The sequence below is a fragment of the Tiliqua scincoides genome, chromosome 14, assembly GCF_035046505.1.
Source record: "Tiliqua scincoides isolate rTilSci1 chromosome 14, rTilSci1.hap2, whole genome shotgun sequence".
NCBI classification, from domain to species: domain Eukaryota; kingdom Metazoa; phylum Chordata; class Lepidosauria; order Squamata; family Scincidae; genus Tiliqua; species Tiliqua scincoides.
This window is the reverse complement of record NC_089834.1, coordinates 3,463,586-3,607,764: the sequence shown is the minus strand read 5'-3', so window position 1 is coordinate 3,607,764 and position 144,179 is coordinate 3,463,586. Positions and strand designations below refer to the sequence as shown.

The window sequence follows — 144,179 nt, the reverse complement described above, 5'->3', positions numbered from 1 at the left end:
AACATTTAGAGCCTGCAGGCCACTGAGGCACAAACTGGGATCATTCTGGAGCACATGTATGTAGGAGGTTCCCTACATACAAAAAAATATGACTAAGGGTGCAATCCTAACCCAATTTCCAGCACCGACATAAGGGTAATGCAACTTTGAGGTAAGGGAACAAACATTGCCGTACCTTAAGGAGGCCTCCTTGACTGCCTCCCAATTGCATTCATGCCCTCCCAGCATAGCTATGCCAGTGCTGGAAAGTTGGTTAGGATTGCGCCCAAATAGCGCAGTCTTTCCAGCCTCAACATAAGGGCAATGCAGCTCTGAGATAAGGGAATAACTCTTACTTTGAGGAGGCTTCCGTGAGTGACACCCAACTGCAGGATGCAGCACACGTCCCATGGGCACAGCTATACCAGTGCTGGAAGGTGGGTTAGGATTTGGGCCTAAATTAGGTAGTTTGTAGGGGAGTGCGCAGTGAGATGCTGGAAGTGCAGACTGTGGGTGGTGCATTCTCCACTCTCTCTGGTGGTCTGTGGGGGAGTGCTCGCTTCACAAGACACAGGAAGTGATTGACAGTGATCATCTTTTTTCTTCTGAGACCTCACAGACCACTTCGCAGGGTCATGGGGACCACCCATGGGGGCCCATGGACCACAAGTTGGGAACTACTGGGATAAAAGGGTCTACCTTTTACATCGTATTGGCACCTGGGATCATCCAATGAAACACAGTGGCAGAGGATTTAGGACCGACAAATGGAAGTAAAGCCTCATGTGGTAGGTCTTCACAAAAAAAACAACAACAATCAAAGGACATGGTTAACTTGTGGAACTCATTGCCACATGAAGTGGTGATGGCCACAAGCTTGGACTGCTTTAAAAGAGGATGAGAGAAATTCATGCGGGACAAGTCTACTGCTGGCTACCCGTCAGGATGGTTACATGCTCCAGCAAGGATCAGACTTATGGCTCCTCTGAACATCCAGAGAACCCCACGGGATCAAGCCAAAGGTCCATGTAGTCCAGCTTCCTGCATCTCACAGTGGACCACCATATGCGTCAGGGAGCACACAATACACCTGCATTCTGTTGCAACTCCCTTGCAGCTGGCTATGTACCCATCATGGCTTGTTACTTGTGATGGACTTTTCTTCCATAAATCTGACCAATTCCCCTTTAAAGTCATCTAAGCTGGTGCCTTCACCACACCCTGTAGCAAGGGGTTCCACAGATTGCCACAGAATACCAGTTACCAGGGTACAATGGCAGTATAGGGGTCTGCTTTTCTTTCCCACTTGTGGACATCCCAGAGGCAGCTGGTGGACCGCTGTGGGAAACAGGATTTTGGACCAGGTGGGCCTTTGGCCTGATCCAGCTTCTCCTCCACATCACCCATCATGGCCCACTCGAGACGTGAAGGATTTCTAGTTTCTGCACTGTTTGCAGCTAGCTGTTCTATCACAAATACAGCTAGATCCACCTTGAGATTAAAACAAGTGCTTTGACACAAAGGCATTCCTTTCTCTCTCTCTCTCTTTTACTTTCAAGAAGGAAACACTGTCAAAATCTGTTGACTGGAACTGCACAAGCCAGGGCAACACGGACTGAAAGACTCCGCGTACGGTCAGGAGAGAGGCACTTTTGGCCATATTGAAAGCGGGAGCTTTCAAGCGCTGCTCACCTCTCCACCATGTACTTTTCCACCCCCTCCCCGCTTTCTTTTCAAATCAAGTGAGGATGGAATATGGGGCAGTTGCAATGCCTGCCCGCCCACCACTAATATGTCCCCTGTTGCATCCTCCTGATACATGAGCTGATTGGTCCCCATTCATGTCGCCAGAGTCCAGGAACCTGGGGCTGTGACACTGTGATGTCACTCAATTTAATGATGTCATGTGTCCTTCTGACATCACTTCCAGGTTCTTCCAGAGGCAGCCTCCTCCTGTTCATGTTTGGTGAACAGGAAGAGGAGGAGCTTATGGAAAATTGTGGTTGTGCACACTGCTGTTCTTTCCTGTGTGTGCACACTTTGAGACACCCCGTTCCAGCCTGGCATCTAGGATAGGCTGCCCTCTGCCCCCTGTTTTCTATGCCACTGCTGGCCCCCAACATGAAACTGCAGCAGGCTATTTGGTTAGAGCCCTAGCTTATTTTGCTAACCTGGTTTACTACTAAATTAATAACCAAGCTGAAGTCTGAAGGTGTTCTTTGAAGAAGAAAAAACAGACAAGAAAAATGGAGGAGAGAGAGAAAGAGACTTACCAGAAAGATAGCATGTCAGGGAAAAGCCTAGACTGAAACCCTTCTCCTTGAAATCTAGCTTTCTAAGTGCAGAAGATTATTTGGTATGTACTTGCATTTAGCCCATCTCCCACCCATCAGGTGAACCTATAGAGTCCAGAGACAAGTTTACCCACACACCAATTCCATGCAGGGGATGAATAGAGTAGGTAGAGGGATGTTCTTTTCTCACACAACACCAGAACCAGAGGGCATCCACTAAAATTGAGTGTTGGGAGAGTTAGAACAGACAAAAGAACAAATTTCTTTACTCAGCATGTAATTAATCTGAGGAACTCTTTACCACAGGATGTGGCGATGGTGTCTGGACTAGATGCCTTAAAATGTGGTTTGGCCAGATTTCTGGAGGAAAAGTCCATCCCAGGTGACAAGCCATGTTGGTTACGTGCGTCTTCTGGTTTTACAAGCTGGCTACCTCAGAATGCCAGCGACAAAGGAATGGCAACAGGATGCCAGAGTCTGGTTGTCTTGTGTGCTTCCTCAGGCATCTGGTGAACCCCTGTGAGATACAGGAAGCTGGACTAGATGGGCCTTTGGCCTGAGCCATCGGGGCTCTTCTGATGTTCTTACGTCTTTTTGTGCAAATGAAGTCTTTGTGAAAAGCAAATTCTGACACCAGAATGGAAGGTAACCAGGCTGTTCCTTCACAATAATGTGATGACTTAAAACAACAGAGTGGGTTTTACCTTTGTGGCCTCTTCTTTCCAGTGACGACTCTGTGCCTGGAAACAAATGATTACCCGTGCTGGAGGACTGTAATTTCCATGCAGTAAATCATGTTAAATTCCATGACCTCTTGTTTGTTCATAATATGGATCATTGCTTTTTTTCCCCCAATGTGTTAAAAAGCCAGGCATAATGAGAGATCATCTTGTAGGATGCTCACCAAGCATCTGGCTATATATTGCCACAATCAGAGAGAGAAGCGCACTGCCAGGACAATAACGCAATATGTTCGACATGCCCACAATCTGTGTCCAGAAAGCGTACAATTGATCTGTATGCACATACATACATTCACTTGTGATGTCCACTGTTTATATCAGGGGTGTCAAACATAAGGCCAGGGGGCCAGATGTGGCCCATGGAAGCTTTTTATCTGGCCCTCACAGCTGCTGAGCATTGCTGAGGTGTTACTGTTGTAAGGGCAGCCCACATGAAAATTGGGCTCTCCCATATCTTGAAAGATAATCAAGATTTGTGTGTTTCCTTAATGGGGCATTTTTGGTTATGACCAGTTTAATGACATCACTTCTTGCCTAATGACATCACTTCCGGCCCTCAGAAGGCATCATGAATGCTATTTGGCCCTCTGTATGAAATGAGTTTGACACCCCTGGTTTATATGATAGGACAGACAATCTGATCTCTATCCTTTTCTGTACTGCCTCAAAGTTATAAGGGAGGAGGGCCCATTTGTAGCTCCTGGTCATGGCTCGACCCAATTCTCCCCTGGGCAAGAATCAGTGGCTACTACATGTGCCAACATAGGATGGGTAGAGGGCAAATCTTTTTCCCTCTCACACAGCACCAGAACCAGGGGACAGCCACTAAAATTGAGTGTTGGGAGAGTTAGGACAGATAAAATATTTCTTGACCCAGCATCTGTGGAACAGCTAGCCACAGGATGTGGGGATAGCACCTGAAAGCCTACATGCCTTGAAAGGGGAGTAGACAAATTTATGGAGGAAAAGTCCACCACAGGTGACAAGCTGTGATGGGTATGTCCAACCTCCTGATTTTACAAGTAGGCTGTCTCTGAATGGCATGTGGAAGGGAGTGGCAACAGGATGCAGGTCTCTTGTGGTCTTGGGCGCTCCCTGGTGGGCGACTGTGAGATCCAGGAAGCTGGACTAGATGGACCTTTGGCCCGATCCAGCTGGGCTCATGTTCTTAACAGAGACCCTGAGACAGAATATAATGGCCTGTGAATTCACATTTAGCTTGCCGCCTCCGTCCTCAGTTGCACTGAGGATCCATAGCTGTGAACAATTTTCATGTTTGGATGTTTACATAGACCGCAGCAACACTTATATGTGGGGCTCCATGCATAAAACACACTGGGGGAGTCGAGGAACAACAGCCCCGCTGCCTCATTTGGGAGCCCATCAAAACAGCAAATGGGAGAGAGAAAAGGATTGAATTCACATCCCTAATTTTTTTTTTCTTTTTCAAACAAGTTAAGTGGAAAGAAAATGAGTTAGAAGGTACCCCCTGCCTCTCCCTGCTTCAAAAAAGAAAAGAAAAAAACAACGTAATTTTAAAATGACTGTCAAGGAACGGCAGGAATTTGCAATCAGCCTTGAAAATACAATTCTGCCACCCTTTAAATTGCGTGGTGGAGCTTCTTGCTTGCTTTTTTGATTCTGGAAACGGCTGCATTATCCATCTTACTGCACTTAGGCAAAGTGAAAAACTGGCCCATTTTCCGCGGCAGAAAGCGTTTGCCAATCACTTTGCGTTTAAGCTGCCTGGCAATGCGCAAGGCTGCATTTGCAGTAACCCCCGGGGCTCGATGGTCTCCTGGCCTTTTTTTTCCAGCTGACAGGAGTCCTGTCCTTCGAGTCTTTTCAAGGCCAAAATGTCACTCAAGAATGGGATCCCCCCCCTCAAAAGCGTCGCCTTCGAGGCAGGTGGAAATTATCCAGTCCAGTTCACAGCTCCTCCGTGAAGCACTTACTCTGAGCTTGACCAGGAGAAGCCTCTCTTCCCAGAGGGCAAATATGCTCTTTCAGAAGGACAGTTGGAGAGAAAAATCTTGGCCTGTGATGAAGTTTATTGTGTACCAGCACAAGGCACATCTCCTCCAGCATTCACGAGGCCAGAGCACCTGGCTAAATGCTTCCTAATTGTGTAGTGCAGCATTTCTCAAACTGTATTTCAGTACCCACTTGGTGGGTCATAACCTGATTTCTGGTGGGTCCTGCAGAGCCTCAAATGCAAATGGAGGATGGAAAGTTCAGATAAACTCATTGCCTCGAGCCCTGAGGCTCTTCAAAAAGCAGAGTGCTGCTAACCGCCCTGCAAAAAGTCGAGTTCCTGCAGCTGCCCATTCGTTTCCATGCCCAATTCAAGGTGCTGGTATTGACCTTTAAAGCCCTATACTGCTCTGGACCAGGGTATCTTAGAGATCGCCTGCTCCCGTACAATCCGGCTCGCCCTCTCAGGTCATCAGAGAAGGCCTTTTTACAAGTGCCGCCACCTAGGGAGGTACGTGGGGCGGCTGCAAGAAATAGGGCCTTCTCAGTAGTGGCACCAACGCTATGGAACTCTCTTCCCCTTGACTTAAGAATGGCTCCCTCTCTTGAGACCTTTCAGCAAGGCCTGAAGACCCTTCTGTTTAAACAGGCCTTCTGAGTTCTCGGCCTTTTAACATCTTTTTAACATCTTTTAATATTTTTTACAGGCCTGATTCTTTTATGACTTGCTGCTGCTCTATGCTCTTTTTACCTATTTTTGTACTCTGACTGCTGTTTTTTATGATGTGTTAATATGTTTTTATCTGTTTTTAAATTGTTTTTAATATGTTGTAAGCCGCCTTGAGTCCCTTCGGGGAGAAAGGTGGGGTAAAAATAAAGTTGTTGTTGTTATTATTATTATTATTATTATTATTATTATTTGCAAGGGGCTGAGCTCCAGCAGTTGCGAGCTTGTGTAAATACAGTATAGGGCAGTGGTTCTTAGATGTTTAGCACTGGGACCCACTTCTTTAGAATGAGAATCTCTCAGGACCCAACGAAAGTGATGTCATGAAACAATCTTAGGCTGCAATCCTACCCACACATACCCAGGAGTAAGTCCCATTTACTATCATTGTTAAAGCATATACAGAGTAGCTTGTTAAAAGTACAGATCTGTAACATTTCCCCAAATGCAGTCACAGACCATGGGAGCATTAAGTCTAATATATTAACAATAAAATATTGAAATGAATGGGGACCCACCTGAAATGGGCTTGCGACCCATCTAATGGGTCCCGACCCACAGTTTGAGAGACACTGGTATAGGGAGATAAATATTTGTCTTTTTTTCTGGTGTAGTCCAGCAATGAATTCCTGCAGTTTGCAAGATAGCTATAAACTGCCATGTAAACAGCTGAGCTTTTCAATCAGCAAGGAGGGAAGGAGGAGGAGCTAACTAGGGGTATAAAACTATCGCCTGCCACTGCGTGAGCCTCTCTGCAGAAGCATTCGTGGTCTCTGGGAACCCAGTGCCTCGGGAACAATGTGCCAGGTAAGGCACCACAAGTTTAGCATCTGTGCGAGGAGAAGGAGAAGATAAGTGGACCTCTGAGGTTTGGAGAAGGAGAGGGAGGACACTCTGGGTTGTGAAGAGGAGAGGAGGAGGACGAGAAGGTAAGTGTACTCTTTCTAACTCTTTGTCTTCTAACTTTAAATCAACCTTAAATCAACATTGAAATTTAGCTTTACCTTTAGCTTAGCTTCACCTAAGTTAGCACCTAATCTAACCTGAGGGAGGGAATCTAAGGTCCAGCAAGTTGGGGCACAGGAGCTAGGTGAGGGCAATAAAAATAAATACGTGTGTACATAGGTCTACTCTGAGCAGGAGCAGAGTCCTACTTGTGAGTAAGAGCCCAGGGGTCAGGCACTTGGAAAAATAAATAAAACAGAGGAGGATAAAGTGGAAAGCCAGTTTTTCTACTTTGTTTAAATTAACCCTATACTTTACCCAAGTTAAACTTAATCTAAGTTAGAACATAATCTAAAGGCTCAGTAAATTGGGGCACAGGATCTAGGTGAGAGCAATAAATAAATAAATAAACTCAAATAAAAACTAGCTTGAGCTTAAAAAACAGTCCAGCCTAAGAGAACTGAAGTAGGAGGGTAAGAACCTAGGAAGGGCCAGTTCCCAACCAGACAGGGCAATTTAGCATAGTCATTGTCCTTTAGGAGTTGATAAAGAGCCCCATTAGGGTAATCCAAGCAACCCATTTCCCCCTCCCTCTTGTGTTTTCACAACAACCCTGTGAGGTAGCAGCCTGGGCAGGGACGTCCTTAGGAGCTGCAGGGCAAGACAGTGAGAAGAGACTGTGCAGGATTAGATCAAGAACTCAGTTTTGAGAAGACAGGACCAAGGTTGAATTGGATCCAGGCCCTGTCTTGCACTGGCTTTGAAAGGTTGTCATGACCTCATTTGGGATCACAACCCACAGGTTGGAGAACACTGCTCTATGGTCTCACCCCTCCTGACCTCTCAATTCGCATGTGCAATACTGCCCATGAACTTGGTATTCCACTAGCTCCACCACTCTGGCACTATCTCCAAGCTGGGCTGGGAGAGCTGCGGCTGGTGAGTGCTGGTAATTCTTGCCCAGCACTGGCAACACTGACTGGCAGTAGTTGCCCAGAATTTCAGGGAAGGATCCCATCCATGGCATCATTAGGGGGTGTGGGAAGGTTGACACCCTCGGGGGAGGGGGGTGACACTACTGCTGGCCAATATTTCAGAAACGCTTTGAAAAATTTATATTTATGAGTAATACCATCACATTATATATCATTGGAAAGATAATTCCATGCAGAACGTAATGAAACAAACGGCCTTGAAATACCTGTATTCTATCAAATGTTATGGCTAAATAGCTTTAAAAGGAAAACACAACTGCCTTTTGAAACAAAAAGTGGATTTCTTTAACTCAAAACGGGCCAATGAGATTGATTGTTCCAAGATCAAAGTGTTATGATGACACTGCAGGGAACCAATCAGGTGTTAGCATGACTCAATTCTTATTTCCACGTATCAGAGATAATATGAGAACTCTTATTTAGTTGTGTGTCATCAAGTTGGCCACTGGTTTTTGGTTGGTGACTGATTTGTTGGCTGACCTGGACTGCCCTATGTTAAAATAAATGAATAAAGGGAATGGAGGTGACACCAACCTAGTGACGCCACTGCATTGAGGCTGTGTGTATGATACTGTCACTTATTCTGTATGGTCTGGTATGGGAGGAAGTTCATCCTGGGGGTGACACAATGAGCTCTTGCACCAGGTAATGGAAATTCTAGTGAGTCCAGGATCTCAGACGGGTCACATCTTCACCTAGAGATACCCAGGCTTGAACCAGGGCCTCCGGCACACAATCCAATGTAAAGCAGCTTCTTATGCCTGCACAAGAGAACAAGCAAAGTCTGAGAAATTAAAATTGAGTGTTGAGAGAGTTAGGACAAACAAAAGAAAATATTTCTTTACTCAGTGTGTGGTCGGTCTGCGGAACTCATTGCCACAGGACGTGGTGATGGCATCTGGCCTGGATGCCTTTAAAAGGGGATTGGACAAATTTCTGGAGGAAACATCCATCATGGGTTACAAGCCATGATGTGTATGTGCAACCTCCTGATTTTAGAAATGGGCTATGTCAGAATGCCAGATGCAGGGCAGGGCGCTCTTGCTGCTTTGTGTGGTCCCTGGGGCATTTGGTGGGCCGCTGTGAGATACAGGAAGCTGGACTAGATGGGCCTATGGCCTGATCCAGTGGGGCTGTTCTTATGTTGGCCATCCAACAACAGCCACTTCCTCTTCAGATGCAACTGCTTCTTTTCTCAAAGTGTAGTTTGAGCAGCATCACCTGAGCAGAGACTTGTGAGCATCTCAGGAAGGGCAAAGCACTCAAGGTAGACCTTGAAACGTGCATTTCGGAGGAGCCTCAAGATTTGCCTCCAGGCAGCCTGAGAGTGGGCATCTCAGAAACAGAAGCCTCGCCTCCCTCTTAGCCCTAATGGAAAGCTGTGTGGGCAGTGTCAGTTCTGACAGGACCCCATTTCGAGACTTTTAAGGGTCAACTAAGTGAGTATTTAATATTACATGTGGAGAGCTGTTCGAGGCCATGCGGCTCCATATACCTCATCTTGGAGGTGCCCCAAAAGCCCGCAAGGTGTGGCTAAAGCAGACTTTTTAAAAGTCTAATGGGAAAGTCCCATTGGGGGAAGGAGAATGTTTGCATCATTGATCTGTTCAGGCCTTTCCCATAAAATGTAAACGCAATATTGTTTGTGACAGTTCTAAATGATGACCCAGAGAGGTCAAAGCCAGCAGATCCCAGTGTTGTAGGTTCGAGTCCTGTGAACTCACTCTCAAGTTGGGCTTCAGTTCCATTAATCAGTGACTCGGGACTGAGAGGCAGTGACTCGGGACTCGACTTGGGAAGTCATTTTCACGTCTGAGTTGCTGTGTGTGTGGGGGTGGGTGGGAATACTTTTGGTTTGCTCACTTCTTTCTTTCTAGGCTGCACTCACGTACAGTGACAGCCTCACAAGTGTTTTCAGGGGTTGATAAACCACGTCGGTGAGAGTCCTGCAAAATCACCTATCCCATCTAGCACCGAACTGGCCAATCAGGTTCCTGCAGGTAGCCGATGGGCAGGAGATGAAGGAAACGGCCACTGAGCACTCTTCACCCACACAGGTTGGAGGTAGCCCACTGGGCAGCACCTCCTCAAGGGTCTTCTCAGACTAGAAGATGGCCCTGTGGAGACAGCGGCCGGGGCCTCTGGGAGGAATTTGATCAAGAGGGTACAAAGCTTCTTTAGGGTTTCTCCCCAAAGGGGGAGAGGAAAGGGTGAAACAGAGAGGGGGGGTAGCAACGGTTGGAAAAGTCTTTGGAGCCCAGGTCTACTGGGCTTCTCGATATGGAGTCCAGGTCATCCTGCCTGCACAGCATCAGTAGCTAGATACAGTAATATGGAAAACCAAACACACTCCTAAGCCTTTTAAATATAGAAAATCCTTGCAGAAAGTTAACTTCATTGTATTTGTGCTCACTCTAGAATAGAAAGTGTAGCAGCTGTAGCCCCACAGTTGTATCCCTGATACACTCCTTCAGGGTAAGCGGATCCACAGGCCAAAGGGCTACTGTAGCAGGTCGGTTTCCTCCCAAATTTGGCACTGTGTTAAGGAGGGTCATGCATGCATTCCTTGGCCCAGCACATATGGCTTTTGGTAGCAGCAGCAGCCGTGCACCCAGTATCCCATGTCTGAGTGAGATTGGAAAAGGGAAGATCCCCAGAAATTTCTGAGGACCCTCCTTTGGCTTCTGGGCCCCCTTTTTGATCCAGGACCTGGGTAAAAATTACCCCCTGCATCCCCCCTTCCCACTCTCTGAATTTCCCTTTCTGGACTCTTACAAACCCTGCCAGTCTTGAAAAACTGAGGTCTGTAATTGTCATCCTCAGGACACCCAGAGAGGAGAAAATATGGAATGCAAGTAAAATAGTCCCATCTTCCGAGAAACCCTTTGCATGTGCCAAGTTAAGTTGCTTCTTCTCTAATACTAATAATATCGTGTCCTACAGGCATGCACTGGGCTGATTATCCACAATTTGTGGCAATTTAATTTTGCAAAGGACATGCACATCGCATTAGTCATGCTCTCAGCATTCACATTCCAAGCAAGTGTGCCTTTGTCTGTGAACAGAAACCATTTGCTCTCTTGTCCTGCCATTTTCTAACAGCAGATAAACACAGCCTGGGGGCTTCTGTTTTTAAACAGCATTAAGAGGAGAAACTTTGATTGGGCAATAGACCAAGATTTCCCCTGAGTTTCTGATCATAAATTACAAGCATTGGGTATCCCAAATACAGTTACAGTTGCATACAGTTCTGGTTGCCACATCTCAGAAAAGACCTAGTAGAACTCAAAAAGGTGCAGAAGAGAAAATTATCAAAATGATTCCTGGGCTGGGACACCTCTCTTATGAGGAACGCCTTCTACGTTTGGGGCTCTTCAGTCTAGAACAGGGGTGTCCAAACATTTTGGCAGGAGGGCCACATCATCTCTCTGACACAGTGTCGGGGGTGATGATGGGGCAGGAAAAAAAAAGAATTAATTTACCATTTAAAATTTGAGTATAAATTTACATAAATGAATATATTAGAGATGGAACTTATATGAATGAATGAAGGTCTTACAGTAGCTCAAGGCCTATAAAAAGACTTGCACAGAGCAAGGCCAACCTTTCCTTTGCTGCCACTGCTGCATCACAGACGTGAAACGGCAAGTAGTGGAGGGAGCCCTCATCCCACAGCTCATGTGAGAGGTCAAACAGTCATCCTCTTTCTGAGAACAGTTGCGTTGGGCCAGCATGGGCTCCAGCAAGTCTCTTGAGGACCCAAGGCTCATTGGAGACTAGGGGTTCCCCAAGGGCCTGATTGGGAGCCTCCGAGGGCCGCAAGTGGCCCCCGGGCCAGGGTTTGGGCACCCCTGTTCTAGAAGATGCCTAAGGGGGGACATGGAGATGTACAAAATTATGCTGGGGATGGACAGAGTTCTTTTCCCTCTCACACAACAGCAGAAGCAGGGGACGTCCACTGAAATCGAGTGTCAGAACAGACAAAAGAAAACATTTATTTACCTAGATTGGTATATGGAACTCCTTGCCACAGGATGTGGTGATGGCATCTGGACTAGATGTCTTGGAAAGGGAATTGCACAGATTTCTGGAAGGAAAGTCCATCACAGGTACCAAGCCATGATGGGTATGTGCAGCCTCCTGGTTTTAGAAGTAGGCTACTCAGAATACCAGGTGCAAGGGAGTGGCACCAGGATGCGGGTCTCTTGTTGTCCTGTGTGCTCCCTGAGGCATCTGGTGTGCCTCTGTGAGATACAGGAAGCTGCACCAGAAGAGCCTTTGGCCTGATCCAGTAGGGCTCCCCTGATTTTTTTTTTTTTAATGAATGAATGACAGGGCTGTCACTCCAAAATACTACCCAGCTGCCAAAGTGTTTGGGCGTTTTCTGATTTAAAACAGTGGTTAGAGAGACACAATGGAAAAGGAGAAGGGGTGGGTAGGTAAAAAAAAATAAAGAAGAGTTTGAGATTCCACCTCATAATCATATACGAGAATGATGAACTTTGAAAACAGTTGTACACACCGTTATATGCATATACAAATACACACACACACACACTGCTTTTCCACATATAGCAAAACCTGGAGCCCAAGGCAGTTAACATGAATATGTGTATGTAATAGAACTACATACAAACATATGTAATAAGGTAATATATTAAAACCTAAAATAACCTAAAATAATAATATATTAAAACCTAAAATAACCTTTAGCTAAATAAACTAAAAAGAGAAGCTAAAATGATGACAATATAGGACAACAGATTGTAAAAGATCCAGCAGACTCTTCTCACTAGCCACCTATCAGATCTTCCCCCCACACTATCTACCACCAATAGCCATGGAACATTTTTTTAAAGTCTTCAAGTCCCATTGGAAAGTGTCTAGGGAGGGGGTTGATCATAATTCACCAGAGAGGGAATTCCAAATTGAGGGAAGCCACCACCGAGATGGCCCTTTCTCTCACTGCTGTTCCCCTTGCTTCAGTCACTATATTCCTTATTTATTTATTATTTTAAAACAAAAAATTAACACAAACTCAGAAAATCATACAGTACCACCACTGGCATTTCTAAAACACAGAACAAACAGATACAGACAAAAATAATACAGACAAAAATACAGACAAAAATAAAAGCAAATAAGAATTAAAAAAATATATATTGAAAGCTATATAGCAAGTGCAGAGTTCTAAACCTCAATTATTTTGCTCTTCAACAAAATCATATAACACAGTGGTTCTCACACATTTAGCACCAGGACTCACTTTTTAGAATGAGAATCTGTCAGGACCCACCAGAAGTGATGTTATGACTGGAAGTGACATCATCAAGCAGGAAATTTTCTATCATTCCTAGGCTGCAATCCTACCCACACTTACGCAGGAGTAAGTCGCATTTACTATCATTGTTAAAACATAAACAGAGTAGCTTGTTAAAAGTACAGATCTGTAACATTTCTCCAAATGCAGTCACGTACCATGGTAGCTTCAAGTCTAATATATTAAAAATAATATATTGAAATGAAGGGGGACCCACCTGAAATTGGCTCACAACCCACCTAATGGTCCCGACTCACAGTTTGAGAAACACTGATTATGACATATTAAGTACCATATCTTAAACAGTCTATTGATTGTTTCTAAAATACTTGCTCAGATAATTATAAAAAATGGTGTGTGTGTGTGTGTGTGTGTGTGTGTGTGTGTGTCTGAGTCTGTGTGTACACAGTCCAAGGCATGACTATTTAAAAATAAGTCTTGTTTAATTCAATGGGGCTTACTCCCTGGTAGGTTTGCAAAGCATTGCATTCATAGAATTCATAGAATCATAGAATCATAGAATCATAGACCTAACAGGTCTTCTAATCCAGGGGTCTCCAAACTTTTCGGCTGAAGGACCACATCAAATATCTTGCACGGTGTCAAGGGCTGGAAAAAAAAATAAATATAAAATTGAAATAAATACGTTTGAGATGGAACTTAGATGAATGATTGAAATGAATGAACGGATGGGCTTAAATGTCCAGGATTTCTCCAAGCACCAACACAGCCGAAGAAATAAAGCACACACTTAAATGTGGTGCTCTGGTTGTGTGTGGTCAACTGAGCCAGAGGCTCTCAGGGGATCAGAGTCTGGCCATGAGCCGGATAGAGGCTCTCCGTGGGCTGCATCTGTCCCCCGGGCCTGGGTTTGGAGACCCCTCTAGTCCAACCCCCTGCCTTAGCAGGAAATCCTCTTAGAGCATTTTAGAGCATTCTAAATGAACGTTGCCAACTCTTCCCCTCCCCCCCTCCAAAAAAAAAAAAAAGAAAGAACCAGGAAGGAACATTTACCTTTTATTCCTTGTTGGATTCCAACAAATAATGTTTTTCTTTGAATGGCAGTGGGCAATCTTGGCCACATTTTCAAGTTTATCATGTTTCATTTTCCATTTTTTTTTTTTTTTGGATGAACAAATGGAAAAGGTTTTTATAATAGTGATAGTGTCATAACTTTGTTTTCTTTCTTTCTTCTTAGAAAATACTCATACATTTAAAATCATAACCTAAAATTCAATCAAGTTCAAGGTAGTCCAAAAAGACAAGAGGGTAATTGCAGGTAGGCAAACTTTTTTAAAAAAAAAATAAGGCCTTGTATTAAAGCCTAAGGATTGTGATGTAAAACCAGGTTCGGTCCAGTGCAGAAGCTCCTGCACTTATCTTATCTGCCACCTCCAAAAATGTGCTGTGTTAACCCAAAAATCAGTCTCGGCTCAAGTCTCTAATCCTCAAGATGCTAGACGGCAAAAGCAGGGAATGAACAAATAGATGCTCAGAGAATCAGTAAGCTGCAAGGGCATCCTTCAGCTTGACCGTGCCTGGCTCTTGCTTCCTCTCGAGAGCAAGGACACAATTACTGCTGGAGTCTGGATGAGGCTACCTGAAGACATGAGATGGTGATGCACACAAATGGCCGAACAACACAGCAGAAAAACATTCCCAGATGCAATTAAATTTTTAATCACCAAGAACCTGACCTTGTGCTAACAGGATCAAGCTATGATGGCAGTGATCATTCATTCATTTTGCCCTATTTACATATAAACTGTGTGTGTGGGGTGGGGGTGGGGGGGTGAGGGAGCCAATTCCTTTTTAATTGCATTTATTTATTTATTAAATTTCTACCCCTTTTTATCTCCCTGAAGGGCATTCGAAGCAGCTTACAAGGCAAAATCACAACAAAACCATAAACAGTAAAAATCAATAAGGCAGCATTAAAAAAAAATCACATTAAAAAACCAAAAGCAAAAATCAAACTAGCAGCAATCAGCAACAAAGGGGGCAGACCCATAAAATCTATCCAGCATAAAAACCCCACAATACCCAATATTTAAAAGATCTGGACTCAAGAAGGCTGATCTAAACAATGTTGTACACACTGTTAAATAATAATAATAATAATAATAACTTTATTTCTACCCCGCCTTTCTCCCCGAAGGGACTCAAGGCGGCTTACAACATATTAAAAACAATTTAAAAAACAAATAAAAAACATATTAACACATACTAAAAACAGCAGTCAGAGTAAAAAAAAATAGGTAAAAAGAGCATAGAGCAGCAGCAAGTCATAAAAGAATCAGGCCTGTAAAAAAATATTAAAAGATGTTAAAAAGATGTTAAAAGGCCAAGAACTCAGAAGGCCTGTTTAAACAGAAGGGTCTTCAGGCCTTGCCGAAAGGTCTCAAGAGAGGGAGCCATTCTTAAGTCAAGGGGAAGGGAGTTCCATAGCGTTGGTGCCACTACTGAGAAGGCCCTATTTCTTGCAGCCGCCCCACGTACCTCCCTAGGCGGCGGCACTTGTAAAAAGGCCTTCTCTGATGACCTGAGAGGGCGAGCCGGATTGTACGGGAGCAGGCGATCTCTAAGATACCCTGGTCCAGAGCAGTATAGGGCTTTAAAGGTCAATACCAGCACCTTGAATTGGGCCCGGAAACGAATGGGCAGCCAGTGCAGCCGCTGGAGAAGCAGACTGACAGGGTCGAACCGCCTACCTCCAGTAACCACACGGGCCGCCGCATTCTGCACTAGTTGCAGTTTCCGAACCGTCTTCAAGGGCAGCCCCACATAGAGTGCGTTACAGTAATCTAATCTCGATGTCACCGAGGCATGGATCACCGTGGCCAGGTCTGCACGATCCAAGTACGGCCGCAGCTGGCGCACCAGCCGAAGCTGAGCGAAGGCCCCCCTTGCCACAGCCGCCACCTGGGAATCCAGGAGCAGCTGCGAGTCCAGGTGGACCCCCAAGCTGCGGACCTGCTCCTTCAGAGGGAGTGCAACCCCATTCAGCACAAGCCGATAGTCCAGCACCTGCATCTGTTATAATGTTTCTTCCCTTCTTTGGACCTCACAACCACCCTGTGAGGTAGATGAAGTTGATAGTGACTGGCTGGAAGTTTTGTGACTGAGCGGGATTTGAACCTAGATCTTTCAGGTCTAAGCAGTGGTGTCGCTAGGGCGGTGCGGGGGTGCAGGCCACACCAGGTGATGTGCACATGGGGGGGGGTGACATCACCAGTGACCATAATTGCTAAAATCATGGTTTGAAGGAATAATACCATCAAGTTATGTACCATTTGATGCATAATTTACAGCAGAATGCAATGAAACAAACCGGGTTGAAATATCTGTGTTCTATCAAAAGTTGTAGCCAGGATACCAGCAGGGCAGGGCAATCATGCCCACCACCCAGGTTGTTGACCCACCTACTGCATGGGAGGAGGTCCATCATGGGGTGACACAAACCTAGTGACGCCTCTGGGTCTAAGTCCAGCTCCAGAACCACAACACCATCCTGGCTCTCAGATTCTAAGGCATGTGCCTTCAGGGAAATGTCTGAGTGCCAGGCTTATTCCCAACATTAATCACCTACACTGAAGAATGAAATCCCCCAGGTTGAAGGCAATCGGTGCTGGGGGAAGGATGGGTTAACAGGAGAGCAGAGTTTAATTTGTGGAAAGGCAGAGGGTCCTGGAATTTGTTTTCAGGGCAAGGGCACAACAATAGACAGTCAGACCTCAGTATCCGCAGAGGATCTATTCCTGGACCTCCCACCGAAACCCGTGGATGGTTGTGTCTGAGAGATGTTCTGAGGCCTTTTGAGGCATAGACCCTCACCTTGGACTACCTCCTGGATGCAACCGGAAGACTCTTCCGGTCACGTCTGGGAGTTACAGGTTAACATTCCTGACATGACTCGAGACCTCCATTGGGTCAAATCTGCAAATCCCAAATCCATGGGCAAGGAGGACCAACCTGTATGCAGTAATTAAGGAGTGTCCAACCTGCTGCTTTGAGTCAAAAGGCGTTGGCAGCAAAACCATGCAATATAGTTTGCCCAGCCTTCACCATTTCATATGGCAAGTGAGGAGGGGCCAATGGGAGTCTTCTGTGATGTCACAGCAGCTTGGCCAATGGCTTGAGGGAAGGCCTAGCAGACAGCGGGCACTTCCATTTGCTTCTAAGAGTTACAGAACATAAGTTTAATCATCCTTGGACATTCTTTGGGACTTTGAAGATACCAGCCTTCCCATCTCATTTCCGAACATCCGACTGCCGAGAGTTTGAATGCCTTTGTAGGCGGCGTCCTTTGAATCACACCCAATTCTGGCTTTTATGGCCGTCTTTTCTTTCAGGTGTAAATGCACAACTGTCTATAAGGAAGCAATTGCTTTCAACCCTTGTTTACCCTCAAAGTCTTCAATTGCTGCTTTCCAGCGCTGGGAAAAGTGAGTGATGGATGGCTTTGGTCCTGCCTTAGAAGTTCTGCCCACTTTCATCTGTCACCCATTATTTGCCATTATCTGCAGTCACCCCCAAAACAACAAGGTGCTATTTTACGGTGAAGAATAACTGTCTTTGGCAAGTGGGAGAGTTGAGCAATGGTGATGATACAAACAAGCCTATTTACTCTATACCCCCTTCCCCCGCTTCTGCTGGATTCTGTGTGAATTTTTGATGCGCCGGAATGACTCCGCCGCCAAGAATTTTGATGTGTTTGTTTTAAAAGTTGAGCGAGATCTGTACCTATGACTTATTGGCAGAGCAGCGGTTACATTTTTCTTCACTATTTTGTTAAGCCGGCAGTTGACAAAATAAAACATTTAATTTGATGGGTTTGGTGTAATCTGCTGCATCCAGCCTGTCCTTTTGAAAGATGATGTCTTAGATCCTATCGCAACGTGGCATCCTGGGTCTTTCAGGGGAATAAACATGAAATCACGAGCTCCGGCTGTTTTGCAAACGGAGTTTTGCTGACTCTATTTTCTCTTTGCATGGCAAGTCCCTTGGTTGCCTGTCAATCATTGTCAGTTCCTACACAATCCCATGGCTAACAGAAGTTCCATTTTTAAAAATGAAAATAAAAAGATGTCCTCTGGCTGGAGACCGGTTTTAATGCCTGCTCCGACTGATCCCATCAGTCATAAGAACATGAGAAGAGCCCTGATAGACCAGGCTAAAGGCCTATTTAGTCCAGCTTCCTCTATCTCACAGTGGCCCACCAGAGGCGTTAGGGAGCACACCAAACAACAAGAGCCCTGCATCCTGTTGCCATTCCTTTGCACCTGGCATTCTGAGGTACCCCTACTTCTAAAACCAGGAAGTTGCACATACCCATCATGGCTTGTCACCTGCGATAGAATTTTCCTCCATCAATCTGTCCAACCCTCTTTTCAAGGCATCTAGGTCAGATGCCATCACCACATCCTGTGACAAGGAGTTCCACAGATTAATGACACACTGGGTAAAGAGACATTTTCTTTCATCGGTTCTAACTCTCCCGACAATCAATTTTAGTGGATGTTCCCTGGTTCTGGTGTTGTTTGTTGTCCGGTGTTCCTCTACCCACTCTGTCCTGCATAATTTTGCATGTTTCAGTCATGCCCCCCTTAGGTCATGATGATTATTACGCCAGGGAAGACGTGAGTGAATTGCAAGCAGCAGGAGGACGTTACTGAAAGGCCAAGCGATCAGATTCATTCTCTTCATAGAATGCCAAGTTGTTAGTGTCTGTTTGGATCAGGGCTAGCCGGAGAGCTGACAGTGCTTAGGCCAGGGCCTCACACCCCACGCCCTGCCCAGCAGAGTGTGGCAAATTCCAGCAAGCACCTTCCTTCGCCTGTGGCACCCCAACATTCAAAGAGTCACCTTGGTTGTATGCAACTTTATATTCCAATGTTCTTAGAGCCATTTGGTCCATTAACTCACATGCACTTTTAAGGGGCATGTTTTGGATGGTTTTTCATTTTGCCATAGAGATAGAAAGTCTAGAATAACTTTTATTGCTATCTCTCAGATTCTCCAGACCTTGGCTGTGAACCTTGGGCCCCACAGCACCTAAGGCTGGCTCTGAAGGCAGGAGACAATCTTGAATATTGGTTTAACTAACAAGTTGGAGAGGTGTGCTGCCAGGAAAGAGTTTAGATAAGAAATATGTGGTGGATTATAGTTGCTTTCAGGTTTTTGATTTGCTTGGGTCTGCACTTCTGTAAATCATCCTCCGTGAGTGTGTTCAGCGTATCGAACTAAAGGTGTTTAAGCATCACATTCAACTGTGCCCACCTCCAGAAGCACTGCTCACTGTTTCCTAGAGCCCAAAGGAGAAAAGTAAGGCTTCTCTTCCCTTGGCCCAGATCACCATTTTCCCCTATGCAGTGGAGATGGGCAGCACAGGTGGTAGCCCTGCTAATCCACCACCTGAGGCAATTGCCTCAGTTTGCCTCAAGGGAAGACCGGACCAGTTCATTGGGGTCAGGAGAAGAAGTCATTCAAGCTGAAACAAGTCCTTTCAGTCTTAAAAAATGGCTCCTGGGGAGGGACATGATGGAAACGTACAAAATTATGCAGAGGGTGAATAGAGTGGATAGAGGGATGTTCTTTTCCCTCTTGTGCACTCCCAGAACCAGGAGATGTCCACTACAATTGAGTTAGAGCAGACAAAAGGAAATGTTTCTTTATCTAGTGCAGGGGTGCTCAAACTTTCAACTTTAGGGATGCTGGACCTTTAACAAGTGTATAGAAGAGAGAATTGCAGCAGGTGCAACTTGTCATCCCACAGATGACAAGCTACACCTGCTGAAATTCTCTCTTCTATACACTTGTTAAAGGTCCAGCATCCCTAAAGTTGAAAGTTTGAGCACCCCTGATCTAGTGTGTAATTACTCTGTGGTACTGTCACCTAGGCCCAGCCCAGGAGGCCAGGAATCACCCCGGAACAGGGGTCTCCTCAGGGGTAAGGGCCTCCTCGGGAGTAGAACCTGAGCACTGTCAGGACTGGGGTCCCAGGCAAGACACTTCCCTGGGAGTAGGCCCTAGTGCCTCCTGGGAGCAGTCAGCAGCCACGTGGGCAGAAGGGGTGGGGCTGGACCAGAACAAGGCTAGCTTCATAAGGAGGCTGGACAGCCTAGGGAGAGGTCACTCCTCTCCAGTCAGGAGGGGGATCGCAGAGGAGGCCAGAGGGGGCAGCCACCCTGGACTCATTCAGCCAACCCAGGCTCCAAAGGGAACTTTGCGCGCCTCAGCCCTGGAACCACCCGATCCTAGACACGCCTGGGACCCTGGGGTGAAAACCGTAGAGGCGAGACTGCAACACCTAGGACTCCATATCAACGACCCCCATTGGAGGCCAGCTGCTCAAGGGGCAAGACTGGAGGTACAGGGGGCCCTCCTGAGGACAGCTAAGCTGACCCCTGACAACGGTACTGCAGCCCTCGGGAACCCATACCCCTTACTGACTGGCACCAGCTGGGGAGCCCGGCCAGAAACCCCAAGTGGTCAGGCAGGTGTGGGGAATGGGCATATTGTTTGCCGACGCCACGAGTCTATGTAAAACAAAGGGGCCTGTAACGTGACAGGCCCCATGAACGTCAAGAGTTTAACCAGAGTAAACCGTCTGTACAAATCTGCTGTATCTGCCTCCTGTCCTTCTTTCCGCCGACAACCTGAGTGCATTGTCCGGGTAAGCCCCCCCCCGCGCTCGGGCACACCCAAAGGGGCGGGGTCTCTGCCCGCCATGGACATCACAGGTACTCATTGCCACAGGATGTGGTGATGGCATCTGGCCTAGATGCCTTAAAAAGGAGATTGGCTGGATTTCTTCAAGAAATCCTATCATAGGTTACAAGCCGTGGTGTGGTCTAGAAGTAGGGCTACCTCAGAATGCCACCTGTAATGGGATTGGTGATGGGATGCAGGTCTCTTGTGGTCTGGTGTGCTTCCAGGAGGCTGTACATATCCATCATTGTAACTTGTGATGGACTTTTCTTCTAGAAATCTGTCCAATCCCCTTAGAAAGGCACCTACACCAGGCTTCATCATCACATCCTGTGGCAAGGAGTGCCACAGACTAATGCTATGCTGGGTAAATGCTTGCTTTGGTCTGTTCTAACTCTCCGAACACTCAATTTTAATGGATGTGCCCTGTGATGCTTTTGGTGATGTGTGAGAAGGAAAAGAACATCCCTCTATCCTTCCCTTGCATAATTTTATACCTCTCAATCATGTCCCTGCTCAGGTACCTCTTTTATAGACTGAAGAACTCCAAGCACTGTAGCCTTTCTTCGTAAGGGAGGTGTCCCAGCCCCCTAACCATTTTGGTCACTAAAGTGCCTACCACAGCTATTTTCAACCTTTTTCATAACAAGGCACACTAACAAGGCACTAAAATTGTCAAGGCACACCATCAGGTTTTTGACAATTTACAGGGCACACCATGCTACTAGTGGGGGGCTCACATCCCTCGTTGACCCTGCTAATAAATGACCTTCCCCCAAATTCCTGTGGCACACCTGTGGACCATTTGCGGCACACCAATGTGCTATGGCACAGTGGTTGAAAATGGCTGGACTACCATCTCTGCTGCCCAGAAGTTCCTTATGATGAATCTCCAAGTTGCCATTTGGTATTTGGAATGGTTAGAGGCATAGAAAGTCTGAACAAGCCATGGAACGGCAACTGAGGCAGATTGAGATGGGTAGTGGATAGCAATGTAGGAAGCAGGAAACAGAAGCTATAGATACCTTTCCCCCTCCAGCTCTGACCCCCTTCTGCAAGCTGTAAGCAAGTAGAATGCAAAACTAATTATTTGTGTTGACTCCTTGCAGAGCCGAGTGCAAGAACCGCACTCAGTCCCCCATGGGTGCACAACACAGCAGGGGAGAAGAACTAAAAGAGCTGCATGATAATTGGCAGCAAGCAAAAACCTGCTCTGTTCCATGATGGAGTGAAGCATGACAATTGATAGGAAATTATGATTAATCCAGATGAAAACCTCTCGTGACCAGCTGCTGGAGATCCTCTTGATAGCCTGAGAAGCTCTTGTCAGGATAAATTAGTGATGCTGTTTTGATGGATGGTCACTGATGAGGGGATGCTGGAAATTGGAATCGGGGACAGAGGAGTCACTGGGGCAGGAAAAAAAGTTATTGTGTGTGGGGGGAGGAAGATCTCCAGCCAGACTCCATTTCTCCAACATTTACAGTGTCCAAGGATGCTGAACCTCAGAGGGTCTCCCAGACAGGACCTGAATCCACTTCCAGTTTTTGCCAGTTTTGTGACAACCTGGAGGTGTCCTGAGCACAGCCAGGTCATGACCAGATGTTGCCGCCGTGAACTGGAAGTGGATTCCAGTTGTGTCCAGGAGGCCTTTTGAAGAGACCAATGCAACCTGCTGAGGGTCAACCTCCAAGTGAGTAATTGTGGCTTTTCCCCCCGCCCCCCGATTCCAGTATCTGCAGATTTCAGTATCGGTGGGGGGAGGGTGTCCTGGAATGGATACCAAGGGCATACTACCTATAAACCAAACATTTGCATTGCTAGAAGCTAAATATGGAGAATTCAGGTCCAAAAATAAGTGATTTCTGGAGCCTTTATGGTTTATGCAAGGAAGGAAAATGCACATTCTTATTTTTATAACACTGTCAATGGGCAGGGTGATTTACAGACTGCAAAAAGGCAAGCCCCTGCCCCGAGGGGCTTACAATCTGGATATTGATGCAAAGGAGACAGTAAAAAAAAAAGTTCCTTGCCTTTCCATGCCGCTCCTTTCTTGAGCACAGTCAGTGAGTTAAGCAGCATATGCACACTCAAAGCGCTAGCAGCTGATTCGCTGCAATCATGGATGGCTTCCAGGTTTCCTGGGTCAGCAATCACCGGGGAGACAGCAGGCAGAGTTGCCTCCGCTCCCTTCAGAGAAAGCCAGGAAAACAGCAGGGAATCTGTGCAGAGACTAACTCTCTAGGGGAGGTAGTTACTGAGCTGCCTCAGGGGGGTGAGTCACTGAGCTCTTCCTAGCTCTGAGTGGGGGATGAAGAGGTGAGGCCTTTGAAAATTTATTGGGGGGGGGGAGGTAAAGAGTGAGTGTGTTTCAAAGAAGGTAAGATACACTGGGAGAGGCTGAGCTTAAGGGAAGGGGCCATCTAATGGAGGGGGGACATGATTGAGAGGTACAAAATTATGCAGGGGATAGAGAAAGGGATGTCTCACACAAGACCAGAAACGGGATATTCACTGAAACTGAATGTCAGGAGACAAAAGGAAAACTTTATTGACCTAGTGCGTAATTAAACCTGTGGAACTACTTGCCACAGGATGTGATGATGGCATCTGGCCTAGATGCCTTTCAAAGGGGATTGGACCAATGGATGGAGGAAAAGTCCAGCACAGGTTCCAAGCCATGATGGGTATGTGCAACCTCCTGGTTTGAGAAGCAGGTTATCTCCAAATGCCAGATACAAGGGAGTGGCAATTGAATGCAGGGATCTTATTGCCTTGTGTGCTCCCTGAGGTATCTGGTGGGTCACAGGAGACTGGACTAGGTGGGCCTTTGGCCAGATCCAATGGGGCTTTTTAAAAATTCCTAATTTGTGACTTGTGGAACCCAGATGCGAAACTGGGAGGAAAAGCTGAAGTTCCAGGCTGTCAGGTTGAAGAACTCTCTCTCCCTCTCTTTGGTGGTTGAAATGACAAACTAGAGCCTTTTTTAGAAGCTACTGTTCTCCAGGAACTTATGGACCGCATGGCTGAAAAGCAGGACTGAAAGCACATGGGGTTGGTTGGTGCTGGCTGATATCTCCAGAACATGCGAGGGCAGGTAAATAAGGCACTCTCTGGTTTGGTGGGTGGTGTTTTCCATGCCCTTCCAATCCCTTTGGTCCCCCCCTAGGATTAGTAAAAATGAATGCATGCAAAAAATATACAAAAATGTGCACAGTGTGTGTGGGATGCTGAATTTGACTTACCTAAGTGCATAATTTTCACCTTTGGCAGCATGGAGTGTCCAGCCTTGATATGAACCCACAAGGGGTGGATGATCTACTTTCTGCTCACATTGTGGCTTGAGTACATGTCGGGCTGGAGGAGAGGTAGCGGCGGACTGAGGGTTGAGGGCACCCCAAATCCCTACTCCCTTGCCACCCCATAATCTGCTGCTGATGTATCACCATGCATCACCCCCTGGGGCTGGAGTCTTTACCACCCAGCGGCCCCAACTAGGTAACCTGCAGCTCCTCCCTCCCAGCAAGAAGGGCTCAAGAAACTTGGACAATGTCATCATCCGCCAGGGACCAAAAATGGTGACCAGGTGCATTCCTCAGTAGACAGACCTACCATTTGCTGCAGAGGCAGCCTCTTCAATCGAGGGTGGACAACTGGGCAAAAGGAAGGCAGGCAGCTCCGTTTTAATACCACGGACAGGGACAGATTAAGCCAGTGCATGTTATAAAGTGGCCCTAAACTTTAAAAAAATATACACTCAAATAGTAAAACAAATTATTTATTTGCACAGTAAACTAATTCAATAGGATTGTGGCTGCAGTAAAGTTAAATTTAGACAAAATGATTAATTTGAATCATGTTATTAATGACATCCATAATGAGATGGCTTGCAAGCATTTAGTGTGGGGAACCTAGAAAATGCAGGGCTACTTTTGCTGCTAGGTTAATCTGGCAGTGACCACAGAGAAGATCCTGCAACCCTTGTTGACTGGACCTCAGAAGGTCTCACCAACTGGTCTCAACTGAGTTCTGAATGTTGAACCTAAATCAGCTTCCTTCCCACTTTCAAAATTGCTCTAAGCCTCAACAGAAGCCCAGAAAAAGAGCAAAAACCGGATGGTGGATTCTCACTCATTGGAGATCTACAAGCAGAGGCTCAACAGCCCCCTGTTGGAGATGCTCTAGTGAACCCAGGCCCAGGAGCTGGATCCGGCATTCACGTGGATCTGTCCGCCCGGTGAACAGACTTTTTGGTTCCGCTCAGGTGCCATGTGACATCTCCCTCTTTCCGAGGACAGCGATGCTCTGGGCAGTAGCATCTACCTGGATGTCCTGTTGCACGGCCTTCTTGGACACCAGGCAGTTGATGCGACTGCCCAGAATGTCCCTGTCCTCTGAAAGAGGAGGACATTGCATGGCACCTGAGAGGAACACTCAGATGAGGTCCGGATGGGGACCGCATTCCAGGCATGCAGCAGGCACAAGTTTGAGCACCACTGCTCTAGGTGGATTTCCTGCTAGAGGCAGGGGATTGTACTAGATGACCTTGTGGGTCCCTTCCAATTCTAGGATTCTATGAACTCAAAGTTCCACCACTCAGGAGAGACAAACTTGTGTTAAATCAATGTTGAGTTCAGTTAAATCAATTGCAAGTTCCACGTTGCCGAATGCCATCTCTCTGAGGAGGGGGCACACTTCCTTGATCGAACAGACTGTGTTCTCCAGCGCTGTTTTTCTCTGCAGAGTGGGAGGGTTGAAAAGGTGCGCTCGCATGAAAACTCAAATTGCTTGCAAATGCCAGAAGGAAAGCTGTGCGTTTTGTGCTTGATGCCATCAGCCAGTGTTTATGGAAGACAATTTGAGTGCATTATGGCGAAATGTCTTCCAAGAGTGGCAGAAGACATTGTGGGAGCTCTCGTTTTATTCTAAATGGAAGCATATTTGGAGGAATAACGCCATTAAATATATACCTTAGAGAATGCTCAAAAGCTATGTGTTTTGTACGTGGGGGGGGGGGAGGAGAGAAAAACAGTTTCCTCTTGGGAGAATGCCAAATGCACGGAACGTCATGTAAAAAATGGAGCTGAGATGTTCTGTTATCCTGAAGCTAATAGCCCGGCCTCGCTTGTTTTTCCTAAGGACGCTCTATGAGGGTGTACATGAGTCACATACACAGGAAAGAGAGATGGAGACATTGCCAAGCAGTTGGTTTACGACAACCGTGCATGAAACCTTCAGGACCCTGCGGTGATAAACTCGTATCAACTGGAATAATTTCATTGCTGATTATTTTTGCTAAGAGATCTGGCAGGCCCATCTCCCTGGCAACAACGGGCTTCCTGACTGTATCTCCGAAGCTGACATCTTCTGTCGTTCTGGCCATTTGAAACAGAACAAGACACTGTCCGTCACGAATCAAGACGGTCCCCCCCCAAACACTTTTGCTCAAAAGCCACTTTAAAAAAAATGAGCAGTGTTTACTTTCTAATTACAGGAGGTCAGGGCAGGAGGGAGCCCAGTGGGAAGAGTTTTAATGAGCACACTTTGGGCTGAAGGAAGTTCATGGAGACACTGGATCAAAATAGTTTTCCTGGCTGTGGACGTGTTTACAGAGTCCTAGTTGCAGCTTGATTGGATCTTTACGGGATTAAATTCAGCAAAAATTAGGCCTGCCTCGTGACATTGCCCAGCAACAGAATTATTCTAGTGCTTTGCATGTTAGACCTGTTCTTGGGAATACTGGAGGCACAGACTCCAAAAATCATAGAATTGGAAGGGGCCTAATAGGTCATCTAGTCCAACCCCCTGCCTTAGGCAGGGAATGGCATCCGTTTGGCCGTATCTGCTCTTGTTATACACTCATAAAACATATACAAGTGTATTTCTGCATTTTGGCATAGATGGGGGTTATCCCGTCTCTCAGTGGTCTTGGGTCACACATTCAATTATGTCAAAGAGGCACTGATAGGCGTGCATGTGTGAACCAGGTGCAAGGGCTGCATCACAGATCCAGTCCGCAGCACCTCCCGTTTGAAGTGCAGGGAAAGGAGCAACCTCAGCTTACAAATCTAGATCAGAGTGGTCCAATTTTTGGCACCCCTTGAAAGCCCCTCCACAGCCACCATCTCCTCTTGCTGCTTCAGTGGCTTTTTGATATCCCTGCTGCACCATTCTAGAACCTGGAATGGCATAGCAGGGGAGACCAAAAAGCCTTCTGCACCTCCTGCCGAGTGATTTCAGCAGTTCAGGACCAGGAATTGGCAATAACATCAGGTCCCCCCAATTACTTCCACATATAGTCTGGAAGGGTGAGGCCAGGGTTGTGTGGCTTCTGATTGTCAGAAGTTGGATCACTGATCTAGATGGATCATTTGCATGACTATAGGGTTGGAAGCAGCCTTGTACTGACTGACTCCTGGTCCGTGTAGGTCAGGACTGGGAATACAAATTGAGAGTGGTTCTCCAAGGCTTCAGGTAGGAATTTTTCTCAGCTCAACCTAAAGATGCTGCCATAGATTTCACCAAGACCTTCTGCAAGCAAACCACATGCCCCAACATTCTGATTCTGAAAGTACAATGGCATTTCCTACACCTGAGCACACTGCCACCTCTGTTGCACACCAAAAGTTAAGAACATAAGAAGAGCCCTGCTGGATCAGGCCAAAGGCCCATCTAGTTCTGCTCCCTGTATCTTACAGTGGCCCACCAAATGCCCCAGGGAGCACACAAGATAACAGACACAACCTGCGTCCTGGTGCCCTCCCCTGCATCTGGCAATCAGAGGCAACTTGCCTCTAAAACCAAGAGCTTGCACATACCTACTATGACTTGTAACCTGTAATGAACTTTTCCTCCAGAAATTTGTCCAATCCCCTCTTAAAGGCATCCGGGCAAGATGCCCTCACTACATCTTGTGGCAAGGAGTTCCACAAACTAATTACATGCTGGATAAAGAAATATTTTCTTCTGTCCGTCCTAACTCTCCCAACACTCAGCTTTCGTGGATGTCCCCTGGTTCTGGTGTTATGTGAAAGGGAAAAGAGTATCCACTCTGTCCAGCCCCTGCATGATTTTGTAAGTCTCAATCATGTCCCCCCTCAATCCCTGCCATTTTCAGGTAAGGTGGCAAAAAACATCTGTCTGAAACCAGGAGACAATGGCTTATATCCCCCCCCCTCCGAGTGTGGCTTTCATTAAATAGGAATACACTTACTGCTCTATCAGCAGAAGCAAAACCATATTGGCCTCAAGTTTAAAACACGGTAACAGGTCATTGATCAAATTGTTATCTTTTTTGGCTCGGGAGTTTTTGCGTTTTTGCCCCAGAGCCATCATCCAGAGCACCACAATTCAATTTTGAAAAATAAAAAAGAAAACAGCATTTGTAAGTTATTTTGCTGAGCTTGTATGATAAATGAATTTGTAATTACAGAAAGCTCAGAGAGTTAGCAAATAATCACTACTTGCCATTAGTCATTTCTAAAAAGCAAGACAGCATCTGGGGCAACTTTTAAGCTCAGCACTCTTCCCCTTCCTCTTCTTCTCTGCCCTTTTTACTTTTCAGTCCAGGGAAGGGAAGGAGAAGCAGTGGAGACAAGTAGATGGACAGAGATGGGTGCCCCCATCACTATCTGCTGCTTGAGGCGAATGCTTCTCTTGGCCTCATGTGTCTCATGGCCAGCCCCGCATGTGTCAATAGGTCAGTGACCAAAAGAAATGCACTGACCAGTGTTTGCCAACTGCACACGGAAGAGTTTTGTATAACAGGAACCATCCAAAGGCATCTTGTCACATGTGAAAAATGCACACACCACACATTTCAAAATAGTAACTAGTAACCAGACTTCTTCAATAGGTGGATCAGGACCCAGGAGTTGCAACTCTGACTTCGGGTGAGTGACTGTAATACAGGTCCACCTCTATCATCTGCGGGCTTGTGACCGCAGATTGACAATGCAGATTGCAAGCCTGCACTGGAGGGCCCCAGAGGCCCCCTGGACGCCTTCTGAGGTGAGGGGTGGTTGCGTGCAACCTCCTCACACCGCAGGAGATCTCGGAAGGCCCCCCAACCTCCAAAGGCACTTCTGGTTTTCTGCTGAAACTGGAAGTACTTTTCTGAGGCCTTCTAAGGGAAGTTGCAAGCAGCCTCCTTGTGCCTCAAAACACCTCCCAGATGTGACAGGAAAGTGCTTTTTGTCACATTCACGTCCTTTTAAGGGTCCTCTGTATCAACAAAATTGGTATCCAGGGAGTGTCTGGGGCAATAGGATTGGGGCAAAATTGGTATCTAGGGGGCAACAGATGCCCCACGGGTACTGACGGACTGTATAATCACACCACCATTTTGTGAACAAGTCTTACACTTGTGCAGTTTGAGCTGTAGCAAGGAGCAGCCGATGTAAAGCCTGCCAGACACTTTGGCTTTGAAGAGGCTGCTCTGGCCAAGCCCTCCACCTTTCAGCCTGCTGCCTCACAGCCTCCCACTTGCCCACCCACTCTCCCCCACTATGACACTCCCTCTTTCAACTGGCTGAGAAGGGAAGATGAAGCTGAGCAGAAGAGCACGAGGAACAGGGCCCAGGGCTGCTCACTTGCCCACTGGGTTCCTGAAGTTGGCTCTCGCTCGGTATGCTGAAGATCACTGCAGCAGCACATGCTAAAGACTTCAGGTAAACATGCTAATGGTTGAAAAGTAAAAGAACAACAACTTCCCCCAAACATTTACCTAATAAAAAGTGTTTTGCTGCAGTTTTATTTGTATGACGCTCACAGAAACATCATATTTACAAATATACAGACTTTGCTCGTTGTAAAATCTTACTGGAGAACTGGTCAAAATGTAAATGTACAAAGCTCCCAAAGGCTAATGTGTGTGTGTGTTTTCATCAAAGGAAAGTTCCGTGTGGAAAAATCGTCCAAGTTTCAAGGGGTCCCTCTTATGTACACTGCAAGAATTTGAGCTCCTCGATATCGGCTGATGCGAGAAAAAGGAAGCCGGGAACTGTCTGAACGTGAAGTTTCCAACCATCTTCCGGACGCTCAGCCCTTCAGGTCTCAGGAGGCACTAGTTGGGATGTTTTTGGAAGCTGCAAGCATTGCCCTCACTTTGGCCATAAGGTCCTGCGACAAAACACAGGGACACACAGTGAGAACTTTCCAGAGGAGTCTCATTGAACATTATCCAAAGGTATACAGCTTTATGGGCACTCAGCTGGAAGGAAGTACCACTGAACTCAACATACTTCTGAACAAACATGCTCAAGATTGTAGGGTTCTTTTAAAAAACTTTTCATCAACCGCAATGCTGCTCTGAATTACTGAGAAAGTAGATATTTTTTCTCTAAATATTCTGAACACAAATACTGCTGATGGCTATACAAGCTCACGCGTCAGAGAGGCACCTCTTTTACACTGGACGAGATGAGAGCAATGGCCCCATGTCATCCCAGCACAGGGCCCCTCCCCGGCACCTAATGGCTGTTGCTGGTGTACAGCAGGCCCTCCTCATCTGTGGGTTCAGCACCCATGGATACGACTCAGCATGGATGCTGACCCCACGTCTGAACCTCCTGGACACGACTGGAAACTGAACGTGGAAAGAAGTGCCTCTGGATGAATCCCTGAACACCTCCAGGATGCGACTGGAAGGTGCTCCCGGTCACGTCCGGAAAGTCTTTTGTGAGGTTTTCTGCTAATTTAATGATCAGCAGGAATTGGCATCCATGGGGGGTTGGAGTGCCCGCGGATCCCCTGTGGGTACCCACGGACCACTGTACTTGTTTTCAGAATGTGAGCCCTTTGGGGGAGGCAAGCAACTCACATCTCACCTCTTTCACTCTGTTAACCATTCAGATAACATTTTCTGCCGTTAATACACCACTTTTCAATCACCACCATGATAACGAAGAGGCACTCTTTCTGCTCCCTCAACACAAAAGAGCATGCCTCTTCTAGAAGGTGTCTGCTGGGATGCAGACGTGATTTGCTGAAAACCAAAGGAAGAGTGCTTCTCACTTCAGAACGGTGGTTTTTAAAACTGCATGATGCTCAGTGCGTATTATCTAGTGCGGCTTCCAAACAACAGACGTCAATGCCTGCAGACATGGTGTGGAGGGAGGCATTAATTTCTTACGGGCTGAGAATACATCAGCTTTCGCTGCAGATCAGAAGTCAGGCAGAACCCACATCAACCTGGCATTACCTCTTGTAGAGAGCTGGCTAGTTCAACTTCCTCAGGCATAATTCCCTTGGCTTTCCAGGTGCAGGGTTATTCCCTTCCGGAACAAAGCAGGGTGGTTTCATGACCCCTGCCCCAAGTTTTAGAGCAGTGCCTTTCAACGTTTGTCCCCTGCCACACCACTTTGCATGGTCCACCTGTTGGAAGTACCAGGACGATTGGGAGGCTGGATGCCATGTGACAAACATCAGTAAGAGGCTCAGGGCTTTTCTGAACATACCAAAACCACACGCTGGAGCTCTGCCTGCTTAGCCTCCTTACAGCTGCTTGTGGCATTGCATTGCTAGTCCCACTGCCAGGCGGTGGGGGTTCTGGGGGTCCTCAAGTACCACTGGTGGTATGAGTACCACTGGTTGAGAAACGCTGCTTTAGAACCTTGAGGAGGGGGGAGCGGTGAGGTTGGGAGGACCAACTTGCCAGCTGGAGGACACTAGACCTAGAGAAATGTTAAGACATCCATCCATCTTCTGGTTTTGGTGAAAAAGGCACTGAGCAACCCTGGCCTGCCCTGACTTGTGGGCTTCCACTTGGAGGGCAGGACAGGAGACACACACAACAAGTCAGACCCTTCCCCACAATACACATCAATGAATGAAGTGAAACTTCCTTCATCAGGTGACAGCCAGCTGCACACACAAAAGTTCTGTCATATCAAACAAAGCACATCTCAATAGATACAATGGCAGAGTGAGAGGCCTTTGCATAATGCATGTTTGTTCAAATCCAGAGGCAAGAGGCTAATTGTGATCAGGTTTCAAAGGCTGCACGGTGGCTGCCCCTGGCACTTTCAGGCAGGCTCGGCTTCCTGAAGAAATCAAGGGGATGCGAGCCGCTCCTCTCCTCGCACTTGATGCTTACAGTACCCCCAAGCTAAGCGCCGTCTTCTATGGAAATTGGGCCTGGTGGCTTCGAAGCAGCCCCGCGTTGGCAATGAGCGAGTGCAGTCTAAATTAATTCCTCACAGGATGATTTTATTATTTCAAAAAGAGCAACATGTTTACTGCAAGGCAAGGGGGGCTGGAAGAAAGAGAAGCTGGTTTATGGAAATACGCCAGAGAGACCAACAAGCAAACTTGCTTTTCCAGAGATTACACACATGTGTTTCCAGGAACGCAAGGACGGCCTGGCTGGGTCAGACCAAACTCCACCAGGTCCAGCATACTGTTTGTAGCAGGGTGTGGTAGAACAAGAACCCCTCTATTGTTGGTTCATGTTCACCATTTATTTTTCCCCAGATTCTCCTTCAAGACAGGCCCTGGACCAAGTCAGAATCCTACAGGGGTAATTAGTCAACCCTATTTCAGTCATGCAACCTTCTAGAATGGGGCTCTCCAAATCCCAGCCCGGGGGGCCAGATGCGGCCCACAGTGAGCCTCTATCTGGCCTGCAGCCAGACTCTTGTCCCCTGAAAGCCTCTGGTCCACTCAACTGAACACCAGGAGCTGTGCTCTGGTTGTTTCTGGAAGGTGTTCTGAGGGCTGGAGAAGATGAATGAGCCCATTCATTCATTCATCTAAGCTCTATCTCTATTTTATTTATTTAAATTTTATATTTAAATTTTTTTCCGGCCCTCAACAACGTGCCACATATTTGATGTGGCTGAAAAGTTTGCAGACCCGTGTTCTAGAAGTTGGAAAAGCCAGCAAGGCAAAGAGTGACCACCATCAGCTCCACTTGGGGGTGCCTTTTGAAGCTGAACTGCTTCCTTCTCATCTCTCGAAGAATCATCACCTGGGGGGAGGAGGAGGAAAAGCAAGAGAGGCACCCCCAGCCTTCTACTAATATGCAGAAAAAAATATGGTAAGCAGCCTTGGACACCTCTTAGTGGAGAGAAGCAGAGTGGGATACAAGGTCAATAAATCATCATAATCATCATTATTAATTTCTGGGGCATATTTTACCCTACTACTACCCTTGTCTCCTTGTCGACAAAGGTCCGTATAGTCAAAGCTGTGGTTTTCCCAGTAGTAATGTATGGCTGTTAGAGCTGGACCATAAGGAGGACTGAGAGATGAAGAATACATGCTTTCGAATTATGGTGTTGGAGAAGACTTCTGAGAGTCCCCTGGACTGCAAGGACATCAAATCAGTCAATCCCACAGGAAATCAACCCTGACTGTTCATTGGAAGGACAGATACTGAAGCTGAAATACTTTGGTCATCTCCTGTGAAGGGAGGGCTCTTTAGAAAAGATCCTGATGCTGGGAAAAACTGAAGGCAAAAGGAGAAGGGGACGGCAGAGGATGAGATGGTTAGATAGTGTCATTGAGACAATGAGCGTGAATTTGAACAAACTCCAGAAGTTAGTGGTAGACAGCCTGGCGTACTGTGGTCCATGGGGGTCACACAGAGTTGGACACGACTTAACGACTGAACAACCACCCTCTTCTCCAACCCTGGAGGGTCCCTGCTTTGTACTAGATCAATGCAGAATCTTGTTCTCTCCTTTAAAACTGGACACCTGCTCCCTTGGAAGGAGAAACCCTTTTTGTTCACTCCACTACATTCCAACCACCCTGTCCAAAAGAATCCCAGTCACCAAAAAGGGCAAAATAGTCTACACGCTTGCTTGGTAACTGAATTTTTGAAAAGAATGGCAAAAAATTATTTAAAAAGAACCAAATGCGCCATCTCTCAACACTAACATTTTAAGAGAAACTCAAATACCCACTCGGGAAACTACCGTCGAATCAGACTAAATTTGCAATAAGTAAAACAAAGGAGAGGCATTTCTGAGACTAGCAAAACTGAACAGCACAATCACGGAACTATTGTGTTGTTTTCCTACATTTTGTGAAGGAAGCTGAACACCTTAGACACAGGCTTATTTCTACACCTTTCTTAGCGTGCCAAGGGCCAGGCAGGGCTAGGAGAGAAGCTGCGCGAAGACTTTGACCCACAACAAAGCCGGGGCAGTCTAGTAAACCCATCTGGCAAACAAATAATGTATCTTTTCACAATACAGCAGGTTCTTTCCCCATTGCATTTACAGTATGTTATACAGGAATCTGTGGGCTTGGCATCCATGGATTTTTCACAGATGCTGAGCCTGCAACTGGAGAGTCTCAGAAGGTTTCCAGGACACAACTGATAGTCACCTGTGGAAAGCAGAACTAACTTCTGGTTGCATCGTGACTTGCATCCAGAGGACTTGGTACAGCCCACAAAGTAATTGTGGTGCCATGCTGCCCTCCCCACTGCAGATTGCATTATCCATGGAATTCGGTGTCTGCAAGTACCCGGTCCTGGAACTGATCCCTCCATGGATACAGGGAATGCACTGTAATCAACTTGAAAATACTTTCGTGCATTTGTTACAGTCAAAAAGGGATGGAATGCTCTCAAATCTCTTTACACTGGCTAAGGGTGATAGGTGCAGATATACATGAGGCGTTACATATTCTAAGGAAAAGAGAGATTGAGAGAGAGGGAGAGAGTGTGTACGCACATGTATGTGGGATCAGTGCCAGGAAGGGCAATAAGGGAAAGCAAAGGCTACAGACTGGCATATTGGGGGAAGTGGAAGGTAAGGAATGGTTGTAGAGAGCTTTAAAAGAGGCAAAGAGGTTTGTGCTTCATGTGAACGGCAAGGGAAAGTCAGCACAAGGACCTGAAGGAGGGCATTTTGTGGTTCAAATAATGGGAGAGGATAACTGTGTGTTATCTTCCTGGGACTCTGGAAAGCAAAACAGCTCCGGTGGTAAAGGTGTCTGCGCTGGCTTCCCCAACCAAGCCCGAGTCACGATGGAAGAAGGCAGTTACTCTCTTCTCCTAAAGCAGACAGATTTAAATCTGGAAGCACAGTGATTACATCCCATTTGCCACATTCTTTTCAGAGTTGTTTCAATATTGAAACCGCAATTAAAACACATGCGATCATTACAAAACAGGCAGATAATTCTGGAATCGTTAAAAGGCTTTGTAGTGGAAATCTTTTTAAAAATTGTACCTGAGTTATTTTACTCTGTACCGACGACACGATTGCTGAAGAGATCTGGCCGTCTTTTTCCAAAGCAGCTCCCCTAAAAGAAAGAAAAAACAAACGCAACATGCATCAGCAGACCTTCCCTGCAGGGAGACAGATGTCCAGGTGTTTCCTACCAACACAGCAACTAGAGTGAAGGCAGGAGGGTCCCTGGGTCACATCTCGCCTTTGCCACACACCAGTCTTAAGAGTCTTAGAGAATCTGGTATCTCTCAGAGTTATCCTGCAATACAGGAATAACAGTACTAGTTTGCAGTCCATGTTTGCTTAGTTATAGGGCCCAGTCTTCACCTGGCCCCTGTACACCTGAAAAAAGGCATTCAAAACACTTATCTCCCAATATTTACACAAGCTTGCAAACTGCAGGAGCTCAGACATTTGCAGGGCAGTTAGCAGCTCTCCGATTTTTGACGAGCCTCAGGGCTTGAGGCAACTGATTAGCTGTTTTCATCTGTGGGACCAGAAATCAGGTCACAACCTGACCCACAGCTTGAGAAATGCTGGGCTAGAGCACTGGGAGCCTCTCTTCCCCTTAGCTCACCACTCTCCTCTGCTCCACGCACCCTCTTCCACCCTTCCTGTTTGTATCCACAGAAGGGTGGTGGAGGCAGTGGGGGAACTCCCACCAACTCGCCAGTGGGGGCAATTGCCTCAGTTGGCCTTCCAGGCATTTTACCAGCTTACAGCTGGATGTGTCAATCCTTTTCTAAATATCTGACCTGCAGCAGTTTGCTGCTGAATTACTGCTGAAAGATCCAAACCATGCTGACTACCGTTTTTCCCCCACAAGATGCTTAAGACAGGGAGGGTTTCTTGGGCAGAAATAGCTGGCTGGAGTGATTTCTTTTTATCAACATCAGCATTCTCAGGACACTGTTGTTCAACACATGACAGAATGAAAAAGCCATGACTGTGTAGAATATAAAAGAACCATCAATAAAGCAGCAACTTCAAACCTCACCAAAACAGTTGGTTAAACAGGACTGACATGACTAATTTCAATGCTAAGATCAATGCAGTGTAATCTGTGGCTGCTTAGAAAAAGGAAAGGAAGGGGAAAGTACAGGACACTTTCTAGTTGTAGACATTCAGATGAATGAGGAAGCAGAGAGAACTATACTTCAGATGAGGAACTGCTCTGTTCCTCACATTAAGAACTCCCTGTACACAGAAAACTAGCACACCAGGAAAGTGCTAGTTTTCTGCTTGAAACCAGCTTTTTTTTTTTTTTGCACTTTTTCCTTTTAAAATAAATGAAGGCAAAAGTTCAAAACCACAGTGCAATTTGAACACTTCCAAGGCTGCACTCCTGCCACCTACTTCTGCAGCTTGCATAGATACATCCTGCACTTTCCAATCTACTGGGAAGAAGGATTTTACCACTACTACCTTTAAGTAACAACACAGGCCAACACATATTTTGCTATCTTGAAAGTCAGACCTATTCCTGAATATATTTGGGGTGCCAATTTGCCCTATCATACCTAGTTTCTGAGATACAGCACACCCTCATTAGTGAATGGCTCAAACAGCTTACTCATGAGGAAGCCTACACTATGGCTTCCACATGAAGAAGCTGTTTGAGCCATTCACTAACGAGGCTATGCTGTATCTCCAAAATAGATGTGATAAAAACTGACACTATTTATGGAATCAGCACCCCAAATTCATACAAAACCACCATAAATTTTGAAAAAAGGTTTCCTAACCCACAATTTCACAGGCCTGTGTAACAGTACTTAGTATTTGTAAGGAAGTATTTGTAAGGAACACTGAAAAGGAACACTATTCGCACTCTGAATAGTGGTTCCAGAACAGTGTCCTCTCCAGTGCGTGAAGCCTGGGTAAGGTAGATATGGAGGACAGACTGTTTCCAATGCAGCAAATCCCCCCTCTCCACGTCACTGAAATGGTCCAATGGAAAGGCAGAAGCCAGTACAGTTGGATCTAGTGGCGTTGCAGGAGTTGCCAGAATGTGAATGTGTTCAGTCATGAACTGCCTCAGGGACTCCGGCTCCGGATTTTGCCTCGAGGTTGACTCCTAAAGCCTGTAGCCACAAGGCAGGGGAGGTTTGGGATCAAAGTTTTTCTTCTCTCAGATGAGCTGCCTTCCCAGGCTAATGAGTCCCATCTACCTGGTGGCTGTTTAGTTGCCTCTTACAAGTACAGCCAAACTGAGGGCCTATTCTTATCCCCACACCCCAGGGGAAAGACAGGGGGAGAAGACTGAGGACAAGAGAGAGAAAAAAGAGAAAGTGATTTGCTTAAGGCCACCTGATGAGTTCATGTTGGAGGCAGGATTCAAACGAGGAAAGTCCTGATTCACAGCTCATCTCTTGTATGAATGGGTCACATACAATGAATCCCCAGCACGTGTGAATTCAGCATTAATACATTTGACTCACTGAAGGTGTCATGGACACTGGGGGTAAGCCACTTCTGAGGCCTCAAAAAGCTACTTCTGGTTTGTTCAAACCAGAAGTGGCCTTGGATTCACTTAACAATGGAGTGGGGGGTGTCTCTCTCTCTCTCTCTCTGTCCCCTGGAATGCTTTCCCCACATTTAAAAACACCAACCCCCGACAGGCTAATGTATCAGCTTACATCATACACAGGTAAACAGACCCCTCTCTTTACAAAGACAGTGCAAAGAATGATAAAAGCACTTGCTATGAGCCCCTCCCTGCCTTATTCTTCACAACTTGTGCTACAGAGCAAAATTTGCTTCAGAGCTGAGGAGAAAAAGCAAGCACAGGGGTATGGCCTTCCAAGTGTCCATTACCTTGTCCGTTCTTGGCTGGACCCCCTACTCTCCACAGGAGAGGCACTGGCCGAATGGGTGGAATTCTTATGTGAGGACTGTTTGGCTGGCGAGACGGAGGGGGAATGAGACCTCGCTTTGGACTTGGTGTGCGAATGAGATCTCCGCTTCTTCTTTTCGTGAGGACTTATGGGATACAAAAGAAAAACAAAACAAAACAATTCAATTTAAACAAGAGTTACACAACTGGTGGTTGAGATCTTTCCCATTGCTTCAGAGAGCTTCGTCTGCATGAAACAACATGCTTGTTAGTACATCTCTGAGAAGCCAAGACCTTCCACAAAGGGAAAGTTATTCTATAATGGAACTTCAGTGCTTAGATCAATGACATGAAAACCCCAGATGTTTTAGGGAAGGGAGAAGAAATCCCACCCCCACTGTCCCCTGGCTAAAAAGAGAACTCACGGCCTTTCCCAGAGCTGAACACGTGCTCTGCACTCTTGCACTTTCAAAAGCAAAAAACGTGAACCTCCCCACTCTCTATACTCAAGGGGCAGTCTCAATAGGAAACTATATGCACGGGAAATGAATGCTGTACATTTGTTAAAACTGTCGTGGCTGCATCAGGAGACACAAGGTTATTCTGAATTGGTAATGACTGCTATCCATAAAGAGGAAACAGTTTTATGGGAACATAAAATCTTTTTAAATTGTAGTTGTAACAAGGGGACAAACAAAAATACTCCACAAACTGTCAGAGACTTGAGGCAGTTACCAGCTCCACTGCCTGTCGCTTCCCCTAATGCAGTCGGATTTCAGTGTCTGGGGGGGGGGGGGTTCCACTCTAGGAATCCTCTGCGGATACCAGGATGCAAGTTTAAATGCCTTAAAGAAAATATACAGGCAAAAATGGGGGTTACAATCTTTTTGTGGCCAAACTGCACTGTTTCCAAGCCTGAGGAGCTTTTTTGAAGCACTGAAAGGCCCACTTTGCATTGTGTTCTAAGGCAAGCCTGGGAGAAGGAAGGAACCCCTGTGCAACCCAGAATGGGTCTTTCAGTGCTAAGAAAGCACCTCAAGCTTGGAAATGGTGTGGGTTGACCATGAAAAGGTAAGAGCCCCAACTTGTGACTTTTTTGTTTAAATCTAAATTTGGACCCCAGTATCTGCTGACATCCATGTGAATCAGATCCGTGGATGCCAGATCCACAGATACTGGGATCTGAATATAATGCCTCTCTCGGAGGGACATGCCTACTCCATAATTGCCTACTCCATGGGACCCAAATTCCATAGGCTCTAGGCACAGATGTCTCCTCTGAAAAATCTGGTGGAGAAATAGGGCACCTAGGACTGCAATATTCCCCAACTGGATGGTCTCCACATTGAGATGTAGCCACCAACCAACTAGGATTGCTTCAACGCAGAGGCCACAACTGGTGCACTGGAGCCCCATGGAATAACTCATTCCCTCAGAGTCCATCTCCTTAGAAGGACATCAGAACTCATTCCCAAGGGAATGGCATATTCCAGAGCTCTGGAAGGTGGTCTATGCTCATGACCCCCAACCCAGGGGGTTAGTGTGTCACCCTCATTTCAGAGAGGGGGCACACCCATCATGGTGCCCAGCATAAAACAGGGCACTGGCTGAAGCACCAATGCAGACTGGCTGCCAGCTACTGTGGCCACTGGGCAAGCGACGGCTGCCTCAAAGTCCTGCCACACCAACTGCTACCACACACAGCATGAGGGACGCTGCTTTGAGAAACAGTGTTTGCACTGATTAGGAAATGCACCAACACAGAGTGTGCCATTGTTGCATGGCTGTGGGATCTCCCAGCATTTTCTAACACCTATTACGCGCTCAGCAGTTGGAGGAGACCAGTTGCACATCTACCTGTAGAGGCCACTTGGAGCAACCCAACAATGTTGGCCAACATCCAATGTCAAAGTGCCTTTAATTAAAATCAGTCAACCGGCCTTCCGACACATTCGTGTCTCTCACCTGCTGCTTTGCGCTCTGTTTCTGATGCCAACAACCCACCCAAGTATTAACCTCGGTTGGAGTCGCCAAGGCACCTTCCCCTCACTCTTTATGAGCAATGCGTTGAAGGCCACTGCGTACAACTGCTTTTATGGGTCTGCCAAACACAGTCAGAAGCAAGTTCTAATTGGATTTGAGGCAGACCCAGGAATTGTTCCTGTATTAAAAAAGGCTGCCTAATGAACCGTTTTAAAAGGTGTTTACTAACCAAAGGGGACCTCCAGCAAACAGGATAGCTAAGCCTGCTGGTGGAGCAAGATTCATGCAACACGTCTTCCCCTTGCACACAGGATGCTTCTTCCTCATGCCCCTGGACAGCTGCTGCAGCCTTCAGTGAACAAACTAGAGAAACACATGCGTCCGGATGCAGGGGTGGGGAGGGGTGGGAAGAGGACATTTAATCCTCTGGTCAGTTCTAGGAAGCTGCTTTGTCAGAGTCAGACCATTGGCTGTCTTGGTCAGTATAGGTGTCCCCCTGTATCTGCGGGGGTTTCGTTCTGGGGCAAGACTGGGAGATGGGAACAGCCTCTCCATGACCTGGAAGAGGCTGTAGTTTTGCTGTGCAATGGTAGGGGAAACTACTTGGGGCTTTTTTTCTTGAAGTGGACCCCTCAGTACTTGTGGGAACCATAGATAAGTGAAACTGCGGGTGTCAGATTTGTGAATACTGGGGGATGCCTGAACTAAGTGGCTCTTCAGGGTTTCAGGCACATATTGCTCCCTCCGCTCCCAGGGATTGAACAAAAGGTCAGCATCCAGAAGGGATGCTGAGCAGGGGCTCTGCAGTGGAGTGTGGCCCTCCTTTAATAGCAACTACAAAGCCCAACTGTAATTAGTGGACACCATTAGTGCTGAGGAAGGAAAGGGGCTGGACTGTCTGCTTTGCATGTGGAAGGACCAAAGTTCAATCTCTGGCATCTCTAAAAAAAGGAGGGGAAGACCCATCCAAAAGCCTGGAAAGTGGCTGCCAGGCAGGATCAGAAAGACTGAACTAGATCTGACTCAGCAGGAAACAGTGCCCAATGCAAGCAGGTGGTACATTTTGACACACCAGGGGAGGGGGGGAGCTACTGGTACTGATTTAGGGGAGCTCTATAACAGATCTACACACATTGTATTGTCTTAAAAGTTAAACCTATTCTTGGGTTATTTGGGGCACTGAATGAAAAACTGGTGTCAGTTTTACTCGATTGGCTCTAGTGTGGTATGGCATAGCTACCTTATATGCAGATTCAAGCAACTTTCTCATGAGGAAGCCATTGTGTCGTCTTCCTTACAAGGAAGCTGCTTGAATCTGCATATAAGGTGGCTATGCCCCCACAAACCAGAGCCAATCAGGCAAAACCGATGCCATTTTTTGATTCAGCACCTCCCCAAAATATCCTAAATTCGTTCAAACTTCCTTGACAACTAAAAAAAGTTGCCAATTGTTTTTGTAGCCCTGTGTAATTGACTTTCCAATCAAGCTCAACATCTTTGCTTGTTTTCCCCTAACTTTTTTATACGAAACACACACACACACACTCTCTCTCTCTCTCTCTCTTTTGAAAACAGCAAGGAGGCTGCATTTTGCTTCTGGCCACTGTTTGATCCAATATAAAGATGTTGCATTGAAATATACATGAGTGTACCTTGTGTTCTCTTTATAGCAACATGTTGTTATACCACTGTGTATTATTTTAGGGTATGGGCTGAGGAACAGGCTGTAAAGAATACTGCATGTATGTACACAAAGAGAAAGCCAAAACAGCTGCATCAGAAAGAGCTCCCAAGAACTATAGAATTGTATATCAAGACAAAAAGCCACACTGCTACCAAAGTGAACCAAGAGCCAAGAGCAAGTCCATAATATTCAGAAAAGAGAAGGGAAGAAAAGTTTTACTCTGTTTCTATGGTGATTTCAAGCTGTGGGACGACAGCCTTGCGTGAACTGAAAACAAAACACTTCTTTTAAATTACAAGCAGAGGTACACACACACACCAACTTTTGGTCCTCTGCTTCTTGCACGAGGAAGTTGCTTGTCCCCAACAGGAAGGGGAAGCTGGCCTTGGAACATGTGTGCATCTGGGCCTCTCCTCTCTCCAAACAGAGAGTAAACACAGAATTTGGCACTGTCCTGGGTTAGTCTGTTCTGGGATCTTCTTGAATACCTCCACCCTCAATATTGGACTGAAAGGAGTACAGATAGCAGGCTCTGAGACCTTAAGCACAGATGAGCAGATGTGTAGCTAGCTCATCCACTAAAGCTCTGCTCTCCTCTTCCTGTACAAGCTGGAAAAACATTTGCATCGGATATCTTGGTAGCTAATATAAAGAAAGCACACTGACATCAATGCTTAGCTTTTGCTTAAAAAGATTGTGTGGGTGTGCAATACAAATTCAAAATGCATACCACTCATTTATTATGTAAACTAATTAAATATAACTTTTCAACAAAAAAGGCACTGGATCACAGAAAGCCAACATCCAGTGGGCTCTTCTTATCCACGGGTCCAGAATCAGCAGATTTGACCCAACACGGGTTTGAAACAAGTTCAGAGGTCCTCTATGGGCCCCCATGCAGATTTCAGTATCTGCAGGTTCAGTACCCTCAGAAAGTTCAGGAATGGATCTGCTGCAGATGCAGAGAATACTGTATCTGTACACTTGGTCCAACTGTTCACTTGGTCTGTTTGAGTCACAGACTGGACGTGGCTTTCCAGGATTCCAGACAAAGCCCTACCTAGAAATGCTGGGTGTTGAATCCAGGACCTTAGGCTTGCAGAGCAGGGGCTGAACCTCTCAGAAACTCCCAGAGTGACTTGTACAGGAAAAGAAATAAGAAGGTGGTTCCCTGGTTGCCAAAGGGATTCAAGAGAGACACCAGCAAACAGGGACAGGGACGGACACACACACACACAGGGTGAAGAAGGACAACTGCTCCCCCTACTAAATATTTGAGCCACCATCTGAAAAGGGGTTTCTTTGCCGAGTCAGGTGGGGTATCCATTCAAGCCAACTGCCCCAAAGTGCCAGTGAAAGGTTAAACCCCAAGTCTCATACCAAACACACATCATTCCCCTCTGGTGCAGTTTGCATCAGACCACAGGTGGACGATTTCCACAAGCGAAGGCCACTCAGGCAGAAAAGACAGCTAGCAGTCAACCAAGAGATCTCCAGCACAGCTGATGATCTCAAGAACCAGTGTGGACCGCCGCCTGCTTCTAAAGCTATTAACTGCACTCATGTACGCTTCCCTGTGATAATGCGTGTTCCGCACACCTGGAACTGACTGTTTTGGCCATTATTAATTATCTTCCCATTTCTCCAATTGGTCAGCTTGGGTACAGGGGGCCCTCCTTAACCACAGGCATCCGTGGATTTGAGCTGGAAGAGACTGGCTGACCAATGCCTGCCATTGAAAGTTTTCTCCCCTGCAGTGCATGGATGCAGGGAAGTGTGGTGTACATGCTAATTTATGCAGGGCAATGGCAAAACTCCATGGGTGTCTAGTTGGTGGCCAGTGCTAACTGAGTCTGTATCCTGGAACATGCCCCAGAAGTGTCTGCAACACTCAGCTGACAACAACCAATGAGGACAGGATTTTCTGTGGTCAGGGAATTGTAACCCCACACGTCTCAATTAAAACAAAGGTGGCCTGAGACCCAGTATTTCAGAACAACTGGAAACACTGCATGGAATAAAGAAAGAGGCATGAGGCACAAGCTCCTTTACAGTTAAAGCTGTCCTTCCACAGCAAAGGTTCTCAAATACTGTTGCGTATGATTCCCACTGACAGGCTTCTAACAGGAAGCAGCAAGGCTTAAAAACACTTTATAAAGGAGATGGAGCCCAAGTTCTTATCTTTTTCCCTTTCAAGTGCAGTTGTCAGGTGCTTCCCTCTACAGATACATCATGTGCCTGTCCACATTCAGTTTTGTGTTTGTCCCAGGAGCAGGAATGAGCTTGCATCCCTCAGGGGAGAATCATCACAGTTTGAGTTGTTCTACTTGGCAACTTGCAGGACAGAAAGACAGGCTGCTGCAAACACTTTTCAAGAAAAGGTCAAAGGATCAGACAGGTCCAGCACTGGTTACTAGCCATGATGGTTATGTGCTACGTCCAGGTTCAGGGGCAGTATGCCTGCGAGTGCCAGATGGAGGGCAGCAATGGTGGGAGAGGAATGTAGGCATACCCCTTTATCTGTGGATTTGACATCCACAGTTTCAATGGTCCGCAGTTCTGCGAATACCAGAGATGTCCTTTTAAAAGGTAGGGAAAGTGAAGAAAAATGCCAGAAATAGTTTCTCCTACTAGTGCTGATGCATTCAGGGTCAACATTGGGTGAACGGAGGAGCCTCACATGAGCAGGCTGCAAGCAGCTCAGAAGACTGCCTTGCAGTCCTCAAAATGCAAAGGTTTTGGAGACTGCAAAAGGTTTCTCCTAAACACTGTTAGGAGAAACTATTTCTGGCTTTTTCTTAACTTCCCCTATCTTTTTAAAGGGCATCCCTGGTATCCACAGGTGCGTGTGTGTGTCCCGGAATGGACCGTCTGTGGGTAAGGGGATACATCTGTATCCCTTTTTTCTCCTGTTTGTGGGCTTCCCAGAAGCAGCTGGTGGGAAACAAGATGGGCATGATCCAGCAGGACTTTTCTTCTGAGCACCAATGGCTTGAGTCTGCTCTGCTTCTTTTGAACGCCTTCTGAACCATTTCTGTTTGTTGTTGTATGTAAATTGCAAGCTGCCATTGATGCACTTGCAGAAAGGTGGCTCGTAAGTGCTAATGCAAGCAGACAATAATGAATGCCAATTAAGCAACGCCACGAGGCATACCTGGACCGAGTGTGCCTCCTGCTCATTCCTGGACTGTTGCTCACACGATAAGCTGTCGGGACACTCCTTTCTTCTCTACGCTTTTCAGGGGTATGCGCCCTTCTCCTTGGTGACCTTGAGCGAGATCTAAATAGGAAGGGAAGAGGAAAAAAATGTCAACCTTCTTGAGAGGAAGGGAAGTAAAACTGGTTTCGTTACTTATTATACCTGTTGTCTCCAAGTCAGATTAAAAATATTTGCTGGATTACATCATGAACTCTCCCCCCCTCCACTTGACACCAACACACAAAAAAGTGGTCTTGGGAAGTACCGTCAGCTTCCTGAGGGTTTCTCAAACACTTATACCAGAGTTCCTGACACTTTCCACAATGGAAGAAACAGGCATTTTAAGGGTTATTTCATACATGAAACAGGAGCTCAAAAGATAATCACATGCTGAGCAAGCCGGCACATTAAAAGGTCATACAAATCATTTGGGGGGATAGGAGTTAGTATCTTGGAAAGAGGCCTGATTTTTTTTCTTGTAAAGATAAAAGCACACTAAGTTCTCACATCGGAGGTTGGGAGCAGAGGAAGAGAAACCCTAGCTCATCCATGGATTCAAAAACTCAAGATTCCCTCAGGGATCTGACGTTATCCCCAAGTCTTGCTGTTTTGCAAAGGGAAGTGTGGATTTTAATCCAGCTTCTCAACCTGTGAATGGTGAGACTAATGGTGTGACCAGAACTCTATTGGTTTGAACAGTTTACCCTACGGAGAGAGAGCGTAAAGGGGGGGGGAAGAGAATGCGCTCAGCTGAGAAGAGCTTCCAAAACTGGAATTGCATGCTGCAGTAAAGCACATGTGTGTGCTCACAATGGGGGGAGAAGGTTCTGTTTCAACCACAGAAACATTGAGCAAAAGCCTCTTCCCCTTCCCCTCCTTCATATAGTTTATCTAAGGAAAGTCGGGACCATTCCCTTTTCGTTGTGCTTTCTGTTTTACCTCTCTCAAATAATGTGAGTGGCCAGATGTTTTATTCCCTGTTTTCAAGCAGACATCTGCCTGCCTTCAGAGTAGGCAGAGGCCATTTCTCACAATTCTTTTAAAGAAAAAAAAAAAGGAGAGGGTGATACTGGGGTTGCAATGAGGTCTAAAAATCAGTGACAAGTGAATTTCACAGCACAGAAAATGTGCACTCCATTTTGGAGAGATGCGCCCCAGCCCGGTTGCTTAGGGATAAGTATAACAGTTTCTATCACATTCTTGTGACCCTTGAAAGAGAGATGCAACAGTGTCCTTCGAGAGCAGGGTTGCCACTTGGCCTGAAATGATCCTGTTTTTCTACTTTTTTTCCCAGGGGGATGGGTGGCAGTGGTTAATCTCTGGGCATTTATTTGGCCACAACAGCAGGCTCCACCCCCTTACTGCTGTGGTGCCCCGGCACCAATTTTTTCTCCCCTCCCATTTTTCAAGAGTTAGCAGATGTGCGACATCAACGAGCCCCTGAGCAAGAAGTTTCATGTTTTCAGATGCAACCGGCCTGGCAACCTTACTCAAGAGCGACATGCAGAATCGCTGCCCCAGAAGCACCAAACATAAGCTCATCCCTCTGTAAAGGCTTCCTCACCCTGAGCCTAAGCTTTAAAAAACTGAGCTGCCCTGAAATGAAACGGGGTGGGGATTAATCTTAAAGCACATGCAGAAAAGGCTGCTGTGCGCTGCGATGCAGAGTAACTGCAGCTTCCCTGGACAATCTGATCTTTACCAGATGTTTTACAGAAGAAAAAATAAACAGATTTATAGAAGTTGGAGGTCAGTCAGACACCTTGACGGTTTACCAGGATTGCCCTCACAAGAGCTCCGGCAGTCATATCTTTGTGTTGTCGCGGAGGCTGCCTGAGAATTCCCGCGCTCTGCTGCTGCTCCCACTGATGGGCTGCTCAGCCACGGCTCCACGCTCAATGTCCCTGAGGATTCTGGGAGTCTGTGATATATGGAGGCACACACTTCACATTCAGAATAAAGGTGGGCTACTTTGGGGAGTTATCGTCGGTTCCTGAAAAAAGGGCTCAAGTTCCTTAGCGGCAGCTGACTCTGAAAACGGAGGCACGCTGAGCACTCTTTCAGCCTACAAGAACCCAGGCAATCGGGGGAGCAAAAAGGCATTCACTTAAAATAGTTATTAGAATTAATGTATATATTGTCATTTTGCAGCTTTGGCTCTGTTTCTGCAGCTTTTCATGTCTTAAGAAGGGAATGGCTGTTGACGTTAACTTTGAACAATAAGACTCACTATTGCTTTTTCCAAAAAAAGAGATAAAACCTGGAGATGATTTGAGACTACAAAATATACTCATAAAGGCTCCTTGACTCAATTAAACACAGTTTAATACCCATCACGACACTAAAGAGGCTCAGGGCGCAATCCCAACCCACTTTCCAGCACTTACATAAGGGCAATGCAGCTCTGAGGTAAGGGAACAAACATTCCTTTACCTTGGGGAGAGCTCTGTAACTGACCCCCAACTGCAGGATGCAGCACATACCCTATTGGCAGAGCTATGTCAGAGCCAGAAAGTTGATTAGGATCTGGGCCTCAGTTAGAAAAGTTTCACTATATGCTGTGACATGTTACATCGCAAGGAACAGAATTTTCACAGTTGGCCTCAGAGGGAAATGAACGGATTTTGAAGCAATGCCCAAAGGTCTTTTTCTGTTGTTGTTTTTGCTAGTGAAGTATGGGAAAACCATTTTGGGAGACCCAGCCTAGTGGACTCTCTGAAATTGAGACAATTTGCATGTGCCAGGTTTGTCTGCCAATCAGCTAATCTTAAAAGTGAATCCTTTAAATGACTAGATTTGCGCTACAAATTGCTAAACACAGCTTATTAACTGGGCAAACAGAGCAGGGGACTTAACAAATAATGTACTGTTGAAATACATACTGATAGTGATTAATGTGGATTGAAATTTCTGGATCAATTGTAACACACCTGCAAACTGCTGTTTGAGAATCTCATCTCTCTCCCCCATCCGTGGGACCCAAGTGAAACCATTTACTCTGGAGCAGTCCAAGATATATAATCCACCTAACACTAACTCTGGTAGCAGCCTTAATGCAAAGGGACTTTCAGAACAGCCGGCAGGAGGATTTTCAACTACACAACCATTAAATCACTCACTGTGCAATGGTTTCTTTGGTTAAGTGCATTCCTCCTCCTCTTAAACATGCTATTCCCGCCCTCCACCCCCATCAATTTACTTCACAGAAAATAAAAACAATTCACACTGCAATTAATACGGTCTTTATTTGTATTTACAGGCACTCAACTATGAAATCTGTAATTTCTCAACTAGAATATTAAGCTCCCTGTGACCAAACGCTGAATTTCCACGAACTGTACTATTGGGAGCATCACATTTGTTGGGGGACTCTGAAGACTGCTGAATCAAGGACTGACTTTTGATGCAAGGCAGCCCCAAATCTCCCCCCCCCCTTACTGGGGCATGAGCCAATATGTGAGGACTAGGACAGTCTCGGGGAGGGGTTTCCAGAAGTGCCACTGGGGCCCCACAACTCAGACCTGCTCTTATGGCAAGTTGGTGAGGGTAGAGAAACAATACATTTTGTACATAACTTTAAGAAATTCCATAATCAGGGAAAAAATATTTGCAGCAGCAGAGCTGCTTGCTGTCTCTCCCTCTCAGCTGGGTTCTCAGTGAAGAAGACCCAACAGAAAGAAGAATATCTGCAATGGGAGGGAGGAGAAGAAAAGGAAAGGGTGAGGGCGCACACAGTTATAACGCCACTGGGCACAGTGAACCTGTCCAAACCTGCTGGTGACACCTGTTTTTAAGGGATTTAAATTTGGTCCCTGAACTCATGGATTCTGTATCTGCAGGGGTTTCTGGAACGGAACCCCTGCGGATGCCGGGGTCCGACTGTATGAGGATTATTTTAGGGGTGCACTTCTCTCATTCCCCCCATCTTCCCTCACGGGGATGATGTTTGCGGAGTTGCTCTAAGCTGGGATGCGGTGCACACTCAGGGAGTCTCTCTGTTGGGATTAAAGAACTCAGACTGAAACTCTAAACACACTTTGTAGTAAAGAATAAGTCCCAACTGAACTCAGCGAGCCTTATTTAAAACACACTTTCAGATTTCAGTATTCAACTGTGAGGCACCTCCACATGTCCAAAGAAATTATGGGTGAGATTCTTGGAAACTCCAGCTAAGGGGTCATGGGGTTTCCACCAAGCTCCCAAAGACATGGTTCAGCAAGAGAGCACCTGATTTGCAGACACAAGGTCCCAGGTTCAAACCCTGGCACACCTCCAGATAGGACAGAGACAAATTCCTGGCTGAAACCCCAGGGAGCCACTGCCGATCAGTATCGATAGCACTGACCTAGACGGCAAAGGTCCGATGGAGGGTAAAACACCTTCCTCTGAAACCCTGTGCAGTGGGCCCTCCTTATCCGCAGGCTTGACATCTGTGGATTTCAGTATCCACAGATGCTGAGCCTGCTGCTGGAGGGCCTCACAAGGCCTCCCAGGGGTGACCGGAAGTAAATTCTGGCTTGCGCCGACAACTTCCAACCACACCTAGAGGTATTCTAATGCCCTCTAGCCATGGATTTAACCATCTGCTCAATCTGGTATCTGCAGGGGGGTCCTGGAAAGGATCCCCCTTGGATACCAAGGGTGCACTGTACATGCCAAAATGAACAATGAAACATAAAATTATGTCATTTGTTACACTTATAGTCCCACTTTCTTCCCTGGAACTCAAGACAGTTTTGTATCAGGTACTCAGAGAGTCTCCCATCGCAGCTTCTTAGCTCCAGCAAAGCTGCTGCCAGACAAGCCCTCGGACTATTTTTAAGGGGTAATTCCGGGACCACACAGTGGTGCTGTCCAAGGGTTATTAATGGGAGCACATCAGGCTCTGTCAGAAGTCTGTTATGTAAGGGATGCCCCTTACTCCAGCTGTGGCACACTCCCACACAGCATGGAGACTTCTGTCTTTGAGAAAAGAGCTTTTGATTTGGAAAGTCTGGAGAACTCTGCGTGTGTGTGGAGGGAGGCAAGGCCAAATGAGAGAAACACATCCCTAAAAGGGCTCTGGATAGTGTTTTATGTAAGCTATGAGCTTGCACGCTGTATGTCATTTATTCCAACAGCGCTTTAAATTAATCTGCTATCTTTCAAACATATATTCTCGTCTGACCTCTATTAATCTTCTGCAGGCACACCAGTTCTAGCTGTTGTTTAAACAAATCAAGGCAAAGTTTTAATTCCAGTTTCTTCTTCCCTTCTCATGCACTGAATGTGTATGGCAAAGCTGCCCGTTCCTAATTAAATCGCTGTATTTCTACAAATGTCCCAGTTCATTTGGCTGCCTCTCAACTCTCCCTTAGATGGTGAGGCCCCTTTCAACAGCCTAGCAGTAGCCCACCCCACACAGAGGACGTTAAGAATGGACCTGAATCAGTGCCATCGTACACCAGACAGTAAGAAATGCTTGCCCCTTTCTCCACAGGTGATGGGGGGGGGGGTCACTGTCTTAGAATGTGGGATTTTTCTTCTTTTTGCTGACCAGGACAGGGGGTTTGCGAGGTGCCAAACATGCATCACCAGCAAAGCATCCTAGACAGCACTGTAATATACACAGCGCAACAATATATGGTTCATTTTGGCTACTTTGCCATTTGTTGTATAAGCTGCTTTGAGGTAGTTTAGATACAGCACAGCCAAAGTGTTTTAAAACAAACAAAAAAGACATTTGGGCTGCTTTGGAGTTGGGGCTGCTGGTGGGTCCAACTGGGTGCCCATTTCCTTCTCTCTAGAGCAGTGATTCTCAACCAATGTGCTGTGGCACACTGGTGGGCTGCTGATGGTCCACGGGTGTGCTGCAGGACTTTGGGGAGGGTCATTTATCAGTAGGACAATTGGGGAATTTGAGCCCCCTACCAGTAGCATGGTGCGCCTTGTCAATGATCAAAGAACCGATGGTGTGCCTTGACAATTTTAGTGCCTCATCAGTGTGCGGACAGATGAAAAAATTGAAAAGCACTGCTGCTCTAGTCAGTGCTTTTGTTCTTGCTTGCCCTGATGCCTGCCATGAACGCAATAAGCAATTTTAGCTATGCTGCTATCTCCTGGCCTTACCCCCTCGCTACCTGCAATCATGGTATAATAATGCCAATACATCAAGAGATTAGAGGCGTTAGGAATCCACACACCACCCCCGCTCCAGGGGACTACCCTATAAAGATACCAGGCTGCTGTCCTCACTCCAGGCGTATGCCACTGCTAACTGCACCGTTTGGCAGCCTGGTCATCTAAGATTGACCAAATCAAAAGCAGAGAAGAGGTTTCAGACAGGCACAATTTGAAAAACTGTGCAGCAAGTATTTACCCGTTTCCTCTACTGAAAGCTTAACTGCTGCTTTCTTGGGCCTCCCTGTCTCACTCTCCAACTGAGTTAATTCCCCCTGGTATTTTTTTTCAAGTATCTCAACAGCAGCTCTGCAGAAATCAGACTGGTACTGTGGAAACCAAAAGCAGGCCTTAGACCTGAGTCTGAGATTCTGAAAGTTTTTCAGAATGAGGATGAGAAGTAGAGTGCTGAAAGGATGTTGGCTTTTACAAACTGTTTCAAGCGAACAATGCTATTTCCCTTAGGCCGTAGGGAAACTGAACGACAGGCTGTTCTGCCCTGTAATATAGGGTTGTTTTGCAATGCCTGCCAAATAATACTGGAATGATTCAGTCTGTATAGTATAAAAGCTGTCCAGACCAGGCCATAAGAAGGAATCATTTGACTTGTCTATCCAGGCAGTCTCAACTGACCTTTAATAAGGGTGCCTCTAACGTCTCTACTATGCTATCTGGAACGAGGTGTGTCTTTTTGTTCGCAGTACAGACTTTTATCCACAGTATGAGAGTTCCAGGAACTGCTGCACGACTGTGGTGCCAACGTGGGTTAATTTGCTAGTTTCACTGTACAACTTTGCAGCCAACCGGCCACAGAACTCCATCACATATTTCCAGTGCCAACATGAGCACAAAATACAGGCACCCCCCCCCCCCATATCTGCGGGCAATCCATTCCAGACCCATTGATGCGGAAACCACAGACAGCCCTATCTCCACACACACTGCCACCACACCCACTAACGTTGTCTAGAGGCTTACCATGGTAAAAGTGCTTCTTCCTTCTACATGGCTATAAGCATGCAAGCTTATAGTGTGTGCAGGCAGACTGAATGTTTGAAGAGACATTTAACTTCCTGCTTCCTGTTCGCATTTGATATTGTCTCTTCAAGCATTCAGGCTGCCTACAGCCTGCCTGCATACGCGATAAGCTTGCATGCTATTAAAGATACATTTCCACCATAGCAAACCTCTAAAGAACATTAACAGGCATGCAGGGGGGGGGGGATGCAGGAATCCCTGTACCCACAGATAACTGAATCCATGGATACCAGATCTGGAGGTATTGGGGGGAGGGGACACCTGTATAGGAATGTGTGCACTTCGACCATGATGATTTCAGGGCATATCTCCTGTAGGCCAGTAATGCACACCTGCTGAAAATACGACATGCAAGAAAACTCCTGCAAGGAAGAAGGCCTTTGATGGAAACAGTGGAAGAGGAGCACAAGAGAGCTTTGCACCCACCTGGAATGCCGGACAGTTCGATAGGCCGTGGGAAGCGCGTGCTTAGTTTTGGAGTGGGACCGGGACTTGGATGAGTGATACTTGGAGGAAGGGGACCGGGACCTTGACCGGGATCGCTTCTTGTGCTTCTTTTTCTTCTTCTCCTTTTCTTCCTCTCTGGGAAGGTCTCTGCTTTTGCTTGAAGGCCGTTCGGGCACTTTTGCTTCCAGAGTCGGTAGTGTCCTGACCCCAGTCAGCAGAGCACACGGTATGTGGCTGACAGTCTGAAATTAAAATAAATTAGGTGTCAATCAGTACTTTGGGCTTAAGTGTAGAGAGGTGGAAGGACCCATGCACCCCACCCTCCTGGGGTTGCTTGGTGGTTTGCGGGAAGCTATGAAACTCAGTCTTTCATCTGCAGTATGAGAACATACCTGACCTAGTCTCCCATATCTGACTGTCACTATTCAAGTGTCAATTTAGGCAGATATCTAAGAAAATCAGTCCAAAATCTTTCAGTCATAAGAACACAAGAAGAGCCCTTCTGGATCAGGCCAAAGGCCCATCTAGTCCAGCTTCCCGATATCTCACAGTAGTTGACCAGATGCCTCCGGGAGCACCCAAGACAACAAGAGACATGCGTCCTCTTGCCACATCTGACATTCAGAGATAGGCTCCCTCCAAAACCCAGAGGCTGGATATACAGTCAACCCTCCTTATCCACCTGTTTGGCATCAGTGGATTTGAGTATCTGTGGATGCTTAGCCTGCAGTTCAATCTGTCCAATCCTCTTTGAAGGACATCTAGGCCTTCAGGCACCATCGCAACATCTTGTGGCAAGGAGTTCCACAAATTAATCCTGAGAAGTACTGCATGCCCATGCTTAACAACCAGGCTAAAAACTACCTGAAATCACATGCCATGACTAGTGCAGAAAAGAATCCTGACACTAGAAACACAACCTGTTACCTTTGGCTTCACGAGAAGCAGTGGCAGCACTTCTTCTGCCCATCCTTGGTCTGAACAGGGACAAGGCATGCCAGCAGGGCTCCCCTTTATCCTGCTCTCCGAGGGTGGGTCATCACTGCACCCATCTCTCAGTGGAGAGCTGCAATTTTCTGTTACTTTGGCTGTGCTCAGGCTCAGCACCGCACAACCTCCAAGGAACAGCATCAGTAGGCAATTATGCTCTGCAATCTGTAAGACTGCAGGGGAATTGCCAGACGTATTGAATTCAACTGACTTTAGCAGCCTAGTGTAGGGGGTCCCCAAACCCTAGCCTAGGAGCCAGATGTGGACAGCAGTGAACCTCCATCTTTAGAAGGCTTTTTGAGGGGCAGGGAGGCCTCCCTGGCCTTCAGAACACACTCCGGGTATTTCCCATGATGTGCTAGTTCTGAGGTATTTACTTCGGTACATGTAAGTAAACTGCTTGTAGGGTGGAAGAATGGGAGTTCATTTGAGTGTGTGATTTATTTCTGTGGTGCGAGTTGGTGCTTGGAGCAATCTTGGAACTTTAAGTCCATTTATTCGTTGATCTCAGTTCTGTCTCTAATGTATTTTTTAAAATTTTATATTAAACACTCATTTATTTTTCTGACCCATGACACCGTGCCAGATATCCAGATGTAGCCCTCTGGCCGATAAGTCTGGAGACCCGTTTTAGAGCATTGCTAAGTTAACAAAAGGTTAAAATGCAGAGCTGGTGAAGAAGGGTTAAAAATCACAAATGCACACAAAAATATGTGAGCATTTAATGGGCACTCCATGTGCTCTTGCCAGGTCTTCAAGAGTCTTAGAATACTGAAGTGCTGCCATTAATATTATGCTCACAGCAGAAAGCCATTATTAAGATCAACAGGTTCTTTTAAGTGCAACCTATTCTCTGCACCAAGGAGAAAAGGATGCATTCGCTCATACCTTTCAGCTTGTTTTTGCAGCACTTATAGGAAAAATTAAGTGGCTGCAACTGAAACCAAACATGCATGCCAACAGAAAACCTTTTTACTTAAAAAAAATGCTGCATCACCTTTTTACCATGATGATAGAATTTGAGGCAACTCGCAAAGGGATAGAATAAAAACATTATACCCCCAAATACTATTGCTTTTACAAGTGCAACAGAAATCAGAGGCAATTGTGGAAATCAGGAGCAAATGAAGAAAAGAGTGCAGAGAATCTTTGCAAAGAGAGTGAGAGCATCCAGTTAATTGGCTAGTGTAGAGCAGGGGTGTCCAAAGTTTTTGGCAGGAGGGCCACATTGTCTCTCAGACACTGTGTAGGGGGCCGGGGGGAAAAAGAATTAATTTAAATTTAAAATTTGAATAAATTTACCTAAGTTTACATAAATGAATATATTAAAGATGAACTTCTATGAATGAATGAAGGTCTTGCAATAGCTCAAGGCCTATAAAAGGCCTTGCACAAAGCAAGGCTGGCCTGTCCTTTGCTGCCGCTACTGCATCACAGATGTGAAACAACAAGCAGTGGAGGGTGCCCTCATCACAGCTCACGTGAGAGGTCAAACAGTCGCCCTCAAGCTGAGAGCAGTTGTTTCGGGCCAGTGTGTACTCCAACAAATCTCCGGAGGGCCAAAGGCTCATTGGAGTCTGGGGGCTCCCTGAGGGCCACATTGAGAGGCCTCGAGGGCCGCAAGTGGCCCCAGGGCCAGGGTTTGCGCACCCCTGGTGTAGAGGTTTGGAAAATGTGGTACCTGCTTTACCGATGCGTTTGTTTAGCTCAGTAACCAGAGAAAGTGTTGGAGATTTTTGAGCCAAGGTACACAAAGTCATGGACAACCTCCAGCTCATGCGCAGAGATTGCAATGCAGGGAGGTGAGTCCACATCCTGAACCATGACCTGTGTTTTCTTCAGGCTGATTGTCAGTCCAAAGTCTTGGCAGGTCTTGCTAAAACAGTTCATGAGCTGCTGGAGATCTTTGGCAGAGTGGGCAGTGAGAGGTGCATCGTCGGCAAAGAGGAAGTCACGCAGACATTTCAGCTGGACTTTGGACTTTGCTCTCAATCTGGAGAGGTTGAAGAGCTTTCCGTCTGATCTGGTCCAGAGATAGATGCCTTATGTTGCAGTTCCAAAGGCCTGCTTCAGCAGGACAGTGAAGAAAATCCCAAACAAGGTCGGCGCGAGAACACAGCCCTACTTCACTCCGCTTCGGATGTGAAAGGGGTCTGATGTGGAGCCATCAAAGACTGCAGTGCCCTTCACGCCCTCGTGGAAAGACCTGACGATGCTGAGGAGCCCGGGTGGACATCCAATCTTGGGGAGAATCTTGAAGAGGCCATCCCTGCTGACCACAGAGAGAGTCTGGTCCAACAAGAAGCTGACGGAACATACCAAGATCCAGGTCTACAGAGCTTGCGTCTTGAGTACACTTCTGTACTGCAGCGAGTCATGGACTCTTCGCTCACGAGAAGCTGAATGCTTTCCACATGCACTGCCTCCGACGCATCCTCGGCATCACCTGGCAGGACAAAATTCCAAACAACACAGTCCTGGAACGAGCTGGAATCCCCAGCATGTATACACTGCTGAAACAGAGATGCCTGCATTGGCGTGGTCATGTTGTGAGAATGGGCGATGGTCGGATCCCAAAGGATCTCCTCTACGGAGAACTTGTGCAGGGAAAGCGCAACCACAGCTGTGCTACCTGCAAGAGCTGTGCTATCTGCAAGAGGGATCTGAAAGCCTTAGGAATGAGCCTCAACAGGTGGGAAACCGTGGCCTCTGAGCATTCTGCTTGGAGGCAGGCTGTGCAGCATGGCCTTTCCCACTTTGAAGAGACACTTGGCCAACAGACTGAGGCCAAGAAGGAAGGCTCATAGCCAGGGAGACAGACCAGGGACACACCACACTTGCTCCCAGTGTGGAAGGGATTGTCACTCCTGAATCGGCCTTTTCAGCCACACTAGACGCTGTGCCAGAACTACCATTCAAAGCGCGATACCAGAGTCTTTCGAGACTGAAGGTTGCCAACAATGTAGAGGTTTCCAGAGGATTTGCCTGTCAGTGGACGAGCTGGCCTCTGCAGCCACTCTGCTTAAGGGGGGAGCAGACAGACCACCTCTATAAACTTGTTTCTGTGATCCCACCCAACACCCTACCACCCCCTTTAGTTACACACACACAATAATCACCTGTCACAACCATGCTAAAAACAAGTCAGAATATATCACTTGCTAAGTCATGGCTCTCTCTCTCTCTCTCTCTCTCTCTCTCTCTCTCTCTCACACACACACACACACACAGCTCGCTTTCTGCAGAAGATAAAATCTGTGTATAAAACATAACTCAATGCAAAGTTAAGGACAATGTTAAGATCAAATGCTACAGGCATCAACAGAAATGCATCCAGACACCATTAAAAGGTACAAAATCTGTTGTGAACACTCAGCCTGCTTTTCAAAGTGACAAGAAGGAGAAACAAGCATGGAGGAGATAACATTAAGAACCATATTGAAAGTGCCAAGACTGCACTGTTAAGGGGTTAGCCTGGCAGCTATAAGGAGAGCAGGACGTTTCTGCTATGGCACCCTAGATCTGAAATGTCCGTCCTCGGTAAGAAATATGCCTCTTCAGGTCGGCATTCAGAGTGATGGACTGTTCTCAAATTGTGCCATGAGATAGGTTTGCTATGTTTATATTCATTATCGACTCCACTTCACAGGCTATGAGTTCACTGGGGAGGGGAGTGGTCTACGCGTTTTGAAAAGGCAGTAGGCAAGATGGACTGGCATGCCAATGGTACTATGGATAATGAACAAACCTCTGCTTCAAGGTTTTGCAGATTAAGAATGTGATCCTTTTTATAACCGTCAGACAGATTCTTTCACATAGAAAGCACAGGATAGGGCGAGGAGAAAATTTCTGATATAAGCCGCTTCGCTGATGTTTGAGGCATTAAAGGTTTTGAGGATTATGGTAAAGAGACTGGCCACAAGAATCAGCTATCTTGGAGCACCAAAGAACAAATTGCTTTACCAGCAGTCAATGAAGAACAGTACTCCTCAAACTATGTATACCCTGGTTTACCTTCTGAAAACTGGAAGTGACTTTCCCAAGGCTTCTGCAGGCCACTCTGAGACCTATGGAGGCTGATAGGAGGCTGGAGGTGGTTTGACAGCCTGGAAGAGGCCTTAGGGGCTCCACAAGACAGTGTAGAGTCCCACTGGTCAGCCAGCTGGAAACAAGGGTGGACTTAATTCTAAGTCCTGTGAAGGTTCATACTGGGAAATAAAGATTGGGGAATAGAGGTGCTGTCAGCGAAGTGTGCAGGCTGTAGGCGTGATTTGGGAATACTGTTCCTTCAGTAACAGGGTCATGCCAAAAAGGTTTGGGAACTGTTGATATAGATCAGGGGTGCCCAAACTTTTTGGCAGGAAGGCCGCATAACCTTTGACACTGTGTCGGGGGTCAGGGAAAAAAAAGAATTAATTTACATTTCAAATTTGAATAAATTTACATAAATATATTAGAGATGGAACATATGAATGAAGGAAGGTTTTGCAATAGCTCAAGGCCTATAAAAGGCCTTGCACAAAGCAAGGCTGGCCTTTCCTTTGCTGCCGCTGCTGCATCACAGATGTGAAACACCTGGCAGTGGAGGGAGCTTTCGTCCCACAGCTCACACAAGAGGTCGAACAGTTGGCTGAGAGCAGCTGCATAAGAATAGCACAGGCTCCAGCAAGACTCCAGAGGGCCAGAGGCTCACTGGAGACTGGGGGCTCCTTGAAGACTGGATTGGGAGTCCTCAAGGGCTGCAAGTGGCCCCAGGGCCAAGGTTTCAGCACTCCTGATATAGACCATTTGCCTGGCACATTTTTGTACTATTGCTGAAGGAACAGAGTATTCCCAAAGATCACTGCTGCTGCTGCTGCTACTACTATTACTACTATGAATATTTATATACCACTTTTCAATAAAAATAGTTCACAATGTGGCTCACACAGTAAAATACTGCAGACACTAAGCTATAAGGTGATCTCACAAATAAGGCGATGTCTTCAAACAGTGCAGGTTCTGGTTTGTGATACAAAAATTTTACTTATTCTCAGAGACATAGAAGGCCTGTCACTGACAAAACAAAACAAAAAAACCAAAACATGCAACCACAGCAAAAGAATGAATCTGTTGCGATTTGAAAATCAAGTTTCAGGCATAAAGTCCTTAAAACGTCAGAAACGAGAGCACAAGAACATTTTTATCAACAGAGTCAAGGGAATCAATATTTTGTTTGAAGGCATAAAAATTCAAAGCACAGTTCAACACACACACACACAAAGCTGGCTTTTCTGCCAAGGGGTGTTTGATTGCAGTCAAATCTGATAGGGAGGGCCCTGCCTTCTGCAGCTCCCCACGCACCTGTGATGTACATTCTTTCGGCACACTTGGTGGTGACAAGTGGTGAGATGGTACAAAGTTAAAGGCTACACGACGCAACAAGATCATACCGAGTTCAAGAAGAATCCTGATGTTCTTTTCTGTAGTGCAAAGTAACACCTGAGGGCTGCGGAGGGAAGACAGAGGTTAATTTTTTAAGCCGTACAGAAGATTAGTACATCAGGGGTCCTGCAGCTTTCATGAGATGACCATCTCTGTTTGTGGCTTAGGGCAAATTCTCCATTGGTTCCAAAGTTGCACATACTGAAGAGAACTTGCCTAGAGATAAGTGCACCTCCAGATGGAGATGGCTTTAAATAGGGTAATTTGACAGATTCCAGCCTGTGGAGAGCCAGTCATGCCCAGTGGGCACCACATACAGACAGGAACCAATCCACACACGGTAGCAAATCCACATCTGACTGAACATAGAATGAAGAGACACATGGCAACCAATACCCCAAAGAGTAGAGAAGCACCCCACAAAAGTGTGCTTTTTTAAAGTTAATGTCACAGAGGGACTTAAACCATTAAAGACTGGGTCCAAATTCTGGTTCATCTGTTTTTAAATTTTCCCTTTCAGAAACTACCTTTTAAAAATAAATCACTAACAGATTCAAGATACAGTCCATATTAAACTCTTCTGCCCATCATGGCCATTCTACAAAATGGAGTAAAATAATCTTCAACTTGGGCAAAAGTGCCTGTTCTCTCCTTTAAACACACACACACACACACACCCCACTGCATTTTTTTTTTTCAATTTAAGGTTTCTACAAATGAAATGCACACAACTGGGTAAAACAAAATGAACAGACAACACAACTGACAGCTGAGTCCCTTGTGAACCACTTATTTTGAGCCAGGGCTTTTTCAGGGGTTCAATGTTGGCTTAAGGCAGGGGTGTCCAAAGTTTTTGGCAGAAGGGCCACATCATCTCTCAGACACTGTGTCAGGGCCTGGGAAAGTAAGAATTAATTTACATCTAAAATTTGAATAAATTTATATAAGTTTACATAAATGAATATATTAAAGATGAACTTTTATGAATGAATGAAGGTCTTGCAATAGCTCAAGGCCTATAAAAGGCTTTGCACAAAGCAAGGCTGACCTTTTCTTTGCTGCCACTACTGCATCACAGACATGAAAGAGCAAGCAGTGGAGGAAGCCCTCATCCCACAGCTCACGCAAAGAGGTCAAACAGTTGCCTTCACTCTGAGAGCAGTTGTGTTGGGCCAGTGTGGGCTGCAACAAATCTCTGGAGGGCCAGAGGCTCATTGGAGACTGGAGGCTCCCCGAGGGCTGCATTTAGAGCCCTCGAGGGCTGCATGTGGCCCCAGGGCCCGGGTTTGGGCACCTCTGGCTTAAGGCAACCAGGAGATCTTGCGTTCAGGTTCATTTCTGTTCACTGAAAAAAAGCCTCTTGGGACTGATCTTGATTTGAGTTCAGATTCAGTCCAAACCCTTGTTCCCATTAACATAAGATCTGCCAGGCTCAACACTACTTTCCTTCATGCGCCATCTCTTCCTTCAATGACAGTTGGCCCTTGTTATCTGTGGCCTTGACATTCACAGATTTCGATATCCATGGATGCTGAGCTTGCGACCGGAGGGCCTTTAAGAAGCCTCACAGGTGGAACTGGAAGTGCCTTCCCGTTGAGTCCAGGAGGTCTTCTGAGATGCAGGGTGGTTGTGTTCAACTCCTCTCCCCCCTTCTGGATTTGATTATCCACATCCCTTGTGGAGGGTTCTGGGATGGATCTTATGTGGACAAAGGGGGCCCACTGTACTGCCAGGCAGCAAACTGGGCACTGTGCATTGAATCTTATAATTGCAAGCTTGAGAGGGGGAAAATTCACCATGGTTTTGCAACCCATCCCTCAACTTTACACTTTCCAGTGTAATGGAGGTGGAAGAGAGGAATGTGATGACATGAGGGGGCTGGAGAATGCATTATTTCTTCAGGCAATACATGCTTGAATGGCCACTCTCCATTAGCCAGCGGCAGGAGCTTCCATTTTAGTATATTTTTGGAATTGCTTTTGGTCAAATTGGGAAAATGCTGCTCTCTTTCTCTTTTCCTACAAAAAATCTGCATGCACTCTGTTTTAATTAGACACATTACTCATACCTCTGTGACAGGAGTACAAACCTTGAAACAAGCACATACATACCAGGAGTTCCTTGGTACATAAATGGATAGTGGCACGAAGGTGGAAATTATGAAGAAAAGGAGGAGGCCATGTCAGTATGGGCATTAGGAAGGTGCACAGACACTTAGGCAGGCAAAGAAACACAAAAGTCCCTTGCGAGACAAAGGATCCTATAATTGTCAAGAGTCTAGACTTTTTGCAGGAAGGATGAAATGTAACCTATCATAGTGGGGTTAATGAAAGACACATACACGATATGGGGATAAAATACATGAGGAATGACTGAATTCCTTAATCGCTTCTAGAAAGTTCCAACGCTGCCCCATCCATCAGTCCAAAGAATCCTAAGCAAATACATTTTAAGCTGCGTTCCAAGTGGAAGTCAGGGAACAGCTCTCTCTTGAGCTCTTCGCCATGTTTATTTAATCAATTCTCCTCCCTTGAATGTCAATTATTGCTCCTGTATGAGGAATGCCAGGCTTGTTTCAGTTCCTAATATGGACAAAAAGCCATTGACTGTGGTCTAGCTATCAGGCTACCTCAGTGAAATACAGTAAACAGAAAACAGAAGCTTAAGCCTGGGATGAAAAGTCAGATGCGTGCGCACCAAACATCTGTAAACCTGTAGCAAATCATGTTTATGACGACAGACAATTACTGTACTAGAGAATGCAAGGGGGAAAAAAGAGCCAGCAAAAGTTCAGGTGGGATAAGTGGGGATCTTACTATAGCTGTAAGGATGGTGGAAACTGTCGGCCTGATGAGGAGCCTGCAATTTATCAAGACACCAACCCCCCAGGAAAAGGTAGACTCATTACACAGCAGGGCACCAGAAAGAGAAGGATGAAACACAAATGACAGTTCCTGCAACAAAAATGGTGCTGTGGATAGCAAGGAGATTGGCATCACGGAGCAACACTGAGAGACGGCAGGCTAAATCGTCCACCCACTGACGGCACCTCAGCTCAGCAAGTCTGTGGCTAGATATGGGGTCCCACAAGGAGGCTGCAATGGTTGGAGGGGTTGATCTCCCCTCCTCTCCGTGCATTTGTAATCTACTGCCTTCAACACAAAGGACTGGCTCTTTACAAACCTGCCTCAGTGGTCCCAAAGCAGAATACAGGTATAAGACAGACCTTGCTCATCTTAGTCCTCAGCCCAAATGTGCCTCCAAAGACACTGGGTATCATTTGAGCCCACAGCATGAGGCAAGAAAGATGTCTAAAAACATGGCAGAAGCCAACAGCTTGCAGAGGAATGACCCATTCCTTACAAGTTGAACATCTGCACAAAGTCAGGAATGTGCAAGTGTCCCCACGGATATGGAAACAGCATACAAAAGTGGACCCTACAATACTTCTCAGGACCCCTCACCTTTGTTTAGCTTCTTTACCCTGGGGCCAAGCAAGTCTGTGTCTTACGGAACGCTTAATTGGAACATGAAAGGCAGGCAGGTAGCCTGCAAGCTAGAGGGGGAGACATTAACAGGAAGTGGGAACTGTCCTGCTTCCTGTTAACATTCTGACTATGTCCCCCTAGCATGCAGGTTGCCTGCCTGTGTTTCACATTCCTGTTTCAGCGTTCAGTAAAGAAAGACACAAACCTGCTTGGAGCCAGGGTAAAGAAGCTAAACAAGGGTGAGGGTGTGGCAAGGGGGTGTGGCGGGGTGCGGAGAACCAGATCTGCTGATACAGAGGGATATCTGTAAGCCTCTGGCTTTGCATTGAAGAGGGCAGAAGACTGGGCACAAATTACCAGGACAAACACCCCACAACTGGGGAGAGAAGCGACTGTTCACCTTCCCAAGATACTATTCAAGGTTCCGTAAGGAGGCTCCCCTAAAACAGAACACTTGTGGGACCCAGAGACAAGACTCCAGTGAGGGTCCTGAGCTCCAGGCAGAGAGCTACAGCTGCAGAGGCCAACTGCATTGCACTTTTACCTTCACTGAGCTGGAGTGGGTCTTGCACCCCAGACTGATGAGCATGACAGAGGAATCGAAACACAAAAGGGAAGCTTAAACATTCCGCCCTTTTCGTTCCTATGCTTCAGAAATGTTCCATGCCAATGCTAAAAATAACTAGAATTGTATGCAAATGAGGCATCCTCTGCTTTAAATCTCTCCTAATAGCTTTTGTTTTTTTTGAATAGCATGGTTCATGGTTATTAATGAGCACATGGAAATGCAAATTTAAAGTTAGACAATGAATATCTTTAATTGCTCCTGAACAACAATACTTGTAATTAAATTGGTTGCTCTGAATGACATGGTAAATTGTATACTATTATCCAGTAACAAATTTCAAAGCCCCACCCCCTGCACACTACTGACTTTGCTTCACTCCAAAGTACTTTGAGAACTTATTCCTTGCTCTTCCAATTCAGTGTGGCTGACCTTTGATTCATTCCTTGCAGTTTTTGCTGAATGAGACCCAATGAATCTGACACACTTACAGCAGGCTTAACTGCACCCTGACAAAGACCCAAGTGACTTGAGATTCTGAAGGACTGGAGTCCACCTTGACCATGAAGGTGGAGCTGGCTCAGAAAGCTGGGAGAAAATCACGTACTTTGTTTTAGCTGGAAATACGAAGTAGGGGTCTATTGGGTAAATATAAAATTTATCAAATAAAAAGTACGAGACTCAGATAGCATTTCCAGGTGGGAAACTGTGCTATTTAGAACACCGCTTACTGTGGGTATATACAGTTAGCCCTTGGTATCAGCAGGGGACTCGTTCCTGGACCCCCTCCCCATGGATACCGAAACTTGGGGATAACTGAATCCATGGGTGGAGGCCATCACACACATCCAAGAGGTGGTTTGAACCTGCAGGAGGACCCATAGAGAACCTCCCAGATGTGACCCAGAAGGCATTTCCAGTTCAGACTGTGGACTTCATTATCTGCTGTTTTTGGTATCCACTGGGGTTGCAGAGGACACCCTGCGGATGCAGAGGACTACCTGTATATTATCTTTCTCTGAGGTTGTCCCAAGGGAGACTGGAAGTAGGCATCTGGCACACAAGCCGTCTCCCCCCCAAACCTCGTGTCACAAGGAGAAGTCCTCAGACAAATCAAGACATCTCAAGGTTATCTGAACATGCTACCATTCTCAACACTAGCAGCTTCATCAGAGCAAGGCTGATTTCTCAGGACCAGGGAAGATCCTCTTCCGATAACCACATCATCTCCCAGTTCTGTTATTCACTTATGAACAGCAGAACTGAAGGGGAAGCATGTGAGTCTCCGGTTTCCTTCCCATCTCTCTATGGGAAAAAACCCAGGGAAAAGAAATCTGACTGCAATTACAAGACAAGAAGTGCTCCAGAAAGGACTCTGAAAGGAAAGCACAAAACTTCCAACCCCACTAAGGCTGCAATCTAACACACACTGGGAGTTAAGCCCCACCAAACCCAGAGGGGTTGACTTCTGAGCAGACATGCACAGCACTGTGCTTCAAGTTTGCTAATTAACACAAGGCAAAAGCAAAGGTAAGGCTACACATTGTGTTTGAGAAGCTCAGCTCTTGAGGCAACTCATTAATCATTTCCATTCTTCAGCAAGAAAACACAAGACTGGCTCGGGTGAATATAAGCGAGAGAAAGGTTCAGCACAATTAAAGACCTTCTACAGAATACGAGGCATGTCTATTAAATAACGAGACTGATTAAATAACTCACCTTTATTTATTGGTATTACAAATTTAATGTTTGTTCCCTTCAATATACTCTCCATTTGCACTAATACATCGCTGTAGTCTTGTTTTCCACTGGTCAAAGGCATGGAGCAAATGAATTTCTGTCAGTTGTTTCAACATATCTGCCGTTTTCTTCTTTACAGCATCAACTGACTTAAAACGTGTCCCTTTAAGCAGTGATTTAACTTTTGGGAAAAGATAAAAGTTGCAAGGTGCTAAATCGGGCGAATATGGAGGATGTTCAAGTGTAGTAATATGATTGTCGGTCAGAAAGTGCTGTGTGAGCAGGTGCATTGTCCTGGTGAAGAATGAAACCATTTCTCCACAGTTGTGGCCGTTTCTTTCTGACTCTTTCTCTCAGCTTTTTCAAAACTTCCTTATAATAATGCTGGTTAACTGTTGTGCCTTCTGGAACCCAATCTTCCAAAATTACACCCTTGATATTGAACAATCTGACTGATTTTTTCTATATTTTCTTTGGTTCTTGAACTGCAAGGTTGTCCAGGGCGTTCATCATCTTTGAGGCTCTCACGTCCCTTGCTGAATCTTTTGTGCCACTCAGACACATGCGCACAAGACAGGCAGTCATTCCCATAGGCTGTAGTAAGCATTTGAAAACATTCCGTTGGTGTTTTGTGCAATTTTACTAAAATTTTAAATTGACACGTTGTTCAACTTTTAAACTTAGCATTTTTTTGGCACTCTACAGAAAACACAACCAAACTAAATGGTGACTCACAATCAACTGAACGTCATAGAGTGTTGCTGCTTGTCATGCAGATTCAAGAAACATGTTCAAGGTTACTACGTATGCAGTTATAACCGGTTCTGACTGCTTTGTTTACTAGGTGGAATCAGAGTCTCGTTATTTAATAGACATACCTCGTACACACACTTGCGCAGACATTTATGTATCTGTGATGCTCGGCCTTTATGAATTTAAAGGAAGAAAAATCAGGGAGAAGAAAGGGGAGCTATTTCCTCCTCAAGTTTTTCTTCAGCTGGGATAAAAGATAATATTGACACTACTTAGCATTTTATGGTCTTTCAGAGTGTTCCAGCACTTCACATCTTGCTGTAATTTTTACCTCTATTGCAGATGGAAGGCCAAGAGAATGTCTTGCCTTAAGTCTACCAAAAAGTTCATCGCAGAGGCAAGTGATGGAAATTTCTGCTTTGTAGTTCAAGTCTCTTAGCCACTACCCATCTCAAAAGCATGATGGAGAACTTAATTTGCCATCACGGAAGAGCTAAGACTTTGGGCGCATGCTCTGACTTTGTGAAGCACAGGTTTGCAATGGGCATTTTTCAGTAGCAAATCCTATAAGCAGCACATTCTGTCTAAAGGTGATGATGCTCTTCCTTGATGGACAACAACAACAACAACAAAATCCAGACATTCCTACTCAGCTTCACCAAAACATACATTTGAAGCCTCACCTTCTCCTAAATTAGGGGAACAGAGGAAAAAAGCAACAGACTGTTAAGCTACACCAGAGTCTGACTGAAAAAGGAAGAAAGATCAAATGAACAGACAAGACAGAACGCTGTGATCAGACTCACAAAATGCCCACTACCAACTATATGGTACTTACTTCAAATGGCAGCGGAAGAAAAATACAACTTGTACAATTGCAATACTTATTTCTAGACAATTGTTTTATCTTAAATCAATAGGCCAAGGCCGGAATCTGATAAAAAACACACTGTTTGGCACGAGGCTTTTCAGACCTAAAACGTTGGTTGAAAGATTGTTGCAAAATTATAGACAAAACAAACTAAAATTGGCCCACTATTGGGGTGCATTAAGCAAGACAGTACATAAAAAACTTCAATAGTATTGACTTGCTTCAAAGTTGGTCTGCTGTTCCCTAAGACAGCTGGCTGAAAAATATAATTGTTTAATGATTAGGCTTTAATAATACTGTGCCAGTGCCAATAATCGTGTTCAACAACACAGGACAACTGCCCTTAATTTTCTCAGATTACTGTGATCTACAGAATGGCTTAGGACAGCGCTTCTCAACACTGCTCCCCTGATGTACCACTTGCTGTCACGCTGTCCTCTAACGTGCCAGCTGAAGTAACTGGAAATGACATCATCGCCAATTACTTCTGGGTTCAGAAACCACAACAGGAGCTTCCATAGTCGATAAGAGGCTCAGGACAGGCAGGAGTTTCCTTGGCTTAGAAAACTGCATGCTAGAGCTCTGCCCACCAGCTGTAGCTTCCTATTGCCGTTGGAAGTTATGTTGTGATCTCACTGCCAGGCAGTGGGTGCTACAAGTACACACAACACAGCACGGCGTACCACCAGTTGAAAACCACTGGCTTAGAATGAAAAGAGTAAGTTTCCACAATTGTTTTACTGGCGAAGGCTGTAATTTTCAAATTCCTAGTCAATATATGAGAGGAGGGTAGAATGAAGATCCCCCCCAATTCCATTACTGGATGCTAAGAGAGTTTCCCTGCACACCAGAAATACTACTAAACCAGGCAAGAATCTGGAACAGTCCTCTAAACTTCCCTGAAACCTCCCCTTAAAATAATCTCCTCCATATAGTTAATGGCCAATTCTCAAGCCACTTCTGGGGTGTGTTGCTGACATCTGAAACAGGAAAACCATGCAGCACAAATGGAAGGGGGGCTCATCCGCCAATGCACCTTCCAGTTGGTCTGCTGGTAGTTGGAATGTAACAAATGATCACCTTTGCATCTTAGTAACAGATGAATTGGTTCCGAGCTTGAGATCGCACTGAGCCCCACACAAATTTTCAAGTTTTTTTCCACTATAATCATAAAAGCTAAACAGTTTAAAAAAACAAACAAACAAAAAGACTCAAATATACACCTAGATAGTCTTAAAACAATTCCACATCGGATACAAAACTTCATATTTGTGGGATCAAGTGCATGGACGTGAGGAATATTCACAGTCCAGATTCTGGAATTTTAGCTCTATTTCTGGTTCACCCTCCACCTTTTCTTCAGGGAAATGGACCCACTTCTTTTAGTACAGAGGGCTCCCTACTTCATCAAATGCAGGTATGTGGGTGGCCTTCCCCCAGGATCAAGTGTTTCCCAAACTGTGGGTTGGGACCCAACAACCTGATAGCTACGGGAAGTGAAACTGAGCTGCACGCGTGTGTTTATTTGCGAGTAGCCAACTGTGTCTCAGTCCACTTCGAAGGGCAGGCTGACAGGAATGTGATGCCAACAGAATGGTTCTAATCCAATAAACGCAGCCCCCCAAAACAGTCCAGAAGAAAGTTCCCCTCCCCCCTACAAACTGAAAAGGAAAATGCATTGAGACCTATGAAAAGTGAAACTGAGCCACATGTAGGCAAATGTGCCTTGGTTCCAATCAAAGGCCAGGGGAAGGGGAATGCAAGGCCACCAGAGCATGCCAATCTGATTATCATTAAGCTCAAACACACATTTCAGAGGGCAGGGCCTTCATTTTAAAAAGTGGGTCCTGGCGCTTTCATGTTTGTCCACTGAAGTAAAGTAAACTTTAAATCCAGATGGGTTTCAACTGGATGTTTAATGCCATGCGCTATTCCACTTTCTTCTATCAACCAACTTCCTGACTTCCCAGGCATCAATGCTATCGGCATCAAGGATCTGAGGTTGCTCCTGGCAACCTGGTCCTCTTTAAGAGCTCTTCCTTTTGCAACGAAACAACAGAAGCTACACACACTGTGCAAACCTGCTCAACAGATAGAGTCACGATTAATAAAATAAAAGCCAGATGCTCGCAAGAGCCATGAATGCACAGCCTCTATTGAGGGCCAGTGATGCACAGCCGGCAGAGTGACTGCTGCGCTCTCCTCACTACCCCTGGATTTCTCATACAGTCTCTCTCTCTCTCCTTGCCTAGGGCCATCCATGTCCTTATTGTTGGGGCTGACCTCCAATAAAAAAGCTTTTCCAAATCGTGAATTTAATTGAAACCAAGAGGGAGGGAGGGGGACAGTTAGACAACCTTTTGGCTTCTGCAGCTCTGAGAGAGCCACATAAAATATTCAGTTAACAAACACAAGATAACCACAAATTATTCAGGTGCCCTCTGATTAAAACAGGACTACCCAAGTTATTCTTGGGTATAATTGGGATGCTGAATCAAAAAATGGCATTAGTTTTGCCTGATTGGCTCTAGTTCTGGGGGTTCAGCAAAGCCACCTCATATGCTGACTCAAGCAGCTTCCTTGTGAGGAAGCCAAGGCATTAAAGCCCCCCAAATTTCCAAAATTTGTTTCAAAAAAAATTCTTTAAATTTATGTTTTAGATGTTTGCAGGCCTGAGTTCTGCATGGTGATGGGGGAGGGGAGAAGAGATATGCACATTCTTTTGGGGTGGGATTAGTACTGCATCTAAGGAGCACTCCTTTTGAAGTATGACATTTGAATTCCAAAATTCCAAATGCTAAGATTAACACGAGCCAATCCTGTTTCACATCATTTGGGTGTTACCGTTTAGGGTGCTGGGTTTGGACTAGAAAGATGTCCAGTGAAAGTCATGAAGTTCACTGGACGAGTTTAGATTAGTCTCTCTCTCTCTCTGAATTACCTATCCTGACAAGTTTGTCATGAAGACAACAAAAGACAGGAAACATCCCTTGGCCAGTCACTGTCTCTCAGAGTCATCTACCTCACAGGGTTGTTGTGAGGACAAGAGGAGAGGAACCATATACCCTAACCCTGAGCTCCTTAGTGTAGTGTTTCTCAAGGTTTGTCCCTCTGCCATACCACTTCACATGATCCACCTGTTTGAAGTACCACCGGAAGTAACTGGCAATGACATCATTGCCAGTTACTTCTGGGTTGAGAGGCCACATCCGATGCAACAAGCACCCGTAAGAGGCTCAGGGTGGACAGGAGGGCTTTTTCGAGTGCTGAAAGGCATGCTTTGGAGCTCTGCCTGCCAAGTCAAATCATTCCTGGACTCGCTGCCGGGCAGTAGGTGTCCAGGGGTCTTGCGAGCACCACCAGACACCAATTCAAGTACCACTGGTAGTACCTGTACTGCTAGTTGAGAAACACTGCCTTAGAGAAAGGGCCTTAGAGAAAGAAAATGCGAAAAAACCCAACCATCAATAGTTCATTACAAGAAAGAGAGAAAAATGAACACAGCAAACAAACACCTGCAGAATGCAGTTGCCCAGGTGCTTACTGGAACGAGGTGGTTTGGTTCTACTGAGTCCCTGCTCTGGCTGCCCATTCAATTCTGGGCCCAATTCAAGGTGCTGGTTTTGCCCTCCATGGTCTGCGATCTGGTTATCTCAGGGACTGCCTCTTCCCATTCATTCTGGCCTGCCCTCTTAGGCCATCTGAGGAGACGCTCTTGCAAGTGTCTCCTCTGGTTGGGGTTATGGGAACGGTAGTGTAAAGATGACCCTCCTCTGTATTGGCACCACAACCATGTAATTCCCTTCCAAGGAAGTTAAGAATAGCCCCTTCTCTCATGGCAAAAGATTCATTTTTGCCACGTATGCACCTCTGAAGCAGACCAGACAAGAGACTAATTTGATTTCTCGAAAGAGGCTTTCGTTCAAATCCAAGGAATGGGCTGGAAACAAGCCGTGTGTGGAGCAGAAACATGTGGTGGCACCGTGCCCCCACAGTGCCACCTGGCGCACTTGCACCCACTGACCCCCCACTGACCATTGGTAACGGCACCATCTCAGTCAGCAGCCGCTCCCTGCCCCCGCCCTGCTACATGCTATTGCTAAGCACAGCTACAGTTAACAGCTCACCTCTATACTGAAGACATTCTCCTCCATTTTTTCCACCTCTGCTTCTGCCAAGGGATTCTTCAGGGTCTGCAAGAAGAGGGCGGCTTTCCTCTTCCGTTCCGCCTGAAGCTGCTTCTCTTTCGACTCCTTGGAGGCTTGGGCAAGCTTCTCTCTGGCTGCAGCTGCCAGCCTGTCCTCAAGTTTCTGCTTTGCTGGAAAATTTAAAAATAATAATAAAAAGGATGGCAGAGGTTACAAAGAACAAGAGCTCAAAGAAAACTTTTTCTACCATGCTCTTGAATCTCTGCATTTCTTTTTTGGGAAAGAAAGAATAAGAAAAATCACCGAGCAGAGCTCATCTGCAGATAGGTGAAGTGTCCAAATCTGGTGAAAAGCATAGCAAGCTAGAAATTCAACTGTCTGTTATCCTTTTGAGCTGTGCAATCTGGACCAGGCTACCTTTAGAAATCAAATTCCTACATACCTACAACTTTGGATGGACAGATCTGATTTATAAAGCACTTAACCAGGAGCTGAGCAGGAGTAGAGCATGCCCACGGCTTCCTACTGCCCGAGATGGTTGCCAAATGGCACCCTGCTCCATGCACAGTGCTGCGACACCAAATGCTGCTGTCTCAGCCAGCAGTGCACGAGCCATTGCCTCTTCTGCTGCTCCTCTCTCCACTTCCAGGATTCAGAAAGCACAAGAAGAACAGAGTGGAAGTGTGGAGGAGGGTGGTGGGCTGGAGATTTGAGATTATCCCCATAACCAGTGGTCTGCAGGTGTGCCGTGGGAGTTTGGGCAAGGGTAATTTATTGGTAGGTGGCATTAGGAGATGTAAGCCCCCTATTGGCAGTGTAGTGTGCCTTGTCCATTATCAAAAAACTGATGGTGTGCCTTGACAATTTTAGCTCCTTGTCCGTTTGTGAGATGAAAAAGGTTGAAAATCACCGCCATAACCTTTGCTCACATAAAAGAAAGGAAGGGAAACAGAGCAAGTTCTTTCTCCATTACTTCCATGCTCAACTCCCTGCCTAGAGAGAGCTGTTACCCTTTCCTACTGGCACCTGCACTTGAAAATGTACAAGTGACTAGTAATGAAGGCGGGCAGTCCAATCCTAAGCTGCTTCAGCACCAGCACTGCAGTCCTAGGGCCGGCAGGGAGGCCTACGCTGCCACGTTGACTCTGCAGACTGACTGCCAGTGAAGCAGAGGTAAGCGCCGAGCAGTATGAGGGTGTGAGAAGGGTGGTAGAAGGGAGGTGTTTCCAGGTGGGGGAAGGGCAGAACAGGAGAGGGAGTGGCCTGGAAGGTGGGTGGAATCTTATTCCCTTGGAAGTCCGAAGTGGGGCTGTTCAAGTCTACACCAGTGATTTAGCTAGTGCAGATTCAAGCAGCCCCACTGAACGGGCTGGGGCTTTACTCAGGGTAAGGGGGCAATTGTCCCCTTCCTCTGAGGAGACCTCTACCCTGCTAGCATCCAGTATAGGATGCAGTGGTAGCTGTTTGGAGCTGCTGCTTCTATGCTGGATAGGACTGGGGTTTTATAATTACTGATGGGTAAGGCATTGTATTATAAGAAGTCAGCTAAAATGGTCAATCCACCATTTGAACAAGTTCCATGATATAATCATCAAGACTTCTACTCCTCTGTCAAGCACACCATCAAAGCTTTTTGGGGGTTAAAAGCCATTTCTGAGCTGTGATTAATCATGTATAGTACCCTAGTTTTAATCTTCCCATTTCAACTGTGGGTAAACAATCCTGGCCTTTTGGCTTTATGGCACAAATTCAAAACGTATTCAATATGAGCATTTTAAAGCAAGTAAACTCCCAAACAATTCTGTTTGCAGGAGGATTTGGTATTCAATTTGACATGTGAGAAAATAAGACTCAGCTTTCATCTTATTCATCTTTCAGAAATGTAAACAAAAAAATAAAGGATGGCATCAAGATTTGCAAATCTATTTTTGAAAAATTAGACATCCGTTTTCAGAATGAAAGAAACACTCCCCTTGGAATTCAATGTTCAGCAGCTTTCTTTTAACCTGCAGATATGGAATAATAAAACCAGAGCTGTCTACCAGACTTCGGAACCTCACACTCCACACACACAAACATACTCCTCACACAGAAGCTACTTCACATAGGAGATTTAAAAAAAATAATTCCATTTGGACAGAGCTCCATGATTTTTATTAATATTCCTATCTTTGCATCTTGTGGAGGGACCTGAAAGGCAACAGATTCTCTACAGTACCATTTATTAATTCTTCATCAAATTAAATTTTCACATTATATTGAATTAGACACACACAGAGATTAAATATCATCCAAGTCAACATAGAAGGTTTCCAGAAACTCACTGACAAAAAAGCAGAAACGAATGCCTTCCCTGCTCCCAGCTGCCTCGTTCATTTGATTTCTAATATACCAGATATCAAGGGTTTGGTGAGGGTAACATCAGCCAGCAAAGTTCAAATACACAGTATGCTACAACAGGGAGTTGGGAAGCTCTATGGGGTACAGGCTTCTCTCTTTTTATGCAAGCTGTCAGTCCCGTTAACTGAACAATGATGACACTCTACCCAATACTGAACAGATCAGAATGTAAAGGAGAAGATGCCACATGCAAGGGTGTGCATCTTCTGCCTGCAATCACCACCCTTGCCAGCATCAATCACTTTGCCTGTCGTAGCAACAGGCACACTGCTAATCTGCTCTTGGATGGTGTGAAGCCCATTTCTAAAACATCACAGGAAAAGAGCACAACATACAAGCTTTGATCCAGCAAGATTAACCTCTCCAGGGCCTCCAAGAAGAATTTTAACAAGGGGAATAAAATTTCTTTTCAGCCCCTTCCCAAAGGGGGAGGGGTGAAACAGAGCAGGGGGGCTGTGGCGATGGGGCAAGCAGTATGGGGATGAAACAGGGTGGTGGAGGTGGCAACGGCCAGAGAAGTCTTTGGAGACCAGGTTTCCTGGGCTTCCCAAAGCAGAGCCCAGGTCTAACTCACTCTGCATGGCATTGGCAGCTAGATACAGTAAGAGGGAAAGCCAAACACATTCCTAATCCTTTCTAAAATCTTTTAATTGTAGAAAATCATTGCAGAAAATTAGCATCACCGTATTTCGGCTTACACTAGAATGGGAAGTGTTCTGTGTGTAACAAAAGTATCTGGGTGAGATTGGAAAATGTAAGATCCCAGGAAATTTCTGGGCCCCCTCCTTTGGCTCCTGGGCCAAGGTACAAGTTACCCCCTGCAACACCATCCCCCACTTAGAGGCCCTGAAGTTCCCTTGCTATGAAACGTCAAAGTATATGCATCAGGTGTCCACTGTGAAGCTACAACCATGAGCAGCTGTACCTAAGCACGGAAGATGCATGCAGAGGGCCCGAAGCTGGAAATGCAAGAGGCAGAAGGGCACAGTCCCAGCAATTACAAGTCTAACCAATGCAGAGGCTTCATAGCAGCAGGTCAGTTTATTCCGGGTGTAAAGTGGGCTCTGATGCTTGAATGCCCACATCAGAGAGATACTTGGTTCAACCCCCCTGACATCCACAAAGGGGGGCACTCATTCCAAGGGGGCCTTCTCTTCAGTTGGACCAGCTGCTGCATAAATAGCCAGACAGGACAGGTATCAACCAATAATAATAATGTGCGCACACAGTTTCAATGTGCTGCTTTCTTTGTGCCTCATCAAAAGACCTCTCTGAGCTTGAAATGCATCAGCTTTGGCTCTTTGTACTTCCAAGATTTTGAAGACTGAATGTTTAGAACATACACAGAAGACTGTATCAAAATAGTTTCCCTGAAGATCCGCTGCCAAAGTGGTGATGGCACTAATGTAGTTTTGTGACAGCTGATATTCCAGAATTTAAAGTGGCAATTAAACTGCCATTTGTTAATTATAAGGAGATGGCAGCACACATCACAAGGGGAGGACAGACCAATTCTCAACATGCTTCTTACACACTTCACAATCCAGCACCAACTAACTGCTTTGATGATCAGCATATTTGTTAACACAAGCCACAGCAAACAATAAAAGCCCAAATGAGAACTCTGGGTGGGCTAATTCAGTTCTAAGCTTGCTGCGTGGACTGGGACCAGAAGTCAGAGTGCTCGTGAAGGCAGAGTGGAAGGGAGCAAAGCTGTCCTAGATGCCATTGCATTTCAGTCACTGAGAGTGCCAGGCAACACATCCCAGTGATTAGTAGTGCTTAGCAAACTGCAGATAATTTATTCACTCCAAAGTAGCGACAATTTATTTTGCATTGACTGTAAGTCATACTTCAGGACCACTACAACTGCCTCAGAATGTGGCAGCCGGGATGATCGTGACAGCCTATGCATCAGAGCATGTGACTCCGATTCTGTGCAATCTGTCTGGGTTTTTCATTTATCTCTGGGTGCAATTCAAGGTGCTGATCATTATCTTTAAAGTCCTAAATAGTTTGGTTCTGGATACTTTTAAATATTACCTACTGCCAGGGGATTCTGCCTATCCACCAAGATCTTTTCATTCGCTACACTCAGTTGAAGTCAAACTGACATGCATGTAGGACAAGGTCTTCTTTGTGGTAGCCCCAGACCCTGTAACACCCCATCTCAGAGGATTTATAATACTCCCTCCCTTTCAGCTTTCATGAAGGCTCTGAAGCTTTATCTATTTCAGTGGTTCTCAAACTGGTGGGTCCCTTTAAGGGGCAGGAGAAGGGGAGGGAGGTAGCGACGCGATCCTGGGTATCACTAAGGGGGACGAGGGGGGTGCTTGTGACTTACTTTGTACAATGTAGGGCTGCAGCAGGCTGCAGGAGGTACGGAGAGCCCTGCGCAGCCCTCCACAGTGCTCCCCGACACGTGGAACCTGCAATTGAAGCAGGCGCGAAGCACCTCCTGCAAAACGGAACCTTCTATTGCAGGTTCCAAGTGTCAGAGAGTGCTGTGGAGAGCTGTGCAAGACTCCCCGCACCAGCCCTATTTTGTACAAAGTAAGTCACAAACACTCCCCCTCGCCCCCCCTTAGGGTGGCCCTAGCTGCTCCCCCATAAAAACTTACTGAAGGAGTAAAGCTCCCGCAAAGTTCGAGAATCACTGATCTATTTTATAAGGCCTTCAACATTTGACTAGGGCAAGTTTCTGTTGAAGTGTTTAGCCGCTGAACCTGGGTTATGGGTTACTGTGTATGCTACAGTGCTTTTAATTAACAAGAGTGGTTGTAGTGGTGTAGAGGTTCAGGAGTTGGACTTAGACCTGGAAGAACCAGGTTTGAATCCCTGCTCAGTCACAAGCTTCCTGGGTGACCCTGGGCCAGCCACTATGTCTTGAAGCAGGCCAGCCACTATGTCTTAGCCTCACCTAACTCATGGGGTTGTTAGGACCGAAAGGCGAGAAGGAATCATGTACACCACACTGAGCTCCTTGGAGGAAGGGCGGCAAAAAAAGATGAAATAAGTAGTAAATGCGTGGGTTTATCAGCTTTAGTTTACTTGCTAGCCACTCTGAGGGCACGAGCAACAGTAAGTGTAGAAACTGAAATAATTTATGTTTTATTCTGGTCTACATTTCCTCTCACTTAAACATGAGAGAGAGAAACCACTAAGGAAGATCTCTCCATATGAAAATTGATGGCAGCTCCAAATGATGCCAACTTGGTGAACAAGTTTACCAGCTGCACAGATACAAGCTACAGATTTTTCTCTTTCCGCAGAACTGTGCCTTTACCTTGTTTGGCTTCCAGTTCCTCCTGCGTCAGCTGAGGCTTCTTTTCCTCGGCAGCACAATTAGATGCGGCAAAGGTGGCGCTACTGCTTGTGGTGGTGCCTGCATTCTCCTGGCCTTCCTTGCCTTCCTCCCCCTCCTCGTCGCTGTCATCATCAAGCTTCACACGGTTTTTCTCCAAGGGCAGCATGTCGTTCTCTTTGGCCTTGATTGCAAAGCTTATTGGTGCAAAGGACGCTGTCAGGAAGAAAGGAAGGGATAAGTAAGCGATACTGTTGACTAGGCAATCGTTGCAGGTTTAAAGATACAAGACTGCATTATACAGTGGGCCCTCAGTATCTGTGGGGGATCTGTTCCAGGACACCCCCCCCCCCCCCGCAGATGCCTATTTTCGTGGATAATTGAATCATCCCAGATGCAACCAGAAGGCACTTCTGGTCATGTCCAGGACATCATGTGAGGTCATCCAATGAAGATCAGTACCCGTGTTGAGTGAAATCTGTGGGTGCCAACCCCACGAATAAGGAGGGTCCACTGTATTGTGAAATTCCCTTCCAAGGGAAGTCGATTTGGCCACTTTGTGAACATCACAAATACAGTACCTTCTGCTGAGTCAGAAAAGTGGTACAGTGTACCCTGGAGAGCAGCAGCTAACCAGTGTTCAGGCAGGCCTCCTTCCCAACCCTAACCTGGCGATCAAACCTGCAATCTTCTGGATGCAAAGCATGTGCTCTACCACATCTTCCTTGGTAATTCATTGCTCGGCTCTGGGAGGCTGCTTGTTCTTTGTTGCTGTGTAGTAACTTATACACTTTATGCTACTGCTGTAGTTTTTTTTATGTTATTAGCTGCACTGTAGAGAAGCTTGAAATGTAGGATATAAATATCTAAATCAAAGTTATTAATTGTTTCATCACCTCTTTCTGCTGCTAGCCTTGAAACTCAAGCATGTCAATAAGGGGGAAAAGGGATTATTGCAAAAAACTGAGAAGACTGAGAAGTATGTTTCAGTTCAACCTCATCTTTGGAAAGTGATAAAAAGATGAAAATATGGATGCTTCACAACAGAACTCTTCATCTGAAGCAGACTGAATGTTCTGTTAACGCCTCACACCCTTCTGAGAAGTAACATCTCTAGTAAACTGGTATTTTGCTAAACAGGATAGAGCAAACAACACATAAATCAGCACAAAGGCATCTTCCTCCACCAAGTGTTCCTGGTTCCTTGTGGAAGACAAATGGTGCACACACCCCCACAACAGTGGAAGACAAATTACCCGCTAAAGTTTCTCCGTACATTCTGTGAATTTCTGTTAGGAAATGTTCAAATATAGTTTAAAAGGGGAGGCAGAGGTGGGTCGCCGCATCTCAAAAAAGACATAGTAGAAATGGAAAAGGTGCAAAAGAGAGCAACTAAGATGATTATGGGGCTGGGGCACCTTCCTTATGAGGAAAGGCTACGGCGTTTGGGCCTCTTCAGCCTAGAAAAGAGGCGCCTGAGGGGGGACATGATTGAGACATATCAAATTATGTAGGGGATGGACAGAGTGGATAGGGAGATGCTCTTTACACTCTCACATAACACCAGAACCAGGGGACATCCGCTAAAATTGAGTGTTGGGAGAGTTAGGACAGACAGATGAAAATATTTCTTTACTCAGCATGTGGTTGGTCTGTGGAACTCCTTGCCACAGGATGTGGTGATGGCATCTGGCCTGGATGCCTTTAAAGGGGGATTGGACAAGTTTCTGGAGGAAAAATCCATTACGGGTTACAAGCCATGATGTGTACATGCAACCTCCAGATTTTAGAAATGGGCTATGTCAGAATGCCAGATGCAAGGGTGGGCACCAGGATGAGGTCTCTTGTTATCTGGTGTGCTCCCTGGGGCATTTGGTGGGCCGCTGTGAGATACAGGAAGCTGGACTAGATGGGCCTATGGCCTGATCCAGTGGGGCTGTTCTTATGTTCTTAAGGGGAGGGAGAGAAAATTCTGACATGAAGATTTCAGACAAGTACAGTACTACTTAAGCCTTTGAGAAATCAAGATGGAGGATCAGAATGGAACTGCTTATAAGCGGAAGAGAACATCTAGCTTGCAGTGGATGAGAAGGTAGACAGGCTGCACCGCACCAAGGAGAGAAGCAATAAGATCTAATGCTAAAAACCTGGGTGCACTGGGCTCTGCTGGAGTCTGCGACTTTTCTCCTTTTGAGTGCCAAACCCTCCTGTCACATCGCACACTGCTTTTCAAGTTCTAAGTCTCAGGTGGTGCTGTGGAATGTAAGGGATCCAACTCAACAAAAAGCCACAGATTCTACTGGCCATGCCCAAGCCCTTGGCTGTGCCAAAGCAGCTCTTTTGATCTAAGTCAGAATGAAGGAAAGCCAAATATAGTGGTTTCAGGTGGTTACTCGAAGTTTCAGGTGGTTACTCGAAGAACTTGGACAGCACAATTCTTTAAAAGTTATTTTTACTGAATATTTTCTATCTGTACTTTGTGAGCAAAAAAAAACACAACAAACCCCATAGGAGCTGAGCTTAAGATCAGAACAGCCCACTTTTGCAAGGAAGATTACGGGTGCAGCAAACAGTTTGCAAAGGAAGAGCTGTGGAGTGGGTTTTCTGACGTATAATCACACAAATATTTTTTTTCCCCACTTCTCAGGCCTCTCCCTCCCAGTCAATTAACCTGCAATTTCAATTATTCAGGATACAAGGACATCTGCAAGAGGGATCTGAAGGCCTTAGGGATGGACCTCAACAAGTGGGAAACCCTGGCCTCTGAGCGGCCCGCTTGGAGGCAGGCTGTGCAGCATGGCCTTTCCCAGTTTGAAGAGACACTTTGCCAACAGTCTGAGGCTAAGAGGCAAAGAAGGAAGGCCCATAGCCAGGGAGACAGACCAGGGACAGACTGCACTTGCTCCCGGTGTGGAAGGGATTGTCACTCCCGGATTGGCCTTTTCAGCCACACTAGACGCTGTGCCAGAACCACCTTTCAGAGCGCAATACCATAGTCTTTCGAGACTGAAGGTTGCCAATACAAGTTCTAGGGTGGGTTTGGCCGCAGATCTGTTAAAATTATGCCCGTTCCCCCAAGATAACGTCACTTGCCCTCCTTATGCGTGCAGTCACTTGAAACCTTCCTTATAAGTATTTGAGCTATGAATCCTGGCCAAATTTAGCCAAGCCTGCCTTCATGTTCTGGAAGAAGAAAGATGAACTGCCAAAATATATTTAGAATACAAAGTGTATAGAGAAGTTCAATGGGAAGGACATTGCTGTCACTGTCATTGATCATTCATACACTCCTCAAAGGCACCTGCTTGAAAACCTTTGCCATATCCCTTTAACTGGCCTCAGTCACACTCACACATGCATTGGTCACATCCGTAACAGGTTCTGCGCAGTGCTGCCTTTGACGATGGTTCAGAAACTTCAAAGGGTGCAGAACCAGGCTTCCTGAATGCTGATGGATTCCTAGAGCTACAACAAGATGTTGCTCCAAGTCTGCTGTCTTGCACTGCTCGCCAATTTCGTTCCAGGATAAATTCGACAGGCTGGTTTAAAAGCTCAACATGACCTGGTTCAGGTAATCTTATGGACCATCCCTGGTCATGTGAACAGGTCTGGGCTCTGTGATCTGCCTCACAAAAGTTATGTTCTCAGTTCATATTGACACACACACTGTCACTTGATGGAGGCCAAGTCTTTTTCTGAGGTTCCACTGTGACTCTGGAATGCCTTCTCAACAATCTTCTTCACTCCCAGTTTTGAAAACAAAAAATTCTGTTATTTTACAATGATTTTTAACTGATAAGTTTCATGGCTGCAGTTTTAAATCTTGGTTTTTTAAACTGCTTATTAAACCTTCTAAGGTCACTTTGTATGGTTTCTTTTTAAATCTGAAAGTGGAAAATAATTTTCTTAAATAAATGTTTCTGTGATTGGTGAAACCTGTATCATAAGACAAAGCAGAGGGAAGGGAGGGAAACATGCAAGCCCCAGAATGTATTTCTTCAGCTGACACATAAGCCAGGTTCGGCCCTACAAACAGCCTGGGTGGAAGACCACCTGGGAACCTAAGCTGCTCTGAGTTTTTTTGGAAGGAAAGAAAATACACATCACTGCCCACTGTTATAGAACAGCTTATCCAAATTGCTCCAATAAGTGAAAAAAGATCCCCATAACCTTTGATCACAATGATGCACTCTACTGATTTGAGACAATGGAAAATTTACATTATTGGAGCAACAGCAGAAATATGGTAAGAATTACTATACTGTGGAATATTTATACAGTATTTTTCAACACCACCACCACCACCACCACTTCCCAGTGTGGTTTTAAAGAACTAAGCTGGAATCTGAGCTCAGGTTATCTAGATCCACATCTACTGGTACACTGAATGCAAACCAGTTATGTCTTGAACATACACTGCTGCGTTGAACCACCTGATCACTTCTGCTAAGGCTCTTCAGAGAAGGGTTTTTCTCAGCCAGAGCTGAATTGAACCTGGGATCCTCTAACAGTTTTGACACTGAGTTATGGTCTTTTCTCATGTCATATGACTGCTAGAGTCACAGAATCTCTAAACCTAGGCTAACATTACCCCCTTGCAAGAGCTACAAATCAAATAATTCTACATTTCCACTCCAGTGCTAATTTTTGCCTTTTCAAAATGACCTTTCCAGACTCAATCTCTACACTGAGCCACCATGTAATTTAATAAGCAACTTGAAAATTTTCTCACTCTTCTCCCGGGAAAACAAAAAAATCTGAAAGCTTGCTCACCAAAGGGATTTGCCAGTCTCACACAACAGTCCTTGGAAGGCTTCTTTTAAGTCTGTGCAAACATTAATTACTTGGGGGAATTAATTACATTTCAGAAGAGAACGAAACACGGAGCCCATTCAGTTCCCCTTACGTGTGATGTTTCACAGCTAGTCTTGCGAACACCAGCAATACTCTGCTGTGCGAGAACATCTGTTCCAACTCTCTGTCAGAAATGGAAACAGGAGGACGACTGATTCTTGCCCTGATTCTTTACAAAAGTGGGAGGGGGGGGGAGAGAGACTACCAATTTTTCATAGTTATGGTCAGCCAATTCTCAAAATAAAAAAAAGCCTATCTGAAAAGGATGGCACACACAAATTTTCTTCTTTGCCTTGTGGCTGCCTGCTGCGAAACATTCTGAAACCGATGGCTTTTTTTAGAAGAGAGGCTGTTTCATCTGGTGAGTGTTCAGCTTCTTATCAAAATGTAGTTCCAAGTGGAGGGGCCCGCAGCTCCTAATTCGGAGTGAGTCCATAAGTCGACCTAGTGCAGCATCATTGACATCAGCAGTTCTAAACATTTAGGAGCCCACGGACCACTGAGGGAAAAACTGGAATCATCAAGAACCGCATACAACCTTCTACCCCATAAAAATACAGTTACATTTGTAATAGAGAAGATTTGTTAGAGATTTATAAGATTTAGTATTTACAAAGAAGAGCTGTAGGTTGTGACTTTTATTGCCACCTGGGGGCGGCCCATTCTTCTCCCTCTCTGGTGGTTTGTAGGAAAGCATCTCCTGAGCGAGTGCTCCGCCACGGACCGCCAGAGTGGGTGGACAATGCATCGCCCACAGCCAATACTTCAGTGCCAGCTGTGGTTGCAGGCAGTCTGTTCTCCACCATCTCTAGTGGTCCATAGGGGTGTGCTTGCTCCGTGAAATGCTTAAAGTGATCAAAAGCAATTTGTTTGCTGAAACCTCGTGGACTACTTCTTGGGGTTCCCAAGAACCACTTGTGGTCGACACAGCACAGGTTGGAAACCACTAATCTATATCAACTGCCAACAGCTCTTTTCAGGTGAGGGACTCTTCTAGACTGCTATTCCAAACTCCTTGCAGCTGAAGATACTAGAGAATAAACCTGGAACATCCTGCATGAGAAGACCAGGGAGGGTTCCCCAGTCTTTATTTTATTTACAGATTTATACCTTGCTTTATCACCCCAGCCGGCACTCAAAGCAGCTCATGATCCGTCTGCTTCTGGATGAACAATGGAGAGGCAGGCTACAGTTTCCATTTTCCCCTTGATGGCTCTACCATATCTCCAAGTTTTCCCAAACTGCAGGGAAGTATGCGTTAGACACATTAGAGCTTCAAAACTCAGAAAAGGAGAACGCCACAACAGTATGACCCAAGGGCATATGAAAACTCTAATTAACCAGTTGAGGAGTTGTCCTTCCAACCTTCAGATGCATTCAAGTAGTCAAAGACCGTTTCTCGCTAATTACAGTGGTGTTCTTTTGGTTTCAGGGAAAAGAAAAGGATACATACCGAGGAGCTCAAAATCTCAGACTGGCATCCCTGACATACCTTTCAACAGTTTGCCATCATTGGCGACTTTGATAGCGTTTGGGTCCTTTTGATCATCTCCTTGGGCAGTGGACTCTGCATCTTCTGACGTTGGGTCAGCAGGAAACTCATTTTCTCCAGGTGCGGCACTGGCAGTGTCAGCAGGGGCTTCCTCTGGTAAAGATGGTGCCTGCTTCAAGACAGCGACACACATTTTTCAGTTCAAAAGATTTCAAGTCAACCCTGAACCATCGTGCCACTTCTGCTATGATCTGAATTGTTCCTTCTCCATGCGACCTCCCTGGCTCCTAGGAACCCCGATTCAAATTCAAGCCCAGACCCATGCAAAGTATACCCAAAATACTCAGCAGAATATGATTCTCTCTGTGCGCAACTCCTTCAAAATGTAAATTTCTGTGCAAATTTCTTGCCATGGTCCAACATCCCAAAGATCCATCTCCATTTCCCTAAGCTGCCATTTTGCACTGGGTGTTCCCCACAGTTTTAACAAAGAAAGAAAAAAACAGCTCCCCAAAGTCAAAAATTTGTCCATGCCTGGTGTGTGACACAACTAAGTGCTGGCATTTAAACAAAGCAATAAAGGAAGCACCTCTTTCAGGTCAAACTGCTTATTAGAAGACAGGTGCAAGAGAAGCAATATATGTACTGCAAGAAAGACCAGACACAGACTTCTTTTACAATATCCTTGAGAGGCCATGTAATATGCCATACATGTTATTCAGGTTTTAATGTATGCTCTCTAAAAACTACTCGTGGGGAAGGTACGACCAATTTATTACTTTTGAGGACCTTTACAAGAGCCCATTTGTACATTCAGAACAAGCACATGGTACAATCTACCTAGGACTGAATAATTTAAAAGTGCAGATGGGGGGAGGTTTATTGAATGTTTCTTCACGTATCAAAATCCATTGGCTAAAGTAAGTTAGTACAAGTAGGAGATCGGGACAAGAAGTTGCTCTGTAACACGTTAGTTTTGCACATGCTAGTTGAGAGATATTCAAGAATACATCATCATTGAAGGAGGAGAGAAGCATACCCCTGCTAACTGGGTAAGAGACACTTTTTCAAATGGGTGCTCCTCTTTTATTTAGCAGGGGGACAGTAAATGGGAAGAGTAAAAGAAGAAGCTTTTTCTGCACCCTAGATCAGTGATTTTCAACCTTTTTTGTCTCATGGCACACTGACAAGGTACTAAAATTGTCAACGTACACCATCAGTTTTTTGATAATTGACAAGGCACACCATGCTACCAGTGGGGGCGGGCTCACATCCCCCAATGGCCCTACTAATAAATGACCCTCCCCCAAAATCTCACAGCACACCTACAGACCATTCACGGCATACCAGTGTGCCATGGCACAGTGGTTGAAAATGGCTGCCCTAGATGCTAGTTGGACATGAAAAAGGGCCTCCAATGGGAGTAGATGGGAAGGGAGCCCTTGGTCCCAAATTGTTTAGGCTTATGTTCTATCATCTACACACCAAAGAGATATTTTGTCAGTGCTACCACAATTTATATGCCACTTATTTATATAGCATCTGGTCCAGATTACTTTCAAAGGGGATTGGCCAGATTGATGGAGGAAAAGTCCATTAGAGGTAACAAGTCATGAAGACTATATGCAATCCCCAGTTTTAGAGGCAGCCTAACTCCAAAAGCCAGGTGAAAGGGAACGGCCACAGGATACAGGGCAGAGGATCTCAAACAAGGGCAGAGGTTCTCAAACAAGGGTATCACTACACCCCAGCTGAGAAGCTCTGCCTCTGTCCTCTAAAGGGACGGAAAGCTTCTGCAGGGTCCCGCAAGTCTCTAAAAAAAGTTTTTAAAAATCAGAACCTACTTCCTGTTTTCCAATCGAAAATAGGAAGTGGGTTCCAACTGTTTTTTTGTTTTAACTTTTTTAGAGTCTTGAGGGAGGGGGCCCTGTAGGGCTCCCAACATCCCCCAGGAGTTGGCTCAGGTAAATGAAAATCACCCCCAATTAGCCATGGCAGTGGCACAATCCTGGGGATCATGCTGCTACCTTTGCCCCACTCCCATACACGCTAATATTATAATGCCATTGTACAAATCGATGGTAAGGCCACACCTGGAATATTGTGTCCAGTTCTGGTCGCCGCATCTCAAAAAAGACATAGTGGAAATGGAAAAGGTGCAAAAGAGAGCGACTAAGATGATGACGGGGCTGGGGCACCTTCCTTATGAGGAAAGGCTACGGCGTTTGGGCCTCTTCAGCCTAGAAAAGAGACGCCTGAGGGGGGACATGATTGAGACATACAAAATTATGCAGGGGATGGACAGAGTGGATAGGGAGATGCTCTTTACACTCTCACATAACACCAGAACCAGGGGATATCCAATAAAATTGAGTGTTGGGAGAGTTAGAACAGACAAAAGAAAATATTTCTTTACTCAGCGTGTGGTCGGTCTGTGGAACTCCTTGCCACAGGATGTGGTGATGGCGTCTGGCCTGGACGCCTTTAAAAGGGGACTGGACAAGTTTCTGGAGGAAAAATCCATTACGGGGTACAAGCCTTGATGTGTATGCGCAACCTCCTGATTTTAGAAATGGGTTATGTCAGAATGCCAGATGCAAGGGACGGCACCAGGATGAGGTCTCTTGTTATCTGGTGTGCTCCCTGGGGCATTTGGTGGGCCGCTGTGAGATACAGGAAGCTGGACTAGATGGGCCTATGGCCTGATCCAGTGGGGCTGTTCGTTCTTATACTTACCTCAGAAATAGAGTAAACCAAGGTAACTACAGTTTGCCACCTTTGTTTGAGGGCAAGTGCAAGTTTGCCAAGTTGAATGCAGCAACAATAGTTTGTGCAAAAAAGACAATTAATGAGAGCACAGAAGGGACAAAGGGACAATGAATGCACAGGGTTTGGCACTACATCTGAACAAGCTCAAAGTCTAGGAGAGACTTAGGATTTGAATCCAGGTTCCCCAAACAAGAATCCAAAGTTCTTTAACAACCAGGCCACTCCGAACTCAGTTTCTTCTTCACAATATGTATAATGTCATGGAGTTTGTACTAGCAGATCTGCTCATTTACATCTCATGAAAAATGTTCAATTTACCTGATATTAACGAGCTTGGCGATCTTTAAAGAAAGCAGATCAGCTAAAAAAAGTTGTCATGATTCAAGTGCATCTGACATTGCTGTTTGTTGACATTAGTCATTGACATTAGTCTGTTCGAGGGAGTCATTAAAAACCACTGCACTAACAGTTTTATAATAAGATTGTACAAAGTAATTCTAATATAAGAAATGGCTTAGTGTAAAGTTGGCATGCTTTTTAAAAACGTGGAAATCTTTAAGGGACAATCTAAAGTTTAGTTCTGCTTATCTACTACAGCTAATGAAACCAATGAAATTTAATGCCGTGTTCACGGCATGCACTTCTAAGCATTAGTAACTCCCACTATTAAAACAAGAATGAGCACATTAGGAAATGATATAAGACTCTAGTAATATGAAATTTATCCTCACATGACAAAGGAGCACTCGATTTAATTGCTTTAATTTATTCATGGAAGACAGACTTGTGCCAAAATGTGTTTAGGGAGTACAAAAGAGTAAAGGAAAACTTAAATGTATGATACATGAAAGCTAGTGACAACGAAAATAGTTTAAAACTGATCCAAATGGGCTTTGGGGGAGGGGGAAATTGATGAAGTTACAGTAATGTGACTCAATATATCCAGTTCAGCATTATTTACTCCATTGTTCTCCAACCTGTGGGTCGTAACCACAAGCCTCATTTGTGGGGTCATGGCAAATGATTTTTGAACTCTACTAACTTCCCAGAAGTTCCTCAGCATCTCAGACTGTGGAGTTAGAAGTGTTTGAAAATAATAAATAAAGGGAATAATACATAATAATAAAGGGAAAAACAGCACATTTATCACAGTGAGTGCTGACATTCACACATGGATGCTGACAGTCTCCGTCAATTTTCTGACTACCAAAATACGTATAAATATATATATATCAAGACCAAGGATTTTGTTGAGTGAGGTATGTATAGGGTTCTGGGAAGGTGGAATGGGGGCAACAGGGGCAGAGGGTGGGTAGATTGGGTAGATATTTAATTTGGGGGGATTGTGACATGGGAAAGGTTGAATGAAGATCACTGGTATACTCCAAATGGAAGTAGCTCTCCAAGGTCTCAGGCAGGGGTCTCTACATGCCTACATGCCTAAAGCATGAGCACGACCACAAAGGATTCTTGACACCAGGTGAGTCTTCATCGATGCCCTCTTGATTTTACTACTGAAATAACCAATTTCTCCCACATAAGCAGGGCTCAGTAATGTATTCAGATTGTGCCCTTCCTCACCCAAGAGCTCAGTGATTCCAAGATTATGTACTGTGAGAACCTAAAGACCAGACTATCGCTGCCTGGGAGTTGGTCACTTCTGCATCAAGTCTAAGACACCAAGGATTCTGAGAATGGGAGATCACCTTTCCTAGGACTATCTCAGAAAGTTGCCACCAAGACAGGGAAACTCAGAAGACTGCCTGCAGTCCTGAAAACGCAGTGCTTTTGCTGCACTACACTTGCTATTTCTGGCTTTTCCCTTCACTTTCCCTACCTTTTAAAAGGGTTTCCCCTATCCTGGGGGGCGGGGAGGCCTGGAACAGAACACTGTGAATATGAGGGTATGCTTGTAGTTCCATAAATCAACGTGCAACAGGCCTAAATCACCTTCACTCAGTGGTCTAGAGAGGGACGTTTGCTTGGGGTCTTCCTCTGTTGGCCATGCCCTCCCTTTTCTGCAACATCACACCAAACAATATAAGTGAAATCATGGAAGGCAAACCCAAGAAAAACAACAACACTGATGTTTATACTGCCTGTGGTGATGGCATGGCCAAAAGCTGAAGGAAGTCAGCGGATCCACAATGATGCAACATGATGCGCCTTCCACACTGCAGTGCATTTCTCTCTCCCCCCAAAAATTCAGGTAATGCGCATGTAGTGAAAAGCAACCACACTTCTGATGTTACGTCACAATTGTTAGGGCTGCAAGACATACTCAAAACTAATGGTGCATGTGGAATCATTAGCAGCACACTTTGCCAACGAAACAGGAACTCCACCCTTTCACCAGGAAGAAAAATGTGCACCAAAAATGGTTTATGACAGCATTCTAAAACCTTAAATGTTCTGGGAGCTCTCCATAGATAAGCGTTGTTAAGAGAGTCATCAATGCCTTTTACTGCCACTTTAGTTAGATTGGTGGGGAAATAAAGGGTTGAGGAATTATTTTATTACCATGAAGCATGGATCCAGGAAGGCTCTCAAAGATTAAGAACTGATGTACAAATTGAAAACTGAAGACTTTCTGAAAAAAGGTTAAAGTGCTTTTCTTTAAAAGGCACTAGGACTCCCTTCACTGGAGCCTGTTTAATCTTTTTTTTTAAAAAAAACAAAGCTTAAGGGTTCCCAATTACAGAGGAGGGTTCACATTACAGGTTTCAGACTGGAGGCATTTAAAATTTAAGAAAGAAACAAATTGGTATTTACACTTTCTTGAAACTGTTTTCACACTCAGGGGGTGACTATCAGAGGCAAAGCTCCAAACTGATCAGCAGCTAAGACTCAGAGATCCTATTTTAAACTGGCAAGGACTGAAGGGGCAAATCACACTGGTTTTGCCTAACAACTTAGTTCTGCAGGAGCAAAGGACCCCTTCCCTTCTGCTGCAATCAACTTGAGAAGTGTTGGCAGAACTGCCCCCTTGCATCAATCCTGGGCTGGATAAGAATCCATGAATGAAAAGACTGGCTTAACACAGGCATGAGGGAATGAGGAACTGAGGTGTGTGATGGGAGGGGGTTGTACTATTATTTAAACCAGCCAGGAGAGTGCTAAGCAACCTTTACCAGTCCTGTTCTTCTGCACAAAAGTATCAAGTTGGGTAAAGGGGGAGGATGTCTTTAGGATTGGGGCTGTGCAGGAAGCAGGTAGGATCTGAATTACATGCCCAGCCTGTTAGTTTGCTGTCCCTATTTAAACCCAAGGAAGTTGGTCATGATTTGGAATCGGAGACATGTTGGCCACAACCAATTTAAGACCCATTAAAACCAACACGACTTAGTCACAACTAGCTTTCTCCCAGTATAATCCAGTTTGAAGCAGGAAAAGCCCAATTTAGCCCTATTAAACCATGTCACTGCTGTTTTTTCAGACTCGAGATGATGGCATCTTAAGTAAATTCCAGCACCTATGCAGCTGAACGGCAGTATTACTTTCAATGCCGGTACAAAGTCTGTTCAGATAACTGTACAGTTTAAATAAAGGGTTATTTATGCAAGCTATTAAGGCTATTCTGGTATTCCACACAGAACATGTGCACACCAAATATAGAAGTCACCGCATGAATTGTTCTCAGTTATGTTAAAATTGGATAGTGTTCGATAAATGCTTGGGTCGTTTTAACATCAAATTTCACTTCCACAGTGGAATGCTGATGGAAATAAAACGCGCTGCGAATCAAAAAGGAAGACTGGCAAGGATTTTCTAGCAAACCGACTCAGTTTCATAGGATTCCTGGACTACTGATCAGGATCTAAAGAGGTACTTAGGTATCCAGAAGGGATTTGTGCTAGCCCAATGACATGTTTTCAGCCACACTAGACACTGTTCCAGAACCACTTTTCAGAGCGCGATACTATAGTCCTCCGAGACTGAAGGATGCCAAAGTAACGGCTTCTCTCCCCCCCCCCACATACACACACCATGTCAAAGTGCCCTTCAGTGTCAAAAATTATTTGCTACCTGCCCGAGGGGGGGGGGTTGGTCTTGGCAAAATACAAGCTTAAAACAGCATTGAAAATGAGCCTACAAACAGCCCACTAGCCGATGCCAGACACTGAAAAATCTGCCTGTTCTCTGGCCAGGGTCCTGGTTCTCTAGAGCAGTAGTCACCAAACTGTGGCCCATGGGCCAGATCCACAAGGAAAAAAACAACTGACCAGGTACAGCTTTCTGTTCCGTGCCGCAACTTCCTATCTTTCCAGCCAACCTTCTGAGGTATCTGATAGGCCTCTGCGAGACATAAAAACCTGAACTAGATGGACCTTTGCCTGATCCAAAGGGGCTGTTCTTATGTTCTTAAACCTGTGCCAGGCAGCCACTTCTGCTTGGAAAATAGGGCACAGAACCTGCTGGGGCAATTCATTCCATTCCACAAATGAAATAGGACTCCCTGCTACTTGCTTCTGAAGCCTTCTAGGTAGGCCTGAGGGTTCAAGGAGAAGCAACACTGCCCCACTGTTTCTTAATGCTTCAATGAGAATGAGAGAAACCCCCTTCTCTCTCCTGAGCAGTGGTTCCCAATCTTTAGGAGGCAGCGGCCACTGAGGCAAGAATTGGAAAAGTTGTGAACCACATGCAATGCCAGCTGTGGACAGTCTCTGCCCTCTTTGATGGTCTGTGGGGAAGCATCTCTCAAGTGAGCACTTCCCCATGGACCACCAGAAAGGGTAGAGAATGGACTACCCACAGCCGCAGCTTTCCGTGCCTGCACACTCTCTGGTGATCCATGGGGAAGCACCTCTCAAGTAAGCATTCACCCAAAGACTTCCAGAGAGGGTGGAGAAAGGACCACTCACAACCAGCACTTCAGTACTGGCTGCACAGTCCATTCGCCACCCTCCCTCTGTGAGGGAGTGCGTGCTTGACATGATGTTGGAAGTGATCAAAGGTGATTTTTTTTCCCCAAGGACTCGAAGACCACTTCTCAGGGTCTGGCAGAACACCTGTGGTCCATAGACCACAGGTTGGGAATCAGTACTCTTGAGTCTTCTGTGGTTGCCACATGATTGGTGGACACAGAAGACTCATGGCAAGTACAAGCACAGGCTGGCTACTAAAGCAAGCCAATGTAGGTGGACTCTTAGTTCTCACCCACACCTGCCTTAATCAGCACTGCAATGGTCAGGAAAGAGAAGGCAGCCAAATCAGCAATTTTATTGAGGATGCGTCTGTTAATGGCTACTAGAAATGACAGCTAAATGGGAACCCGCCCTTGTTCAGCAGTATGCCATTGACTCTTACTTGTGGAGGGACAATCACGCACACCCATCATACTCTGCTTGCGGTTTTCCTGGAAACTTCTGTATGACCACCATAGGGTATTTTGTGAGATGGATCTTTGTCTAACTTGATCTAAGGTTTGTCTTTGTCTTAGATCCTTCATTTACAAAACACTTCTTGGTCTAGCCACCTGGAAACAATTCTTACTTGCTGTAGGCAACTGGCTATTTACAAGCCTGATTCGAAAGCCCTCTTGAGCTCATGGAACTAGTTTTGCCATTGTTTGGGTTGCAGCCATAAAATTTACCAGGTGCAATGCAGCCCTTCCACTAAAAGAAGAGCCAATTGAAAACTAGATGAAGGTGTTCAATAAGAGTCAAAATGTTTTTGTCCAACCCATCCATTTCCCCTGAAAACACAGAGAGCTGCTTTTACGCAATGTCAAATGAGAGCAGCAAAATAGCTGGAAATGGGAATAATCTGATTCATTAGTACACCCACTATTAATTTCAAAAGCAACCTAATCTGCATTATGGGAAGTGTGTTGGGTTAACTGTTTCCTAGCAACAATATTGTGACTTTACAGCCTGCTTTATAAATGGGAATTTCCATTATAAACTACTCGAAGCAATTGAAGTGGAACATGTTTAGGCAGCCTGTACACAGGGTTCATCCAATGACCTATCCGTGTTGCCAATCCACTTCACAAGACCACCTAGATAGAAGTAAAAGTGGGGAAACTCTTCAGAGGACAAGGCAGTGTGGCTCTACCTTAGACAAAAACAACTCAGGCATGACTTCTTGCCTTAATTCAATTTTGCAGATGTTACCCCCGGAAGGGCCTAACCCAGAAAAAAGGAGAAAAAAGCAGTTGACCGCTCAGAGCAGCTCACAACTGCTCAAAGTGCCCGGGGTGGGAGTGGAGGACAAGATACTGCAGGGGTAAGGAGGTCTCCTTGCCGATGTAGTACCTTCTCCTGTATCCCCTCCCTGTAACGCATGATTTGCCATTGAGAGTGCGGGTTGGCATACTCTGAAGGTATGGTACCTAAGGAAATATACCCCCTGCCCCCCTCACTACACCACTGTTTCAACTCCTGGTTCACATTATGTCTGCAAGCACACTTGTACTATTCTGTCATTTCCTGGCGACCAACATTCTCTAAGGGTCCATGCTGCTGCATGGCTGACTGGCTGTGTCTTCAGATGCACAGCAATGATGTCATACAGGAAAGCTGAGCAGACGCACAGCTTAGAGTAGGGGTGCCTAAACCCCGGCCCGGGGGTCACTTGCAGCCCCTGGGGACCTCCAATCTGGCCCGCGGGGAGCCCCCAGCCTCAACGAGCCTCTGGCCCTCCAGAGTCTTGCTGGAGCCAGCGCTGGCCTGACGCACCTGCTCTTAGCGTGAGGGCGACTGTTCGACCTTTCGCGTGAGCTGTGGCTCCCTTCACTGCTTGCTGTTTCACATCTGTGAAGCAGCAGCGGCAGTGAAGGAAAGGCTGGCCTTGCTTTGTGCAAGGCCTTGAGCTATCGTGAGACCTTCATTCATTCATATAATTTCCATCTCTAATATATTCATTTATGTAAATTTATTCAAATTTGAAAAGTACATTAATTCTTTTTCCCCCGGCCCCCAACACAGTGTCAGAGAGATGATGTGGCCCTCCTGCCAAAGGGTTCGGATACCCCTGGCTTAGAGGGAACACTGTTTGCAGCTGCTACCCAAAAGGAAGAGTTCGTAAAACGTATATATAAAAGCGGTATATATAAATACTGTTGATTGATTGATTGATTCGTAGGCAGTGGCCATTGCTCTACTAGTGAAATGAAACCAGCTCATTAACATGAGCTACAAGGTAGGTGGGCAATGAATTCTCTCCTTCCTCAAGTGAAGGTCACAATTGACCTCATCAAACAGGCACACCCACCCAAGACATTTCCGATAGTACAAACCATTACAGGTTTTGGAGCTGTGATTTGGGATTGTGTGCTGACACCTGAGGCTTCTGCAGACAGTATCAATTAGATAGAAAAGCCTAGAAGATGATTTATTATAAAACTGACAGCCCAATGTTAAACTTCCATACAAGGAGGTGTGTCCTGGGCAGCCAATAAGACTGCTTAGGAGGAATGCCATTGGATTGGCTTCATACCTCCTCACAAAGTCCCTTCTTTTGATTTATGACCTGCAAACCTATAGAAGATTTGCCTCTATGGGTCAGTATCATTACCATCAGCTGATCCCAGTATGCCTACCTCTCCTTCTGCCCCTCCTTGTAAAGGGAAGAGCCTAGAACCTAGACCGTGTCACCAACTGCCAACACACCAGTGTATCTCTCATATTTGTATGTCGGATATACGCTGGCCACTTGGGGATCCAATCCTGGCTCTAGCAGGGTACACATATAAAATACATACACCAAATTATTTAGAGAATCTCACAAGTTTTACTTGCAACCCACAACCCCAAGCATTCATTTGCAGTGCCACACCATTGCTCCAAACTCTTGGAGTTTCGGTCACATGTCCTGTACCTCAGTAGCTTTTTGTCAGGAATCGGTATGGCACCCCTAGGATGATCAGAAGCTGCCCCACCCTGAAGGTCAGAACACCAGTTCATCTAACCAGTGGCTCTCCAGAGTTTCAGACAGGGGGTGTCTCCCAGTCATACCTGAAGATGAAGTGAACTTGAATTCTTTTGCATACAAAGCAGGTGCCATGTCACTCAGCTACAGCCCTTCCCTTCCTAGTTCCAAGCCTCCCTGAATTCAGCAGACCGGAGAGGAAACATTCACATGTACAATGAGCCATTGCTGTGCCTCACTTTTTACAAGCTTACCTTTGAGCTGTCACCGGCTTCCTTCTGAAGGAAGAATTGTTTCTTAAATTCATAGTAGGCATTGTACTGGTGCCAAGGCTGCAGGAACTCAAACCTGTTAAGGAAGGAACAAAAAAGTAATTTGAGCGGGGCGTGCATAAAAGATACACAAGCAAAGCAAACGCGAGCCATCATTTCCTATCCTGCCACCCCAGGCACAGGAACGCTATTTGACATTCTGAAATATAATAACTTATGTGCTTAAATACCCAGAAGATAAATACATTCAGAGGCAACAGTTTTGAGATTCTTCAGCAATAATGCTTTATCATTAACTTCAAGTAGTCCTTTGAATTTTAATATAAGGTATTACAAGACATTACTCCAGCAACGCTCTTTGCAGAACAGACTGTGAGTAAGAGCGAGGGAGGCAGGCAAGCTCCCCGTATCGTAAAACGAAATAATTAAGAAAAAAGCCACTTGCACTTACCTTGGATCATTCTTGGCACGAACGCTGGTCTCAAATTTAATGCCATTCCTAGCGACATACTCAGCGAGTTTGTCAATTACAGGCTGGATGTCTGGGGGTGGAGGAATGATGGCAACCACAGATGGGATTGTGCTGAAACACAGTGCAAGTTTATTATTTACATAGGCCAAGCACTCAACATGCAGCCATCGAACGGGACCGCGTCTCTACCTCTAGGTTTAAAGTTGGAGCTGTTTGACACTAGAAAACACATTCGTTAAAAGCAGACCCATCTGTCTTGCATTAGAAAAACCCAGGGCCACACTATGGGCGGTGAGAAAAAAAAATGTTCTGCACAGGTATGTAGAATAATTTAACAATTTTATTTTGGCACCAAGATCAGTAGTTTTGCAAGGGCTTGGGCTTCAATTCTATACTCACTAACCTGGGAGTAAGCCCCAATGTACACAGTAAGACTAACTTCTAATTAAACATGCATAGGAGTGTGCTGTTCAAGCCATTTCACAACCAGGGTGCCAGATAGAGGGAGGAATAAAGAATCAGACAGTCACTGCCTCCTGCTCACTTCCAAAGACATTGGAATATCTTCCTAGGACCTCTCTTGCTTGAGCGTTCATTACTCACACTGAACTTTTCTGCACAAGCACAATAGCCAGTCACTTTTTTGCAATCTAACCTTGAAGACAAAGAAGTCACAGAATGCAATTCTGTATGCAATTCTGATAACATTTAACAAAACGGTTTTTATTTCACTCCATTCCAAAACATTACGAAGGTGGATGCTTTAGAGAGACTTCACAATAAGGAATAAAAAGTAGCAGAAGTGTGGAATATTTTTCTGCAGCAAAAAGTACCCTCCATCCTGCATGATGTATTGCTGAAGACACACAGCTTATTGTTATGCTAAATTACAACAGCCCCAAACAGGGATCAATTTCAAACAAGAAAACATTAGTATTTGGAACAGATTTCAGACAACAATTAGCTGAGAAAGAATTTATAATGGAACCCCAGCTATACAGAATTTTAAAAAAACAAAATAAAAAACACACACACCAAGAATGCTACAAGTCACTGTGGGGAGAGAAAAAAATGTTTTTGTTTTTTTTCACTCAGAGATTGATCTGTGACTGTTTAAGAGGCTGTTCTAAAAATGACACAATGCCCTTGAGCACATCATGTGCAAAACAAGACAGCAATGTAGACAGCAAGAGCATCCAGACCATTTAGCACTTCCCCCTTGGAGATGCATCAAAGCCCAAGAAGCTCTACGATATGAGCTACCTTTTAAATTATTAACATCTAAGCATTTTAACAAAGTAAGAAAACAGACTTCCGAAGTATATCAGATTACAACCAGTCAAACGCAAAACATCTTTCCACATCCATTTCTCCATTAGTAAGACCGCTAATGACTGCAACCCATTCCAGAAAATAACAGAAGACTAAGGACATTGCAGCATTGCTCACAGGAGCCTGGCAGAAACAATGTGGGGCTGAGCTGCCTGTCTAAATGGAGACCTTCCATTAGTTCTGCCTGACCTCAGAATTGCCAATGTGCTCACAAGGATGCCAAGAAGAGGGAACTGGCCCTAAAACAAGCAGTAACAGATGCTTTCAGTACAGTTGGACCCTGGTATCAGTGAGGGTTCCATTCCGGAACACCCCTCCCCCCCCGCCCACAGATAACAAGGTCCACATTTAAAGTGTTTGAAAAACACACAAAAAATATCAAAACTGAGGCTCCTACCATATTGCAACCAAACTGTGTCACCTGGCAGCCTGCAGAACTGCTTTTACCACTGAAAAACCCACTTCCGGGTTACATGGAGGTTTCTTTCTTCTACCAGATTTGCCCCAGAATGCATCGCAGGAAGTAGGTTTTCCAGTGGTAAAAACAGCTCCAGACAGCACGGTTTGGTTGTGATATGGTGCGAGCCCCACTTTTTGTGTGTTTTTCAAGCGCTTTAAATGTAGTTCCTGGTATCCGTGAGGAGTCAAATCCGCTGATCCTGGACCCACAGATCCACTGTACCTTATTATAAAATGGGTCCCCTAATGGATGGAGCTAGAACAGCACACGCTCTGGGTGTGAAAGGTTCGTCTTCATATGGAGTCAGACCATTGACCATCTGGCTCAGGGTTGTCAACAATGATGGGTAGTGGGTTCTCCAGGGTTCCAGACAAGGGGTTTCCTCTGTTTCCTAACTGGAGATGCTAGAGACCGAACCTGGAACCTTGAACTAGCATGCAAAGCAGTTGCTCCACTAGTGCCACACTACTCCCTCTCCCTGGGAGGGGGAAGAGGCACAAACCCTGGCACCTCCAGTTGAAATAGGACATGCTGCATATGCTGGGAAAGACCTCTGTGAGCCCCTAGAGAGTTGCTGCCAGCAGAGGACATATTTTCAGGTGTGATTTGGGGCTCTGAACAAGAGGTCTCCATATAATATCCTACACTACTTCTGACCCTCTGCTCCACAAGCAAACTGCTTTGGCTCGCTATCGAAGAAGACAAGCTATTGCTCAAGAAACACAAGCCCCCTTGTGAGTGTGCTCTCAAGGCCTTGATTTGTGTGCATTTTGGCCTCGATTTGATTGTTTGCACCAAGCTGTTTAAAAACGAGACGGATGATGAGAGAAGAAAGAAGGTACCTTGCAGAAGCTGTGGCGGGCATGACTCCAGTAGCGTCCTCGGCTGCCTCGGATGGTGGTGGGGGCGTAGTGCCTGGTGGTGGGGGTGCTGTTATCGTTGCTATGCCAGTAGTGCTGGACACTGTCACTCCTGCAGGCAGTCCACTGTAGTATGTGGCAACGTCGATTCCAGGGGGTGGAGGGGCAAGGCAGTATGTTCCATCAGGAAGCATGTAGTAACTATAATACATGGCTGCCACTGTTGCTGCAAACAAGACATTTTGGGATTAATGCTTCAGGCACTTTGAAGGGACACACACACACAGACACACACAGTATTCTCTTCCCCCCCCCAGCACAACTGGAATGTCGCTTTTGCTCAAATTTCAAACTTGCTAATGTGTTACCCATTTTTCTTGTGTACAAGATGAGAAATAACATTCTTGCCAACACATTTGGGTTAAATGAGGCAGACACATCTGAGGCCAAATGGAAACAGCACCAGGGTGGACGATGAAGCGAGGACGTGAAAAGACTCCCAAATGGGACATTCTGCCTTTGTAAAATGAATGCACTTGGCTGGGCCTTGGAGGCAAATTAGAACCAAACCTGCCTCGTTGAAATTAGCAAACAGCAAGAGTTTTCTGGGCAGAACTGCTTTCTTTAACCCAGAGAAAGCAGCAACAAGAAGCTTCAGAGATCTAACAAAGTGCTTTGCCTGCCAGAGCTGTGTAGATCTCTGCAGCAAAACTAATGAAAATTCCAAGATCGCAAAATCCAAATTCCACATCAAGAAAACAAGAGTTCTGCAGCTTGCACCAGCTCAGCAGATTTGAAATAATTTGTTCCATGACGCTTATGGGTTGGCTCTCATCATCCATGGGTTTGCGATTAGTGGATTTGACCCAACATGGATTGCGACCCCATGACGGAGGGCCTCAGAGGACCTCCCAGATGCGACCAGAGGAGCCAGAGCCTTCTGAAAGGCACTTCCAGTCATAACCAGATGTCCTGTGAGGCCCGATCAGATCTCCCACGGATACTAACTGCTAACGGAGTAAGACACAGTTTTTCAAGTGGGTACTCCGTGTTGATTTAGCAGGGGGAGAGTAACTGGCCCTCCTCACCCCAGCAATGTCTCCTGTCTGCTAGCGTTCTTTTGCATCTTTTTAGATTGGGAGCCTTTTAGGGACAGGGCGCCATTACATACTTGATTTTCTCTGTAAACCGCTTCGTGAACTTTTCTGTGAAAAGTAGTATATAAATACAATTAACAAAAATAACAATACTGAGGTCCAACTGTGCATGCATTCTGGTTTGGTGAAATCACTAAGATGGGTCACTGAGACAGTTTTATTCAGCTACTCTGGGAGAGTATTCCAGTACTGAACACTCGGGAAAGACTTGGAAGAGGCAAACAAGTGGTCTTTCAGGAAAGCATGTCCACTGCTGTCAATCTTTCCAGCAAGGAGGCAGCAACTTGACTATGTAGTCCCCACAATTCAAAGGAACTAAAAATTTAAAATGGATGCCACTCCCTTTACAAAAAAATTCCAGAGTTTCTAGCTAATGATCCTTTTCCTCAGAGATATAGCTGCATTTCAAATTCCAAGACTGAACAAATTACAAGAGACAGCTAATAACCATGACCACTGTTAAAGCCCAACATTTAAAAAAAATAAATAAATTTTTTTTTTTCATGTTAGTAAGAGTTTCATTTATCAACCGTCACTACCACACACATTATGGAAATGCCAACCGAGAACAGCTCATCTGTTTATGAAATAATCACCTTGCTGTCCTGAGTTAAGAAACATCTGTGTAAGTCACGAATTTCACAGGCACAACAAAATTCAGAGACGCTTGAGCCCCCCACCCCTCAGATGGGCAACAAAAAAATATTCTGCAAGTTCGCAGCTGCTAACGTGCTATTTCATTAAATATACATGCATGAATTCCTCATTTGTGAAACACCAGCTGAAGAGATGCCACTGGAGACAGGAGCTGCAGCTTAAGAATTTGGCCACTTCAATCCAGGATTGCTGAAGTGGTGCAAGAGTGACACCCTCCAAATCAGGGAGGAAAAACAGCCTGTCTCTCTCCCTCCTGTAGTTAAGGTATAAGATTTGTAATCAGTTGCCTGTAAAGACAGGCAGATCTAAAGAACAACAAAAAAGGGCTCAAGGAATACAAGAAAGCCTCTGGTGTTGGAGAGGAAAGAGAACAAATGCTAAGTGGAAACTTCCTATGGCAGTGGTTCACAAACTGCAAGCCGTGGAAACCAACCAGGGGAGGTACAGAACGCTTGCAAAAAAACCCACCACCCTTAACAATGTATAGGATTGTAGCCCTAATGGGGAGCCACAGCCCGTGGCCCAGTAGGTCAAGGCAGCTGCCAGTCAAAAAGGTTTGGGAACCACTGTACTATAGGTAAAAGGGTTGAGGAATATTGCTATATGGTTGTCTATGATTGATTGACTTACTATATTTCTATCCCGCCTCTCTCCCTGAAGGGACCCAATGATGCACTAGTGAAAAAGAGTGGGTGGGCGTGTTGCACACCACAGCATGTACACACAGGACTAATGCACCCATATAAAGAGATGGATATAGAGTCAGTTTTTTCAGGACACTTATGGGTCGGTTTTGTACCACAACAGACACGATTTAAGACTTTAAAAAAAGTAAATGTTTACCAGAGTAAGATGGCAGGCAAGCAGAAACAGGCTCATGTGTCAATGTCACTTGAGCTACTATGTAAGGAACATGAGCCAATAGTTCACAACACCTTTTCTCTGACAATTCAGATTAAGTGCTGGCCCAGTACAGGCATGCCCCCGTTTCCATGGGGATTCCATTCCAGAACCCTCCATGGATAGCTGAAAAAGTGGATACGGGCAAATGGTCATCACCGTAGCCTGGACCCTCCGGAGGCGAAGGGACCCTGGTTTCCAAGCTCAGCAGAGGCCATGGACTTCTGGGCTCAAACTGAGCTTGGCAGATTCCAAGAAGCCAGAGGCCACTTGTTTTCAGCTGCTGAGCTCAGTCTGGGCCCGGCAGAGGCTGTGGGGACAGGCGTTTGCCCGTATTTGGCAGTTTCAGCTATCCAGATGTCTGCTAAGCTCAGAAACCCTCTGGAAGCGAGTGGAGTTGAGCTCCCCTTGCCTAAAGAAGAGGCAAGGCACCCCCCGTGGACCCAGTCCGTGGATACAGGAACTCTCCTGTATTTTTTTATTATTTGGACTCCTCTTACCAGTGATAATTCTGCTCTGCTATCAATTTTTTAAATATTTATATTTATAATTTATATAAATCAAGGGCCCACAATTCCTCTCGCCATGGGGAGTGCTGTACCCTCTTGCAGGTGATGAGGTGCACGTGATGAGCTCCAACCTTCTTCATCGTGATGAGCTTCTAACCTAACAATGAGACTCAAGAGAGCATTTATCCCAATACTTGTGCTGTCTTTCCGAGCACCTCTAAATTATAGCTGAATTGTTGGGACAATCCCCTACACCAGAAGTTCCCAAACTGCGTACTGTGGCATGTTTCGGGGGGGGGGGGTCCTGGGACCCATGCTGCCCAAGTTGCTTGGTAGCACAAGTGTGATGCAACAGAGTACCGCATGGTGGTATGAAGCGGTGGGCTGGGTTCTTCTCAAGCTGCAGAATGGTCCACCTGCCATCCCCAAACCATTTTTTGCTATCTTACAGACTTTTTTTTTTTGATGTGACACGGAAGTGTCGCTGACATCAAGGCAGTGCGTTGTTGCGTCATCAGCACTTACTTCCAGGCCTGGAGCTTGACGAGGATGTTGCAAGTCAGGTTAGTTTGAGAATTTCTACCCTCCATCACCTCTAATTTCAAACTGAAGAAGAAGGCTAGAACTCCTCTTGCTGCATTTCCAAGTTGCCCCAAGCACCTCAAAAGTGTAGCCTGACTGCAGGACCAATGCCTCTGTTCCCCCCAGCTCCAAGCTAGGGATCCCAGTACTCTCCCTGTTCCCATACTCTGTCACATCTTTTTGTTGGCTACCACATTCAGTCAGAGTCTACAGACCTCTGCTCAGTAGTGTACCAGGGGGGCAAATGCCACCAACCTCGCCCCCCCTCCCCGCTGCCTGTTTATCTTTTCTTTTTTTAAAGGGAAAGAAGACAGCAGCTCTTCTGGCTTTTTTGCATTAAAAACAAAACAAAAACACTCCTCCTGACAAAGCAGGAGGCAGCCCAGAATCTCAGTCAGAGAGGCTGCTAGTTGCTGCCTCTCTGGCCTCGATTCTGGGTCATTCTGAGTCACCCCCCCTCCTCAGGGGAGGCGGCAGCCCAGTCTGGCTGCAAATCATGGGCAGAGAGGCAGCAATTTGCAAAATCGTGCCAGGAGTCTCTGCTACTCGTGCCAGGTATGCTGTACAATCGTGCCAGGTATGCTGCTACTCTGGGGCATGTCTTCCGTCTCCTTGGAGGAGAAAAAAGATGCTGCTCAGAGAGGCCTCGTGTCCAGAGTGGCAGCCACTCTGGGCTTGATTCTGCATTGCACTAGGCCATGTCTTTCGTGTCCTCCAAGGAGATGAAAGATGGTCCACAGAGATGCAGCACACCGGAAGAAGTGGTGATTTCGAGCCACTCTGGGCTGTGTCTTTCCTCTCTTTGGAAGAGAAGATGGGTGGTAGCCCAGAGCGGCATGGAATCGCACAGGCAGAGGCATGAACTCCCGGCATGATTCCGGAAGCGACTGTGGTGACATGATGATGTCACTGCAATTACTTCTGGGTCGGGGGGGGGCGGCAGCAAACAGAGTGGCAGCCCTGGGCAGGAAAAAAGCCCAGGACTGCCACTGCCTCCACTTCAAATTTATGGTTCTTTAAAATATAACATGAGCTACTGGTTCAAAAATTAGCTTTTTCAAAATAAAATTGTAGAATGCCAAACCTTTTATAACATTTGCTAAATTACAACCCGGGTTATGAAGAAGTAATTTTGCCAAGAGCCTAAATATTGTCTGACATTAATATCCTTCATGAATCAGGTCTGACAATGTTCTCATCCAAAAATTCTGATTAACCCATTTCTGCTTTAAGGTTTTTCCTGATGAATCAAAAGATAATCACTTCCCTGCCATGTTACTTTAAAGCATGGGATATGGTGTCACAAGATTACCGTTTAGCATCTTAAATTAATTCAATCTACCAGTACCAGTCATTACAAAACTTCATTTGGCAGGATGAGCAAAAAGGTCAGTTTTCAGCTACATTCATGCACTTTCGGAGGAAAAGTGTAGACCAAACACAATTTTCCTCCAAAATGCAATGATGCTGCAACATTGCCCGGAAAAAAAGAAAGTTCTACAACTTAACTATCAAATTCTTGGCTCTCCTGAAGGAAGCATGGTGAGTGACATGACTTAGCAAAAAGTAATACTGAGAACTGCTACATGTTTTAAGATGAAACCTCTACCAAGAGACAGTCCATGATTTTAAAAAGTAGCGTTTTAAAACAAATGACTTCATTTTTCGTGTGACTGCCTATTTATTTCAAGCCACCAATTCTGAAAAGCACAGCAATGGTGCCTAATCTGGGCCAAAGAAATTTTCCTGGACAAGGAAACCTGCCATGATAAAAATGGGAGATAAGAATTGTGTAAGTCTATCTATGATAAACTCCTGGCACGATTCTGCAAATTGCTGCCTCTCTGCCCATGAATCATGATAGACTCCCTCTTCCTCAACAACACCTAAGCAAATGCTTGGAAGGGGTAAAGAGTTACAGAGAGCAGGGTAAATAAGAAACATTGGCCCTCCCTCAATGAAAGGGAGAACTACTTAGGCTATAGCTTGCTGGAATCTAGATCTAGATGTAGTAATTCCCAATGGGCATGCATCTGTATAAAGCAGTGGTTCTCAAACTATGCATGGCGTGGTGAGGCACTTGTCAGTACGTTGAGGAATGCCTGCCACCTGACAGGGAGACTGCCCCACTCCAAACAGCAGTTAGAGCTCAGCAGAAGAGCCCCAGGATGTGAGAACTGTGCACTGGGAAAATCTCTCCCGCCTACCTTGGCCCCCTTACCTTCATTTGTATTGTCATTTAGGGCCTCTGAACCTGGAAGTAACTGACATCATCACCAGTCACCTCCGGGAACTGCACACTGTATTTGCAACACAGGGGAGCAGCATGTGTCTGTTTGGGAACCGCTGATATAAAGGGTTAAAAGTTTAAGCTTAAGACAATTATGTCTTAAGACAAGAAAACTAAGCTTAAGACAATTTTTGCAAGTTATGTCACACCCCTCGGATTTTTATTATAATTTCTTTATAATTATTTATTTATAAAAGTTATAAAGCACTGATTGTGCATTATCTGAAGCCGAATGTTACGGACAAGTGTAAGACTCTGGTGGGGAATTAATTCATAATAGCCCAAATCCTGTTGGCAAGGAACTGGGAAAATAAGCTACTATCAGCAAACGGAGGAGCAGACAAAAAGTCATAAAAACATAATGAACAAAATATTTTAAATGCTAATAGGAAGGAAAGAAATCACATTTTCATGAATGGTGTAGTCAAACATTAATAATAAATAAAATAAGCCCAATTTTCTCAGGTGCTTTTCATTTAAAAATAATAATGGGTATTGAAAATATTTCTGGGAAAAGCAGAGAAAAGGGCCAGTGAAAACCTGGCACAGATGCCATTTCTTCCTTAAGGAACCCAGGTATAAAATTGCAGCAGAGATGTCAATGAAACCTTTAAGCAGGCGGGAAAGATTCCAGGCATTTTAGCTGTAAAAAAAAACTCCAGTTCTCGGAATTAAATATGCTTTCAAGTACTGTATGGGGCTAGCGTTCAAAATCTGATTGCATGTAGGAATCAAATTTGTTCCTCTTTAAAAAAAACAACCTTGTTGGGTTACAAGAGCCATTTTCACACTAACCCAGGAAGATAAAAGCTTTGTATTGTTCCAAACCTTCTGTTATACAGATAAAATCATTATCAACTATTCCACAGAGGGGGCACCACTAACTACCTCCAAGACATATGGGAACTTGCTGCCTCAGTGGTTAAGAACCATAACAGCCACTGAAAATAAAACTGCAGATAAGCAGTGGCACACACCACATGAACACAGGTCATTTCTATTACAGCACACTGGTCATCTGGGCAACTCAGACACAAACTCTAATGCTAGAAGAAGCAGCTGTAAACAGGCCTGCATCCAATCAAGCAATATGACTTTAATGTGTTATTTGTCCATATGCATCTTCACTATGAGCCATTCGGGGCAAAGGTTCACTTGGAGTTTCTGGTGAATGGCCGCAACCAGCCCTGAGTTCATGCAGCAGAACAAACAACAAAATAATAAGCAGTCAACCTATCTTTCTGTTAACACTTTCCACCGGCAATGGCACGTTAAAAGTCCAGACGAAAGAAGAACATTGATGAACAGAGCAAGAAAGATTGGAAAGAACGTCTAAGACATTCTAAGATTTAAAAGGAAAATTGCACCAGTTTGCTGGGGACAATGCAATCTCCTATGTCCATCACAACAGCCATTGATGGAACATTACATTGATGGAACATTATTAGGTCGTGTGTACCTCGACCTAAACTACGACCTCTCTCCCCAAACTACAATTCATCATCCAGACAACCCAAATCTTGGACTAAGGAAACCTGAATTCTGTAACCTGTAATCTAGTTCAGGGGTGGGTAAACTTAAATTCAGGGTTTTTGGACATTTAATCATGGTAAAGAAGAGGGAATTTCATCAGGTGCAGCTTGTCATCTCACAGATGACAGATGATATTATCCCACAGATGACAAGCGGTACCTGCTGAAATTCCCTCCTCTACTCAATAGTTAAAGTTCCAGGATCCCTAAAGTTGAAAGTTTGCCCACCCCTGGTCCAGTTGGACATATTTACAGTCTCATTTCATATAGTTTATTATGTGCCTCTTACTATTCTGCAGTACAGAAGTGTACTCGGGGCGCAAGCTCTGTAGACCTGGTTCTTGGTATGTTCCGTCAGCTTCTTGTTGGACCAGACTCTCTTTGTGAGTCTGGAAAACGTGGTAGCTGTTTTACCGATGCGTGTGTTTAGTTCGGTATCGAGAGAAAGAGTGTCGGAGATCGTTGAGCCAAGGTACACAAAGTCATGGACAACCTCCAGTTCATGCGAAGAGACTGTAATGCAGGGAGGTGAGTCCACATCCTGAACCATGACCATGTACTGCAGCGAGTCATGGACTCTTCGCTCACAACAGGAGAGGAAACTGAACGCTTTCCACATGCGCTGCCTCCGACGCATTCTCGGCATCACCTGGCAGGACAAAGTTCCAAACAACACAGTCCTGGAACGTGCTGGAATCCCTAGCATGTACACACTGCTGAAACAGAGACGCCTGCGTTGGCTCGGTCATATCGTGAGAATGGATGATGGCCGGATCCCAAAGGATCTCCTCTATGGAGAACTCATGCAAGGAAAGCGCCCTACAGGTAGACCACAGCTGCTGCGATACAAGGACATCTGCAAGAGGGATCTGAAGACCTTAGGAGTGAACCTCAACAGGTGGGAAACCCTGGACTCTGAGCGGCCCGCTTGGAGGCAGGCTGTGCAGCATGGCCTTTCCCAGTTTGAAGAGACACTTGGCCAACAGTCTGAGGCTAAGAGGCACAGAAGTAAGGCCCATAGCCAGGGAGACAGACCAGGGACAGACTGCACTTGTTCCCAGTGTGGAAGGGATTGTCACTCCTGAATTGGCCTTTTCAGCCACACTAGACGCTGTTCCAGAACCACCTTTCAGAGCGCGATACCATAGTCTTTCGAAGGTTGCCAACACTATTCTGCATACATTTAATTCTGGATTTTGGCTTGCAATGAGAATGAGAGCACTGCAGAGCACCAAAAGCCCCATCCTGAATCCCAACAGTACAGAAAAGTTGATAAAGCTGCTCCTCTGATGTGTGCAATTTAGGTAGGCTTCACCCACATAAGTACAGGCACATATCTTAGCAATCATAAGAGTTGGAAAGTATGTGTGTGCCTATTTTTAACAAAGAAAGGATGGAGACTTCCATAAAATTAAATGGTGCAGTTTTGTGTACTCCCATGTAAACTGCAGTACACATACTCCCCTGTGCATCATTACTGATGTGGGGGGGGGGGGGGGAGGAGACAGCTGCTTTCTACCAAGTCAGACCATTGGTCCATCTAACTTAGTACTATAGACACTGACAATAGCCAGTGGTTCCCAAACTTTTCCAACAGGTGGCTCCCTTGACTTACAGGGCCACTGGTCATGGCTCCCCATCAGCGTTACAGTTCTACACACTATATAGACCAGGGGTGTCAAACATAAGGCCCATGGGCCAAATGTGACCCCCAGAAACAATTTATCCGGCCCCCATTATAACTGAGCTCTTGCAGTTTCATAACTGCGCTCTCTCATATCTTGAATACATGAACAAGATTTGCACATTTTCTCTTCTGCCATTTGCAGCTAATGAGTTTCTATGCGAGAACAACATGCTTATTTCTGGCCAACATCTGCTTAATCACTTCCAGACCTCAGTAGGCAACATGAATGCTAACTTTGGCACTCTGTATGAAATGAGTTTGACACCCCTGGTATAGACAGTAGGGTTTTTGCAAGTATTTCACTGCTGCCCCGGCCGATTTCCAAAGCACCCTGGGGAGTCAGAACTCAATTTGGGAACTACTGCCAGTGGCTCTTCAGGGTTTCAGATGGGTTTTTCTCAGCCCTACCTGAAGGTGATGCCAGGGGTCTAACCTGCAACCATTTGAATGCAAAGTAGCTATGCTGGGACTGAGCAAGTGCACCACCTGCTCAATGCAGCACTACTATAATTTGAACATTTGACTGCTATAATTTCATTCTCAATGCATTTAACAAGTTTTACTTCACAAGACCCATGAGAAGCATTCCAAAAAGTAATTCACTTTGTGTTAAAAAATGCCATTGTCTAATGCTTTTTGTGAGCTTTAATGTTTGCTAAATGCCCTCCTAGTCTTCTTACTTTTTTTTAAATGTTAAGTGGTTGCAGTTCCCAAATATTTTAAAGATAAGGAGATGGCACAGAAAAGAGATTAAAAAGTGCAGCAGTTCATCAAAATTCCACATATGTGCCCTTTTTGTCAGTTTTATCGTCAGTCACTTTATTTCTAAGACAATTTGATACCTCTTTTTGTACAATTCACCAGGATGTTGAGTTTGCATCACCAAGGAGCTGTCAGGGCACAGGCACTAAAACCCCTTCCCCACTGGCTCAAGAGCGCCTAACCAAATAGTCAGTTGGTCCGCTTAAGTTCTTGGAAGCGCTCTCCCCCTGAAATATACAGCATGCCGTCAAAGCTCTGTCAAGTTAATGGCTAAAGGCAGCCACATGCTGTGCCATGCTAAAAAACCCACAGCTGCAAAGGGCTGATAAAACTGAAGTTTCAAAAGCAACCTTCAGAGAGAGAGAGAGAGAGAGAGAGAGAGAGAGAGAGAGAGACACACACACACACACACACACACACACACACAGAGAGAGAGAGAGAGAGATCTTTCCACGGGCAGAGGAGGGGCACCGTTTTGAACAGCTGCAAAACTGAACACATTGCCTTTTACAGGGCAAGAGACTCCAGTTCCAACTTGCTGGCAACAAACTACAAGTGCTGGACTGTGAGCGATTAGAGACAAAGAAAGCAACACAATTCTTCCCCCCCCCCAAGTCTTTAATGTGAGGGTACATCATATTTTTCAGTGTGTTCATCAAGGGAACTACTGGGGTGCAGTTTCCTCAAAGCTTAAAAAGACAAGCCACGTTTACAACCTTGCTTATGTTTTCCATACTAGAAGTAACACAGCATCCTACAAACGGATGTTGCTGAGCCATTATATTTTGTGAACCCTTTGTAAGTTGCCTTGGGCAAATGCTTTGGAAGGAAAGGCAGAGGTACAAATTCTTTAAATAACACTCTTGTAGTCCTTGTTTTCAAAGATCTAGAGCAACAGTCTGAGTATGTGGAAACAGAAATCCATTTCACAGCAGAGCAACAGATATACTTGTGGTGTGGCAAAAGGTACATGGGTTGCAGGACCAAAGATTCTGGACTACGCTCCTACGCAACACAAGAGGTTTCATTTAGTTACAATGCAGAGCGATTTGACAGCTGTAGCAAAACATGCATTTTTTCACTTATTTGGGTAGTACAAACGGCCCTACGTATCCATGGGGGATTTGTTCCCAGATCCCATGTGGATACCAATTTCCACGGATAATGAAATCCCGGAGAAGGTCTCAAGGACCTCCTGGATGCAACTGGAAGTGTCCTTCGATGGAAGGTTCTTGAGGCCTTCCAGATGCAAGGCTGGCACCCACATTGAGTCAAATCCACAGGTGCTGAACCCACGAATAAGGAGGAAGGCCCACCATATATGATTGACAAAATGAAGCTACCTACCATCAAGATCTGCTTCCAGCTCCTTGCCATCCGAAACATCTTTATCTGGGTTATCTGGGACAGGGACATTTCCAAGGGAGGCAACAAAGTTTTGGAACTATCCACTATCGAGGAGGGGAATAAACACACTCTGCTTCTTCACTGCTAGTTTTCTGACAGCAAGAAATGATAGGGGGATTTGGTGCCCACGGAGCTTCTGCTTAGAGACTTTTTGTTTTTCAATCACAGGCCTGAACTCTTGCTGCATCCCTTTGAGGGCTGCTTGCCCAGAAGGCCTCTGCTACCCGGGAAAAGAGGCACTTTCTAAGCCAGTGGTTTCCAAACTCTACCGTAAGGTAAAGTAAAAAGGGTAAAGGTTTCCCCTGCAGTCGTGTCCAACTCTAGGGGGTGGTGCTCATTTCCTTCTCCAAGCCAAGGGAGCCAGCATTGTCCAAAGACATCTTCCATGGTCATGAGGCCAGCATGAATAAACGCCAAAGCACTCAAGGTAAAGGAAACCGTAAATGGTCATGGGATCTGTTAAGAGGGGTGGCGACTTGGCAATAATGGTTCTTCCAGGTTTCCAATGAGGATTAAATTTTTAAAAAGGAGTTTCTGGACATGACTGTCTTTGGTGGCAGCAAGAACCTGGGTTTTGTGGAGTCTCCAGCCACCACTGTAGACGGATACACCCAAGTCCTCCTTTTTTAACTTCTTTGGGGGGGGGGAACAGAAGTGCCATTGATGCCATCCTGCCATCACCATCCCGCTTAAGGAAGGAAACGTTTCCCAATGCCGGGGGGGGGTCGCAACCCCAAGGTTTGGAAACATTGTATAAGTGGTGATTTTCTTACACTTAACAAGCAGTGTGTAATTGTCCATGTTCATCTCTGCATAGCATCTCTCATCGTGGCTGTCTGCTAGTAAGACTGCAAGCCCTCTGTAACAAGGAATGATTTTATTCCTTCCATTTATTTTTCTATGTAAATCACTTTACGAATGTTTTCGGCGGAAATGTGGCATATACATTTTTATTAAAGTTAATGTATGTTTTTAATATTGCTGTTGCTATTTGGTTGCAAGCCACTGCAATAAACCTTGGCACAAGATGATGGGACATAACGTTAATAGATGTAGAAAATCTGATTCACAATTGCTGATTGAAAAAAGGTCTTTTTCTTTTGGTTCGTTTGAAACCACCTTGTCTATTCTCCTCCTCCAGGAGATAAACTATTCTGCCACACTTGGAAAGAGCTGTAGGATGCAACACATTCCAAGACTGCATGCAGATGAAGAACTTAAATGTCCTTGGTATCCCAACTATTCTGCATCCACAAAACAGCATAAAAAGGGGCACTTAGGCCAATAAGACTATTTTCTAAGTTTGTCCCTTTCAGCCTGTCTGTGCTGCTAAACCAAAATAAAACATTCTGAGCAAGGGCTCCAAATGTGTCAGCCTAATGTTGCAAACCCATTCTAAGCAGAGTGTTCAATGTTTGACTTCACGCACAGTGGCATGGCATGATTAAAAATGGATAAGAGTCCATTTGCATGTTTAATTTATCACCTAGAGTTGACTGAACCAGATTGCATTGCAACTAAAGTTTTAGCTGCAGACTGCATGACGCAAGCAGGCATGGCAGGCAGGTTTCCAAACAAGTGACAAGGATCTTCAGCTGATGTTCACGGCAGGAATAATTTGGCACGACCTTGCCCTTGTTTTGTTGAACAACAATTTTATAAAAGAGTAACCAGGCACAGTAATGAACTTGTGATCTGAAGGGGTCTGCGTGGATGAAAAATAAAATTAGCCTAGCACAGGAGTGCTCACACTTTTTTGGCTCGAGAGCTAATTTGAAACCCAGCAAGGCCTGGAGATCTACCAGAGTTTTTTTTACAATAATAGCATTTGCCATAACAGAATTATCCTAGATGAAATCAGTTTCTCTCTCCCCCCCCCCCCAATCCTGTAGGAAAACAAGTGAGCAAAATGAAAGAATGGGGGCTTTGCTTTTGGATCTCCAGGGAAAATATTTGTTAAAGGGTGGGGAAAAGAACATTACTCTTTAGTTCTGTATGTGCGCAGGCATGTATGAGGAGGAAACTGGGGGCCCAATCCTATCCACATTTTCCTGGGAGTAAGTCCCATTGACTCTAATGGGACTTACTTCTGAATAGGCATGCTTAGGATTAGGCTGCCAATTGAAATTTTTTAAATGTAAAAAAAACACAACCTTGTTAGGTTTGCAAGCCGCCTTTTCCAGAAGTCACACAGCAATCCAAAGCCCCTCCAGCAAGTGGTTGTCTGGATCAGAGCCTCTGCACAACTTTGATGTACAAGCCTTGGGCTTTGGAGAAAACAGCACTTGCTCTTCCCCCCCCCCCCCAGGCAGCAGTCTGTTCGCCCTGCTGCTTGCTGAAAGGGCAGCAGGCAGAGAAGGGGAGAGACCAGCCTGGAGAGCTGAGCTGAGAGGCAGCCCTCTTTCTCGGGAGGGGAGGGACTTCTCCCCGCTCAGCCAGTGATGAGCACCTGCCTGTGCCTTTGAAGTGTGGTGCTGCAAGAGCGCTATAAATAAAGTTAGTGGGCAAGAGGCGGGCAGGCAGGCACTGAGCTGGGCAGGCAGGCAGGGACGAGGCTTGCCCTGCGACGGAAACATGGCATGCGTGGAGTGGTGCCGCTGCTGCGCAGATGCCCACAGGCAAGGCAGCATCCTCACGAGGCAAAATGAGTCGATCGCGGAGCCCTTAGTCTAGTCTAGACTCTAGTCTAGACTAGACTAAAGGCTCCGCGATCGACTCATTTTGCCTCGTGATCTACCAGTCGATCGAGATCGATGTGCTGAGCACCCCTGGTCTAGCATGTAGAGCGGGGATGGCCACTAGTGGCACTTGGACACTTTCAAAATGGAACACACGGCACAGCCAATCCCCACCCATTAGTCACCAGCAACTGGTCAATCATCCCAGTGCAGATCAGGGACATGAAGGCCACTGCTGAGCCAGGGCTAGCACAGCCAGGTCAGTTGCATGCAAGACATACTGGGCTGCTACCTCTGTGGCCTGGCATTTGGTACAGCAGGGCGGGTTGAAGTGTGATGGGTCCAGCCACTGCCAGACGTAAGACGTAAGAAGTGCCTGGCCCCACCTACCTGACAGCATGGGGTGTTCCAGCTAAGTCACACCCAGTAGCGACACTGCTGCAAGCAGGTAGAGTGGAATGTTCAAGATACTGTTCATAAGAAGTGGTATGCTACAGATAGGCCATCCCAGTACAGAGTTTAAGCATTCTGGAAAACTAAGGATCTTTTCAGGTTTCTTGCCCACATGGTTGCAGAAACAGTCTTGGACATTTAGGGTTGTGTATATGGCGTGCAAAAAACAAGGGAAGAACTGGATACTTGCTCACTGGTGGGTGGACTTAAGTGGCCCAGGACACCTCTTTGATGCTCTCCGATGATTCTCCTGTCCTGTCAGGACATCCCAAATTCCATGTCATTCCCCTCTCTACCCAGAAATTCAAAAAGCACATTCACAGACACGCACAAATTACAGGCCCTCAATTGAAGAGTGGCACAGTAAAAGTAAGATCTATGCTTGGGGTGATTAGAGTACATTTTCTTATACTGTCTTCACACTAGCACTTCCATTTGATTATGTCTTCAGGGATTTTAACAATGCTGTAGGCAATTAGCATAACGAAGAAAATTAGGCCTAGGCTAAATGATAGAAGAATCGCTTCTTAAGACAACTATTTGGTGATTAGCATTACGACCTTCATTCATCTGGGCCTTTAACTCACTTTAATATTTAATACGCAGTAAATGACTGCACCACTTTACAATCTGAAGTCCGACACTGCAGAACGGATCGGCAGAACACTGTCACAGTAATCCTTCAACAAAATTCCCAAGTGCGAAGAACCTTGCTGCTTTATCTCAGATTGTCATCTTTCAGACCCAGCAAGAGAGATGCATCCTTAGTATGAATGAAAAACTGTTTTAGAAGGATAAGAATTCCGGAAAACCCAGCAATTATGAGGCCCCGTAACAGACTACTGGGATCACGATTTGAGATTTACTGATTGTAGGTATTTGAACTCCTTCCAGAACTACCAACATGTATCAAAATGCTTTTTATCTTCCTTCCTCAAAGATTAATACAGTCTGCTGTAGGATGGTCACAAATAGCTGCAGGAAGGATGCCATGGATAGCTTCAGAATGGGCATGGATCGCTGAGAACAGGCAGTAGATGGTGCAACAGTAACAACTGCATTCCCTCAGATAAGCAAATCTGTGGGAACAGTGTGTAGTTACAGGGGGATTGACTGTACACATAGACCAGTGGTTCTCAAACTTTAACACCAGGACCCACTTTTTAGAATGAGAACCTGTCTGGACCCACCAGAAATGATGTCATGATCGGAAGTGACATCATCAAGCAGGAAAACTATAAACAATCCTAGGCTGTAATCCTACCAACACCAGGAGTAAGCCCCACTGACTATCATTGATAAAAACATATAGAGTGGTCTGTTAAAAAGTACAGTTCTGTAACACTTTTCCAAATGCAGTCACATACCATGGTAGTATATATACCAAGTCTGATATATTAAAGATAAAATATGGAAATGAATGGGGACCCACCTGAAATCGGTTCACAACCCACCTGCTGGGTCCTGACCCAGTTTGAGAAACATCTGATATAGATGACTTGCTTTGTCCAGAACACATGCAAAGGCCCATAGCTTATCTGGTAAGCACTGAGTTCTCTTGACTGCTCAGGGTCAAAAGCTGCACCCCAGACAACATTACGTAACACAAATCAATGCACAGCCATCCCCTTCCAGAACAGCTGGTGCCCAAATATTAAGTGTTCAATGTAGCTATAGGAATAAATGGGCAAGAACAATATGAAGAGTTGAAAAAAAGAATTTCAAAAATATCCAGGACAGAGCAGTAAGATATCAGCATTCACTGGGCAAATTAATTAAGGAAGATTTTCTAGCAAGAGTATCAAAGCCCCACTGTACCACAGAGGTAATGTAATGAGAAGAAAAGAGCAAATTAGTTCTTGAAGGTTTGTGTACTGAGTTCGAGCATTTCTGCATAGAAACTGTTTTCACATTTGATTAATTCCCTGCAGAATTGTGCTGATTAATGGATCAAGTGTGTAAATGTTGTTAGCTGCCTTGGTTGCCCCTTGGGGAGAAAGGCGGATTATAAATCTAATAAATAAATAATTATTTTGGGAAACTTAAATATGGGTTTAAGACAAATGCCCAAATGAGCAGCCAACCAGTTTAGGGCCCAAACTCCCCCCCCCCTTTTTTTTTTATAGCTGAGCTGGATTAAAGGTAGCAGAGAAAACATCTTCCTATCCACAGTTCACATCCCATCACAATAATATACAATAATAAAGATGCCACTGTATTGTGAAAAAGGAAGCTATTTCCTGTACGTAGTGACTGAAAGTGCACCCCAGCAGGCCACCATGAGAAGTAGCAAACCCTGGCCACCCAATTCCTTTGAGGCTAACAAACAGAGCTCACAATTCCACAAGTAGCTAGGAAAGTAGCTGTGGCCCATCGCCACAGTAAGGAAATCTTATAACCCATGTAACAGAATCAAAGGGGGCCAATCCTGTCCTCTTCAAAGCCCTTGACAATTTCGCCATTCGCTGTGATTTTGTTAATGGGCTATGCAAACTGTCTTGTGGGTACTTTTTAAAAAGGAAAACACAAAAATACAGATATGCAGGTTAACCTTTCTGTCTGTTTTTTTAAACTGAGTTTTTCCATCAGTCTTGAAATATCAACAGCAAGCACCTCCTCAATTGATTTATCAATTTTTTTCCCCCCAAGGTTATCTTGTCAGACTGTAACTTCAGCAAGTTTGCTGGAAAGTCTTATCTCCTGAGCTGCAATGCTGTTACTTCTGGTCAAAAGCAAGCCTCCAAGAATATCAAAACATGCACCTGTGTATCTCATCATGTAGATCTGAGCAGTCACCTTCTGCAATTGCAGTTAAATTCCAACATTTATTTACAGCAACATCACTTCATTTAGGTCTGAAAACATAAGGTTCTGAGGAAGTTTTGTTGTGGGGGAAGCCACACACACAGAAGAAAGAGCCAATTCCACACAACAATCTGTTCCAAGGACAGCTTTGAGATTTTTCTTTCTTCCCAAGTGATCAAACTCTTGCATCTTTTATGAACCCATCTCATATCACTTATGGGATACCTGATTGAGAGGACCTAATTCTTTGGTTTGAATACGAACAGGGTGGCATGTATATGCTGAGCGAGCAGAAATTTGGGATTACAACACAAGATTTGCATACGAAGAGCCTCCATTATTCATTTCCTTTTTAAAAAAAGAATAAAGAAAGGTTTCCACCTCAACAAGAACTAAAAATTTATAAACAGCAAGGTGGAGAACGAACATCACTGGCTGCAACCACAGATGTCTCTCAGGTTGGAAGGTGTTGCTTCCCCCTCACAAGGGCCACAGAAAAACCAACTGCCCTGTCAGGAGGAGGAGGAGGAAAAAACAAGGCATTTCTAGCTATCCAACCCAAGGACACCATTGCCCTACGTAGCTCCTGGCCTCCCCAAACTATGTGGGGCATTTATAAAGGTTTCAGATGTTGGCTTCTATCGCACACAGTGTATACAGTCTTGCATATGATCATCTTCCTCACTAGTGCCTAGAAAAGCACAGTATTTTGTCCACGGATCAGTAAGATGTAAGAAGTTAACCACCATCAATTACCAATTAATTTAAAAAGCAAGCAAGCAAGATTTTGGAGTAAAGAAAGGCATATATCGACCTCCATCTGTTTACTGAATATTGATCCCTTGTCTCAGTAAGATTAACTTATAGTCTGCCCATATTTGCAATACAATCTTTGTTATGAACTGCATAATTGGATTCACACCACACATGCGGAGCCTGCATTTTCAAGTCACACTGAAATCATCCTATTCAATTCAGTGAGATTACTGCAGGCTGAAGCTCTTTAGCCAATTGCAGCCTTCACAATAAAGCCTTTTTGCTTTTGTGGTCACTGCCAAGATGTTTCACAGGAACCTCAAGTTCCAGTTTCTGGCACCCAAGGTTCCTGTTGGTACAAAAAGAACATCTTTATGTACATTAAAAAGAAACCAGGAAGAAGCCAAGCTCTTTCCATGTACAGGAATGGTAAACCTAAGCATGCAGAATTGGAACCGATATGCTTTTGGTAGCAACACTCCCGCAATCACACATTTCATTCTCTAGCTACAATACCACAAATACACTTTCAAGAGAAGTAAAAAACTGTGTTTCTGAAACAAACTGAGCAGTTTCATTTTATACGTCACTTACGCAGTGGGCCCTTACTTACACAGTCACTTACAATATCTGTGGAGGATCCATTCCAAGACCCTGGATACCGAATACCATGGATAATTAAATCCGCGGTTGGGCCTCAGAGGACCTCCCACTCATGACCAGAAGACTCCAATGCAAACTCGGAAGTGTCTTCCAGGCTCCTCTGAAAGGCCCTACAGCTGCAGGCTCCACATTCGCAGATAATGAAATCTGCAGATGCTGAGGTAGCAGATAAGGTACAGCTGATCAAAAGTAGCTACAGTAATGGTAGTAATGACCGCCTTGGGACTTGGTGTGGGCGTTGCTTCTCCCACCCAGCCTCTGCCTGGCAAGACCAGAACTGCCCCTCAGGCTGCCAGATTTCCTCCCCACCATTCCAGTCAGGTTCACAGAAGTTAATAGCCGACATGTTTTCTGAAAGAGCAGTGAAATTGGCCAGTGGCCCACCAGAGAAGCACATACTCCCTTTGCCCACCCATTCCATGAGTAGGGGGCACAGAAAGGAAGCAAACCAGCTCAGGACCCTGCCTTGTAGGCAGTGCACATGGAGGATAAGAAGGAGAAGAAATGCCTGACCAGACACCAGACCACTATCCGAATTGTGTACCGGGAACACTAAAGTGTTGTAGAGAGCGGCCCTGAAAAAACAAGATGCCTTATTAGAGGCATGCTCCCACTGTATGTTCCTCAGAGTGGGGAGGTAACACTGTTCTTTCTTCTCTCTTCTACAGGTAGATTATGCCTTAACTTGACATCTGAAATCCAGACTATTTCAAAATCCAGACACTTTAATCAAAGACTTTTTTCTTGTACTCTATTTTTACTGTGTTTACTCTGTAGTGTGAACACCAGAAGGGCTTGTGCTCACTCCCACATACAGTGCAGGTACAGGCTATACTATGCTCTGTGGTGTGTACCTGTATAGATATTGCTGAAAACTGTCCAAGAGGCCAGCAGATGCTGGTATGGATAACAGTGAAAAGAGCAGGAGGAAGCATTTTTCATATTTATGCGAATTATTCTAAAATTCAGACAAATCTGAAATCTGGACATCTTCGCACTCCAAGCAGTACAAATAAGGGATACTCAACCTGCACATGCCATTATCATAATTCTCTTAAGGGAGGGAGTAAAGACTTATTTACCCAGTCCAAGAAAATAAATGTATCAACCATTAGAGGAATAAACTTGCAAGAGCTGTACACCAAAGGCCTAGAATATGAGGATGATATAATTGTATTTGCAAAAGATGACTATGCTCTAAAATTTATTGCTCTACACTCTGAAATTTATTAGCAATGAAGCCAGACCATTGTGGCTAAAGATAAACACAGATAAACTATTACCATGGCAGTTTAAAAAAAAAAAGAACACTACCTAACACCAGCAGTAAACTTACAATTGGTGGAGAACCCATTACAGAAGTAGATAGTTTTATCTACTTAAGACAGTGTTTCCCAAACTGTGGGTCAGGACCCACCAGTGGGTCACAAGCTGATTTTGGTGGGTCTTCCACCCTGTGGTATAAGGTAATCTTCATACTCCCAAATTAAAATGTCACATTTTCTGATTTCCTTTAGTAATTGAATTGCAGATCACATGTGAACCCTGTTTCAGCCTTTTGTTTCGCCAGGAACTCCCTAACTGCACATCCTGCTCTCCAGTTCTGCCTTCTGGGTACCCTGGAATGACTAAACATTTGGGGGAACAGTCCTTCGGGAGTTTCTAGGGCCATTTTCAACTCATGTGCAGCAGATGGTCTGCAGGCGTGCTGTGAGAGTTCTGGTGGAGGGTCATTGGGAGATGCGATCCCCTGCTGTCAATGGGTGTGCCTTGACAATTTTAGCACCTTGTCAGTGTGCTATGAGATGAAAAAGGTTGAAATTTGCTGTTCTAGGTCTCTATTTCTTGAGAGTCTAGCAAATGTCTATGCACACACACACACACACACACACACACACACACACACACACACACACACACACACAGAGTCTCTAGCAGTTTTGAAAGCACAGGATCCCAAATATTATTTCTCATGACACAACTGCCGGTTCTTTGGCTGAACTTGGCATTAATTACTAGTCGGGCTGCACCCAGGGGCCTAGGATGTCAGAATATATCGGCGAACAATGTATGCTGAACCAAGCAGAGTGTTTTTTTAATTTGATTGACAGTAATTTTGTCAAAGTTCAGATGCTTTAAATGTGATTCAAGCATTTTTGGGACTGTACCTAATGTGCCAATCACCGCTGGGATGACTTAAGAACATAAGAATAGCCCCACTGGATCAGGCCATAGGCCCATCTAGTCCAGCTTCCTGTATCTCACAGCGGCCCACCAAATGCCCCAGGGAGCACACCAGATAGAGCTGGTCTGCACCATAATCTTTGGATTTCAATTTTTAGATCCTGATATACTGATTTTCTGATATTCTTTTTCATCAATCCTACTATCGCAAGTATTGCTATGTCAATGATGGTCACTTAATATTTTTCTATCACTGTAATGTCTGGTGTGTTGTGCGCCAAAACCACATTTTACATGTCAAGTCCTCTAGGATGTTAAGCTATCTTTTCTTTAGTCTTCCACTTGGTCTCTTTCCAGTACTTTAGGCATCATATACTTGCTTGATTAGGTGGGAGTTGTCCATACACAGTATACAGCCAATCCAGCACAACCTAGATTTTAAAGACTACAGTGAAGGTGGTCTCATCTGCCTGGGTCCATACATCTTTATTTCTCCATTGCCGAAACCACCTAACTTTCATTTTTTATGTTGATAGTGTGGCAAAACTGTCCATTTTCTGTTGATCATGTTTATTTAGAGTCCAGGTCTTGCAGATAAATAGTAAAGTAGGAATAATTGTGGCCTTAGAAACTCTAGTTTTCATGCTTCTTGAAAGGTGCCTATCATTCCACATTGATTTCGTTAAATTTGCATACGTAGCTATTGCTAGGTCAGTTCTTTTAATTATTTCCAGGCTGCAAGATGTACCAGGTACAACTATGTCTCCTAAGTCAGTGGAACCCACTTTTAAAAATTACAATCTATCGCGACCCACTAGACAAAAAGATCTAGAAAGAAATATTTTATTTATTCCTCCTCCTCCTCCTCCATTGGAATTTATGTAGAAACTACAACGGTTAATTTTATAGAGCACAGACCAGAAAAAGTGATAGAAAATGAGAAAGTGAAGATCTTGTGGGATTTGCCAACTGCCACACAACTTTGTCAATATCGCATGGAATGGTTTACCATTGAGGACGCTGCTATATTGTTTCAACAGGAACTTGTTTTAAAACATGGCCGATGATAATATGCAAGAGAGAGAGAGAGAGAGAGAGAGAGAGAGAGAGAGAGAGAGAGAGAGACACTGACTATAGTTGACATGTGAAAAAAAAATCCTTCCGATTTCTCAGAGAAGGAAGCAACCTTATGGTTTAGTTTTATCAACAGCAACTAGAGGTGTCTGATATTTCAGACAGGCCTCTTCCCCGGTAATACCAGGCATCGAACCTGGGAGCGCCTGCAGTGCTTTGTCACAGAGCTATGACCTCTGACCTAGAAAGCATGACCTCATTTCTTAGCAAGAGGTAGGGAAAGATCAAAAAGGATGCCCTGCAGCTACACAGAGCTGTTGCCTTTGAGAGATGTTGTTTGAGAACACACAGCTTTGAGCATATCTACGATTCCCATCCATACTAATTGCCCCAGGCATCCAAAGGTTTGGAAACACGGCCCTAGGTTCTCTTTGCATTCAGACCTGAATGGAAAACAACTTCAAAAGTGTCCGAGTTGGTGAAACTCTTTCGTTACTCTAAACTATTCTCAGCATTCCATCAAATGTTAGATGCAATATTATGCCTGTCACCAATTGCGTCATTAGCTGTGGCTACGCAAACAGCCTGCTAGATATCCACATCTATATTTGTGACAGATCAAACACTGATGCTGCTTTGAACCTCTAGGGAAAAAAATAAAATATTCCCAAGTCATTGGTATCTCTAGAGACAGTATCAGCCTTTCTTTAAAAAATGAAAAAAAAATAACCCTGCTTTAAAAAAAAGGCTTTGATACAAAAATCTGAACAGCGGATGACATTTTTAATAACTTGAATGCTACTTTCCTCCTCCCGAACCTCAATTAAAGGAGCGCCAAGGTCTTAAATCAGTGGTTCTCAAACTTGTTCACATCAGGACCCACTTTTTAAAACAACCCTGTATTGGGACCCATGTAGGTTTACCAGACTTACAAAAAGGAGATCAAGAAAGAAATAATATTTTATTAATTTATTTATAAATTAGAATCCACAAAAAGATTCTAAAACTATATTTTCACACAAGCTTGCAACCTGCAGGAGTTTAGCTACATAACTGATTTTTCAAATAGTCTCAGTGCTTGAAGCAATTAGTTATCTCAGGGGTGTCAAATTCGTTTCATACCAAGGTCCGAACAGCATTCATGGTGCCTGCTGAGGGCCAGAAGTGATGTCATTAATTGGGTCATAACAAAAAATAAGCACTTTTCACTTAGGAACTCATTAGCTGCAAATGACAGAAGAGAAAACACACAAATCTTGATCATATTTCAGTTATGGGAGAGCCCAATTTTTCATGTGGGCTGTCCTTATAGCAGTAACAGCACTGCTCAGTAGCTGAGAGCCTGAGGGTCGGATAAAAAGCTTCCGCAGGCCACATCCAGCCCCCGGGTCTTATATTTGACACCCCTGAGTTATCTGATCTTTCCATCACCGTTTGGTAATCCACCAAAAATCAGGTCGCAACCTACCACTGGGTCCTGACCCACAGTTTGAGAACCACAGGTTTAAACGCATGAAAGAAAACCATGGAGCAAACCTGCAACACGCAGAAGTGGTGAGGTTAATGAATACTATTTAGTGAACAGCACAATTTGCCTCGCCCACTTCTTGCTAATGAATTTTAAAAGGGAGAACATCCTCCATCCTCCTTTTATCACAATGTACTTACGATCAGAAGGATATTCTACTTGCGACGAGGACGCTTGAACGGCTGTTCCTTCAGAGAGCTGTGGGGCAGCCAAGTTATTGTCGGCCTGAGCCTTGCGAACGAGGGCAGCCAGCGGGTGATCAGGATCCACCACCTTCAAAGGCTGCAGGGGAGGGAAGTTCAAGACTTTCAGCACTAATGTCTTACCTTGGACTTCCTAGGACCAGTTTATTTATTTACAACCCCATGTTTGAAGAGGTGGAAGGGCAGATTTTACTTTAAAAGCCTGAAGCTGGCATCTGAACTCTCTGAAGAGGCAGGAATATTATGACTTGGGGAGAAAGCTGCAAAATTAACCTGTCGTTCTCCAGTAAGCACACAAAAACATGATCTATCATTGGCACATTGACACTCACATGAAATTGAGCACAGTTAGGGACGGGGAAGGGGGAGAAAGCCCTAACCTGCAGTAGAGGTGTAGTGGTTCTGGACTTAGACCCAATCCAGATTCAAGTCCGCGCTCAATCACTAAGCTTCCTGGGTGTCCTTGAACACCCAGTCACTATCAGTCACTATCTAGATATAGTCACTATCTCCCAGCCTCACAGGACCGTTGTGACAAAAAGAGGGATGGAATTGCGTATATCACCCTGAGCTCCTTGGAGGAAGGGGTGGTACAAAAATGAGAAAATAAAGGTCTAAAAAAAAAAACAACCACTCATAAAATCCCCCATTTTAAAACAAATGCAAAGTGCAGATTCACCTCATAGTCATTTTAGCACCTAGCTTCTGGAGAACTCAAAAGCTTGCATACTTCTTGTTAACACTTAGGTTGGTCCTAAATACCCTGTTGCTTTGAGACTGTTTTCTAATAATAACCAAACATGGCTGCTTGCAATTTGTTTACCTTGATAGCACCCACTAGGATTTTTCCAAGGCAGTCAACTGAGCCTTTAGCAGAGATTTAAATCCAGTACTCAATCATCGGGCTTCAAACATAAATCAAAGTCTACTGTATGTGTCCTAGAAACAGCACTCACGACAGGATATATGCCTTTATGACCAGTTCTCTTCACTTTGACAGGACAAAGATTAAGCCTGACTATCTTGCAAAGGTCATGTAGCAGCTCTATATACACATGTATTTTATTTAATGTCACTGATGGATCAAAGGAGTATTTGCTTAACTGAGTCAAGCTAATTAAGAAGGCTCTTCTGTCATTTCCTGTAGAAGTTAAGGAATGTTGCTGCAAACACTGCCTGAGGTACTCAGAACCATGCAACTTGGGTTGTTGGACTTGTATTCCAAGCAGCCTGAAAGGCCAGGTAAAGGGGGACTTCCAAGGCAAAGGAGAGTTATGCCACTCAAAATGAAAACCCACTGGATGTATGTAAACCCTTAAGCTTTTCTGGATCTACACTACTGAGACAATCTGCTAAGTAAGCTGAAGATGTGCCACAAGATATAAAGCTCCAACAGATCTGTGTGGTTGCATACCTTCATAAGCTCCTCAAGTCTGTTGTGCTTTTTAGAGGCAAAGAGGCTTGGATGTAGGTAGTTGTCTCCATCATCGTCATCTTCATCACTGTCTCCCGAACCTGTTAAGAATGACAAGGTTATCTTTTCTGAGTGGCAGGTTATTCAGTGGCTTCCAGAACCTCTGAACATAATTTATTGAAGGTGCTTCTAGCCCAGTTTTTCAGCAACTGAAGGTGGCTTGCTAGAAGTAAAAAAAATAAAAAACCAGCAATATTAACAATAAAAATTAAAAGAGAAATGAAAAAAACACTAGTAGTACAGTACAACAAATAGATCAGCAAAACAAATTCAAAACAGCTAAGAGTCACTAGAGCAGCAATTTTCATTTTCGACTCCTAGCACACAGACAAGGTGCTAAAACTGTCAAAGGCACATCATCAGATTTTGATCACTGACAAGACACACTGTACTGCCAGCACAGTGCTCACATTCTCCAATGGTCCTACTAATAAATGTCCCTCCCCCAAACTCCTGCGGCACATCTGTGGACCATTCGCGGCATACTGGCTGAATATCACAGCACTATTGCAAGAAGAAAATCCTGTAAAAGCAAGTTGAAACAAAAACCTTTCAACTCCAATCCAAAATGCCATCAGAGAGAGTGGTCCTTATCTCAACTGGAAATGAGTCCCACAGGCCTTGTTACAGGTCACTGCCCACCATATGTTTATAGACAATGGTGTTTGCAACTGGGGCCATCTGTGATGATCCAAGCTGACACATATGGAGAGAGACCTGGGTCCCATTAACCTTAAATATTCAACCACAGAATTAATAACTAATCAGACACAGTCACACACACTGACTGTTATGAACACTTTTTAATTTAAGTTGACCATATAAAACCTCTCATCTCTTCACAATCTTTCCAAGATGTGAACTGAAAAGACTATCTTACAATATGCTTAAAATTAAAAGCAGCTATTTCTGTATTTTAGTGGTTTCAACATTCGGGAAGATCCTGAATTATCCAGCATTTAAAAGAAATTCTACAAATGTGAACTTTTTTTCTAATAACCAAAGGGCTGAAAGCGATCAAAAGTTTGGATGTGAATCTGATTTATACCAATACAAATAGGGCTGTAGGGGTGGTACACAAGATCTACGACTCTGACCCCACCCAAAACTGCTTCTAACTACATGACTCCGACTCCACAGCCCTGAACAGAGTCCAAATGAGTCTGGTACCAGAACATAATTAAAACACGGCCTTCATTCTGTCCTCTCAATGCTTCCTTCTGGAACTCTGTACTCAATCCATTTTAGTAACATGAAAAACGAAGTCAAATGTTCCCTGTCAGGAATGTCAAGCCAAATGCCTTCTCAAAGAGAGCTTTCTTGGGGAGCCACAGGGGAGCCACATCAAAGTAGTAAAGATTGCAATTATAATTTTAGGTCTTTAGGAACAGATTTAGAAAGTAACTCTGCTAAACGTTAGAAGTTAGGCAAAGCCCTGCGAGCCCATCATTTTAACACATTTAAATCTCACCATTGCCAGCCAGCCAGCCCACTACAGAACTGCTGATGGCATCCTACAAATTGGCTACAGGAATCAGGGAACTGCTCTCTCAACTGTCAGATGCCAGAGAAATGAATTAAGCCTGCTGTCCCCACATATCCAACACCATTTCAAAACGATCACTTGCCTTTTTCCTCTTCTTTTTTCTTTTCCGAAGGCGCTGCGTACCGTCCCTCTTTCATGGCCTTCTGAATAAACTTGTAGTAAGGATTGAGGTAGTGGTCGAACCGCAGGAAGTCAAACTGAGAATTCCGAGCTTGTTTAGCTTTCAGCATTATCTCAAACTGGGCACCCTGCTTGCAGACAAAATTTGCAGTCCGTTCTATAATGGCGTGCATTTTGGCTGTTGGAGGCTATGAAAAAAAACAACAACAAAAATACTTGTGGCTACCATTTAGGGCAAGTCACCAAATTCAATTCTGCCTGCTGGGGCAGGCACACTCAAAAACAGGAACAGTCTCCCAGGATGTTGTGTCTCAGGACAGCAAACAGATCTGGTATAAAGTTTTTAAAAGATATAATTGCTAATGCACAGGACAAACACAAGGCACTAGAATGAGACTGAGTGGTCAAAGATTTAGGATGGGCACAAGGAAGGATACGGCACATAGTCTATGAAATGCACCAGCCACAAGATGTGGTGATGGTCATTAGCCTGCATGCCTTTAAAAGCAGACTGGATAAATTCACAAATTGAAGGTCTATCGTTGGCTATTCCTAACACTGGCTATATGCTTTCCACAGGTTCAGAATCAGGATGTCTCTCTGCAGATCAGTGGCACAGAAGCAGCGGCAGAAGGTGCATCCCTTCACTTCCTTGGACTTCACTTCCTTCATATGTTCTTAGTACCTAGTACCATCCGCCAACTCTAGGTTCCCAGGCAGAGGTCTTACCCATGAAACCCTTTTACCTGGAGGTGCCAATTCAAACTAAGTCCAGGACCCCTTGCGTGCAATACATGTGAGCTATCAGGCCTCAATGAAGGCAAATTACCAGAGTGCAATGGTTCTCAAACTTTTAGCATCAGGACCCACTTTTTGGAATGAGAATCTATCAGGACTCACCAGAAGTGGTCGTGGCTGGAAGCAAAATCATCAAGCAGGAAAACTTAACAATCCTAGGCTGCAATCCTACCCACACTTACCCAGGAGTAAGTCCCATTTACTATCATTGTTAAAAGCATATAAATAAGCAGCCTGTTAAAAGTACGGATGCGTAACATTTCCCCAAATGTAGTCACATACCGCAGTAGCACCAAGTCTATTAAAAACAAAATATACATTGAAATGAACGGGGACCCATTTGTCCTGACCCACAGTTTGAGAAAAACTGCCAGAGTACACAAGCTTTCGAATGCACAAGAATTCAAGCCTTCATTCAGACTTTGTTATCCACCATGTCAAACAAAGGCCACTTCACACATGTTCATAGGGGAACTGGTAAGGAAAATAAAATTCTTATAAGCCAGAAATAAAATTCTTGCAATTCTTGCAACCAAGCCAGAAGGCATGGTTGGCAGGCTGTGTTCAGCTTGACAAGAGACAACTTGGAAAACTATTTTCAGATCTCATGACTGCAAAAGCCTGATAAATTTACACATGCCAAAGGAGGGGGGTGAGAGACAATTGAGAAGTTCACATTCATCATGTTTCAGCTTTTACAGTTCATTTCAAGACTTGATGGCTCTGGCATGTGTGTTCGCAACAATGTAGAGCCTTCCCCAATACAGAGGCACAGCTTTGCAGGCAAGAAATCTGTTCTGGAGCAAGTATCCTTTTACGACACACCATGTGCAGCTACCAGGCCCTTCTTAGAGAGATGCAATGACACACTCTTGTCTGCTACCACTATGACCTTTTGGTCTTCTCAAACCCAAAACCAGCTAAACTAGCAATGTATCATTTAGGAGCCTGAGAAAAGTACACTGCTCACCACTTTTGTTTAATTTTCCACTCAGCTAACTCTTGTTTTCTTAATTGCATCAAATGCATCTTTTCTGGGTTTTTTTTAAACACCAGTAGCTCTAAAAAGACTCATTGCCACTGAACTGAGCTAGAAAATGAGCCTATTGCAAAACCCTCCTTACACAGTGGGCAGCCAATTCTGTAACAACGGCTTTGTAAGTTTATTATGCAACAACTCAGCGCCTTTCCAATTGCGTGACTATTTTAAAAAGCGACAGGAGAAAGATATTTAAGCAAAAAAGAAACCAAGATTGCAAATGTACACACAGATGCTCAGAGCATGACAGAAGGACTTTGTGCAGCCACTGAAGAGAACTTAAGCACGTTTTTGTGATGTATGTCTCCTTCCATGACAAGATTTAAAGAATGCTGTCACAATAAATAACCTTGATATTGACAGAAAGACATTACAGGTGGTTGTACATTGATAGCTATGACTTCTAGTGCTATGGGTGTGATGGATGAAAAATGATTTTTTGAAATGCATTAGACTAAAACTACAGATGGCACAGAGCCAAGGGCCACATGCTTAGAGTTCAGGGAGGAGCGGGAAGAGGACAACAACAACAACTGGCTCCTGAGGCACCTAGCCACTGCCAACACCTCTTCTAAACAGCAGAAGAAGTGGTAAGAACCCTGAGATGGGAGAGTGGGCCATGCTGTTTCAGACAACAACCAGTTTTGGATGTTCCACCCATGCAAAAACTTTCTGCAAATTGTAAAAAAATAAAACCCACTTTGTGTCTATTTTAAACTGGAAGCTTCTTGGTGCAGAGAACCATCTTCTCACTCTTGGTAAGAAACCACACACAGATGTTAGCAATGAAAAATGGTTTCACATCCAGGAGAGAAAGGGCAGCCCAGGTCCACTGCTGCTGCTCACCCACCTGCAACCTTATGTGGCACAGGTCAATTCTTGTGCCTCAGAACCTGCAAGGCACCCGATTTTGCCACATGTGCAGACTAGCAGAACACAGAACTTCAGGATGTCCTAATGCCCCCACTCAAAACATGGCAATGAAAGTAAGGGCACAATCCGAAGCAGGTCTACTCAGAAGTAAGTCCTATTTTGTTCAACAGGGCTTACTCTCAGGAAAGTGTTGTTAGGATTGCAGCCTAACTCTTGCACGGGGCCTCTCCACAAAAAGCCCACCAACTAAAAGCCTGAACCGCAAGAACCTTTCCTCAATTTTATGTGGTTTAAAAACTGCATATGTGAGCCAACATGAGTTAAACTCTACATGCAAAGGTCCTGCATGAACACTGCCTCCAGTGTATCCGGTTTGGAGGAAGGACAGGCGCATCCCTAAGGAAGGTATGACTGAGTGTCCACCATCCATATCCTCTACAGATCCTTAAATTTATCTGAGCAAACAAGACCATTTTCTGCAAACAACCTACAGCAATGCCCCATAGCAAATACAAACAAATAGCTGCTTTCCTCAGCACTGGTGTACAAACCTCCTATCTGCTGAATACAAAGCTGTCAGACACCAAGACACAGCCATCCACTTAAACTCAATACTCATCCAGTTAAACTCAGTATTTTTTTTTTTACATCCCAAGTATTATTTCAATTAAGAAGCCATCAACAGGTTGTTAATCCATTTCACACCATTAATCTGTCTCATGCTGTTAAGGCAGACAACCCTAACAGCAAGATTTTTTTAGTAGCAGTATTACATATGCAAAAAGATCCGCTTTGGTATATCCTTCCTCAGAATTTGAAACGCCATACTGTGGCACCTTTCGTATTATTTCACTTATCTGAGGAATGCACTGGAGCAGTGTTCCCAAACTGAGACAACTGCTGAAGATGCATCGTTTTCTAAATTGGGTTGCAAAAAGTGTTAACACAGGTGTGCCCCATATCTATTCCACTGACCACCCCCCCATGGATACAGGGGACCCCCCCCCCAACACGACCATTAACATGTTCTAAAGCCTTACAGAGCAAAAATCTGCTTGCTTTTATAGCATCTTGCAGGCTGTCTCATGGCAGTCAGAACACTTAAACCCCAGTGAGGTTTATAGGAAACAGTAACTTCCTGTTGACCTTGTTGGAGTTTTTTTAAGTGTTCCAGCAGCCTCTGCCCCCCCTGCTCCCTGGCCCTCCTCCCAGTTTTGCCACTCCTCACCCTCCCTAAACCTCAAAAAGCCTTCCCACCACCCAGTGGGGACACTTACCACCAGGTGCACTTCTTCAGCATGTTGCCAGCACAAATGCCCAGTGCCAAATGATGTGGGCCTCTCTGCAAGCACTGTTGTGTCTCCAACCTGGGAGACACCAGGCGCTGTGAGTTCAGTGCTGGGACCTATAGGACTGGGCATTCAGACAGTCACATTTTGGAGAAGCTGCTATGTCTTCTGAGACAGTTTTTTAAGAATTGGGCTACCAAGATTTATCTGCACAATTTACAATTTGGGAAAAACTAAAATTCAGCTAGTTTTCAAAACGCCACGAATATAATTGAATTATAAAAAACACTTACCAGTTCCACATCAGAAGGTACATTCAGTCCCATAGGAGCGATAAAAGGTTCTTCATTTTCCTCTTCTCTCTTAGTCATAGCAACTATAAATTAAGGGATATGCTGTAACACAGGACTAGTCTTGCAATCTAAACGCAACACATACACAAACCATATAACAAAACATCCTTAGCATCTCTGACAGCCACATCATCATGCTTTGCTGTAAGTGTCAGTTTTGCTTAAATGTTTATTCTGTTCCCCTGTGCCTGAAAAACATTCTCAAAAATATGAATTGCTTGGGGGGGGGGGGAGAACACAGGCAACAAGCATATCGCAAGGATTTTCAACAACCAGACAAATAAAAAGATGGGGAAAAAAGGACCTCATCAGAAGTTTACATATACAGTAAATAACCTGCTGTATATATTGTTCCAGGGGTTCAGTTTCACAGATGGCAATTCTCAACCCACCACCTGAAAACAAACACCTTGCAAAAGAGGTAGCAGAAATTATCTCTCTCTTTCAAAGCAATTAATTTTTCATTGCAAAGTCCGTATTTGCCGCAGCTGTTCTGAACAAGTTCCAATAAAAAGTGACATGCCAGCATAAGTGGGTTAAGTATACCGTTTTGGATACTAACATATAGGTTAAGTATTAGAAACCTTTCCAATAAACTTATTTTTCAAAGACAGTTATGCATATAATTGAAAACTAAGGCAGTGGTTCCCAAACTACTGGTTCCCGAACCCACCAGTAAGTTGTGACCCTACTTTTGTTGGTTTGCGAAACTGACAGAACAGATTAGTCTTAATGTGCATCAAGGGTTAATAAGCTGCTGCTGGGGGAAGCACTGCTGCCCAATCACCATTATAGCAACACCATTTGGCATTTATAAATCAGGCAGTAGACTCTATGGCCTCTAAAAAGTTTGGGAACTACTGAGCTAAAGTAATGTATTTACAACTCAGCCAAACATGATTTTTAAAGTTTTCTTATTTTGCATTTCATTGCCTTAAATGTGTATGCTTTAAGAATGATTTTTTTTAAACATATGAAGTTTATAAAGAATGTTTAATATTTGTCTTAAGCCAATATGGGTGCCTTTGGGGAAGCAAATGGGATAAAACTGAACAAATAGTGACCGACAAATGTCCCTAATCAGTGCCTCTGGTCTCTGCCACCTGCAGAGGTGACATCCATCTTCCTTATGAGACTTCCTTCTGGCACCACTTGCAGGTTACACACAGGAAGGAAGGCTACTGACAACTCCTTTGCTAGCCCTGGGTCACTTCCAAAGCCTTATCAGGAGACCTGACCATTTGAAGAATCCTGAGAGGGCACAGCAAGAGTGAGGGACAATGCTACAAGCTCCCTCAGTCATTGCGTGCCCTGGGACTTCTAGGGCCCAGAAGATAATACAGCTGAGGTAACCGAGAGAGATCTGCTTCCGGGCGCCCTGTGGATACCAAACACACTGATATTGAGGTCCGCAGGGGAGTCCACAGAGGACTTCCGGTCACATCTGGAGGTGTTCTGAGGCACAGGTAGTCTCCCTACACCTCAGAGGGCCTCCGAGAGGCACTTCTGGTTTCTTGGCAAACCAGAAGTGCCTCTCGGAGGCCTTCTGAGGTTGTGACTGGAGGTCTTCTGTGGGGCCTCCAGATGCAGATTCGGAACCCGCGTTGGGTCAAATCTGCAGGTTCGGAACAAGAGAGTCCACTGTACAGCTTTGAAGCTGATTCTCCCCAAATCCCTAGCGCTACAGCTAACATTCTGAACTTGAACACTACTTCTGAACAAACATTTCTTCCCTGGGAACTACTTACCTTTTGCTTTGGAAGGCTGATCCTCCTCTTCAGTAGGTTCAGAAGGGTCATAATAATCACTACTGTATGTGAATCCCACCGCATTATATGTGCCATCGTCAGCCAAAGCTTCACTCAGCCTCTTATACTCTTCCTCTTGAATAAAAATACAACACTCAATTAGAGAGATGAAGCTGTTTTAGCTTCAGCATTGTGTTCTTGTTTTAAAAGGATGTTAAAGGTTTCAGCCTACCATTCAAACACAAACAGTACAGTGAATTCCCCACAGTGGCTCATCCTGTGGTCACGGATACTTCTGCCAATAAGTTATTGATAACCCCAAGGCGGGGAAGGACAAGGGCAGAAGGCATATGCTTTAGGAGATTATCATTTTTTTCTCCAACTGAGATCAGGGTTTTAAAAAGTTAATCATTCCACTTAAAGCAAAAGACAAAGACATGAACTTTCAGTGATACAGTACTGTTAGTTAAAAGGGTCTCAATTCCCCATCTGCCCCTCAAAAGGTGGGCAATTTCTGTGTGAGGTTCTACATATATAACTATCGTGAGGTCCTCTCAGATACGCAAAGACGCTTGTTTTTCGAATCCACTGGGTACTGTCAAAAATAATATCAGAAAGAGTGAGTATAAAATTGAGTGGAAAAAATTTTTAATATATTTTTTTAAAATTTAATTCAAAAAATTCAATATTCAATGTGTTCTAACTCCGGAAATTGTCCTTGAGTAATACCTTGCCTCGCCTCCTCCTCAAGCAAGTCCGTATGCAAGGCTAAATACCTCTCTTCATCACAGAGGGCTTCTATTCTAGCCTCCTCTTCTGACAACTGGTAATCTCTGTTCCAGGTGGAATACTCAGCATCATATTCAGAGAGGTCATGCAGGTGACCACGCCCATCATACCTGCAACATGAAAAACATGGTCAATGAAAGGACTTTGGGCTTTTGTGTCTGTCACTATACAAAATACCACGCACAATTGAGAAAAAGAAAAGACTTAACGAGTTAAATTAATTTAATCTGACTAATTACTTCTCACCCACTACAAAGCTGCTTTCTCTTTTTTTTAAAGTTTCAATTTCCCCCATAAAGATTGGCTTTTAGAATTAAAGTAAAATATCTTAATACCTTAAGGAGGAACCAAATTTTTCAGAATTCTTACCGTTTATGGTTCAACCAGTCAACACTCCTTTGCCAAAATATATATACTGTACATATATAGAAAGTAGCTTTTTTTGGAAAGGTAAATAGCTTACATTTACACAAACCCAAATACATAAATACCTATCCGCAAGAACCAAACGGTCGCAATTTCCTCGCTTCTTTCTGCTACGCTTGAACTCTCAGGAGAAATCTTCATCAAAGAAACTTGCGTGTCCATTGGAGGTAAAACCATGGCTAGGCTCGGCCCCTAGCCATCCGGCTGAGGAAAGAAGTGCTGGATTATGTGATAGAGAGACACACATATATAGGAACAGTAACACATGTGTGCAATTTAAGGAGGTTCTCTGCAGAAAGTATGGCAACTGTGGGTGGAGGTCACCAGCTCCCTTCAACCAAGGTCAAGTTGCTTAGGCTAGACCTGAGCAGCTGCTCACTTAATCACCTTCGGCAAATAAGAATATCCTCTAGGTGACCAGGCAAAAACATTTTTGTGAACTGGAAGGAAGTGCCACACCTTGACAAGTGGGCTAGTGAACAGCTCTGTGGACTAGTAATTTCTATGAAATTGTGTGCACAAGGCTGGTTTAAGTTACTGAACTGGTTTAAGTTACTTTGGCTAAAATTGCCCATTTATTATTTTTTAAATCCAGGACAAAAACAGCTGCAAGCAATAATAAATGTCACCAATGTGAGAAGGTCTCTGCATCGAAAATGAGGCTGAAGGGGCACAACAGGTCAAAATCAATACAACTAGCAAATGGTTACAAAAACCAGCCTTAAAAATCAAAACGTCTCATCCCAGAAGGAGGATTTTTGCCTTGAATCTGTAACACCAATATTACTTCCTGAGAAGAACAACTATACTGCTCAAGGCAGGAAGGGTTGATTTCCAAAACTGGTGATTAGGGTTTAAAAAACCATGAAATTTCAAACACCTCCATTGCATTTTTAGATGCCTGAAATTTTTCCCACACTCCATCAACACACCAACACAGTCAAGCCTGTTGAAAACATGTTTGTGTCAAACCTCCTTAATTTACAAATGTTGATTATTTGGATTAAAGATCATGTGCATTTGTAGTTTGCTCCCACTGTTTGACCACAGATGACTTATTCCAGATCATGGCATTCAAAACGACACCTTTACTGGCTCTTTGGTTCTGCAGTCGGCCTTCAGAGAAAGGCCAGACAGGATATAAAGAAATAAGTCAGAGAGTGAGCAAGTGTGAATTATTACAGAAAAAAACCTGCCTTTAAATTTAAACTGCTATTTTAAGACAGGAAACACGATGCTATCCTCTTCAAATTTGCCACTGCACGATCAACTCTAGGCACTTGAAATTATCAAAACCAAGGTGTTTAATATTTCTTCCAGACCTTTTACAGAAACTTTTACTCATGTTAAGGCATTTCTGCCCAACTTTGCATATACGCAACAGGGATCAAATGTGTACACCTGTGCGTTGGGCAGAAATGGGTTCAGGTCTCATTGCAAGTTGCTTCCTTTCTTTTGGTAGCTTCAAGTTACTGCTTTGAGAACATCTGTCAAGGATAAAGGTCTGTTCATCCTGGAATCATGTCAACCAACAAGGTTTGTGTGGAAAAGAAACAGAAGGAGCAAGCCACAATATGCTGTGTGCCCCTTTTCAAACCAAAGTCCATCAGATTCTTCAGTGTTGAGGGGATTTCACCACTCTGAAAACGACCCAGCACTAGTATCACTGCACCTCAGTATCATGACACATGCCCTACTCAACTGGCCACTAAAATAAGGAAATGGAAAAGCCAGCTAGTTACAACCACTGAGATCTCTCTAATGTGGTTTTATTTAAAATAAGAGAAATATCTGACAAGAACACAATGCACAAGGATTACATAAGCTTCCATTGAAACACAAGAAAACTTGCAAGAGATGTTCCATCAGGTTGCTGCAGGACCCTGACCGCATGGCTAACAGCCTACAACATCATGAAAGCACATGACTTTGGGATTGAGACAAGCAACAGGACCTCAATATAACGGTTATTAAAAAATAGTAGAGGAAAATAACTAGAATGTTGAACCCAGAAGCAGCAGTCTCTTGTTCAAGTCAGTTTAACCATGAAGCTTCCTGGTAGACTTTAAGGCAGTCACTACATCTCAGTTATCCCTGCCTCACAGGGCTGTTGTGCTACCTGGGTAACCTTTAAGGAAAAGTGGAATAAAAATGTGACAAGCCACAGAACCAAAGCCTCCACAGTGACAGAAATCCACTATATGAGATTGAAACGTCACCAACAGCTCCAGGTTTAACTGCATATTCCTTCAATCTTAGCCTACATCTGATCAGTATTGTTGGAAGCGAAGATGGAAAGACCACATAAAACATTCAGCATACATCACAGAACAGCACTGAAAAAGTCATAAAATGTGATGAGCCACTCTGTCATCAACTAACTTGCAAGTCGACCTAAAATTTAAAGTTATTTTGTTCTTCCTGTACAAAGAAGATGCTAGTCTCCCGTCAGTTCTTAAGGCAAGTCATTATGAAGTTTGGTTTGAAAAGGAAGTCACTTGCACCCCCAAAATATGTACATTCCCATCCTACAATAAGGAGGGGGCCCCCAATAATACAGTCACCTTCTGCCAGAGAGGAAGAGAGAATGAGAGAAGGTCTGAGGTTCCTAGACTAATAAGGGCCTTTTGCTTCTCAACAGTTCAGCACCTACACATTCGTGTTCAGACAGAAAGCAGGCACAGCCTTCCCTGGCTTTACTGAAGTAAAAATAGTTCACCTGTAGTTCAGCATTGTTTAGAGTACATCTAGGCTGCCTCTCAAACAAGAATATTCACAAAGCAGCCATGCAAATGGGGGTGGGGAAAAAAGGTACTTTTCTCTATTAAAAAAAAAAAGCAAGCAACCCTCTGATCACCATCACAACCAATAAGATGTTACAGCAAACACAAGCATTCAGCCTAGTAGCACCTTAAAGACCAACTGATTGCTCTTTTTAGATGCCAATGAACTGCATTTATAGCACCACAACCAAACTGACAAAGGAAACCACCACCCTTCACCACAGGAACACACACACTCCTATATAGTATTGTACTGCTGTTGTAAACCACCTTGTGGACCATTTTGAATGAAAAGCAGAGTATAAATCTAAAAATTCAAAATATAAATGTAACAATAGCTCAGTGATAGAGCCCATGCCTTGCATGCAGAAAGCTCCAGTTAACAAATGCTGGTTTCAAGGAGACATAGGCCCAAATCCTAAACAACTTCCCAGCACTGGCATAGCTGTGCCCATGGGACGTGTGCTGCATCCTGCAGCTGGGTGGCACTCACAGAGGCCTCCTCAAAGTAAGGGAATGTTTGTTCCCTTATGTTGGAGTTGCATTGCCCTTATATCAGTGCTGAAAACTGGGTTAGGATTGTGCTCTTAGGCTGCAATCCTGTATGCACTAGTAGTAAGCCCCACTATAAACAACAGAACTCACTTCAGAGCTGATATGGCTAGGATTGCAATGCGAGTCATGGCTTATTCACCCACTTGGCATGTGTACAACACTTTTCTGAGCATGCAAAGTGTTTCACATCTACTTTATTATCTTGATGCGTGCACATATAAATGTCACATGTATATATCGCACACATGCACACAAGTGTGTGTATTTTACTAAATGTTCTCATATATTTTTATATTAACATGATTGACAGAAAAATTTTAAAAACTCAAGTTAAAATTTTCAGCTTCTCCAGGAACACATGGTCCTGATTTTAATACAAGTCAAGATGGTGACAATTTGAAGAATGCAGAGGGTGGTGGAATCAGTGGCAAGTGCAACTGAATTAAACACACATGCATACCTCAGGTGTTATCTTCAAAATGGAAAAGAGGGGGGACCTGGGAAACTATAGGCCAGTCAGCCTAACATCTATACTGGGTAAGATGGTGGAATGCCTCATCAAAGATAGAATCTCAAAACACATAGACGAACAGGCCTTGCTGAGGGAGAAACAGCATGGCTTCCGTAAGGCTGCAGTAATTTGTCTTGCCTCACAAACCTTTTAGAATTCTTTGAAAACGTCAACAGGCATGTGGATGCGGGAAAACCTGTGGAAATTATATATCTGGACTTTCAGAAGGCATTCCACACGGTCCCTCACCAAAGGATACTGAAAAAACTCCACAGTCAGGGAATTAGAGGACAGGTCCTCTCCTGGACTGAGACCTGGTTGAAGACCAGGAAACAGAGAGTGGGTGTCAATGGGCAATTTTCACAATGGAGAGAGGTGAAAAGCGGTGTGCCCCAAGGATCTGTCCTGGGACCAACCTCTTCATAAACAACCTGGAAACAGGGTTGAGCAGTGTGGTGGCTAAGTTTGCAGACAACACCAAACTTTTCCGAGTGGTGAAGACCAGAAGTGATTCTGAGGAGCTCCAGAAGGATCTCTCCAAACTGGCAGAATGGGCAGCAAAATGGCAGATGAATTTCAATGTAAGTAAGTAAGTAAGTGTAAAGTCATGCACATTGGGGCAAAAAATCAAAACTTCACATATAGGCTGACGGGTTCTGTCTGTGACGGGAGCTGTCTGTGACAGATCAGGAGAGAGATCTTCGGGGGGGGGCGATGAAAGTGCTGACCCAATGTGCGGCGGCAGTAAAGAAGACCAATTCTATGCTTGGGATCATTAGAAAAGGTATTGAGAACAAAACAGTTAATATTATAATGCTGTTGTACAAATCGACGGTAAGGCCACACCTGGAGTATTGTGTCTCGTTCTGGTTACCACATCTCAAAAAGGATAGATTGGAAATGGAAAAGGTGCAAAAGAGGGGGGACATGATTGAGACATCCAAAATTATGCATGGGAAGGATAAAGTGGATAGAGAGATGCTTTTTATACTCTCACATAACACCAGAACCAGGGGATATCCATTAAAATTGAGTGTTGGGAGAGTTAGGATAGAAAAAAGAAAATATTTCTTTACTCAGCGTGTGGCTGGTCTGTGGAACTCCTTGCCACATGATGTGGTGACGGCATCTGGCCTGGATGCCTTTAAAAGGGGATTGGACAAGTTTCTGGAAAAGGGGATTGGACAAGGGGATTATGGGTTACAAGCCATGATGTGTTATGTACAACCTCATTTTAGAAATGGGCTATGTCAGATGCAAGGGAAGGCACCAGGATTCAGGTCTCTTGTTATCAGGTGTGCTCCCTGGGGCATTTGGTGGGGCCGCTGTGAGATACAGGAAGCTGGACTAGATGGGCCTATGGCCTGATCCAGTGGGGCTGTTCTTATGGTCAAGACAGAAGTCACTGCATACTAATACACCTGTGTCAGCCACTGTCTGTGTGCACAAAAAATGCATACACGTGCATCCCTCAGATACATACATATGTAACACGTATCCATACCACCAGGTACTTATATCCTACTTTTCTACTTTCAAGGAGGCCCCAAGATGGATTACAACATTTTAAAGTACAATGCAGCAATAAAACGATATAATATATATACATACACAGAAACACACACACACGTCTCATATGTACCATTCGGTCCCAGATGTACACAGAAGATATATGTCTAAGAGAGGTATGTGTAAATACATGTCATTTATACATATGTAGCACAAATGCATGCATTTTGGCATGTGTACATATATAACTCTACCTCTTGTATATACACAAATCACAAATATACAGTACGTATCTAAGATGTGTGAATGTGCATCGTTATATATACACACCCCATTCCAACATTTTTTTTTCCACATTTTTACATTTCCCTTCCTCTGAGGAGCTTGGGGCAATGTACATGGTTCCTCCCTTCCTTTTTGTCTTCCCAATAACCTGGTGAGGTAGGTGAGAGATGGCGACTGTTCCAAGGTCACCCAGGAAGCTTCAAGGCCGAGCAGGAATCCGAACCTGGATCTTCTCAGTCCAATTCCCTGAACGACAACACCATCCTAGCTCTCAAGAGTTATACAGGATGGGGGTAGTGGCACTGATAGCAGACTTAGACCTGCAAAGATCCAGGTTCAAATCCCTGCTCAACCACCATCTCTGTCTCACCTACCATGCAGGGTTGTTGTGAGGACTAAAAGGAGAGAAGGCATCATGTACTGGGGGGGGGAGGGCTGTAACCACAGATCCACAGTTGAGCTTCTCATTATGAGCACTGATGAAACACTGCAAAAAAGCCATCTTGATATGATCATAAAAGTGACTGCACCATAATTGTTTTTGGACTGTTTTACTGGTACAAGTGTTTTATTGGTATCAGTTCTTTTATTGCAGTGTTTTTATTGGATAAGTGAATTTGCATATAAAGAGTACTGACTGTAAATATAACAGACACACATATGCATATGGATACAACCATGCAGTTCACTCACACTGTTCTGAAACATGTACATGTGTACACACACACACACGCACGCTGCCACATACATATGGCTCAACGTGCACGCACAGCCCCCCCCCTTTGAAATAGGCCTTTCAAAGACGAATGGACAGATTTTTAATGGAAAAGTCCATCACAAGTTACAAGCCATGATGGGTATGTGCAACCTCCTGGCTGTAGAAGTGGGCTATCTCTGAATCCCAGGTGCAAGAGATGCAACACGATACAGCAGTGTTATTCAAACTGTGAGGCACGGCTCGTTGGGGAGGCGCCAGGAACTCAAAGGGGAGGTGTGGGATGTCTTCTCCCAGCGATACAGTCACACCCCTGGGCAGAATACGTCTGCCCATCGCTGCCTTTTTTTTTTTTAAAGCAGAAGAAACAGTTGCACAGCTGCTCAGCTGTGAGAGCGGCTGCTACCGCCCCCTCTTCTCCCTCCGCCTTCTGTGTTCGCTGCATGTTGTTTCCCAAGCTCTCCTTGATCCTTGTCTGGTTGGTTCCTAATTCCCCGCCTGGGATCGCTTCTCATCAAAGTGAAATCTCTCTTTTCAACCCCCTCCTTCTTCTCCCTTTCAATCTCCAAAACTTCCCGCTTTCCTCCCCCTCCCCTTAAAGTTGTTTCCATGCAGTTGGCAAAGGGGGAGGGGAGAGACAAGCACACACTTTACTTGGCCAGGAGCAGAAAAAGGGCATTGTTTTTAAAGTGATCTATTAATCTTGTTGTTTGACTGAAGAGGAAAGACTGTATTTTAAAAGTGATGAATCTGGCTATTTGAAGGGAATACTTATCAGCCATTGATGAAATGATTGCCAGCCCAATCCTATCCACACTTTCCTGGGAGTAAGCCCCATTGACTCTAATGGGACTTACTTCTGAGTAGACATGCATAGGCTTGAGCTGTGCATCTCCTAGTATAGGAGACAAATCAGCTTCCTAACCAAACCCTTATCAGCTTTGATATATTTTCAGGGTCTATTTTTGTTTTCCCCACTAGCTGCTGGAAAAATTTAATTTAATTAATAAAGGGTTCAATCCTATCCAAGGAGAATGGGAGAAATGACTAGTTGGATTGGGGTACACAGGGGTGTGTGTGTGTAATGTTGGTCAGACTGGTTGTTCACAAAGTTCATTTGATAAAACAATTCTATTGGTATGCTTACAAAGTTAAAAAAATGAGTCTTCCTGGACCAGACAAAATCTACCTACTCCAGCATCCTGTCTCCAACAGTGATCAGCAGCTGATCATTTATAAAGCATGTATATTGCTGTGTATTAATATTTTAAGATCTGCATTTGATTAATGATATGATTAATATAATTAATATTAACATAGTTAATATTTCTGGCCACTTCCTGTTTAATGATGTCACTTCCAGCCCTCAGGAACATGATGGGGAAACATGGCCAACAGCCATGGGGGTCAAGGGAGCCACTGGCCGGAAAAGTTTGAGTACCACTGCGATATAGGAATCTTTTTGTGTCTTATATGCTTCCTGATGCTTCTGTGGGCCACTGTGAGATACAGGAAGCTGGACTAGGTGGGCCTTTGGCCTGATCGAGTAGGGCCAAATATACTGGAATATAGAATGGGACCTGCAAGACCCTCTAGTCCAGGGGTGTCAAACTTAAGGGCCATGGACGCTTTTGATCTGGTCCTCAGGCTCTCCGCTGCTGAGGTGTTACTGCTGAAAGGGCGACCCACATGAAAATTGGGGTCTCCCTTAAGTTGAAATATGATCAAGATCTGTGTATTTCCCCTTCTGTCATTTTCAGCTAATGAGTTCCTAAGTGAGAAGAAGTGTTTATTTCTGGTCGTGACCCGTTTAATGTAATCACTTCCTGCCTAAAGACATTGCTTCTGGCCCTCAGCAGGTATCATGAATGCTAATCAACCCTTGATATGAGACGGGTTTGACACCCCTGATCCAGGTCAACCTCAAGCAGGAAATTTTCTGAGGTTCTTATAGGCTCAGCACCATCATGGCTTGTCAGCTGCGATGGACATTTCCTTCATTAATCTGTCCAATCCCCTTTGAAAGCCATCTAGGCCACACAATGTCACCAAGTTGTGTGGCAAGGAATTCCACAGATTACTTGCTGGGTTAGGTGATACACACCTGTAAATATAACAGGCACACACACATGTGTGAATGCAATTGGGTAGAGCACCCTCACCATCCTGAAACACACACACACAGCACAAACATACACACGTGTGGATGTAACTGGGCAGTGCAACCACACCATCCTGAAACACACACAATGCTCAAACACATGTGTGGGTGTAACTGAGCAGTGCATCCTCACCATCCTGAAACACACACACAAACACACACAGCACAAACATACACACGTGTGGATGTAACTGGGCAGTGCAACCACACTATCCTGAAACACACACCTGCACAAATACAATGCACAAACATACAAATACAGAAACGGATACACACACAAACAGAAAGATATACACACACACAAACAGAAAATGCACACAGAATGATATACATACACAGAAACATACACAAACATACACACACAAGCAGAAGCACACACACACAGGGAAACAGATGCACATATACTCATAAACACAAAAACACATGCACACACAAACAGAAACATACACGAACACCCCCACACACAGACACAATGCACATGCACAGAAACACAGACACACAGAATCAGAAGCATACACAGCAGGGAAACAGATGCACACACTCACACACAGAAACACATACATACTCACAGACACAATGCACACACACAGAAATGGAAAGACACACAATCAGAAACACAGAGAAACACAAACAGGCAGAGAGAGGCAGCCCCTGCCACGGCCCAGCCCTCCTGGCGCCTGTCCTACTCCTGCTCCTGTTCCTGCCCTGGCAGAAGGGGTGTGGCGCGGCCCGGCCCCCCAGCAAGCCCCGCCCCGCCCCGCCCCGCCAGCCCCCCGGCCGGGAGAGAGACGCGGCGGCGGACGCACCGACCTGTCGATGGTGATGGTGGCGTCGCCCATCCAGGGGATGAGGTGGCGGCCCTGCTCCTGCGCCTGTGCCCTCTCGTCGTCGCGGAACAGCTTGCAGGCATAGCCGAACACCAGCAGCTCCGCGCGGCCGCCCTCGCCGCCCGCCGCCGCCGCCGCCGCCGCACCCGAGGCCGTCGCCGTCGCCGCCATCGCCCTCAGCGCCGCCGCCGCCGCCGCCTAGCCATGGCCCGCAAAATGGCGGCCGCCGCTTCCGGCCCTCGCGCCGCGCTTCCGGCCGGCCCGACAAAGCCCGTCGCAGATTCGTCACCGCCGGGCGGGGGGGGGAAGGAGGAAAAGGGAGGAGAAAAAATACACACGGGACGGGAGGCGAAGGAGGGCGGGGTCGCGGGGGAGGCGGCGGAAGCACGAGCATCAGGGGCGGGCTTTCTTTTTTCAGCGGTGGCGAAACTGTCTTCGCGAATCGTCAGGTGGAGCTGACAGGTTCGCCGAAGCGCGGTGGGAAAATTCGATTCGCAGATTCGCCACCGCTGAGAAGCTGAAAAGAATACAGAGAGAGAGAGCAGGAGATAAGCAAGACTTGGACTTGATTGTTAGTGAGGGGGAAAAATAAAAATGCAAAGCTGGGGTTTTTTTCAGCGTGGCGAAAGTGTCTTAGCGAATCGTCAGACGGCGCTGAGCGGAGGTGGTGCTGACAGGTTCTTTCAAGCGGGTGGGAAAATATGATTGGCAGATTCGCCACCGCTGAGGAGACCAAAAGAAGAGCGGGGAAAAAATACAGAGACCAGGAGGCAAACAAGACTTGCACGTGACTGGAAGTGAGGGGAAGAAATAAAAGCCCACAGCTGGGAATTTTTTTTCCCATCGTGGCGAAAGTGTCTTTGCGAACCGTCAGGTGGCGCTGAGGACAGTTTCTCAAGCAGGGCGGGGGAAGGAGGAGGCTGGCCAGGATGGGTGTCTGGAACGGCAAGGTCAGGGGGCGTGGCCTCACATGTCCCGCCCCTCCTTGCTGTGTGCCAGGTCCCTGCCCCAAGGGGCTTGCAGAATGGACAGAAAAACCAAGGCAGGCAGCAAAGGAAAGGGAGAGAAGCCAAATGAATGGGATTATTGCATGTCCTGGTGCAGAATCAAGCTACAGATTTAAAAAACAGTCTGGAAGAAAGTTGTCTGCTGGATCTCCCTGGCAGGGGAATGCCACAGTTGGGGGTGCTAGTGTTGAAAGTCCCTGTCTGTAGCGCCTGCCAATCACATTAAACCCATTTTTGCTTGGTCCACAGGTGGTGACGTAGCTGGAGGGGTGGCAGAGCACTCAGCCTGGCAGGGAGGCAGGCAAGCAGCCCCTCCCTTCGGAGGCTCCAAAGATAAGGGCCGCTCGCCCATCTCCCTGCCACCGTCCACAGGTGCACGCATTTGGTCCCTTAATCCAGGGGTCTCCAAATCCCGGCCCAGGGGTCAAATGTGGCCCGCAGGCAGCCTCTGATCGCCTGAGAGCCTCTGGCCCAGTTGACCAAACACAACCAGAGTTGTGTTTGTGGGGTGGGTGAATGGGGGTCGATTTAAGTGTGTGCTTTATTTCTTGGGCTGTGTTGGTACTTGGAGAAATCCTGGACGTTTGAGCCCATTCATTTAAGTTATTCATCTAAGTTCCATCTCTAATGAATTTATTTAAATTTTATATTTAATTTTTTTCCCCCAGCCCTCAACATTGTGCCAGATATCTGATGCGGCCCTTCAGCTGAAAAGTTTAGGGACCCCTGCCTTAAACCATTGGCTTAAAATGGCTTAATCCAAGAAAAATGTAGGACATGACAAAATCAAAGCTAAAAACACTCGTATATTGATATCATGTGGTTAATTTAAATACTATGTTACTTATTATTAAATTTAAAACTATATTACATAGAATTTATTAATTTCAAGAAGGCTATGCACTGCTTGCAGGGTCCCACTCACAGGGAAAAGGAGAACATTTAAGTTCTTTTCCAGGACATGAGACTAAAAAAGAGGACATGTCCTGGAAAAAGTGGTCTGGTCAACTTGTGCATTGCAAATGCCCTGAAATGCAACTGCTCCACTGTGAGGCAGAGACAAGCCTTTGAGAGTTACAAAAACTTCTGGGCAAATACTACCATATATGGACATCAAGTTTCTTTCCATATTCTTTCTTTCCACTTCTTTCTTGAATCCAGGTGTTCACCTCTTGAGTCCAGGTGTTCACCTCTGGCCAGTTTTAGCCAGTTTTGGCTGGTTTTGGACAGCTTAGGGTGCAGTCCTAACCCACTTTCCAGCACCGACATAAGGGCAATGCAACTTATGGGTAAGGGAACAAATATCGTCATATCCTGAGCAGGCCTCCGTGACTACCCCCTCCCCAACTGTAGAATGCAGCACGTGCCCCACTGGCACAGCTATGCCGGGGCTAGAAAGTTGGTTAGGATTGCACCCTTAGATATATAATCTCAAACTGTACGTTTCCAAAATGAAAACATCCTTTCTGAAGACAGTGTCACTTTGTTCATAGGTGATTTGGCAAGGATTGGCAAAAACACATGCAGAAGGGGGTAGCGGTAGCTGCTCTGTCTAGGAGGAAGCTGGAGAGCTACATGGGCAACGATGAGGACAGAAAATGGTAGTAGGGGAAGTTAGAAGGACCGCTGCCCCCTTCCCCAAACACTCTAATCTTGAATCCTCTGGCCACTCAGTGGCATGCCAAAGTCCCAGGGCCCATTAATTTTCGGCACCCCCATGACAAAATTATTTTCAGTAATAGTCATGATAAGAAATGGATAATAATAATGGCTAGTGAAGAAGCACAGACAGTGAACATGTTCTTTTATTGACTAATGTGTGTGTGTGTACACAAACCATTAAAATATTTTATATTTGTATATTTTTATATAACTTTGTAACTTCATATGTAAGATCCTACCAAGAAACAATTAAAAATACATTTAAAAGACATACATTTTCATATTGAAAACATCTTGGGCCAGCCTCTTGGACACAACCTTGTAGTGTTTATGCAGAGGCGCTGGCCTTAGCCTCAGTATGTTGGCAATGACAGCAGAGCACACTCTGCATCTGTGCAAAGAGCACACTCGGCGCAGCCTCAGATAACATGCTGAATCTGAAGCCCAGTAGCCGGTAAACAGAGGAAGTTATGAAGAAGCGCTTATCTAGGAATGTATTGTGGTCAAGCCAGAGCCAGCAGGTTGCTTAGCAGTGCAGATTTCAGCAACCTTCAGTAATTTTCCCTATTGCATAGCTTTGCATCATGTGTTTTGAGAATGAATAAAAGTCTGAGGAAGCTAGCCGGGAGGACGGACTTCTCTCTCAATCTCATACCGTCCTACTTCCGGCTCAGCTCTTCCTACATCAACCCTTTGAATGAATGTCTGCCATGTCTCATTCATTGTTCTGCTCCTCGCTGTTCCTGTTTATAGTCTAAACTTTCTCAGTGCCTCTGCACTCCCACCAAACAACAAGGCCCCAGAAGCCTTGGTTGTTTCCCAGAGCAGCATTGAGCTGCTACACAACCTGGCACCCGAGGTCACCCCCCAGCCATCCTCTCCATATGCCACTGCCAGCTGCCCCTGCTCCCCACTTCATGGGAGATTGAAGCCTGCCCAAGCCATTCAGTGCTCCCTGGATTCCTTTCCAGAAGTCTGCTTGAGCTGTAAAGAAGCAGTCATTTGTTTCAGTGCCCTGACCACCTCATGGGAATGGCTATCGCACAGCTCTTCCTCCAGGTCCACTGCCCATTCACGTGGCGAAAGGACTTTCATTCTTTGTACAAGGATCTGGCACTAGCCGACTTGCAAACATTGACAGAGTGCTGAAGCTTGCTTCCGGGAGGGTTGCCAAAGGCATGTGTTGACTTAAGCATCGCTCTCCGTTTGCCCTTGGGGTCTTCCCTCTGCTGCTCTTGTCGCCTGCTGAAAAATAGCAGCTTAAGCTTTGGAGAATAGGCCATGTTTGGGGACAGAGATATTTAACATTCAGGGCATTCCAGGCGAAATTGAAATATTTAGTGTTCTGCAGCTGGCCCTTCCCCTCGAGTAGGAAAATGTTCCACAGGACACTGTTCTGAGCCTCTTCCTGGGACTCTTCCAGTGTCTCTGTGGTATCCATTCACTTACAAGCACATCAGATGAGCAGGAGAGGTACAAGAATGCATACAAACTGCTGTCCTTTGACATAAAACAGTAACAGTACCCCCAAAGCTGTTGAACCCCCCTCCCAAGTCTCTGTCACAATGCAGACTTGTTTCTACTTTGCTGCCTTTGT

At 45.1% G+C, this 144,179-nt stretch overlaps 1 protein-coding gene across 5 annotated transcripts; it reads right to left on the bottom strand.

Annotated features, from left to right (window-relative positions):
• Positions 1–29,407: 29,407 nt before the first annotated feature.
• On the bottom strand, positions 29,408–140,067 carry SFSWAP (splicing factor SWAP). 5 transcript variants are annotated; one of them, XM_066609593.1, is made up of 20 exons: positions 139,897–139,987; positions 130,633–130,771; positions 130,129–130,251; positions 129,353–129,487; positions 127,545–127,627; positions 123,215–123,440; positions 121,527–121,627; positions 120,050–120,191; positions 96,268–96,511; positions 93,613–93,744; positions 93,144–93,237; positions 82,249–82,420; positions 75,885–76,118; positions 70,178–70,368; positions 52,199–52,461; positions 46,338–46,496; positions 44,531–44,656; positions 37,691–37,855; positions 34,874–34,946; positions 29,408–29,807 (listed from the first exon to the last, which is right to left on the bottom strand). In XM_066609593.1, exons 3-20 carry the CDS (start codon positions 130,136–130,138, stop codon positions 29,742–29,744), a joined length of 2,616 nt encoding a protein of 871 aa, XP_066465690.1. In that variant the 5' UTR covers positions 130,139–130,251; positions 130,633–130,771; positions 139,897–139,987; the 3' UTR covers positions 29,408–29,741. The 5 variants fall into 5 exon arrangements, with proteins under 5 accessions (XP_066465690.1, XP_066465691.1, XP_066465692.1 ...); XM_066609594.1 differs by having other exon boundaries at positions 130,633–130,786; positions 139,897–139,979; XM_066609595.1 differs by lacking the exon at positions 130,633–130,771 and having other exon boundaries at positions 130,082–130,251; positions 139,897–140,067.
• Positions 140,068–144,179: the final 4,112 nt, after the last annotated feature.

Coding starts and splice junctions, on each gene's coding strand:
- SFSWAP (XM_066609595.1), bottom strand. CDS start 139,925: ATGGGCGACGCCACCATCACCATCGACAG. Junction 129,488..130,081: donor TGAGGAGGAGGCGAGGCAAG/GTATTACTCAAG, acceptor TTTTTATTCAAG/AGGAAGAGTATAAGAGGCTG. Junction 44,657..46,337: donor AATCCTGGTAAACCGTCAAG/GTGTCTGACTGA, acceptor CTTCCTATTTAG/ATCTCGCTCAAGGTCACCAA.